Source organism: Mesoplodon bidens, assembly GCF_964165515.1.
Source record: "Mesoplodon bidens genome assembly, chromosome: 19".
NCBI classification, from domain to species: domain Eukaryota; kingdom Metazoa; phylum Chordata; class Mammalia; order Artiodactyla; family Ziphiidae; genus Mesoplodon; species Mesoplodon bidens.
This window is the reverse complement of record NC_138179.1, coordinates 5,232,028-5,374,014: the sequence shown is the minus strand read 5'-3', so window position 1 is coordinate 5,374,014 and position 141,987 is coordinate 5,232,028. Positions and strand designations below refer to the sequence as shown.

The window sequence follows — 141,987 nt, the reverse complement described above, 5'->3', positions numbered from 1 at the left end:
GGGTAAAACTTGCATACATGCTGGGTTCCAAGCCCAGTTCTGCCACTGATTTTTTTTTTTTCTGCATTACCCTGGGCATGTCACTCCACCTGAGGGCCCCATTTTCCCTCCATGTAAAGTAAAGGAGAAAGTTAGACTCTAAAATCTCTAAGTTCCCCTCCAGGTCTAAATTGTGCTTATTAGGAATTCATTTATGCTTTCCAGGTGTTTACGCTTTCTAGGCATTTGAAAAGGGGTGGAAAGAAGAAGAACCCCTATGCTTCTCCACTGGTGGGGTTTCAGGGTAGCTTGGCTTCTGCTGAAGGTGGCACTTTTATAGTGGGCCTCCCATTGCCTACCAGACTACCTCCTGGACCTAAAGAATGGCAGGCGGATCATGAGCATTTGTCAGCGGGGCAGGCTGGTCTGTCTGTCCTCTTCTCTATAAACCAGAGCTATGTAATGGTGGGAAGGAAAATGGACACTAGCCCCGTGTGTCCAGAGGCCTTACTGAGAGTTGGGGAGGTGTGACTTCAGATGCTTGAGGCCAACGAGAACAGAAGACAGTTGAATTAGCTCCTTAGTACTCAAGACCCCATCGCCACTCTTTAAGTGGTGTTTGGTGGCCAAGAGACACAGTTAATGTTCTGGGAATGCCCAGAACATTGGTCTTTTTTAAAAAAAATTTTCATTTACTTATTTAATTTTATTTATTTTTGGCTGCATTGGGTCTTTGTTGCTGCACACAGGCTTTTCTCTAGTTGTGGCGAGCAGGGGCTACTCTTGTGGTGCACAGGCTTCTCATTGTTGCAGAGCACGGGCTCTAGGCGCACGGGCTTCCATAGTTGTGGCACGTGGGCTCAGTAGTTGTGGCGCACGGGCTTAGTTGCTCCGCGGCATGTGGGGTCTTCCCGGACCAGGGCTCGAACCCATGTCCCCTGCATTGGCAGGCGGATTCTTAACCACTGTGCCACCAGCGAAGCCCTCGTGGTCTTTTCTATTTGGAATCTTTAGTGAACAAACAGTTCTTGGTTTCAACGCCCCCTGGTGTCTGTTGACAGGAACCAGGTCAGTTTGCCTTCCTGAAAAGACAAAACAACATTTGTCTCCAGAAATAACTGTGCAGTTATAACTGAAAGGGCAGTAAATGGCTTGATGGTATTCTGAGAGTCAGAATATAGTTCTCCCCTCTGAGCAAGGGAGATAAACTTTGAGAGCAAAAACCTCTTCTACAGTGCTCACTCCAAACCCAATTAGTAAGCACTTCGTTTATGCAGATTATTTCTTATTCTGGACCAGACCAAGGAAAATTCTAGAGAATGAAAGTAATAATCTGGGATGGCAAAAATACACTAAAAAATGCATGTACTTTATTCTTTCAGGTGAAGAAAAGTTCCAAATGAGAAAAAACCTTGGAAAGAATGCTGAAATTTTGACCAGGTCTCAATTCCAACCTATACGAAGGTATATACTATTTTTTTTTTTTTTTTTTTTTTTTGCGGTACGCGGGCCTCTCACTGTTGTGGCCTCTTCCGTTGCGGAGCCCAGGCTCCGGACGTGCAGGCTCAGCAGCCATGGCTCACGGGCCTAGCCACTCCACGGCATGTGGGATCTTCTCGGACTGGGACACGAACCCGTGTCCCCTGCATCGGCAGGCGGACTCTCAACCACTGAGCCACCAGGGAAGCTCCCTATGCTATTATTTTATTCACAGTTTCAGACTCCTAGAAATAATGTTAATTGATGGTAATGCCCCATATTTACATGTTGCTCTTCTTCAAATATAATAGCCACCATGTTATAACAGTAAGCTTTGGGCAGCTTAGCTTTGTTAGGACTTGTTCAGCAGAATTGTGAGGGGTCGTGAAAAGGAGTTGTTATCTGTATTCATATCCTGACTCTGCTTTTCTAACTTGGTCAAATTTCTCAACCCCTCTCTTCTAGCTCCCCATTTGTAAAATAGAGATAAGAATCATCACTGGACATATTGTTAATTGAAAAAAATGCACAACAGTGTATGTAATTTAATACCATCTGTGTAAAAATGAGAGGGAAGGGAGATACCTATAATCCTTGTAGTGTGTCGACATTTCTGGAAGTCTATACTGTGGTTAACTCTGGAGAGAGAGTCCAGAGGTTTTGCTTTTTTTTTTTTTTTTTTTTTTTTTTTTTTTTGCTGTACGCGGGCCTCTCACTGCTGTGGCCTCTCCCGTTGCGGAGCACAGGCTCCGGACACACAGGCTCCGCGGCCATGGCTCGCGGGCCCAGCCGCTCCGCGGCATGTGGGATCTTCCGGGATAGGGGCACGAACCCGTGTCCCCTGCATCGGCAGGCGGACTCTCAACCACTGCGCCACCAGGGAAGCCCTGCTTTTTATCTTATAACCTTCTTTGCTGTTGGAATGTTCCACCATGGGTGCATACTACTTTTGAAGGAAAAAGCTACTTTGTTTTTTTTTACTTTTACAAATGAAAAAGAGAAATTCCATCTGGTTAAGGAAAGTTTCTGTAGACAACATTGAGTTTTATTTTTTCACCTCTCTTAAATAATATATTTTCAATTCTATTGAATAAGTGGAAGATTCTAAATTCAAAAAAGAAAAGAATTCTTACTGGGAATGTTGACATAGAGATTAAAAGTAATAATATGACCTCTGGGCATTTACCCAGAGAAATGAAGAATTACGTTTACACGAAAGCACATACATGGGACTTAACTGGTGGTCCAGTGGTAAAGAATCCGCCTTCCAACGCAAGGAACATGGGTTCCATCCCTGGTCAGGGAACTAAGATCCCACATGCGGCGGGACAACTAAGCCCACGCGCCACAACTACCGAGCTTGTGCGCCTCAACGAGAGAGCCCGCGTGCTGCGAACTACAGAGCCCATACACTCTGGAGCCTGTACACCACAACTAGAGAGAGAAAAACCACATGCCACAACTAGAGAGAAGCCCGTACACTGCAATGAAGAGCCTGCACTGCAATGAAAGATCCTGCATGCTGCAACTAAGACCCGATGCAGCCAAAAAATTTATTTATTTAAAAATAAATAAATATTTAAAAAACCCAACACATACATGAATGTTTCTAGCAACTTTATTCATAATAGCCAAAATCTGGAAACCCAGATGTTGTCTAACAAGTGAATGGTTTAATAGACTGTGGTACATCCATACCATGGAATGCTCCTCAGCAATAAAAAAGAATGAACTATTGGTACATGCAACAACTGGGATAAGTCTCCAGCGAATTATGCTGAGTGGAAAAAGCAACCCCTGCAAAGTTATTTACTATATGATTCTACATTTATAACATTCTTGAAATGATAAAATTGTACAAATAAAGAATAAATGAGTGGTTTCTAGGGGTTAAGAAAGAGATGGGAGTGGGGGGGAAATGGACATGGCTATAAAAGGGCAACGTGAGGGGTCCTTGTGGTGGAAATGTTCTGTATCTTGACCATATCAAGGTCGATATCTTGGTCATGATATTGCTCATTAGATTTGCAAGATGTCACCATTGAGGGAAGCTGGGTAAAGTGTATTTCTTAAAACTGCATGTGGACTTCCCTGGTAGTGCAGTGGTTAAGAATCTGCCTGCCAATGCAGGGGACACGGGTTTGAGCCCTGGTCTGGGAAGATCCCACATGCCACGGAGCAACTAAGCCCGTGTGCCACAACTACTGAGCCTGCGCTCTAGAGCCTGTGCTCCGCAACAAGAGAAGCCACTGCAATGAGAAGCCCATGCCCCGCAAGGAGGAGTAGCCCCTGCTCACTGCAACTAGAGAAAGCCAGCGCGCAGCAACGAAGACCCAATGCAGCCATAAATTAAAAAAAAAAAAGAACTGCATATGAATATACATACAGTTATTTCAAAATAAAAAGATTAATTAAAAAACTAATAATAGAGACGAAGTGCCTGGTACAATAGCATTCAATTTACTTTCTCTTTCTGGGCCTCAATTTCCTTATCTATAATAATGATAGCTAGTATTTCCTAAGTAGTGACAATATGCCAGGTAATCTGTTTTGTTAAATTTATTCATATAACAACCCTCTCATTTTGCCAATACAGAAAGCAGAGGGCTTTTTCCTTAGGTTGTACAGTTAGTAAGTAGCTATATCATTAGGATAGGCTGGATTATGTTATGTAACACACAACCCCCAGATATTAGTGGCTTAAAACAACAGAAACTTATTTTGTGCTCATGCTCCATGTCCATCACCAGGAGTGTTCTGTGCTATACTACCTTTTCTCAGAAATCCACACTGAGGGTGACTCCGTGTTTGTGCTTCCTTTCTTACTGGGGCAGGAAAAAAGGGAACATGGTGATTTGTGCACTAGAGGCTCTTAAAGTTTCTGCCCCAAACTGAATCACATCACTTTCATTTGCATTTCACGGGTTAAAACAAGTCATATGGCCATTTATGTAAAGTAGGGCCAAAAAGTACTGTCCTACATTGTGCTCAGCAGCAGAGACAAATATTTAGTGAACAGAATTAATAGCCACAACTCAGTCCAAAATCCATGCTCTTTCCTGTATACCATTGGTCTCACAGGATTGTGCAAAGATTAAAAATGTGGAAACATTTGGAAGGATTTAGCATGGGATCTGGCTTATAGTTTGTGTTTGAATATTGAAAATGAATCTTAAATAGTGGTTAAAGTAGAAGCAGGTCAAGTTTGTCTTCAGAATTCTTTTCTGGCCATTTTTTGGCACAAGCCTCTCTTGGCCTCCCCTGATACTCCATGCCAAGAAGCTGTTTCACAGTTGGTAAGGCCCCGTGGCTGTGCCCTTTGCTCCAGCATCCATCCATAGCAAAGTTCCCATGCTCCGTTGATTTCCTCAGGAGCTTGCTCAGCCAGTAGCATCGTTGGCTGATTTCAGATGGGCTGACCCTTAGAGAGTATTTATTCAGCCTCTGAAGAGGAAACAGAGGCCCAGACATCCCTGAGGACATGTGGCTAGTCAGTAACAGAGGCAGGATCAGAACCCTCACTTTCCACTTTGAGCTTAGTGCCCTTCCAGCTGCCTCTGACACTGGGCCAGTAACCGGTGCCTTGTACCACATTATTGCACTCTGCTGACAGGGGATTTATATGATTTTCTCACTTCCTCTCTTACAGTACTGAAGACGAACAAGAGGAGACATTAAAGGAGTCACCAAAGGAAATGAAAGAGAAAGACACGTATGGCCACCAAAAATTGCCTAAGGATTCTGTGCAAAGTCTTGGTTTTAGGGGAATAGTATTTCCTTGTTTGTAAGAGTCTGTGTTCTTCCCATTTTTATGTATACACTTAATGCGAGCCTGTTTCTTCTTTCACCAAAAAACTGTTGTGATGAGTGATCTAAATTAATAGCATCTTAATCAAGGAAATACGGTGATAAGAAGAATAGAAGTTTATACTTGAGGTAGATTAAATCTGTTTGCCACGTAAATAGACTTTCACCTATGGAATTTATTTTTAGCTGTTGAGGTATGTTTAAAGTTAGTATCTCTTTTCAAGATATTCTCTAATATTCTCTTTAAGATATCTTACATATCTTATAGATATCTTATGGATATTCTAAGATACTCTCTGATTTTGGCCACTTGCCAAATAAAGATTTTTGTGAAGAGCATCTTTAAAAAGTACCTCTTAGGAATATAGTGTTTGGTTTTTGTAAACATCTCCCAATTACTCTGTGCTTTTAATTCTTTAGGTCATTGACAGACATTCAAGACCTGTCTAGTATCTCCTATGAACAAGACGGTTCTTTTAAGGAAGTCTCATGCAAAACACCCAAAATAAACCACGCACCTACTAGTGTCAGCACTCCGCTCAGCCCAGGTAATAACTAGCAGGGGGATGTTCTGGGAAAGGGACTAACAGCCCCTGCCCCGCTGGCTATGGGAAGCCAGGCTGCAGGAGCAGATCCACAGTGTTTTCTCACAGTACAGAGGGGTTTCTTTAGGGCAGAGCTGAAGGGGATAATCCCATGGGCGGCCAGGTAGCTGTGGTGGTGGTGATTAACCAGCTATAAGGAGATTTTTAAACTCTAGCAATGGAGACATGCAAATGCAGAGTCTACTTTGTACTTGAAGCACTGTTGAATTTAGTGCAAATACATTGGATTCTCTGGAGTTTGTAACTTAAAACAGGACCTTGTGCTTAAACATACATAGTTCTGGGTCCTGCAACTGCATACAGCCAGCATCAAATATCCTCTCTCTAGTGTCCTTTTTTCCAGTATATTTGTGGTTCAGATAATCTCCCTTTAGTCTCTCCCAAGTTTAGAGACTATCATCAGTGATCAGTGATTATTTCAGTTATTGACAATTTGGAAAATCCCTGTTCCAGGTATAGAGTTTTGTGGGGGCTTCTTTTTGTTGTTTTTAAATAATGTAAAGGATTCAGACACTAACTGCCCTCTTTTCTACAACAGGGTCAATTTCTTCAGCTGCTAGTCAGTATAAGAACTGTCTTGAAAGTATCACATTTCAGGTTAAAACAGGGTCTACCTCATTCTGGAACAGTCAAGAATCTATTCAAACTTCGTCTGATAAATTTACAACTGTCCGAGAGAACGCAGAGAGCCTAGATTCCCTTCTTACTTCCTCTGAAACTCTTCCTTCAAGACTGACTAATCTCGTAAGTATACCGACTCTGCGTTGCACACTCTTGGAGTGAGTCCAAAGGCGTCAGTGATGCAAAAGGCCAAGATTTCTCCATATCTGTTTTACAAAGAAAGCAAGAAATAAGCTGGATCCTCTCCAGGCTTCCCTGGGGCTCCTCTCTGAGTCTGTATTGTAGAATGGATCCTGGGTTTTTGTGCCCTTTTTTTTCCCTCAGAGGTAATGTTTGTCGATTTCTCGAAAGATCCGTCCGCTGCGATATAGCTTATGATGCATTGTTCATCTGCATTGTTCTTTCGGTACCTAACCATACCTTACGTACTAAGAGGAGGCTCGAGTTCTGCTTCCTTCTTGACGCCTCCTCTGGTTAGTTCTCTGAGAGTTTCGATTGACCTCTACCTTCTCTGAACTCCTAAACCAATAATCTGCAGTAAAAACACTTAGTGGTACCTTCTCCTCGCTTCCTTCCCCTCCCCGTGCTGTTTGTTGGTTGGTTTCCTTTCTCTCTCTCCCTCATACTTCATATGTGTAGTCTCTTCAAGAAAACTGAAAGTTCCTTACTTGGTTCTGCTCATTAAACACCTGTTGACTGACCTTTCTGTAGGCAGATTGATTTACTTGTTTGGCCCTCAATGAAAAATCGACTGTCATCTTCTCTGGGCGTTTGACTCACAAAAGGTCTCACTCTGAAGTAGGGAAATAAAGAACTTTATGCTCTTGTTCAACAAACTGTTAATGGGGCAGGTTCTAAGTGCCAGGCACTATGCCAGGCCCTTTTCTAGGCATCCAGAAGTGAATAGGAAAGTCCACGCCCTGAAGGAGCTCACTGCCTATTGAGAAAGACTGGCAGAATGTAACACAGAGGTAAAAACTGAGTGCTGTGGAGGCAAAGAGGGGCGGGGAGGCTTCCAAGAGGAGATAACATTTGAATGTTTGACTCAGTCAACAAAACAAGTAGCTTCTTCCATCAGTGATACACAAGATTAATCTTGGAAATGATTGAGCTTAACGGGCCTTTTTAGCTTAATACACATGTCAGTTACCATGTTTATGTCTTACTTGTAGAAAAGATTGCCTACATTTACTGGGGCTGGTTCCTCCAGCATTGCTAAGACACCTGACACATCATCCCCTGCCACTCAGAGGAGGAGCCTGCCAAAAGGTACCCTGTGTTTAATATTAAAATACAAGTTCATAATAGTAAACCAATTTAAGGGAGACTTCATCTCTTCTTTGATGGCTATAGTAGATTCAAACAAAAGTGCTAATTTCCCCTGACTATAAAAGTAAAACATACTCATTATAGAAAACTTAGAGAATACAGACGAGCTTAAAAGAGAAAACTGTGACCATTCTACCATTATTATTTTTTTTTAAGTTTTTTTTGATGTGGACCATTTTTAAAGTCTTTATTGAATTTGTTACAATATGGCTTCTGTTTTATGTTTTGGTTTTTTGGCCACGAGGCATGTGGGATCTTAGCTCCCCAACCAGGGATTGAACCTGCACCCCCTGCATTAGAAGGCGAAGTCTTAACCACTGGACTGCCAGGGAAGTCCCTCTACCATGATTTTTTAACCTCTTGTAGTATTTTGGTGCATATCTTTTTTATATTTTTAGAAATATACCCCTATATATATATATATATATATATATATATTTGGGGACTGTATATATATATATATATATATATATTCTTTTTTTTAGCATAGTTGAGATCATATAGTGTATCAACTCTGGCCTGCTTCTTTTTCTTTGATGATATATTTTAGGATTTCCACTTGTCAGTAAAAATTATTCATAAATATATGTGATGGCTGCATAGTAGTCCATTCTACTTACATTGCTTAACCATGCCCTTATGTTGAAGACTTATGTTGTTTTCCAACTTTTGCTCTTTGTACAGAAATCTTTATCTGAACCTCTGATCTTTTCCTTAGGATAGAGTCTTAGAAGACAATTTCCAGATCAAAGGGTATGAGAGCGTTAACAGCTCTTGAGATGTAATTGCCTTTGCTCCATTAATCTTATTGTCTTGTGTCTTTGGTACAACTCTTAGAATTTCCCTCAGGGGGATAGAGATATTGTGAACTATGCTGAGGGGTTTTGGTTAATGTTATAATTGAGCCCTTAAGTGAAGGCCCAAAGTATGGTCTCCCATATCCCCTGGCCTGATAATCTATAGAGAAAGGCCTCCCACTTTTTTTCATTTTGACAGGTCTAGAGCTTCTATATCCCTAGAAAGGCCTCCCACTTTTTTTCATTTTGACAGGTCTAGAGCTTCTATATCCCTCCAGCACTCTTGGTCCAAAATGGACCCCCAGCCTCTTAGTAAGAATTTATACCTCACCTACCTCAAATATCCTTGGGGAGGGGCACAGATCAAGTGGTACTGAGGTGAGGTGTGATGTAGGAAAGGGTTTAGAGTAAAAGGGAGAGTAAAGCCTTTCACATATGAAGTCTCAATAAGGACCGTTAATATAAGAGGTTTTCTCCCCGTCTTAGCTCGTTTCATCATTGAGAAATCCTAAGTCAAATCCACGTCGAAGCCTCGAAAACCTAGTTCAGGTCTAGGAAGGCAGTAAGTCACTTTCTCCTTTATCTTTTTTAAGAACTAGTAGAAACCATCTGGCAACATCACATTGATGAGCTACCACCACCATCTCAGGAGCTGCTTGACGAAATTGGTAAGGCATGCTCAATACAGAATATACTCCATGGCCCTGCTTCTTACGGTCACTGACCACATATGGTTCTTTGTCTCAGGTGAGAGCACTAGTACCGAAGGCCCTATAAAGGTTTGACTGAATGTACAGAATTCTGGAAGAGCCAGTTTTCCAATGAAATGGGCCTCAGACTACTACTGAAGCCTGGCCAGGATAATTGGTCTGGGTCTGTTGTCATTTTGTTACTTAAAGGGTCTACGGTAATGATTCTAAGAGGAAATAACAACACTCAAGTGGTTTATTATGATGAACTTGTTTTATTAAAAGAATTCTTATCTCCTTTTTGAACCAAACTAGCCATACTGAAGTCTGGCAACTCGGGCCAAAACACCCCATGCTTTCTGTTTTGCCATTAGCAGGAGATATTAAAGGTATTGGCATTGTGGATGAATCCCTTTCCTGAGGGCAGGGAAGTCAGTGTCACAAGACCTAATGAGACCAGAATTTTCCATTTCAGGCAGAGATTGAGGGATACCTGCTCAATTTTAGTTGCAGCTGATCAGCTGGCCTGCCCAGCTGAGCTGATGCTGAAAGTAAATGGAGCATGGTGATAGACACATTTGGGGCAGGGGGTTTGCTTATCCAGGGAGGACTGACTGCCCTCTTCTTGACAGCCTGGCTGACCAGCCCCTCACTTTCAGAGGGCACATCTCATCAGACCTCTGATGGTACAGTTCTTGGTATGGGAACAGTAGGGAGTTTCCTGAGGGGCATCTCTTGATTTTCAGGGTCTCTGAGGTTTTGTGTCTCAACAGGAAGAGGGAGTTGAATGACTCAATGGACAGATATGGTCTAGGCTACCCAACCCCAGCCCCTGGCTGTTGGCCTTACACACTTGGGTGGAGCCGGTCAGAGCTGCCAAAGCCTCCCTTGGTTTCTTTCTTTTCTGTAGCCCTTCTTGCCTCACCACACCCCTCGCCCAGTGCCACAGGGTTGTGCAGGTCACAGGGTTGTTGGCTCTTAGAGCTCCCACCCCCGCACCAGCTTGCCTCCCCTGGAACCCCCTAGGGAGTCCCTGCAAATTCCTCCTCTCCAGTTGCTCTCCTTCACATACTCATGGAACTACTGCCTGTGAGAGTAGAGGTCAGCCCCTCGTGTCCTGCTCAGGTAGATTCTCAGTGCCGTCTGTTTTTTGGTCCCGGCTTAGAACAGCACTTGTAGGTTCCTTTGCAGTTAGACTTTAGCGATACTTTTCTTCTGGATCCTGCTCTCCTCTCTCTGCAGTCACAGTGTGGACCACCCCCCCCCCCCCATCTCAGCGGCTGTCACCAGGCTTCTGCAGCCGGCCTCTTGGCACTGCTGTACCCCAGTGTGCTCTGCAGAAACTCTTCCTCATTTCGCTTATGGGAATTATCTGGGCCAGGTTTCTAGGCGATGTCTTGTACTTTGAGATGGGTCAGTAATTTTCCAGAAAGATAAAGGGCAGAGGGCACCTGAGTAGTTTCTCCTAATAACGGGTGTGCCTACCTGATTATTGTTTATCATCACTCTCGTCGTTTCCTCTCAGGAGAGCTTTGGAGAGTGACCTGGAGCTGACACCTACTCTTTTGAAGGGCACACATCCACAAGTCCAGGCTTCCGTCCAGGGCCTAAAGGGGAGGGTCCTTTAGAATCTTGTAAGATCAACAAGGGACTACCTCTAACAAAGATAAAAATGGATTTTAAAATTTCAGATTATATTAAATGACCTTATGGGACCCCCTGATGCCCAGGGGCTGCCAGGGAGGACTTGCTTCCTGACCTGCTAGAAGGGAAGGACCTGTGCCTGCACACAACAGGGCCGTGCCGGTGAGCCCAGGGGTCCCGTCTGTGCTGCCTCCCAGCTGTCTCTCTGATGGGCTCTGGGGAGCACTTTGAGGAAACTGAGCACCTAACACACGTGAAGCAATGTACTGAGTTTAGCAGACGCTTGTCTTAGTCTAATGATCAATTCATTAGGAACTGGAAATTTTATTCTCTTTGCCTTTTGTCTCTCTACAGACCAGATAAAAAATGTGTAATTTAGGCCAATAGAGATAGGGAAAGATTTGGACTACTCTGAATTTACCCACTTTTTGAGAGAGTCTATAAAATAGAGATTAAGAGCATAAGCCTTAGAGCTCGACTGCCTGAATTCAAATTCCAGTCACACCTCTTAGTATCTGTGTGATTCTAGGCAAGTTCCTTAGCCTCTTCCTTTTTTAAAAAAAAATATTTATCTTGGCTGCCCCGGGTCTTCATTGTGGCACGCGGGATCCTTGTTGCGGCATGCATGCAGGATCTAGTTTTACTGACCAGGGGTTGAACCCAGGCCCCCTGCATTGGGAGCGTGGAGTCTTACCCACTGGACCCCCAGGGAAGTCCCTCCTTAACCTTTCTTTACCTTAATTTCCTCATCTGTTAAACAGGAATAACAATGATGTGATCAATCTCATAGGGTATTGTGAAGATTCATCTGGAATTAATGTATGCAAATTAGAAATAGTACCTGCCACTTAGAGCTCTGCAAGTGTTACCTATCGTCATCGTTATTTTTACATTTATTTTTAGTGTTATATGGGATTGGATGCCTAAGGCAGTGGTTCTCAAACTTCATCAGGCATCAGAAGCGCCTGGAGGGCTTGCTACACCAGCCCCACCCCCAGAGTTTCTGATGCAGTGAGTCTGAGATGTGGCCTGAGAATTTGCATACCTAACAAGTTCTCAGGTTGTACTGAGGCTGCTGGTCTGAGGAGTACTGTTGGAGGACCACTGCCCTAGAGGATGATGTGACTTGCGAAAGAAGGACTAAGTTGCTTTCTGCCCTGTGTTGTGATAGAGCACCTGAAGCAGCAGCAGACCTCCTGCACAGCGTCGGGTGAGAGCACAGCAGGCCACCTGGGCGTCGCTGCCAGTGGTAAGCCACATCCCCCGTGCCTTCTCATCAGATTCTGCTGTAACTGTCCTTGGAAGCACAGTGGTACATTTGGGTGAGTGTGGACCTCGAGGCCAGGCACACTCCACCTCAATTCTGACGCCACTACTTACTTTGGTATGACAAACTGTTGAACGTCTCTCAGCTTCAGTTATCCTCATCTGTAAAATGAGAACGATAACTCCTACCTAATGATCTTCAGGCATAGCGCCTGGGGCGTTGTAAGATACTTAACAAATGTTAGGTCTCCTTCCCTTCATAGGACTGCTGGCAGGATGAAATGAGATAGCATATGTAAAATGCCTGGCATACATTAAAGGGCACTACCCTTCCCCACCCAGATTCCTTCCCTGGCTCCAATCTGGAAACATCTAACAAGTGGGAAGAGGGTGGCCCCCCAGAATAAATCTGTACAATTTGTTTTCAGGGACTCTTGCCTCCTCTTTTATGTGCCATTGCTTTCCTCTTTCTCTCTCGAGCCTTGGCACCGGCAAGACTTCCTGCCGTTTCACCTGGCAAAGAGCTCCCCAGACCTCAGAAGCAGCTGCTGTGGATACAGGCGCCCTGCAGATTGCCACCTGGCCCCCTGCTCTTCTGGGAAGAGGGGAACTTGTGCATTGCAGACTTCAGGGTCCACTGATTAGCCTTAATTTTTTGCACTCCATTTTTTTTTTTTTGGCTGCGTTGGGTCTGCGTTGCTGCACACGGACTTTCTCTAGTAGCAGCGAGCAGGGGGGGGGGCTACTTTTCATTGTGATGTGTGGGCTTCTCACTGCGGTGGCTTCTCTTGTTGCAGAGCACAGGCTCTAGGCGCACGGGCTTTAGTAGTTGCGGTGCGTGGGCTCAGTAGTTGTGGCTTGCGGGCTTTAGACCACAGGCTCAGTAGTTGTGGCGCACAGGCCTAGCTGCTCCACGGCATGTGGGATCTTCCCAGACCAGGGATCGAACCCATGTCCCCTGCATTGACAGGCAGATTCTTAACCACTGCGCCACCAGGGAAGTCCTGCACTCCATTTTAAGGCAGGTTTTCTCAAAATTTTTTTTGTTCTAAAGTTAAGTCTTTCAATTGTTTTTAGATCAAAGGCATTTAGAAGAACAAGAAACTAACAGTAATAAAGAAGACAGCAGTATGCTTTGGACCAGAGAAACTCAGGATCTAGAAGAGGATACAGAGAGGTAACAGAAAAAGCTGGATTTTTTTTTTAAAGTGTTTGAAAAAACTATAGTGTTTATATTAGTTTTTCTTCTGATATTGACAAATAAGGAAGTAATGGTCTTTTGTCATACTATCCTCATAGCCCCTATTCCTAAAAGGTATTTTTTTTTAAAGTCCTTAATTGTGATAAAATACATATAACACAAAATTTTTAAGTGTACAGTTCAGTAGTGCTACGTATATTCACATTGTTGTGCAACTGATCTCCAGAACGTTTTCATCTTGCAAAACTGAAACTCTATACCCATTAAACAACAACTCCCCATTTCCCCCTCCCCTCAGTCCCCAGCAGCCACAGTTCTACTCTCTGTTTCTCTGAGTTTCATTATTCCTTTTTTTTTTTGAACATCTTTATTGGAGTATAATTGCTTTACAATGGTATGTTAGTTTCTGCTGTATAACAAAGTGTAGCAGCTATACGTATACATATATCCCCCATATCCCTTCCCTCTTGCATCTCCCTCCGGTGTTTGTTGTTTTGTCACTGGCTTATTTCACTCAGCATAATGTCTTCAGGGTTCATCCATGTAGCATGCATCAGAATTTCCTTTCTTCTTAAGGCTGAAATCCATCGTGTGTGTGTGTGTATCACATTTTGTTTATCCATTCATCTGTTAGTGGACACTAGGTTGCTCCCACCTTTTGACTACTGTAATGCTGCTCTGAGTGTGAGTGCGCAGATAGCTCTTCAACACACCCTGCTTTCATTCTTTTGGATATATACCCAGAGTGGTATTGCTGGATCATATGGTAAATCTATTTTTATTTTTTTGAGGAAATGCCATCCTGTTTTCCACAGCAGCTGCACCATTTTACATTCCCACAAAGAGTGCACAAGGGTTCCACTTTCTACAGATCCTTGCCAATACTTGTTATTTTCTGTTTTGGGTTTTTTTTTGTCTGTGCCAAGTGGCATGCGGTATCTTAGTTCCCCGACCAGGGATCGAACCCGCGCCCCCTGCAGTGGAAGCGCGGAGTTTTAACCACTGGACCACCAGGGTGGTGGTGTTTCTGTTTTTTTGATAGTAGCATCCTAATAGGTGCGAGTTGATATCTCATTTTGGTTTTGATTTGCATTTCCCTAATGATTAGCGATGTTGGGCATCTTTTCACATGCAGAAGGCCATTTGTATATCTTCTTTGGAGAAATATCCTAGTCCTTTGCCCATTTTTAAATAGGATTATTTGTTTTTTTCTTGTAAAGTTGTTGTCTGTTGTTTTTGTCTTTACTTCTTTTTTTTTTTAATTTTTTTTAATTAGTTTCTGCTTTATAACAAAGTGAATCAGTCATACATATACATCTGTTCTTTTTTTTTTTTTTTTTTTTTTGCGGTACGAGGGCCTCTCCCTGCTGCGGCCTCTCCCGCTGCGGAGCACAGGCTCTGGACGCGCAGGCTCAGCGGCCATGGCTCACGGGCCCAGCCGCTCTGCGGCATGTGGGATCTTCCCAGACTGGGGCACGAACCTGTGTCCCCTGCATCGGCAGGCGGACGACTCTCAACCACTGTGCCACCAGGGAAGCCCTTTATTTCATTTTGTGAGGCAAACATCGGTTTCAGTTTCTTTCAAAACATTTTAGTTAAAGAGAATGTTTAGATCTTTCTAGCCAAATAAGAGAAGATGGAGGCAATCATCCGGACAATTCAGTCTGAAAACACAAGTTTGCCTCAAGAAAGCCAACTCCATTCTTGACTTGGAGCTCTCCTTTGACCTGTGTTGTAAGGTGAACCACTTCAGATCACCTCCTTTGCCTCCTCACATTTCTTGCTCATTCAGGGCCAGGACTAGAAGGAGGTGAGTGTAACACACTCCTTGGGCACAAAGTTGAAGGAGGGACCAAAAACTCAGAAGTCAAGAAAAGTACTATTTTGATGCCATATTTTAAAAAATCCATACTAATGCAAAAAATATCCATGATGAACAAAATATTTACGTTTTAAAGAAAGAGAGGCTATGAATCTACACTTACACCACTTGCCTCATCCTCATCCTGGACCAGCAAATCCTTGGGGAAGCCCTGCAGAATGTTTTCAGCTGCAAACGTTAGAAAACCCCACCATCGTGTTTAAATGAGTTTGTCTCACATGACATGAAGCCCAGAGGTTGGCAGGGCATGGCTGGTGTAGCAGCTCAATGATGCTACCAGGGACTTAGGCTCTTTTGATCTTTCTGCTCTACCAGACATAGCATGTTGGCTTTTGTTTTCAGGCTTGTCAACTCCTGGACAAGGTGGCTGCTATCCATACTCCAGGCAGAAATAAGTGGGTGGGGCAAAGGAATAGTCTAGCCAACTTTATGTCTTTTTATCTGGAAAGCAAAAGCTTTCCTAGAAGCCCTTCTCAGCAGATGCCTACTTAGATCTCCTTGGCCAGATGTGACACGTGGCCACCCTTGGTTGCCAGGGAGACTGGAAATTAGTTTTTAGCTTTCAGCTGCTATAGAAGAGGAAGGTAAGGGAGGAGAGTGTTATGAATAACTTTTGGGTGGTGAATCCAGTTTCTGTCACACTCTTCAAGGGCTAAACTATTCTCCACAAGGAAGGAAAAGAGAGAGACCTGGACAGGAAGTGAGGAGACTAGAGCCCTGGGACCTGAGAGGAAGTGGGGAGAGGTTTTTTTTTGCGGGGTGGGGGGGTGAGACAAGACAAAGGCAAAGGAGGAGGAAGGTAAACTTTTTAAAGTTGTATAAACCTTTTGTCTATAATGTATGATGTAACTCCATTCATTCCATCTCCCCAAAACACCTTCGGTAAATATCTAGCCATTATTTAAGGCAAAAGAAAAGTAGCTCAAGAAGGCCAAGTTACATTTGGTTATACAAATATAAAGTGCTTTGCACATTATCAAAAGTTAGCTACTATTATCTCTTCCGTTTTCAAAAGGGCTGGCTATGCTAGACACAGGTAGATGCCCACAGATGCTCAGTCATCTCAGTCCTTGGCACCAAGCCAGAGTGGAAGATATTTTTTCAGATGGTTGGGACTTTTCCGGCCTTCTGAAAACACATTCTCTGCATCCAGTAGCCTCAGAGGCAGTTCTTAATCTGAAACACTTGTGGGAATGAGTGTGCATTTCTAGCCTCAGGTGGAAATTGATGTAATGACCTAGAATTGGGACAGTGTCTAATATCACACTTTGGGCTTTTTTGTCAAGAGGCTAAAGGAGGGCTCTGGTGCACATGTAAACCGGATCTAAGTGGCCACTACAACTCCAGGTACAGTCTCACTGAGCTCTCGTTTTCTCATGTGTATAGTGAAAGCAGGAGTTCGAAGGTCCTTTCCTGCTCTAGAGTGCTATGCCTCCTTGTCAAGGGAGAAGGGGAATGATGGCTGTCTCAATTCTCTTCACTTGCCCTTGGACAGAGCTCACTCTACGCTTGATGAGGACCTGGAAAGATGGCTGCAGCCACCTGAGGACAGCACGGAGCCACAGGGTCTCCCCAAGTGCTCGGCAAGGTTATTGTTCTCCATCAGGGGATCATTTTTTTTTCTTTTTCAGGAAGGGGGACTAGATTTTAGTTCAGTTTTTTTGAAAAAGGTAGATTTTAGTTTCTTAGAAAGTACATGGACTCCTTGGAGGAAGAACGTTTGGTGATGGCGTTACATTGCTCTAGAGAAGCCAGCCCCGACTTCTGTCTCCCCCTCTTCCTCCAGCCACCCACAGTGCTCAAGATACTGACTAGCAGACTGATACTAGTATAGAGAGAGGCCCCTAAGATTGCTGCGTCTAGGCCCTGTCACCTTTAACATTTTCCTCGGTCATTCGAGTTAATTTAGAAAAGGCATGCTTATCAAGTTTTTAGATAACACAAATCTAAGGATAAATGCTAATGTGATGGGTAGATAGACGGTGGCTTCAAAATGGTCTTGACAGGTGGCAATGCTAGATTTCTCTGAAAGATAAAAGTGAGCATTTAGATCCAAAAGTATAGAATGTGAGAGATCTGACCTAATGGAGCATTTTTTTGATCAGAAGCTCCTACTCAACTGAAATTTCATTGAAGATGGGAAGTATGTCTTATTTTTATACGCCCAGCATTTAGCATGCATTTTGAGATGTGGTAAGAATTCAAGAAATCCCCCTTGAAGAAGACATGGACAGCGACTCCATGAGACCTCAGTTTGATGCAGTTGCTGAAAAGGTCAATGCAGCACTAATGCTGAACAGACAGAAATGTACAGTCCAGGTCAAGGTGATGTCTCAGGCTAGCTAGAGGACTTCTAGAACTCTTGTGGGGCTCCTTTGGGGTGTCACATTTTAAAAGGGACAGTCAACAAATAGAAGAGGGTGGCCACAGAACAGCTAGAAGTCTGGAAACCTTGTCATGTGAGAACAGCTGAAGGAGCTGGGAAGGCTCAGTCTGAGAAGAGCAAATGGAGCAGAGAATTGGATAGCTGCCCCCAAATACCTGAAATATTGTAAAGTGAAGAGAGTCAGCTTACTCTCTTCTGCCCCAAAGGACAGAGCCACTGACTAGAAACTGCAGAATAAGAGATTTTTATTCAGTAAAGCACAAGCTTTCTAATGGCCACAGCAATCTGATAGAGAAACAGCTGCCTCTACACTAACTTTAACAGCAGCTTCTCCCACCCAAGCACAGGCTGCATGACTCTCTGGTCCAGGGCATTTGGACGGAGGTAATAGATAACCTCCTCCAACTTTAGAGCCTGTGATTCTATTAATGATGAGAGGTTAGGAGGAAAAAAAACCCTTTTCACCCTAGCTGGCTTTATTTTCTCTCTCACTTTGCATATTTTATTTTGAATATCCACCAGATGAAAACAGAAGAAAAATCCCTAAACCATGTCAGTTTGATTCATCCATCATCTGTTGAGCACTGTCAGTGAGCTGAGCACTGTGCTAGGGGCTGGAGATGCAGAGGGATGGGATGTCTCTGCCCTTCGGGAGCTTATAGTTGAGTGGGGAGTTGGTTTCTGCTTACTGGTTTGAGAAATGTGGTCTTCAATTGTTAGATACTGCAGTTAGATATTGAGAGTTTTAGGAAATGAAGATAAGGTAATAAAAATACATGTGGTTGTAAAAAGGACACCAATTACAACATAGGTGAAATGCTTTTTTCCTTTGGGACAGTACAGCCTAGTGGTTGAGAGCAGAGTCTGAGTCAGGCTTCCTGGGTTCATCCCAGCTCTAGGACTTACTGGGCATGTAATTTAACTTCTTTGTGCCTCAGTTTTCTCATCACTTAACTACCTTATATAGTTGTGATGAGAATTAAATGAGTTAATATACATTACAGCACTTGAACTCTTCCATAGGGAACGCACAATTAGCTCTAGTTATTATTTTATTTCCTTGGGAGCGCAGTCCTGTTCCCCTGGCCATTGTGCACATGGTTTAATGGCCAAAATCATTGTCATTGAAGGGAGACAAATACCAAAGATCAAGAAGTTGGTGAAAAGAAGAGAAAAGGGGAAGAAAGCATCACGCCAGAGAGAAGGAAATCAGAGAGCTTTTTAGGGACTTCTGAAGAAGGTATGAATGGATGTTCATTTACAATGTAGCCTGGAGTCCTTGGGCTTCCATGAGCATCAAAGTTATTTAGAAATGTTTCCCAGATGCCATACATAATCCTCCTACACTTTTCCCTTGTAGTTCAGCCCAGGTTTTCTGTTAAATGCCAATTATGTCTTTATCACAAAACAATAACAACAGCCAATTCTATTTCTAAAGCAAGCCTTCAGCCAGGCTCATATTGTCTGGAAAGATGTTTTCCTTCTAATGTGTCTTCAAAAGATAAGAAATCATAAATTGTGGAATTTAAGTGGAGTCTACAAGTAATATGAAAAGTACAAAGCTTAATTTCAGAACTGTTTTGACAGAGCTTTAAGGCGCCATTCACAAATGATGCCCTCCTCTATTTAAGTTCCTCCTACTCAGGAAGTCAGCGTCATTATCTCTTTCAGATCATCTGGTCTCCCTTTTATCCCTTCCCCAGTCCATTCTCATTCTTCTCCTTTTTCTGCCCTGCTTTGTGCCCCAGGATGCTGACCCTGGTGAACTGGATCTGCTGGGCTTCCTGGCCAGCCGGCTTCCTGTTGGCCAAGGGGAGACCCCAGCAGATCAGATAATTGGGATATTACTTGCCTTACCGCCTACCTCAGCACCTCATCTCTGTGTGGAAGTGATGGCCCTCAACAAGCACAGCTTCTATAGTGCAGCCCATCCTTCCCAGTTCTAGCTCTCACTGGGTTCCAGTAACTGTTCTGCCGCACCTCTCCCCCGGCATCCCAGTCTCTTCAGACTTAGGGGTGATAATGGCTTCCCACTGCTGCTAGTCGCTGGATGCTTTGCCATACCTTGTTTGTTCCCTTAATTCTGACAACACCTCTGTAAGTAGTCACTTCATTAAAGGACCTGGGGATGCATTCTGTTTCCTCTAGGACGCTGACTGGCACAAGGCTCAGAGTGTGTGAGCGTTCAGCTAGTATTCAATTCACCGAGAACATAATGCAGGGACTTTGTGAAATTAGCATCATTTGTGTCCATTGCTATGACAGGGAACTGCAGGATGTTAGGAGTGGAAGCCTAGTATCTGTGTTTTTAGAAAGATTCTATCTCTGTAGAAGAAAACAATTGATGGAGAGAAAATAGTCCACCCTAAACTAGAGAGAGTACTAATGTGACTTCTGAATGCTCTCACCCAAAGTAATCAAGTTGTTTTTTCTTCCTCCTATCAAGAGGAACTGAAACCCTGTTTTTGGAAGCAACTGGGTTGGTCCGGACCATCCAGGTAATGAGATGTCAGATGTCTGTAAGTCAAAGTCCACTGTTTATAGACAACATGAATAGACTTTAAACATGTACCAGTATCTAAATAAACATTAATGACAAAGACTTGAATTCAGAGGTTTAAAAAATGCTAATGTTTATAGTTAATTAAAATACAAGGGGAAATTAATGCCAACTTTGATTACATAATTGGTAGACAGCACAAGAATGGGTTGGGTTTTTTTTTTTTTTTTTTGGCTGCCTTGGGTCTTTGTTGCTGCACGTGGGCTTTCTCTAGTTGCAGCGAGCGGGGCCTACTCTTCATTGCGGTGAGCGGGCTTCTCATCGCGGTGGCTTCTCTTGTTGCGGAGCACGGGCTCTAGGCACGCGGGCTTCAGTAGTTGCAGCACGCGGGCTCAGTAGTTACAGCACACAGGGCCTAGAGTGCGTGGGCTTCAGTAGTTGTGGCACGTGTGCTCAGTAGTTGTGGCACGCAGGCTTAGTAGTTGTGGCGCATGGACTTAATTGCTCCGCGGCATGTGGGATCTTCCCAGACCAGGGATCGAACCCGTGTTCCCTGCATTGGCAGGCGGATTCTTAACAACTGCGCCACCAGGGAGGTCCCACAAGAACGGTTTTAGATGGAGGGAGTACAGAAGATGCTGCTCTCGAAATGCTTTGCATTTCCACGATACACTAGCTTATCATAGTCTCGCTTGATTATAAAGATCAAAGTTTCTTTCCTTTGAATTCAGTTGAATAAAAAGAGGCTGTTGTTTGTGTCTTTAAGAAACATCACACCAACTCGAAACTCCTTTTTGTTCAGGATAATCGTGCTGGATCAGAGTGACTTGTCAGACTGACCGGAAGTGGACCATAGAGGGACTCCTGGCCTGCGTTTGAGTGTCCTGCTCGTGAGCTCCCTTCTTCCCTCGTCTGCTTCAGTCACCATTAGGGCAGTGGTTCCATTGCTCACACTTTGTTTAGCCGCCACAATAGACAGAACGACTTGTTTGTTTGCAGCACATTTAACCATTTGTTTTCAGTCAGATTTCTGAAAAGTAAACGGTAGTTTTGATTGTAAAGCTTTCTCATTGTGCCCAGAATGGCGTTTGGTTTTTTAATATAAATTTTCAAACACTTCAACTCCTGTTACATAATAAAATGTTTCCTTTTAATACCAGTTAGGTTTCAGCTGTAAGATATATTCCTGTGTTTTAGTTGTTGGGAGAGGACCTGCCACTCAAAGAAGTTTTGACAAGTAAATAACTACTGCTACCCCCCATCGTACAAACTGGCACCAGTCATCCATGTTTTATTACAGAAATATTGCCCTCCTCTTCACCAGGATTGCCATATTCCCGTTCCAGCTACAACTGACTTACATGATAAAAGTGTAGGTAGGAATAAAAGCCCAAAATAGTCTGAACTCTTTAAGGTGAACCAACACCATCTCTGTATATTTCAGTTTGTACGTCACATCCTTAGTGTCCTAGAAGAATGAAACTATGGTGAGAAAGATCACAGTATTTTCTCTAACTTAGCCTCTTGTGCGGTGCTAGCCAGCTCACGTTTTATCTGTAAGTAGTAGGTCTTTTGTTTGTGAAAACCGGATAGTTCCTATTGTGGACGGTCATACTCATACAGTTCTTAGCTCCCCAAAATTTTACCCTGCACAAATAAAACAGGAAGGTACAAGTTTATTTGACCATTTTAAAGCAAGGAAACAGTTGCTTGCCACTGTAACCAGAGGAACCCATGACAAATTACTTTACAAATAATACGAAACTTTGAGGGATACAGAGACTTAGTAACATGCAGTACTTCCTCTCAAAAAACTTTATATGGTGAGACAAAACCAACATACATAAAAATGTAAGAACTAATAGCAGACATATCATGATAAATGGTAAGATATGAAGTTACAGTATTATCTATTAGTATTCATAAAGGCTACAAGTCCTACAAGGCTACAGACTCACACTGATGTGGTTTGTAATCCTTTGTCTACAGAGTAGACTCTTCTGTCTGGCCGGTGACTATGTAATATTGGCCTATGTTAACAATAATAATGTTGATAGATATTGTTTATTGGTTACGGAGTACCTCTTATGTACCAGGTACTTTATATACTTGGTGCTTTTCCTGCACATGGCACTCTCACTGTATTTCTTTAGTATGCTGCTTTTCCTACTCTTCAGCAGCTGTTATTTCCAACTTTTATTCTTCACTTCCCATCAACATTTAACAGATGACTTACCTCCAACTTTACAGAGAAATTAGCCATCAGATGGGAACAAATCAGCTTCCCACCACCAAAACTACTAACAAGACCACATCTGTCTCTGTGACTAGAACAGTTGTAGGTAAATCAGTCTACCCTAAACTAGAGGTGGACCATTTCTACATGCATTCTTTCTATTGATACTTTCCTCCACGTTACACAGAAGGAGGTGTCTCTCTCCCCATCCAAGGCCAGTCTCATCTTCTGTCTGCTCAGAGTTATCCTTCTCAGGTTATTATCTCCCTTCTTAGTATCTCCAACCCCTTCTTTATTAGCTTCTTTTCATCACTTGATGCACTTGGATTTTTCCCATTGTTAAAAAGTATTTCCTGGATTTTCCTGGCAGTCGGGCAGTTAAGACTCTGTGCTTCCATTGCTGGGGGCACTGGTTCGATCCCTGGTCAGGGAACAAGGAACCCTCATGCCGTGTGCTGTGGCCAAACAAAAAAAAGTATTCCCTGGATCCCACTTCCCTTTCCAGCCACTGCCCCATCTCTTTCCTCCCACTGCAGTTAGAGATCTTAAAAGAGTTGTCTACACCTGCTGTCTTCAGTGCCTCACCTCCGACTCACTCTTCAACCCACTATAATCTGAATTCTGCTCCTTCCGTTCTCAGGCAATCCTAACGTTACCAATGACTTCCATATTCCTAAATCCCAGGGACACTCTTCTGGCCTCATTGTCCAGTTTGCTCAGACTATTCCCTTGGCTCCCTTATGTTACAATCTGGTTTTCCTTCTATTTCTCTGGTTATTCCATCTCAGCCTCCTTTGGGGTTCTGGCTTTACCTTTTCTTTTTCTTTTTTAAATTTATTTTATTGAAGTATAGCTGAGTTACAATGTTGTGTTACTTTCGGCTGAACAGCAAAATGATTCAGTTATACATATACATACATCCTTTTCCTTATTCTTTTTCATTATGTTTTATCACAGGATATTGAATATAATTCCCTGTGCTATACAGTAGGACCTTATTGTTTATCTATTTTATATATAGTAGTTTGTATCTGCTAATCCCAAACTCCCAATCCATCCCTTCTGCACCCCCCTCCCTCTTGGTAACCACAAGTCTGTTATCAATACCTGTGAGTCTGTTTCTGTTTTGTAGATAAGTTCATTTGTGTCATATTTTAGATTCCACATATAAGTGATATCATATGGTATTTGTCTTTGTCTGACTTACTTCACTTAGTATGATAATGTCTAGGTTCATCCATGTTGCTGCAAATGGCATTCTTTCTTTCATTTTTATGGCTGAGTAGTATTCCATTGTATATATGTACCACATCTTCTTAATCCATTCATCTGTTGAGACATTTAGGTTGTTTCCATGTTTTGGCTATTCTCAATAGTGCTGCTGTGAACATAGGGGTGCATGTATCTTTTAAATTACAGTTTTGTCTGGATATATGCCCAGGAGTGGGATTTCTGGATCATATGACAACTCTATTTTTAGTTTTTTAAGGAACTTCCATACTGTTCTCCATACTGGCTGCACCAATTTACATTCCCACCAACAGTGTACGAGGGTTCCCTTTTCTCCACACCCTCTCCAGTGTTTGCTATTTGTAGACTTTTTAATGATGGCCATTCTGACCAATGTGAGGTGGTACCTCATTGTAGTTTTGATTTGCATTTCTCTAATAATTAGCAATGTTGAGCATCTTTTCACATGCCTGTTGGCACTCTGTATGTCTTCTTTGGAGAAATGTCTGTTTAGGTCTTCTGCCCATTTTGCAATTAGGTTGTTTGTTTTTTTGTTATTGAGTTGTATGAGCTGTTTGTATATTTTGGAAATTAAGCCCTTGTTGGTCACATCATTTACAAATATTTTCTTCCAGTCTTAAGTTGGCTTTTCATTTTGTTTATGGTTTCCTTTGCTGTACAAAAGCTTGTAAGTTTGATTAGGTCCCATTTGCTTATTTTTGCTTTTATTTCTATTGCCTTGGGAGACTGACCTAAGAAAACATTGGTACGATTTTATTTTTGTCAGAGAATGTTTTGCCTATGTTCTCTTTTAGGAGTTTTATGGTGTTATGTCTTATATTTAAGTCTGTAAGCCCATTTTGAGTTTATTTTTGTGTATGGTGTGAGGGAGTGTTCTAACTTCATTGATTTACATGTGGCTGTCCAACTTTCCCACCACCACTTGCTGAAGAGACTATCTTTTCTCCCATTGTATATTCTTGCCTCCTTTGTCAAAGATTAAATTGACCACAGGTGTGCAGGTTTGTTCTGGGGCTCTCTATTCTGTTCCATTGATCCATATGTCTGTTTTTGTGCCAATACCAGTCTGCTTTGATTACTGTAGCTTTGTAGTACTGTCTGATGTCTGGGAGAGTTATGCCTCCTGCTTTGTTCTTTTTCCTCAGGATTGCTTTGGCAATTATGGGTCTTTTATGGTTCCATATGAATTTTAGGATTATTTGTTCTAGTTCTGTGAAACATGTCATGGGTAATTTGATAGGGATCACATTAAGGCTATAGATTGTTTTGGGTGGTATGGCCATTTTAACAATATTAATTCTTCCAATCCAGGAGCATGGGATACCTTTCAATTTCTTTGAATCATCTTTAGTTTCCTTTATTAATGTTTTATGGTTCTCAGCATATATATGCCTTTCACCTCCTTGGTCAGGTTTATTCCTATGTTTTTTTTCCTTCTGATGTGATTTTAAAAGGGATTTTTTTTTACATTCCTTTCACCTCTACCTTTCCTTACTTCAAGCTTTCCTCCTAAGAGACTTTGCTCACACCCATTGCTTCACTTAGCTTCTATATGCTGACAACTTCCAGATTTGTGTTGCAAGTTTACGACCAGACCTCTTCTCTGAGCCCATATAGCTACCCATGTATTCAGTGTCTCCACTTGGGTTTCTTTCAGGTGTCTTACTGGTAATACCCAGAACTGAACCAATGGTCTTAATCACAAACCTTCTTCATCTTCAGAATTCCCCTTCCAACTAACGGTATTACTGTTCACTCAGCCACTCAAACCAGAAACCCAGGAGTCATTCTTGACCCCTCCCATTCCTTCACTCCTTACATCAAAATATCAATCATTAACACATTTTTGACCCGAGGCATATTATGGCCACAAGTGTTAGTTTCTGCAAAAATCCCCTGGTCAGTAATGTGTTAAGACTTATTTGTTTCAGTCCTGGAAAGGATGTGGAGAAAAGGGAACCCTCCTACACTGTTGGTGGGAATGTAAGTTGGTAAAGCCACTATGGAAAACAGTATGGACGTTCCTCAGAAAACTACAAATAGAATTACCATATGATCCAGCAATCTCACTCCTGGAAATATACCTGGACAGAGCTCTAATTCAAAAAGATACGTGCACCCCAGTGTTCACAGCAGCACTATTCACAATAGCCAAAACATGGAAACAACCTAAATGTCTATCAACAGATGAATGGATAAAGAAGATGTGGTACATATACACAATGGAATATTACTCATCCATAAAACAGAAAAAAATGCCATTTGCCACCACATGGATGCAGCTAGAGATTATACTAAGTGAAATAAGTCAGAAAGAGAAAGACAGGGACTTCCCTGGTGGTGTAGTGGTTAAGAATCCGCCTGCCAATGCCGGGGACACAGGTTCGATCCCTGGTCTGGGAAGATCCCACATACCGTGGAGCAACTAAGCCTGTGAGCCACAACTACTGAGCCCACGCACCACAACTACTGAAGACTGCGTGCTCTAGGGCCCACGTGCCACAACTACTGAGCCCACATGTTGCAACTATTGAAGCCCACGCGCCTAGAGCCCGTGCTCCACAACGAGAAGCCACCACAATGAGAAGCCCGCTCACCGCAACGAAGAGTAGCCCCCACTCGCCACAACTAGAGAAAGCCCGTGGGTAGCAATGAAGACCCAGTGCAGCCAAAAAAAAAAAAAAGAGACAAATACCGTATGATATCACTTATATGTGGAATCTAAAATATGACACAAACGAACCTATCTACAAAACAGAAACAGACGCATAGACATAGAGAACATACTTGTGGTTGCCAAGAGAGAGGGATGGACTGGGAGTTTGGGTTTGGTAGATGTGAACTAATATATGTGTGTGTGGGGGGTGTATGTATGTATATATATATATATATATGCAAACTATATATATGTGTATATATATATATATATATGTCTGTGTGCGTATAACTGAGTCACTTTGCTGTACAGCAGAGATTGCCACAACATTGTAAATCAACTGTACTTAAATAAAAAAAAATTGGAAAAGAAAAAAGACTTCTTTGTTTCAACCTCCAAAACACATGTCCCTTATACCCACTTCTTTGTGTCTCTGCTGCTGCTACCCTCATCTGACCACTAGTAACTCTCACTTGGGCCACTGCAACAGCCTCCTCAAGTGGCCTACTGCATCCAGTCCCACATTCAACAAATGTTTTTTGAATGACTTCTCTGTGCCAGGCACCACTCTAGGTGCTGGAGAGACAGTAAACAAAGCAAAATCCTCCTTTCCTTGAGTCTACAACCATTAAATGAATAAATAGATAATTTTAGTAGTAGTAAGCGCTATGAAGAAGATAAATAAAGTGATAACGATTGCATAGGGAGACACTTAACATTATAAAAGATATTCAAGGGAAGGCTGCTCTGAAGAAGTGACCTTTGAGCTTCTACTGGAATGAAAAGAAGTTGCCAGTTTTTGTGACTCTGGTGGATGAGCATTCCAGCAAGGAGAAAAGCAACTGCAAAGACCCCACAGGAAGCGCCACACTGGAGCAGCAAAAGGTCAGTGTGGTTGAGCAAAGTAAGTTGTGGGGAGGGTGATAGAAGGCTGGAGGTTGAGCAGGGGGATTACAGACCCTGCTAAAAAGTGATTTCCAGGGTTATAACATTATTAGATTCAAATGTCCAGTTCAACAAAAAAGTCACAAAGCATACAAAAAAAAAAAGACCCATTCAAAGGAAAGAAAGAACAGAAACTGTCACTGAAAAATACCTGATGGCAGATATACTAGACAAAGACTTTAAAACAACTTTTGAAGATGCTCAGAGAACTAAAGGAAGATGTAGAGAAAGTCATGAAAATCATGTGTAAACAAAAGTGAAATATCAGTAAAGAGATAGAAAACTTAAACCAAAAAAATTCTGGAGCTGAAAAGTACAATATCTGAAATGAAAAATTCACTAAAGGGAGTCAAAGGCAGATTTGAGCAGGCAGAAGAAAGAATCTGGAAACTTGAAGCTAGGGCAATGAAATTATCAAGTCTGAGGAACAGAAAGAAAAAAGATTCAAGGAAAGTGAACAGAGCCTAAGGGACCTATAGGACACCATCAACCAGACCAACATATGCATAGTGGGAGTCCTAGAAGGAGAAGAGAGAGAAAAAGGGGGAGAGAATATTTGAAGAAATAATGGCTGAAAACTCCCCAAATTTGATTAAATACATGAATGTAAACATCCAAGAATCTCAACAAACTCCAAATAAGATGAGCTCAAAGAGCCCCACACTGAGACTCATTTAATCAAACTTTAAAGAGACAAATGCAAAGAGAAAAATTTTTTTAATTTTATTTATTTTTGTATACAGCAGGTTCTTATTAGTCATCCATTTTATACACATCAGTGTATACATGTCAATCCCAATCTCCCAATTCATCACACCACTCCCACCCCACCCCCTGCTGCTTCCCCCCCCTTTGGTGTCCATACGTTTGTTCTCAGAAAATCGTGAAAGCAGTAAGAGAGAGACAAATAGTCATGTAAAGGAATCCTCAATAAGATTATCAGAAGATAAATTCTCAGAAAATTTTAAGGTCAGAAGACAATGGGTTGGTATATTCAAATTGCTAGAAGAGTAAAACTGTCAACCAGGAATTCTATATATGCCAAACTGTCCTTCAAAAGTAAGGGAGAAATTAATATATTCCCAGATAAACAAAAGCTGAGAATTTGTAAGCACCAGACCTGCCCTGTAAGAAATGATTAAGGGAGTCCTGCAAGGTGAAATGAAAGGATACTAGACAGTAACTCAAAGACACATGGAGATATAAGATGTCAATAAAGGTAAATGCATGGGTAATTATAAAGCTAGTATTATTGTAACAATGGTTTGTAAATGCACTTTTTGTTTTCTACATAATTTAAGAGACTAATATGTTTAAGGGAAAAAAGAGCAGCTATTAGTGTAAATGCTAGTATTACTGTAACTATGGTTTGTTAACTCCACATCTTGTTTTCTACATAATTTGAGGAACTAATGCATTTAAAAGAATTATTAGTTTATTTTTTTTGGTTTTTAAACTAAACATTAGTTTAAAATTTTTTTATTTTTTTAAATTATTAGTTTATAATTTTGTGTCATCAACAACTGAAAGGAGTGGGGATGGAGAGGTAAAGAAGCAGAGTTTTAGGGCCTCCCTGGTGGCGCAGTGGTTGAGAGTCCGCCTGCCGATGCAGGGGATACGGGTTCGTGCCCCGGTCTGGGAGGATCCCATATGCCGCGGAGCGGCTGGGCCCGTGAGCCATGGCCTCTGGGCCTGCGCGTCCGGAGCCTGTGCTCCGCAACGGGAGAGGCCACAACAGTGAGAGGCCCGCATACCGCAAAAAGAAAAAAAAAAAAAAAAAAGAAGCAGAGTTTTAGTATGTTATTGAAGTTAAACTGGTATAAATTCAACTTAGAGTGTTACAACTTTAGGATGCTAAATGTAATCCCACAAAAAAAAATAGCTATAGTAAATACACAAAAGGAAAAGAGAAAGGAATTTAAACATTTCACTACAGAAAATCAACTAAACACAAAAGACAGTAATGCAGGAAATTTGGAACAAAAAGCTATAAGGTGTACAGAAAACAAATAGCATAACGACAGAAATAAGACCCTCCTTATCAGGAATTATTTCAAATGTAAATGAATCAAGCTCTCCAATCAAAAGACAGAGATGGACAGAATGGATAAAAACACATGATCCTAGAGGAAAACATAGGCAGAACACTCTATGACATAAATCACAGCAAGATCCTTTTTGACCCACCTAGAGAAATGGAAATAAAAACAAAAATAAACAAATGGGACCTAATGAAACTTCAAAGCTTTTGCACAGCAAAGGAAACCATAAACAAGACCAAAAGATAACCCTCAGAATGGGAGAAAATATTTGCAAATGAAGCAACTGACAAAGGATTAATCTCCAAAATTTATAAGTAGCTCATGCAGCTCAATAGCAAAAAAACGAAGAACCCAATCCAAAAATGGGCAGAAGACCTACATGGACATTTCTGCAAAGAAGATATACAGATTGCCAACAAACACATGAAAGGATGCTCAGCATCACTAATCATTAGAGAAATGCAAATCAAAACTATAATGAGGTATCACCTCACACCGGTCAGAATGGCCATCATCAAAAAATGTACAAATAATAAATGCTGGAGAGGGTGTGGAGAAAAGGGAACCTTCCTGCACTGTTGGTGGGAATGTAAATTGATATAGCCACTATCGAGAACAGTATGGAGGGTCCTCAAAAAACTAAAAATAGAACTACCATACGACCCAGCAATCCCACTACTGGGCATGTACCCTGAGAAAGCCATAATTCAAGAAGAGTCATGTACCACAATGTTCATTGCAGCACTATTTACAATAGCCAGGACATGGAAGCAACCTAAGTGTCCATCAACAGATGAATGGATAAAGAAGATGTGGCACATATATACAATGGAATATTACTCAGCCGTAAAAAGAAATGAAATTGAGTTATTTGTAGTGAGGTGTGGATGGACTTAGAGTCTGTCATACAGAGCGAAGTAAGTCAGAAAGAGAAAAACAAATACCGTATGCTAACACATATATATGGAATCTAAAAAAAATGGTCGTGAAGAACCTAGGGGCAGGACAGGAATAAAGACACAGACCTACTAGAGAATGGACTTGAGGACATGGGGAGGGGGAAAGGTAAGCTGGAACAAAGTGAGAGAGTGGCATGGACATATATACACTACCAAATGTAAAACTGATAGCTAGTCAGAAGCAGCCGCGTTTCACAGGGAGATCAGCTCGGTGCTTTGTGACCACCTAGAGGGGTGGGATAAGGGAGGGTGGGAGGGAGATGCAAGAGGGAGGAGATATGGGGATGTATGTATATGTATGGCTGATTCACTTTGTTATAAAGCAGAAACTAACACACCATTGTAAAGCAATTATACTCCAATAAAGATGTTAAAAAACAAAACAAAAACAAAAACACAAGATCCAACTCTGTGTTGTCTACAGGAGACTCACTTGAGATCCAAAGACACAGGTTGAAAGCGAAAGGGTGGTAAACGGTATTCCATGCAAATAGTAACCAAAAGAGAGCAGGGGTGGCTATACTATCAGACAGTTGACTATATCAAAGTTTACAGGGGACAAAGAAGGACATTACATATTAATAAAAGGTTCAATGAAGAAAGAAGACATAATAATGATAAATATTTATGTGCCTAATGATAGACTGTCAAAATATATAAAGCAAAAACTGGCAGAACTGCAGGGAGAAATAGACAATTCTATAATAATAATTGGAGACTTCAAAAACCCACTCACAGTAATGGATAGAACAACCAGACGGAAGATCAGTAAGGAAACAGAGGACTTAAACGACACAACGAGCCAAGTAGATGTATAGACATATACAAAACACTCTACCCAACAACAATAACAGAATACGCACCCTTCTTAAGTACCCGTGGGACATTTTCCAGGAGAGATCGTATGTTAGGCCACAAATTAAATCTCAGTAACATTTAAAAGACAGATATATGAAGTCTCTTCTTTGAGCACATCGGGATGAAGTTAGAAATCAATAACAAAAGGGAAACTGGAAAATTCAAAAAATCGTGGACATTAACACACTTTTAAACAACCAATGGATCAAAGAAGAAATCACAAGAAATTAGAAAATGCTGTGAGATGAATTAAAACAAAAACACAACATACCAACACTTACGGGGCACAGCAAAAACTGTACTAAGTGGGAAAATTATAGCTATAAATGTTTATATTAAAAAATAAAGATCTCAAGTTAACTATGTAACTTTATAACTTAAGGAACTAGGAAAAGAAAAACAAACTAAACCCAAAGCTAGCAGAAGAAAGGAAATAAAGATTAGAACAAAGATAAATGAAATAGAGAATAGAAAACAATACAGAACACCAGTGAAACCAAAAGTTGGTTCTTCAAAAAATCAAAATTGACAAAACTTTAGCTAGATGGACTAAGAAAAAAAGGTCTCAAATTGCTAAAATCAGAAATTAAAGTGAGAATATTACTACTGATTCTACAGAAATAAAAAGGATTATAAGAGAATACTATGAACAATTATATGCAACAAAGAAAATTTTGTACAACCTAGATGAATGGACAAATTCTTAGAAACAGAAAACCTACCAAGACTAGATCACAAAGAAATAGAGAATCTGAGTAGACCTACAGCTAGTAAGGAGATTGAATCAGTATTGAAAAATCTCTCAACAAAAGTCCTGGGGACTTCCCTGGTGGTCCAGTGGTAAAGAATTCACCTTCCAACGCAGAGGATGCCTGTTCAATCCCTGGTAGGGGAACTAAGATCCAACATGCCACGGAGCAACTAAGCCCATGCGCTACAACTACTGAGCTTGTGCACCTCAATGAGAGAACCTGCATGCCACAAACTACAGAGCCCGTGAGCCCCGGAGCCTGCGTGCAATGACTAGAGAGAGAACCTGCACACCACAACTAGAGAGAAGCCCATGAGTCACAACAAAAGATCCTGCATGCCTCAATGAAGATCCCACGTGCTGCAACTAAGACCCAACACAGCCAAAAAAATTAAGAAAATAAATTTCAAAAAAAAGTAAATGTTAAAAAAAAAATAATAAGTCCTGAGCCTGATGGCTTCACTGGTGAATTCTACCAAAAAAATTTTTTTGTATTTTATTTTATTATTTTTTTTGTGACCATGTCCTGCAGCATGCGGGATCTTAGTTCCCCAACGAGGGATCGAACCCATGCCCCCTGCACTGGGAGTGTGAAATCTTAACCACTGGACTGCCTACCAAAAATTTAAAGAAGAGGGACTTCCCTGGTGGTCCAGTGGCTAAGACTTCACACTCCCATTGCAGAGGGCCTGGGTTCGGTCCCTGGTTGGGGAACTAGATCCTGCATGCTGCTACTAAAGGAGCCCACATGCTGCAACAAAGATCCTGCATGCTGCACCTATGACCCGGCACAGCCAAATAAATAAATATATATTAAAATTAAAGAAGAACTAATACCAAATCCTTCTCAAACTTTTCTAAAAAACTAAAGAGTAGGGAGCATTTCCTAACTCATTCTGAGGCCAGTTTTACCCTGATACCAAAGCCAGACAAAGACACTACAGGAAAAGAAAAATACAAACCAATACCCTTTATGAACATTGGTGGAAAAATCCTCAACAAAATACTAGCAGACAGGATTCAGTAGCATATTGAAAAGATTATACACCATGACCAACTGGGATTTATTCCTGGAATGCAAGGATGTTTCAATATATAAAAATCAATCAATGTAATATGCCGTATCAATATAATGAAAGAAAAAACCACATGACCATCTCAATTGATGCAGAAAAAGCATTTGACAAAATTCAACAGCCTTCATGATAAAAACATTCAACAAACTAGGAATAGAAGGAAATTACCTCAATATAATAACTATATATGAAAGCCCATAGCAAACATCATACTCCATGGTATGGAAAGACTGAAAGCTTTTCCTCAAAGATTAGGAAGAAAAGAAGGATTCTTGCTTTCACCACTTCTATTCAACATAATGCTTGAAGTTCTAGCCAGAGCATTTGGGCAAGAAAAAGAAAAGGCGTACAAATTGGAAAGGAAGACATAAAATTATCTCTGCAGATGATATGAGCTTGTATGTGGAAAACCCTAAAGAGTCCACACACACACAAAAAAACATTAGAACTAATCAATGAATTCAGCTAAGTACCAGGCTACAAAGGCAACATACCAAAATATGTTGCATTTCCATATATGAACAATGAACCATCTGAAAGGGAAATTATAAAAACAATTCCATTTATAATAGCATCAAAGAGAATTAAATACTTAGGAATTAACCAAGAAGGTGAAACACTTGCACTGTGAAAACTATGTACTACAGAACATTGCTGCTCTTCCCTGAGTCTGGGGTGCAGGTGGGAATCAGCAGAAGTGAGAGAAGGACCTGGGACTCGGGAGCCAGGGAAGGCTAAATGGGCCCTTGGGTCCCCACCACCAGGGACCTGGCAGGCCTGAGGGCCAATATTTTATATATTTAAGGCCTGTGTCAGTAACTCATAGTTTCTCAATCTATTGAGATTCCTGATACAAAAAAAACGTGGGTTTTCCGGGAATTCCCTGGTGGTCCAGTGATTAGGACTTGGTGCGTTCACTGCCGGTGCCTGGGTTCAATCCCTGGTCGGGGAACTAAGATCCCGCAAGCCACACAGTGCGTCCAAAAAAAAAGTGGATTTTTAAAAATTTTAACTTTATGTCTCTAATCAAGGCTGAATATAAAGATCCAGAAACAGCGATTCTGAACATCCCATAACTGCCATGACCCTTCAGAGTCAACAGTGAAATGCTGGATATGGTAGGGTCTGTGTCAGAGACTGAGAGAGAGAACCAGTGTGTGAAAGGGAAAGAAAGATGACAGTGTCCCTCTTTTATCCAAAATGGTCATCCAAGTTGGAAAATCACTCTTCAAATCAAGAAAGAACTGGAGTCCAGCTGATCATGATAGCTGAGAGGAGGGAATCAGGAGAAAGGACACTAACATTTACTGTGGGACATGCACCTACCAGGCAATGGTTTCCAGATGAAGAAACCAAGTTTCAAGCAAGTCAAGTAACCTGTCCAAGGTACACAAATAGCCATTTGTGATTGAAACCAATGACTGACTCCAAATCCCTTCTACAATCCTACACTCACTCCTGGGCCAAGAATGTGTGAGAATTTATGATTTGGACAACCTGGATTTTCACCCCAGGACCAACCAAATCACCCATGAAACCTGTAAAAAGCTGGAGTTCTATTTTTTTGACTTATATACAGTGCAGTTCCAAACCAAATTGGGACAATTTTGTGCCTTGCACCTTATTAAAATTGGGGCTAACACAGTGTGATTGATTTGAGTAGCCTTGCCTTAGTAGCATATTCGGGCTGATTCCTTCTCTCTGGGAATTCCTAGAACCTGAGCAGAGTAAGGGAGGATCTAGAGGTTTTGTTATACACACCAGGAAATCCTTGTGTTGCTGAGAACTTGGTCAAAGCTTTGGCGGTGTCAGCTCCAAAGACAAATCCACAGTTTCCTTGCTGTTACTACATAAGAGTATCTGAAGAATTGTGGCTGTATGCCAGAATATTTAATAGGAGGCTCCTTCCTTTATGACATCACCAGGCAGGTAGCTAAGGGGACTAGCTGAGACACTTGGATAACAACAGCCACTTTTGTGGGGGTGCAAGAACAGCAGGTTTTAAAACTGAGGGTAAATATGCAGGCTTCATTAGGACCCTGGATACAAGCCAGTCGGTAAAATATGGGCTCTACCCACAGAGGCACAATCTATCATACGGTCAAGACAAATAAAGCTGGGTCCAAGGTAGCAGTTTCAGCACAGAAAGGGGCCGAGGTTACTAACACAACCCCTCAGTGAGGACACGAATACGATCTTGCCTCAAGCCAGCGGAGTGGCATGGCCCATCGAAGATCAGAAGCTGGGCCTTCCACCATTCCCCACTTAGCATCAGAGTACCCTCAATCTATCTCCCCCAACTCAGGGCCAGGCCTCTCCGGAGCAACCAGCTTTCGAACCAAGACCCGATCAAAATCTGAAGCATACCGCCATGCCGTCCAGATGCAGCAGAATGTTAGTACATCCAGAGAGGAAGCAACTAGAAGAGGGCGTGAGAGCAAACCAGGGCATGATATCCATAATCGCTGCTCATTAATTCCAGGTGCCCAGTCCTCTCGCCGGTTGAGTCTTGTCGACCAGAAGGACAACTTGACAATCTTGGAAGAAGACCCACCCTCCAAGGTCCAGTACCCACAAGGGGTCAGAGTTCCCCATAGGCCTTTGGTTTATCCAAAGGGTAAAGCAGTCCAAACTGGGCCCACTCGAAAGAGTTTGACTGCGGCTGCCATCAGGTCTCCAAGGAGACCCTCTAGCCCAGAACTCAGAGGCAGCCGCATCTGTACAGACTCTCGACCAACCCAGAGACGGATCCCTGGCCAGGAATCTGGAATGGGCTGTCAAAACTCAATTTACATGGAACCGAAGGCCTTGCATGGAAGTAGGAACTTGGAATCACCCCGCAGACTCTCCTCCCTTAAAGATTTGGATGGTGGACACAAAGTTCCTATGCGCCCAGAGCCTGAGTCTATCCGCAGGCATTCTGTCTACACTGAAACCAAGTCCTTCCCAAAGGTCTTAATATCATCAGAAGTGGAGCCCAACGTGAAGTCCTCAATCCGACGAGACAGTGAGGGTGGCCGCAAGGTCACCATCTCCCCCGGGGGACAGTCAGCTTCCCATGTGACATCTCGAGCCGTGTCTGAGAGCCCCTGCAAATCTTCCACGTTTGTCACTCCAGAGCCCATCTATAAGCAGCATACCACAAGACCCTCAAAAAGTACTTATGTGTCCTCAGGACCCACACTTAGGCATCCAGAGCCCTCTGGAAAGCCCTCTGTCCATGCAGAACTGGGACTGACCCCTCGGCCCTTAGCCCCTAGGTCCTTACCGAGATATGGGCCCGACTCCTCATGGTGGGCCTTACTCAACCCTGAAGTTGAAATGCCCCAAAGCCGGCCAATAACACTTGATTCCGAGCCTGAGCTCCCTTCCCCCGTAGACCCGTCAATGCCCTTTTTTGAAAAGGAATCAAGCCCCTTCTGTGAGGATCTCATGTTCCAGAGAGGGAAGGCAAGTCCATCATCATCACCATCACCATCACCAGAGGAGTCTCCAAGCCCGGAACCGCCGAGGGAAGTGCCACAGGTCCCCAAGCACACCTCCAAACAACCCATTCAAAGGTTTAGTGCTTTCTTCTTGGGTACGTGAAGAAGCAGACTATCCAGGTGCAGCCCCAATTTAGTGAGGTGGGATGCTGGGGTGGGCAAGACGTTCCCCCTCTGCATTCTGGGCCTCAGAGCTGCCCTCCTGCCAGAGCCAAAGGTAGACCCATCCTTGAGCCCATTGCTCCATTCCTTCCCCACCAGCTTCTCTGAACTCCAAGCTAATGACATCGATGATGACGCTTGGGACAGCGTCAGGCATTGACTCTTCCAGGCAATGCTGCTTAGCCTTTCGATGGAAGGTAGTAGAGAGTGGTTTGCAGGGTGGGAAGCTACTTCCCGAGAGTGGAGACAAAGAACTGAGCTGGTAAAGGGAATAGGGTCCTCAGGTAAATATTCTGGCAACAAAGTGGGCCATAAATGAGCTGGGACTTAGACTTCCAAGAGGGGAGAGGCATTAACAGTGGCACAAAGAGAGGGTGGGGAAAAAGGGAGAGGGAGAGTGGGAATGTGACATTTAGTCTCAGGCTGGAGGAGCTTCTTGGAGACATCAAGGGCTGAGGGCACCTTTGTGTGGAGAAACATGGAGCTAGAAAGGGAGATGTTAACCCAGTGAGGGGAGGGGGCGTGTATCCCACAGGGAGAAAAAAAGAGCAACAATCTCTGTTACTTTCAGATGTCTCCGAGGAAATCTACAATTGTATCATCTGGTGGCTAAAAGGTCTGTGCTTTTCCCTCCTGTGGGTCCACTCTGGGGGGCTGGGAGGCAGGAGGACAGTTGGGAGGGTGGCCTCTGTATCCACAGAGCTAGATCTGTTAGGATGGCACATGCTGGGATTTTGACTTGAAGGGGCAAAGGAACTTCTCATCTTGCCTAGAATTCTACTGTTAGAGTCATTCCTTTGGGACTTGGAAACTTGTTTCATTTTCAAGAGTCTCCTTTTAATGGGAAGGAGGCACTTTTGGAATGGAGAGCGATTTAAGCCCACAGCCTTTCAGATTAGCTGGTCTTTACCTGCCATGTGATAAAAAGCAAAACATCAAAAGCCCCGTTAACACAAGCTGCCTGCTTCATGGTCTCACTCAGGGCTAACTCCAAACTTATTCAGGTTGAGGGGGTCTCCCCATGTGTCTCTCTGCTTCCTCAGAACCCTCTTCAAGCCCCCATCCCAGGATCTGGGAGGTACTTATTGGCTGCTGCCCTGGCAGGCTCTCCAGGGATGTCCAGGTGAGGACATCAGTGGGTCCTGCAGCCAGCCAACTTGAGAATCCCCAGGGTCTGACCACCTCCCCCCACTCACTTTGTGCTCTTGACCTCTCTGATAGGAAGGAAGGAAGGTGGGAACCAGTCCTAATACAGAGCATCTTAGTGGCAAGGAATTCCTGCTTCAAGCGTTATGGACCAAAACATGCTCCAGCCCTGTGAGCACAAGAGAGGCCAGGGCTCTAGAGGAGGACGTTCCTAGAGAGGCGAGAGCCCTGGGAATGCAATCCAGTCCCCACCAGCAGTCCTGCCCCTCAGAGGGAGCAAAGATCCATAAAGGAGAGGTTTTTAGACTAAGGACTCTGGAGTTATATTATTGGGTTTGAGCCCTGTGTCCACTATTTTCTGCCTGTGACCTTGGGTAAGTTATTTTCCCTCTCCAGTCATTAGTTTCCCCACATCTGTTATTAGGAACAATGGCTTCCTCTTAAGGTTCCTGCAAGGATTCGCCAAGCTATCACACGTAAAGCACTTAGCATGGTGCCTGGCAACAGTGAGCACACAGTAAATGCTAGCCGTTGTTATTTGGGCCACTTTGGACTAGGAAGGGATTTGGGCCAGGTTGTGCCCAAGTCCACTGGACATCTTTAGTAAAATTCTCTTTTTTCCCTCCTGTTGGCACTCTCTGAGTTCCATTTGCTGCCCCCCTGGGAATGCCTGGCTTCTACTCTCTGCCTTAGAACAGATGAGGAGGTAAGAACGCCCCTGGGAAGTTACTTCCCATCTTTCCGTGCTCCCCCTTATCCAAGTGCCTCTCTTACCCTTAATTTTTTATTTTTTATTTTTTTATTATTATTATTATTTTTTTTGCGGTACGCGGGCTTCTCACTGTTGTGGCCTCTCCCGCTGCGGAGCACAGGCTCCGGACGTGCAGGCTCAGCGGCCATGGCTCACAGGCCCAGCCGCTCCGCGGCATGTGGGATCCTCCCGGACCGGGGCACGAACCCGTGTCCCCTGCATCGGCAGGTGGACTCTCAACCACTGCGCCACCAGGGAAGCCCCTTCTCTTACCCTTTAATGGAAGCAGATGTGAAAGGAGACAGACAGAGGTGCTCCCTATGGTTGGGCAGGTTGGGCAAGGGCACCTGCCAGAGAAGCAGGGGCTGAAATCTAGCCCGTGTTCCACTTGCCAAGCTGTGCACCTGTGGGGCTGCATCTCCCCAGAGGGGCGTTTACATGAAGGCACCAGAGCTGGTTGCAACGCTGGAGAGGGGTAGAGACCTTCTGGCCCACGATGAACCCTGCCAAGCGCTCTGTGGGAAGGCTGTCCGGGAAGCCATAGGCCGGATCCACCCCCGCTTGGCTCTCCCCTCTCCAGCCCAGGGCACTCCAGAAAGGGGACATTTTTCTGGGTTACACACTATTTGAGTCCTCAACTTGGAAAGGCACAAGGTGAGCTCTGCTCTCGGCAGCCCTGTGTCCTGAATTTGGCAAAGAGTGTCCTGATTTTGCAGTGCCTTGTTCCTGTAAGTACTTTCACTCTTCTTGGTCCGTGTTTGATAAGATAGTCCAAGCTCTTTTTTTTTTTTTTTTTTTTTTTTTTTTGCTGTACGCGGGCCTCTCACTGTTGTGGCCTCTCCCGTTGCGGAGCACAGGCTCCGGACGCGCAGGCTCAGCGGCCATGGCTCACGGGCCCAGCCGCTCCGCGGCATGTGGGATCTTCCCGGACCGGGGCACGAACCCGTGTCCCCTGCATCGGCAGGCGGACTCTCAACCACTGCGCCACCAGGAAGCCCAGTCCAAGCTCTTTTGCCTTCGCTCTTTCTCTTGCCATCTCTCTCCCTCACCCAAAGTCCAGCATGGCCTCTAATGGACGAGCCCATTCATGGACTAGCCCAGGATGGACAGTTGACTACAGGTGCAAGACACATGAGATGTGTGTGTGGCAGGGGAGAACAGCCTGGACTCAGATAAGAGAACAGCTGCAGGGGATGTGCCAGAAATGCGGCTGCCACCCCCTCTGCCATGGCTGCTTATCTAGCCCCGTGCCCTGGGCTCAGCTGTGGGTGGGAGCAGCTACTTTTAGAGATGATCTCCGTGCAAGACAGTAAATCCTTCTCTCCCTCCTGCCTTTCTCTCTTCCTTCCTTTCTCCTTTTCTCCCTTCCTTCCATAAACAGTTTCTATTCAGATGCTTAGCACTCTGCTAGGCACTATTGAGGAAACCATGGAAGCCTCACAGCACACACATTCTTTGGCCTTGAGAAACTTACCATCTGGATGGGGAGATAAGACATATGGGCAGGAAACATTTAAACAACAATATGAAATAGTCTGTGCTCAAATGTTCAAATGAATGCGACAGACTGAATAAGTGCTCTTGGAGGGTCTTAGGAGAGAGGGAGTCAGCAGGGAATTTGTGGGGAGGTGGTCAGGTTACCCACTCCTTCCCAAAGCCGGGGGGATATCTTAACAGCCAGCCTCTTGCTCACCCCTTGATGCAAACCTATACCTTTGGGAAGGGATTCGCATTTCCCCTCATTCGGGATATGATGCTTTTGACAGAGCAAGTTCCTCCCTGTTTTTCTCCAGCTTGCCCTCTTTCTTTAGGCGTCTTGTTTTAGTTTAGGAAGTCAAAAGCCTTGGCAGCAGGACGGCTCCTTCTCAAAATAGCTCTTATCCTGTCTCGATAATTGCAGCTCTCCAGCCTGTTCAGCAGCCGAGCTGCTGCCCAGAAGCTGGGAAGAGAAGACTCCCAGGCAGCGGGGCCTGCTGGTCTTCTCTGGATCTCTGGAAGTGGGTGGCATGGACGTGGGCCCGGGACTCTCCTCACAGGGTGTGCAAGAGCTAGGCCTTCCTCAGACTGATCCCTAGGCTGCATGGCCCACAGGCAGTCCCAGGATGAAGACTCTGTGGTGCTGGTGTCCAAGGCCTCTGGTTCCTCTCATCTAGGAATGGTTGACTGTGGAGTCTGGTCCAGATTCTATTCCCGGCAGGAATTCTCTGGGGGCCCAGCCACGGCACCTGGCTCGTGGATGGCAGCCTGTTTGTTGCTGAGCTTCACAAGCCCTTCTGGGTCCACAGCTGGGGGCGGAGCGTGATTCAGCCTCCTCCCAGGCGGCCCCTCAAGACCTTTTTGTCTAAGGAGCAGGGTAGACAGATGCTTCTCATCCTTGGTTTGGGACATTAGGGACTGGAGTCTTCCCGGAGGAGGCTATGCTGGACTGAGGGAAACATTCCTGGTGGGTTTTGTTTTGGTATCAGAACTAGCAGAAGCTCCATAGGAAGGTCCTGAGGGCGCCCTCTGCGGTCAGCGGGGGCTGTCTTCTCACACAACCCTGGGGAATTCCCTGGAATAAAGCAGCTTTTATTGGGAGGGGCTGCCCTGGTCCCAAGATCCTGTGTCCTCAAGGCACCTAACCTACTCACCCTTAGATGTGCTGTCAGGGGACAAGGCGGTTTACTCCCTGCTCTATCAATTATGCAAGGAATCAACTCTGGAAAACAGGCCAGGAACAAGAGGAGGCTGTTTCAGTGATACCTAAGGCCGACTTCAGTATCTTAAGGGTGACATGTCGTTTGTCCCTGGAGGCTGGGACGGCCAGCCTCCTCTTGGCTCCTGAGTCGCAGGGAAGTTTTGCTCAGGTAGATTAACTTGGCGAGGAAGAACCCAGAGCCTAGGAGCAGCCCAGGGAGGCTCCGCATTCCTGGGGATGTTAAGAGAAGCCTAGGGTATGGGCTGTCTGGAGGGAACCCCAGAGTCATTTTCCTACCCCCTCATTTTCTCTTGCTTCGTACAGAGGCTCATAGTTGAAAGGGAAGGGGGTTGTTGAAAGGATGGAGCAGAACTGCTGAAGATGGGGCAGGGCTCCTTGGGAGGCTTTTCATGGCAGCCTGACCCTCGCTACCCCGCTGCTTGTCCTGTCAGATGGTACCTTGTTCGCTGCAGCTATCATGGGCCGTCAAGCCCAGAGCAGGATGGGAGGCTGGAGGCCTCTGGCCCAGACTTGCTATTCTGGGCACAGTCTAGGTTGACCAACTCATCAGGGTTTGCCCCGGGTGCTCCTGACTTTAACATTGAAAGTCTTGCATCCTGGGAACTCCCTGAGTCCTGAGCAAACCGGGACAGTTGGTCACCCTAGGACAGATGGTGTGGTGTGCCTCAGCAAGAGCCTCTGGAAGCACAGGGCAGAGGGGTAACGTCCCACCTCCACCGGGAGGCCTGGGCAGATTACCCCCTCTGTCTGTACAATGAGGGCAGGACAATGCTCTGCCTTCTTCCCGAGCGTGACGGCAGAAGCCCTTCATTTTTTTGGTCTGCCCAGAATGAGCACACACAGGGAAGAATCAGCCACATCCATTTAGGACTTTCTAGTGTACTTCCAGAAGCTACTTGGTTCCCTGCCTGGAACCCATCTCCAACATTACACATTTCTATCAGAGTAGTTTGGTGCTGTTTAAAATGGTGGGTTTTTCAGGTAAGAAGAGAGACAGGGGGCCTGAGTAGACTCGGGAGCTTGGCTTCAGAGGGCAGGTGCGTACTCAGATGAGGAAGCAAATCTGTAATGCAGAAGCCATCTGACAGCTGCTCAGCCAGAGGAAGGCTGTCCTGAGTGACAGAAATGATCATGTCCCTTCACCCCCCTCTGCTCAGCTGCCTTTGGCCCAGCTGCCATGAGGGGAGAAGCAAGAGACAGCTGCACCTTGGGGGCTGAATGCAGGCCTGGAGGAGGGAGACAGAATGCAAGGCAGCTCCTGAGGGAAGCTCAGACTCTGACACTGTAGATGGGAGGACTGGATCAACCAAAGTCATTTCCTTGGCACACCTGCCACAGGCAAAGTCATCTAGCTCCAGGGGTCTCAACAGTGGCTGTTTTGGGGAATTGGGTTCAATAAGTCTGAAACCAAGACCTGTTTTCTAGAGATAGAGTGGTGTCTAGCTGGAGAAGCTGACGCCACAGTTGGTGGCAGCATGGTCATTCCAGTGTCACTTTAGACTAAGGCTTCTCTGCCATCCCTCTACACCCATTACACATGCACATGCTAATTCTTTGGAGGGGAGGCATTTGAAATAGTCACAGTTGACAGTTGCTAGTTTGATGTTGATAATTTCGGTGTTAGCTGAGATAACGGCCGCCATTGATTTTAGTGATTATACCAGCGCTAAGTGTATTGCCTTAGTGAATCTTCACAGCAAACCTATGAGGTAGACTTTTTCTCCCTATTTCACAGATGAAGACACCGAGGCCCAGAACTTGCTCATCAATGCCTGGAGCGCTCTAGGGAGCATCTTGCCCCAGGGGTTCATATGTGGTATATAAACCCTTTTTCTGTAGTCACGTATTCCTGGAAGATAACTTCCTGATATTTCAGTAGCACCGTTAGGTATCAAGAATTGTGAGAGGAAAGGTTGTAGTGGGGGTAACATCTGGGTCTCTGCATTTGAACTGAGAAGCTGGGAGGTCAGCGTGAGCTGGTAAACAGCCAGGATGAAGGACAGGTTATGGGTCAGCGCAGCCCATAGCCTCGAGGCTTGTCTGTACTCCAAAACCAGAGTGGAAACTAAGCAATGATTCCTCCTGGTCAATCCATATTGATCAGACATCTCTTGGGGGCAGAGGCCTGATCACCCAGGCAGACATCACATGACATATTCACTGAGTTGAAGTTGAGTAGAGGTTAATATAGAAAACATACTCCCTGTCCTTGAGGGGCTTGTGGTTAATTTGGAGAGAAAAGTATACAGATGGATCACTTGAAAGGAAGTGAATATCAAAGGACAAAAAGTCCAGGGCAACGAGTCAGCAAAGCTTCCAGCATGGAGGCGCTTGGAGGGTAAACACCAGGGGGAGACAGATTTTGCCTCAGTATAATGAAGACCTTGGTAACTCACCACCCAAAGATTGCAGGGCGGCTGTTAGAGTCAGTGAGTTTTTGGCCATGGAAGATATTCGAGCAGAGGCTGGAAGGTCAAGGGAGGGGGACTTGAAGGGAGTCAGACATGCAGGGGGCAGTGGTATTAGGAGGTGTGTAAGTCCCTTCCATCCCTGAGCCTCCTGGGCAGGCCCTGCCACAGAGAGGATGTTGGAAGGGCCCTCTGGCTGGCTTCTATCACCCTGCTGGCTCTGGAACTGTCCCTTGCTGTGGCCGTTCAACAGGTGCCCAGAAACAGTGTTCCCTGACCTTGCCGCCTGCATCTCGTGCCTGCCCCAGGATCGTGGGTCACTGGGGAGCAATAAGGGAAGGAGTGAGCCTTAGCGTATTTTGGTTTCTTGCCTCTGCACAGACCTTGCTGGACAGACTGGCTAAGGTTTCCTTGAAAGACACAAGCCAGTGATAGGTAGACGTTTGGCTCCACCAGGGCTCTCTCACTGTATCATCACTGAGTCAACACCTCTGGGGCAGGGGTACTATTAGCTCTTGCACCACTTAAGGGAAACTGCTACCGAGAGGCAAATGTGGCCTTTGCTAGTCAGGCAGATCTGAAATCCTGATTTCCGGTGGTAATTACTCTGTATTCTTGACTTTGAACCTGGGCCCTGGCTTGGCCCAAGTGCAGCATCCTTGTTTGCCATCACTGTGCCATATACCTTTCACCCATGGGTGGGCAGGAAAGATCCAGTGGAGGGGGGGCCAGGAGGTTTTCCGTAAAGACCATGTTAGCCTGAGCTAAGTAGAGGGGGCCCAGGACAGCAGACTGGGGCCGTGGTTGCTGATATGAGTTTTCCAGAAGAATCACCCTCTGTGCAAGGTATGTAAGGTATGTATCGACTCTCCAGACGCTTGGCTTGAATACCCCACCCCAGCAGTTCCCCGGAAATTGTACCCTAGTCAAGGACATCAATGCCTGGTGGGATGTTGAATTTCTTCCTTCCTTCCTTCCTTCCTTTCTTTTCTGCCTGCATGGCTTGTGGGATCTCAGTTCCCCAACCAGGGACTGAACCCAGGCCCCAGCAGTGAAAGCCTGGAATCCTAACCACTAGGCCACCAGGGAACTCCTGGGATGTTGAATTTCAAGAGAGAACCAGAGCTCCAAGAACTGAGGGGCACTGAGGCAAGGTTGGCCAGACAACCTGCTGGCTGGAGGTGGCACAGAGCACACAGTGATCAGTGACTCACACAAGGGCTGCTCTATCTCAGCCCTGCTTCTGACCAAGTGTCAGACTCTACCTGTCCCAATATAGAACATGAGAGCTGGAGTTGAGGGTAGAACAATCCTCTCTTTCAACGGGGGAAAGAGAAGCACAGGGAGGGGAAGGGACTTTCAGGCAGTGAGATCATTGCCAGAGCTGGCATGGGGACTTACTCCCAGGCCAAATTCTCATGATGGAGACCCCTGAATTGCTACAGGGCTAGCATGTGGGGTTGTATAGGTAGAGTGACCCAGAGTCTACCTTAGGCTTTTATTTTGCCCAGCCCATGCTTCGTGTTGGGTCTGTGACCATCAAGACCACAAGATTCTTGGCTTAGAGATGAGTTCCATGGTCCCTTCCTCTTTTGGGGCCTCACTTCCTTCAAAGCAAGCTGGCACCAACATGCCTTAGGAAACACAGGGCTCTCTGGGGTCTGGGCAGCAGGTGCCAGAGCAGAGCTGGGATTCCAGCTGCAGCTGAGGATGAGCTGCTATAGCTGAGATGTGTTTGTGTCTACACTTGAGCAGCAGCCAGAACTGGGGGAAGGAGGGACATTATGATTGTGGAAAATAAGGCTTTGTGATAGGGCCTGTCTTCCTTGACATAGGCTTTCTCCCTTGGGCCCAGCACTCACAGTCCAGGCCTTGCAGACTGAAGCATCCAAGAGGTATTCTTTTTTTTTTGTAAATTTATTTATTTGTTATTTATTTTGGCTGCGCTGGGTCTTAGTTGTGGCACGCAGGATCTTTGTTGCGGCATGTGGATTTCTTAGTTGCAGCATGTGGGCTTCTTAGTTGCGGCATGCGAACTCTTAGTTGCACCATGCACGTGGGATCTAGTTCCCCAACCGGGGATCGAACCCGGGCTCCCTGCACTTCTTTAAGCAATGACACCCCTTCTATCCTCTAGCCCACCATTGCCAAATATTCAATAGCAGCCCCATGTTTTCTGAACCTGATCTCACCTGTGGTACCCAGGCCCCCTTCCTCTCTCTGCTGAGTTTTGACGGATCCCAACCAAGACCACTGGGTCACAGATCAGACTGAAATAGTGTAGGCAGGCCTCTGGCACTTCTACCAATAGAGGGAGGGGGCCATGCCTGTGGCCTCAGTTTTGTCTAAAGTGTATTAAAGCCAGTCAGTCTGCCCTGGAAGAGGACTCTTGGAAGTCAGGGAGGGGCATGCTGCTGGAAACTTCCACAGAAGCCTGACCAGCTCAGACCTGTATTAGCTCAGGAAATCCCCACCAACTCCCCACCCCCTAAGCATCTCTGTTCTCCTAGCTGCTGCTGACCCTTCTGAGCCTCTAATGCCTCTAAAGCTGCTGGGGATTCTGTTCCCACAGCATCTCACCTGCTTGCCCAGCATGGCCTCTCCTGAGGCCCTCACCACTTCCACAGCCACAGGCAAGGCTTCACTTCCCCGGAAAGGCCACTCAGCCTCTCCCTTCCATTCTTCCAACAGATGATCCCGGGATAACTGATGCAGCAAATCCTCTTTAGTCTTTAACCTAGGGTCCTGCCCGAAGGGAACCTCCCGTCTCTTCTTCACAGCTTGGCTGGAGGTGGAGATTGTCTGACATTCCACCTAAGGAGGTGTACAGAGGGTATGGACAATCAGTAACACGGACATCAGCTGGGTTCAGTTCCCACAAACCTTGTGGACTCTCCGGGGTAACTGATCGCTTCTCTCCAAGCTGTGAGGCAAACTCCCCTCTCCTTCCAAAGGTTTCTTCTCCTGGGGATACCAGGTGGGCCCTTCCTTTTGCTTTGGGGACTGGCTCAAGCCCCCACGATGCTGCGCTGCTGGGCAGGCCACTCCTTAGGGGCTGAGTGAGGAAGAGCCAAGTGACCAGCGAAGCCCTGTCCCGAGCGCCTCTCCGCACCCTGTCTCCGGGGGTTGAGAGACGCAAAGCCCCACGGCGGGCCGGCCGCCCCTTGCCCAGCCTGCGCCGGTTCCCCGCGCCGCCGAGGTGCAGGCCCCGCCCCGCGGCCGTCCCGCCCCGCCCCCGCCGCCGGGCCCCGCCCCCGGCCGGTCCGGTCTCGGGGCGGCGGGCGGGGGCAGGCCGTTTGGCGAGGTCGGCACGCAGCTCCGGCCGCGGGTCGCTCGGGCGCTGTCCAGGCGGAGCCGGCCCGGCCCGGGCTGCAGCCATGGTAAGGCTGGCGGGCGCGGGGCGGGGCCGGGCGCGCAGGGCCCGCCGCTCCCGGGCGGCTTCGCCGAGACCCGCGGCGCCGCAGTCCAGGCTGTGCGGGGCGGGAGGCGCTGTCGCCTGCCGCGGGCACAGGCAGGCTGGCGGACGGCGCTGCGTCGCTGCGTCGCTGCTCCCAAGTTTCTTCTTCTGATGCGAGCAGACACGGAGTGGGCCCCGGCCACCGGGGTGCTACCCCGTTCTTGGACGGAGGGGTGGGTCCGTGCTGGGTGGGGAGGGGCGCCGGCCGAGACGCGCTGGGGGGCTGGGGCGAGTGAGTCAGGCAGGGGCGGAGGTGAGGGTCCCCCCCCTTGCCTGGGTCAGCTGTTACCTGGGTGACTCTTCCTCGCCCACCTACCCTGGGCTCAGGGACCAGCATCAACTTCCTGGGAAAACACACACAGGAGGCCCGCAAACACTGCCTGCCTCGCCAAGAGGGATGGTGAGACGCTTGGGCCCTCCCTTCCCACAGCACCATCTGCCCAGGGACCTCGGAGACAGGGAGGCCCAGCCACCATCCTGCCCCGTGGGATCAGCTATATCCCTCTGCCTCTGAGACAGGAACCATGGGGAATCTTCCTCCTGCTGCATCCTCCCCCCTCCCCCCAAACCAGGTCCCTCTGCAGTGATGGAGGGTGGAGGGGACTCATTCCTGCCCCCTGCCTGTGGTGGGAGGAGAAACAGTAACCCCAGCCAACCACCCTGAAGACCCCCCAGGTAGGAAGCTTTGATGTTCGGCTGTGAGGGTGTGAGCTCTTTTCCTGCCATCCCTGCCAGAGCCTGCCACAAACACAGCATGCTGAGTGTCAGGGCCTCCAGGCCCTATGCCAGCTTCTCCTCCCAGTCTGGAAGCCCCCTAGCCTTTGACCTCTGCATTGGGAAGCACAGGCTGTTTACAGCAGGAGGAGATCCGTGACCAGCCTGTGGGGCAGGATGTTGGCTGTGGGCAGCCTCCAGAAAGGAACTTCCTGGGCCCTGTGGAATCAGAAGCTTCCAGGTCTAGAAAGGCCAACCTTTTGGGCTCTTCTCTCTCAAGCTGTGTCCAGGCCGAGGCCCAAGTCTTGGCCAGGAAGTCTTGGTGACACTGTGACCTTCCCCAAAGGGGGGTTTCCTGGGAGAGGCCAGAGTGGTGCCTGCCTTTATCCCTGCCCCCACCCTTCTCTTCACATGCGGACGGACAGACTGATTGTGCCCGGGATGGAAGCCTGGGGAGCGCTGATTGTTCTCAGCGCCAAGTGTCCCTAGTGCAGCAGCCGAGAGGGGCTTTTTCTGCCACACACCAAGTTCAGTTCAGCTGAGGTCTTGGTGCTTCAACTTGGCTGAGGCCACCCTGTTCCTCTGTATTTAAAGGCACCCCGTCACCACCAGCGTCCTCAGCCTCAGGCCCCTGCCTCAAGCCAGCTCAGTCCTTAAGCTGACTGGGTTCATGTCAAGCCAGACTTCTCTGTGAGGGTCACTTTGTGAAAGGAGATCAGGCACCCAGCTGCTTCAGAGATCAGTGGGGAGAGCTCCCCAGCCCAGGAGCCCCAGGGGTTTTTAATTGGCATGCAAAAAGAAGGACTTGGCTAACATTAATAACCATCCTGGGACTTGAGGTGTACCTTCTCTCCCCAGGTTCAAAGCAGCTTGAGGTATCTGTCATCTGGGAGTGCTTTCTTTCCCCAGCCTTCCTGGGAGGCAAGGAAGGGCCATTCACAATTGGACATTGAGGCCCTGAAATTAAGACCCTATTCAAAATCACAAAGGGTATTTCTAGCCAAAGCAGAGACACTGGCCTCCTGACTCCTAGTCCAGTGCTCCCATCTGCACACTCCCAGTTAGGTCCCTCAGTTTGTCTCCCTCCTAATCGGCAACTTTGAAGCCTCTGGGATCCCAGCCTCTCCTTGACCTGAACTCATGCCCCTCAGAGACCAAGTGTGAGCAGCTCCCTTGCTGACTCTCTGAAAGTGATGGGGTGACGAAAGTGATACAGGTCCCCATGAGTCAGAGGTCAGGTATCCTAGGATGGAAGGAGTCCCTGCAGCAAAGGCCTCTCTGTGGCTGGGACTCTCTGCAGGGAAATCTAGGGGCGGATTTCTGAAGGCAGTGCGGTTCTCCACTGAGAGAACACAGAGGGACACTGGGAAGAAAAGTGGGGCCATTCCTAAGAGAACATACACCCAGGGGATTATAGGACACCCCACACTGCTTCAGCACTGCTTGAAGTTAAGGTGAAAGAGATTGGAATCCTTTGGGACTGGAGTCTCCTGGGTAGCTGCCCCATGTACTGATGGACCAGGTCACCTTGGGGACAGGTCTCAACCCTTTGACAGGCCTCAGTGTCCTTGGGGGTTACAGGAGAGGGCAAGTGGATCAAGAGCCTGTGTTGCAGACAGACTTGGGAGGCTGGTGCTGTGCCCATCAGGGTAGGCAGCGGGCAGGCATCGTGGAGCAGCCAATCAGAGGAGGAGGGGACTGCAGAAAAAACGAGTGATCCTGCTGCAGCTGAGCTGTCCTTGGAGGGTGGGAGCCAAGGGAAGGGAGGAGGAGGGCTTGGGGAAGGACATTCCACAGGCTTTTTTGGCCCCTGACAGACACAGGGGGGTCAGAGAGAAAGGGAAAGGAGCAAGTCAGGACGTTGGATTACAACAAGAGCATCAAGACCAGGCTGTTTCTGTGTGTGAGGAACTTTTCTTGGGAGATAAAATTAGACCTAGAGCTTGCTGACAGGGAGTCTGAAGCGTGGGACATGGACCGTTCACTGGGATGGCAAGGCAGTTCTGTCCCTGGGGACAGAGCTGAAGCTGGGGTAAGGTGCTGCTCTGGGAGATGGGTGGACCCTCCCTGTCTTCCCCCTGCATTGTCTGGGATTGGGGCTCAAAGTCAGAAAATGATTTGGTCGCTGGCGGAGCCGGGGGCAGGGAAGGACAGACAGGAGGTGAGGCCCCTCGTGTCCTGGCTCCTTGTCTAGAGCCCCTGTGGGCCCCTCCGTGCTGATGAGCTGCTCCCGGGCGTGGAGAGTGGTGCTGGGTTCCTGGTGACTCTACTTGAAGATCGCAGGGGCTGGGGGTCTCCATCAGTGCCTTCCTTTCTCCCTCCCTTGCTGCCCCGCTGCTCAGTGCCCTTGGGGAAGCCAGGCGGAGCGCAGTCCTCTCTCTCCCACCCTCAGCCTGACCCCCAGACCGACTGCTGGGTCACCGTGGGGTTGTGCAGAGGGGCAGGATTTCCCCGAATTCCCCAGGCTCTTCAGCTGCCACCCCCAGCCCCATCCCTTCTCTGTTGCCGTATAATTAATCGTCCAAGCTGGGACACTTTGCAGAGTGAAAGGGGGCAACTATGCCAGAACAACAAACATACACTGGGATGTATGGTCACCCCACCGGCCCCCACAAATACTGTGGGTCAGAAAAAGCCTGTTGGGTCAGGCTTGCCTCAGGACTGTCTCTTCTGGCCACTTGGCCCCTACCTGGTGGTTCCAGTTTCTGTCTGAAAGGCCCCTTTTCCGGTCTCGGCGAGCCCTGGAGACCACGGCTGTAAGCAGGTATGGGGGCTTGAGAGGCAACAGCCTGGAAGTCGCTCTTAGGGCACTTTCCCCTGTAGCCTCCCCCTCTAGTCCCTTCCCTCTGCATAAACCTGGCAGCGTGACGGCGGCATCCCTCCGTTCTTCCCTTTGTAAAACGGAGGCCTGCAGGAAGACCGCGGGCATGTTATCTCCCCTCACCCTGGCTGGGGCTCCACAGTGGTCTGGGGTAGCCCCCACTGGCTTGGCTGATTCCCAGAGGGTGAGTCAGCCTGTGAAGCCGGCCCTTGTCCGTTGTCCGGGGGAGGCACGTGGGTTTTGTGAGGCCGAGCTGAGCCCAGCACCGCCAGGCACTCCACAAAGGGGGCTGGCCCCAAAGGAGAGAGAGGAAGCTTAGGGTCTGGAGCTGAGGGTCAGAGTAGGAAGGGAGTGGCCTGCCTTCCCAGCTGGAGATGGAGCGGGTCTCCACAGAGGAGCCAGCCCCCCGCTGCCTACCACCCGTGCGGGTCACAGTTGAGACCAGACCCCCTCCCGCACTGCAGGCTAAAGCCTATCTCTGGGCACAGGGGGCACGTCCCCGTATACATCCCTCACAGTTGGGGGCCGTCCTCCCTCACCTGGTCCCTCCCAGCTCCCTTTCACCCACACTCAGCATCCGCTGCCGGGTTTCCCCTCCGCTCCTGGGGAGCCCCTCCACAGGCTCAGGCTCTGTGTGGCTCAGTGTCTGGAGTAAGGGGGGTCAGGTCAGCTGTACTGAGTCCTGGGCAGTGAGTCCTGGGGAGTGAGCACCTCCAGTAGAGTCTGCACCTCAGTCCCAGAGCTCAGCGACTGCAGTGACAGGAGGCGAAGAGACCCCTGCTGGCTCTTGATTTGCCTGGGGCTGGCGGCTCCTTTCTCCCCTACCCTCACTCCTTCCTGCCCCTACCCCATTCTGGCTGTCTGCACTCTCCTTGAGTCCTGAGCCACAGTCTCCTCTCAGCTCTAACGCCTCTGTCTGCTGCCCGTCATTCCGCCTGACTTCCTGGCCTTTGGGGCAGTCCCTGGTCCTGGCTTGGGAGGGCAGCCTCAACAAGCACCCTGTTGAGAGCGAGCATTGAGACTGGAGCTACTCAGTTCCCCAGAGCAGTTTGCAAGGGCTCTGGGGGCCGCCCAGGGCTGCTGCTGGACCCCAGGGCCTTTCCTGACGTCTTGGACCCTTGGACCGGGGAGGCATGTGAGCAGTTGCGGGAGGGGTGGTGAGCTCTTCCTCTGGCTTGGCCGCCTGGGCAGGTTCTTTCCCTGGTAACCGTAAGCGCTTTCCTCTCTCCCTCTCGCCTTCTCCTGTCTTCCTCCTTCATTCGTCCCCTCCTGCCACCTGCCCGCCTGCCCCACCCCCGCCCCGAACCCTCAGATCAAGCGCTTTCTGGAGGACGCGGAGGACGCAGAGCTGAACACATTCGTGAAGGATTTCCCAGGCAGCGAGACCTACCACCACCCAGAGGCCAAGACCTGGGTGTCCAGGCCCCAAATCCTGGAGCCGAGGCCCCAGGCCTCGGACCTCTGCCAGGATGACCTGGAGTTCAGAGCCCCGTCGTGGCCCCAGCCCTCTGACAGCCAGCAGTACATGTCTGCCTCGGCCCCTCTCAGCCCCTCAGCCCGGCCCCGCAGCCCGTGGGGCAAGCTCGATCCCTATGACTCCTCCGAGGTAGGGCCTCCAGCCCTGCCTTTGCCTGTCAGTGGGCTGGTGCAGGAGGACCCCGGGAGGGAGGAGAGGGAGCCCGAGTGTGTGTACGTGCACGTGTGTGTGTGTGTGTGTGTGTGCGCGTGTGTGTGCGCATGTGCGTGCTGAGCCGGAGCCCCTCTCTGTCCTGTGTTGGCCCCAACTCTGTGGTGTCACCCCCCAGGTATGTTGGAAGCTGACAATGTCAGCGGGGACAGCTGGGAGCCCCAGACGGGGCCTCGGAGGAGGCCGGCGCTGGGTCCTGGGGTTCCTCTGCCTCTACCCTGATGCGCTGTGCCTTCTCGTCCGCTAGGATGACAAGGAGTACGTGGGCTTTGCGACCCTTCCCAATCAAGTCCACCGAAAGTCCGTGAAGAAAGGCTTTGACTTTACCCTCATGGTCGCAGGTAGGGCAGGGGCGGGGCGGGGCTGGGCAGGAGGCGTCTCAGGCGGGGATGGTCTGTACGTGGGGAGGGGGTACGGGTAGGGCAGGAGAAAGCCAGGGGCTGTGCCTTTTTGCAAAATAGCTGCGAGACGCGGGTGGCGAAAAGTATGTATGTGTGGCAGGGGAGGGGGTGGTGACGAGGTACAGAGAACATATCACCCTCAGCTTTCCGGCGGTTGCCTTTCTCTGTGTGACCTTGGGCAATCTCTCATCCTCTCTGGGCCGCATCCAAATGAGCAGGCCGGGCGAGCTCTTCCCTGTGCCTCCTCCCAGCTCTGCTGTGGTCTAGGTCGTCTCTTCCCAGTTAGATGAGAGAGCGGCTGCCCCCGCAACCCCGCCACCTTGGCCCGGCGGCGTCGCCTCTGGGTTGCAGCTCTGATGTGGTGCCTCTGTCGTCTCTCCCCCGTCAGGAGAGTCTGGTCTGGGCAAATCCACTCTCGTCAACAGCCTCTTCCTCACTGACCTGTACCGGGACCGGAAGCTCCTCAGCGCTGAAGGTGAGGACGGGAGCGGGGCGTGGAGACAGGCAGGCAGAGCTGACCCGGGAAACCGGGCTGACTGCGGGCTCCGAGGCGCGGGCCCTCCCCAGCGCGCGGGAAGCCGTGGCTTCCTAGAGAGACTGCCGGCGTCTCTCGAGGCCTATTTGGCCTGGAAGCCCACCAGCCAGCTCCCTAAAGATTTGGGTGCCGAAGCAGGGCATGGACCAGAATCCTGCTCTGGGAGTGAGTCTCTGCCCCCCAGAGGATTCCAGGAATCCGAGAAAAGAGCCGGGAGCAGAGAAGAGGCTGGGGCCAGAGCCAACAGCCACCGGCATTTCCTGTGTTGGGAAATGTGCTCCTTGCTGGTTCCCAGAGCACAGGCCCCCAGGCAGCCCCTGGGGGCGGGAGGGGGGGGCGGTGTGGGTGAGGCAGTCTGGGCAGCACTGGCTGGGGTGGGTGGTGCGTCCTGACTGGGCAGGTCCTTGCCCTTGCCCTGGCCTCAGTTTCCCCCTTCTCCAGAGCGGATCACGCAAACAGTGGAGATCACTAAACACGCAGTGGACATAGAAGAGAAGGGTGTGAAGCTGCGGCTCACCATTGTGGACACACCGGGTTTTGGGGATGCGGTCAACAACACAGAGTGGTATGTCTGACCAAGCACAGCCCCTGCCCCGACCCCCACCAGCTCCGTACACACACACAGGGGCGCACGTAGGCTCAGTCACACCCACAATTGTCAAGAAGGAGGGGTTTGTGCCCTCGAGCGTGCCACTGCCCTTTACCAGCCAGCTGTCTCCTCTGTAAAGTGAGAGGGAAGGCCTTGGACCAGATGATCTCTAATGTTCCCTTGACTTGACCCACAGTTCTAGAATGGGGTTGAGGACACAGGTAGGAACGAAGAGCCTCAAGAAAGCAAACACATGTGAAAACGTGTAGCACGGGGCCTGACATACAGTAGGTGGTCCGTAGTTGTCACCCTCCCTCCTTCCATTCCTTTCACCAGCAACATTTTAGGTGCTACAAGAAAGTTATTAAAGGCGTGAGAGTGCATGGAGGGAGGGGTGAGGGGAGAAATAAGAGGCAAAGGGAGAGCATGGGTGGAGCTGTGTTTAAACTCCCGGGACCCTCTAGGCCACCTGCCAAAATAAAAGGTGGCTTGCCAGCCCCACCGCAATCATCCCTGACATTTTTTTCAGGAACTAGAAGGATGCTTAGATAATGGTCAGTCAGACAGACCTGAGTAGATGAGGAAGAGAATGGGTGATAAGGACAGGAGAAAAGGGGATGCCTTTGGTGAGGGCGTTAGGCAGGGTGGTGCTGAGACGCCTAGACCAAGAGTTCAGATCTTGATGCAGCTTTTAGGAACTGCGTGATCTTGAGCAAATGACCACATTCCCATTTCTTCAAGTGAAATATGCTGGCCTTACCACCTCACCCAGTTGATCTGAAAATCAACCCAGAAAGATGCACGTGAACATGCATTAAAAACGTACAGGTTTTACAGGGCTGTGTACATTATCCTCATGAATATTAAGATGATAATTTCAGGATCAGTGAAACATGAAAGTGTGGGGTCCCCTGTTCAAAATGATTAAGAATTTCAGCATGGCCACAGCAGAGACTAAACCAAATGTGGGCCTGGAATGACTGACTGCACGGGTCACACGCCCAGGAAGCTGACCCTGGATAATTGCCTCACAGACCGATCAGACCCTTACGGACCTTTCTGTGCTCTGAACCACTACCCCCTCCATTTGTGCTTGATCATGACAACATGTGACTTTCGGCTCAGCACATTGGTTCATCTTCAACTTCATGATCTAAGCCTTGTGGGGAGGGCCACTTCTTATATTCCTGCCACACGCTGTGCTGGTACATGGTGCCTGGTCTCTGTAAATAGTCCTGCTGGATTGAGGGGGTCTCCAGTCATCACCACCCTTCCGGATCGGGGATTATGTCTCAGCAAACTGGGCTTCACCCTGAAACCCGAGCCCTGACCAGCACCTGCTTCCTACTTCAGCAAGTATCACTCCCTCCTTCAATCAGTCTACTTACCTCCTCTTGCCTTCCATAGTAATAATAATTTCTCTTGCCTGGCACCTCACAGTTTACAGTGTACCACCACACGTACTCATTTAGTGAACCAGCAGGAATTTACTGAGCACAGATGAGGTGTCCAGCCTGTGCTGGACGTTTTAAGGGATGCAGAACAAGTGTGAATAATCCTTGTCACTGGGAGGCTTACAGTCTAGTGACAGTGGGAGTGGGGGAGTGGGGGGCACAGCAGGTCTCTAACGTGTGTCAATCAGGTAAAAACTTAGGTTAATAAATGAGTTGGGCATTGTGGTGGCAAACACACTGAACTAGGAGTCAGAAGGCCAGGGGCTTGAGTGGGTAGAGAATTTGCTAGCTAAAGTGATGTGGATTAAGTCTCTTAGCAGCTCTGCATTTAGCTTCTTCATGTATAAAATGAGAATAATGCTCCTCATAATGTCCACCCATCAGGGCACCTGGGTCAGTGAGGATGAAACTCAATAACAGAAGAGCAAGAGACTTGAAAATGGAAGTTGTTGAATCTCTCTCTCTCTATAAAACCTCTGTGTGTGGTGATGGAAGGGGAGAGCAGTGTGCATTGCTGTAGTCACAGGAGCCTTCATGGAAGAGATGGTTCTGGGCTATGGCTCTGAAGGATGGAGTGGGCTTGGAGAGGCGGAGGAGAGGATGGAACCGCACGAGCAAAGGCTCTGAGGCTGAACCGTGAACCTGACTTAGGGCTGCCCAGCCCTCCAGTTGGTTTTCACCTGCCGGCACCTTGCCAGTCTAACTGCTTTGTTTGGTCACCTGGGCTCTTTTCCTTTCATCAAGCTAGTATTTATTGACCTCTGTCTGTGTGCTGAGTCTGATTTTCTATCAAGATGTTTGAGATGCAGCCCTGTCCCACCCAGGTACCTCCCTGAAGATGTAATGAAGCAAGTCGGGGAATAGCAGAGTCTTGAAAAGACTGCTCGGGGCGTGGGCTCCTCGCAGGCCCCGAGCTCACTGGGCAGCCCTCACTTCCAGTTTCTCTGCTTGTCTGTCCCTGCTCCAGCTGGAAGCCTGTGGCAGAATACATCGACCAGCAGTTTGAGCAGTATTTCCGAGATGAGAGCGGCCTGAACCGCAAGAACATCCAAGACAACAGGGTGCACTGCTGCCTGTACTTCATCTCGCCCTTTGGCCACGGGTATGGTCTGAGCCTGAGGCTCCTGACACCACCGGGTGTTGCCAAGGGAACAGGCCAAGAGCACCAGGGGCAGGGCTGCCACTAGCAGGTGGTCACAGTTTCCTGTTCCCCAGGCTCCGGCCATTGGATGTTGAATTTATGAAGGCCCTGCATCAGCGGGTCAACATCGTGCCTATCTTGGCAAAGGCGGACACACTGACACCTCCAGAAGTGGAGCGCAAGAAACGCAAAGTGAGGGAAGCTGGTGGGGGAGGGGAGCAGGTGGGCTTCTGGAAAGGATGGGGTCCCCAGAACTATGGGCCCCTCGTGTGTTTGCCAGATCCGGGAGGAGATTGAGCACTTTGGAATCAAGATCTACCAGTTCCCAGACTGTGACTCTGACGAGGATGAGGACTTCAAATTACAGGACCAAGCCCTAAAGGTGGGGCCACCCCAGGGCATCCCTTTCCCGTCTTGTTTCTTCTGGGCAGAAAAGAGAAGTAGAATTCTATATAAGGGTGGGCTACTGGGGTGGAAGAGGACCCTGGTTTCCTAGAAGGAACCAGAGAAGATGAAGATACAGGTGGAAAGGAACAGGTGCGAATGGCGGTGTTGACAGACACCCCTAACTTCTTCCAGGAAAGCATCCCATTTGCTGTAATTGGCAGCAACACTGTGGTAGAGGCCAGAGGGCGGCGAGTTCGGGGCCGGCTGTACCCCTGGGGCATTGTGGAAGGTAAACACTGAGCTTGTGACCAGGGTGTCTCCTTGCCCTCAAGGGTTCTCCTGTACCCATGCCCCTGGCTGACCCCTAGCCTTGCTGTGCAGTGGAAAACCCAGGGCACTGCGACTTTGTGAAGCTGCGGACCATGCTGGTGCGTACTCACATGCAGGACCTGAAGGACGTGACCCGGGAGACACATTATGAGAACTACCGGGCACAGTGCATCCAGAGCATGACCCGCCTGGTGGTGAAAGAACGGAATCGCAAGTATGGCCAAAGGCCAGGACGGAGCTGGCAGGGGTGGGGTCCGAAGCACAGTCTTGGGTGAGACAAAGCCATTCCTTTGTTCTATAGGCCCTGGGCTCAATCCCAGCAGGTGCTGGGGTCTCCCTAGCCTTACGAACTCCCCTTTCCCCTCCCCCTCAGCAAACTGACTCGAGAGAGTGGTACCGACTTCCCCATTCCTGCTGTCCCACCAGGGACAGATCCAGAAACCGAGAGGCTGATCCGAGAGAAAGATGAGGAGGTGAGAGCTGGGTGGGGCAGTAGGGGTCGCCAGCCCGAGAGGACCCCTGCTTAATCATAACTCTCGGTACCTCTTGGTTTGGGAATAGGAATATCCCTGGCCCTGGTACGTATCTGGATCCTGGATTGGTGGCTTAGTGGTTCTACCCAGAGACTCCGTCACACCTCAGGGCTACCAAGGCGCTGGCTGAAGGGATTAGAGGTTGGGGGCACTTCTCTAAATCTATAGGACTCTCTGAAAGGCCCCACTTTGATTCATGTGCCTGTTCCAGCTGCGACGGATGCAGGAGATGCTGCACAAAATCCAAAGACAGATGAAGGAGACCCATTAGCTGGCTTCCAGCCCTGAATATTTAAACACCACCTCCTCGTCCCGCCTGTGCCGGCCCCTCCCAGCACCAGCTCTGCTCAGGCCCCTGCAGCTCCTGCCACCTCACCTTACACCCCTGCTGCTTCCCCAGAGACTCGGAGGAAATAAAGGTTAACAAATCTGTAGGTGGTTTCTGGTGTCACTGTCTGTATCTTTATAAATTTGTTTATTTTATTTATTTATCTTTGGCTGCGTTGGGTCTTCGTTGCTGTGCACGGGCTTTCTCTGGTTGCGGCGAGTGGGGGCTACCCTTTGTTGCGGTGCATGGGCTTCTCATTGCAGTGGCTTCTCGTTGCGGAGCACAGGCTCTAGGCACGCGGGCTTCAGTAGTTGTGGCTCGTGGCTCTAGAGCGCAGGCTCAGTAGTTGTGGCGCACGGGGCTTAGTTGCTCCACAGCATGTGGGATCTTCCCGGACCAGGGCTCGAACCCATGTCCCCTGCATCGGCAGGCGGATTCTTAACCACTGCGCCACCAGCGAAGCCCACTGTCTGTATCTTTACCATCTCATGGAAACCAAGAAGATCCTAGGACCCAGTTTTGAAAGGTTGCTGGAGGAGGGTGCTGGCTTCTGACTTTTCGCAGGGAAGGGAGAGTGGGGAAAACTTTCCCTTCTCATGACAGGGCTCAGTCCGTGCCCAGAATCCAGCCTGGCCTGTCCATCCTCCTGACTATATCTCTCCTGCCTCTGTTATCTGGAGCCCCTCTCATCTTTACCACGTACAGTACTGACAACCCCATAGAAGTTTAGGATTTGATATCTCCCCCGAGAAAACATCGTATTAATTGCATGCAGCCTTCATATTTCCCCTGATTTGGGGAAAGGGATATGTAGTACGAATTAAGCTCTGTACTCGAGGAAGCCTGTGATAGAGCACTGAACAAATGCTGAAACCCCTGGAATCACCAAACACTGTAGTAATTGCTGGGAATGGATGGAGTACAGTCATCGTCCTGGAAGAGTTCAGGATTCATTTAACAAATATTTATTAAGCATCTGCTCGTTTGCAGACAGTGTTTTATTTTTTTTAATTTTTATATTATTTATTTTTTTATTTTTTAATTTTATTTTTGGCTGCGTTGGGTCTTCGTTGCTGTGCGCGGGCTTTCTCTAGTCGAAGCGAGAGGGGGCTGCTCTTCATTGCGGTGCGTGGGCTTCTCATTGCAGTGGCTTCTCTTGTTGCGGAGCCCAGGCTCTAGGCCGGCGGGCTTCAGTAGTTGTGGCACATGGGCTCAGTGGTTGTGGCTTGCAAGCTCTAGAGCGCAGGCCCAGTAGTTGTGGCGCACAGGCTGAGTTGCTCCGTGGCATGTGGGATCTTCCCAGACCAGGGCTCGAACCGTGTCCCCTGCATTAGCAGGCGGATTCTTAACCACTGCACCACCGGGGACGTCCCAACAAACACTGTTTTAAACCTTGGAGTTAAAGCACTGAACACAGGTAAGGTTCCAGTTTTCCTGGAATTTACTAAATGTAGTAGAAGTCCCAGTGTCCTATAAGAAAGAGACACGTGAGGACATAATGGCCCTGGGGCTTGCTATTAAAGCATTCAGGCCCACTCCTGAACTGAAGCTATCGGTTGAGAATCTGAATCAACTGTTCTCCATTTCTGTCGGGTTGGTGGTTATCTCCGGGCTACGGCGACCTCCAGCGGCCACCCACCGCCCTGCTGCCTGCTCTGGCTCCCCGTGGGAGAAAGGAAGGGAGGAGCGAAGAGCTAGATCCTCGGGAGAGTCCTATTCCCCACACCCTTTACAGACCAGAAGGTCGCAGCTAGCTCGTGGCAGTTTCAGTCCTATTTCTCAGGTGAGAGGTCTTCTCAAAACTGAAGGCACCGTTCATTCTGGTCACGGAGAGCAGGGTCGGTTCGCGGATGAAAAGTGAAGGTTGGAGGAACACGTCAAGGTGCGGAAGAAGGGAAACCCTCCCCCACCCCGCGCCAGTCGAAGACCCAGACGGAGCCTCAGGCCCAGCCCTCCCTCCTCTCTTAGCGTTCGGGGTCTTTCTCTCCCTTCCGGCTTTGGGACGGACAACCGCGGCGAAACCAAAAGGGAAAATGGATAAACTAAGGTGGCACGGGAGATCTACTTGAGAAGTAACCCGGGGGCGGGGTGGTCACCGGAAGTGGCTGTACGGCCTCTGTCCCTACGAGGCCCCGCCTTCAATTGCGCTACCAGTAGGCGACAGACCGCCCCCACTTCCGGCCCCTGGAGCCTTAGCCAGCGGCCCCCCTTTTGCTGTTCTCCCATTGGCTACCGCTGGGACGCGCTGTGATTTCCCATTGGTCGCGTCTCCTCTCCCGCGCCGCGCCTCCTCCCTCCAGGTACAGTCTCGTCTTCCGGCACCCGATAGGCTAAAGGCTGGGAGGGCGTCTGCCCCATTTGACCAATGAGCGGCGTGAAGAGTGAGGGCGGCGGCTGCGTGGTGGGGGGCAGGGCGGGACTTGGTGTGGCTATTGGCCAGGGTGGGCACAGGCCAGAGATAGGATTGGCTGGGGAGAGGGGCACCGTGGTGGGGTCGAAGCTGCGCGGCCTCCGCAGCTGCGGGAGACGGAAGTAGTGAGAGCGCGGCCTCGGAGGGTCGGGCGGACGCCACCTGGGTGAGTCACCGTGCCCCGTGCACTGCCAGTTTGGGAGCCACAACGACCGCGTCTTGCCCGGCCCCGCCCCGGCCCCACCGGCTTTCGTGAGCCCCGCCTTCTGTCATTCGGGGCTCCGCCTCCGAGTCTTTAGGCTCCGCCCCTAAAACCTGGGTACCTGGGCTCCCCTGTCAGCCTGACCCGCCCCCGCCGTGGCCAGATCACCTAGGTCCGGGAACCCTGGGCCTCCCAGGCCTGTCCTCGTCTCTCCCTCTCTCCGCTTCCCTGAGGCTGCTTGCCAGTGGGCGGTGAGGCAGCACGTCTGGCTCCCCCGTGGGGAGGGTGGGCTGTGATTACGGAGGCGGGTAGGGCCACAGATGGAGACTTTTATCCCCGCAGCCTTCTGCGGGGCACTGCTGGACTGCCCCTGAGCTCGGATAGCGGGCATAAAGAGACATGTCAGTGAAACCTGGGCCTGGTTCCCTACGTGGGCCAAGGAGGCCCATCCTGACATTTCTGTTGCTTGGGCCCATTTGACAGGTACTGACTCTGAGGCCTGCACTGGCCTGATTCTGTCCCCGTTGTGTGGCCTCCTCCCACTGACCTGCACCCCACTTGGTGTCAAGTACACTCAGCAAGGCATGTCCAGCCCTGCTACCTTCTGCTCCTAGGTTGTGGTCCCCTCCCTCTTGTCCTCTGCTCTGGACTCTGCCCCCAGCAAACAGGTCAGGTGGGTGCTACTCCCGGACTCAGAGGCTGGCAGACCGCTCTTGTGGATTCACATTCCCACCAGGGCCAGAAGTGAGCCCTGGTGGGGCAGCCTCTGTCTTTTCAGAGTTGGCAGTTCTTTTGCTCTCCCACAAAGAACAGGGTTTGGAGTCTTTTACTTCTCTTTCTGGGACTGGGAATCGGGACTCTTGAGTCCTGCTCCAGAACTTGATGGCTGCCTTCATGCCCTGCAGAGTCGCTTGTTGCCTTCTCCTCATGTAGCTCCCATTGCCTCTGTCTAGCATGGTGACTTGTGGAGAGGCTGGCTTCTCTGCGAGGAAGGCAAATAAGAGTTGTGGGGAAGTTCAGGAGTAGATGTGTGGCATTTGTTGATTCTATGGTGATGTTAATGTTGCTCTTTGTGCTTATGTTTCTCGGTCTCTGCAGTGAGAAGCAGGTAGCCAGGACCCTCACCACGGTAGAATGGTGAGTACTCTTGCCTCAGACCACTGTGTTTTCTGTAATCCTTGTGTCTTTCTCCATGAAGCTGCCCGCCCCTCCTGGACCTTGAGCTCCAGGCTACTCTGTTCAGCAACTAAACAGGTTCATCTGCCCTGGGGATAAATCAGGGCTTCTTTAGGTTGCAAAACATCAGCCGATATACAGCACTGGGACGGGAAGCCTCTAGACGTCTTTTTCTGCATGTGCTATGACATGCCTTCCCCACACTGCCACTGGCTCCCTTAGCTCTTCATAATGGCCCTTCTCGTGCTTCTCCTGGTCCCTGGGTGAAGCTCTCTGTTCTGGTCTGAAAAGCAAGAGCTCCTTTATATCAAGATCCTTGTACTTCCTACTGGGTCCCTTGAATATTGTGGGTGCTGTATCAGGAGTGACTCCACTAAAACTGTGGGGCTTCTCTAGCTCCAAGGTCCTGCTGTCTGTTAAGCTACTGTAGGCAACAGCTGACTGAATATATAGCAGGAGAGCACCCTCAAGGTGCCCAGAATATCACTGGGGGTGGTGTGTGTGTGTGTGTGTGTGTGTGTGTGTGTATTATGATGATCCCATACATTTTCCGCTAACTGTAACTGCCCTTTTTCACCCCAAGTTCAGGGAACCCCTTAACCCCTGAGAGCTGGGAGGAAGCAGTGAGATGAGAAGGGAGTGGGGAGCTACAAGCCTGGGTCCAGACCAGGTCCTTGCTCTGGCTGTATCTCTTTAGTTCTTTCACGTGTCCCCTGTGCTTAGGGACAGGTCCAGGCATTCAGTTGGTGAGAGGACTCACTCTTTTCCTCCACAGACACATGGGTGTGTGGGGTGTGCGGTATTCTTCTGGTCTCTTCTCAGAAAGCTGGTCCTAACCCCCACCAACTGATAGCCCCTTTCCTTTTTCTCTTCTGTGATACACTGAAAAGAGTCAGCCTGGTCTAATTTTGAATTCTAGCACCACCACTTAAGTACTTTAGGTGAATTGCCTACTTTCTCTGTAAGCCTGAAGTCTCATTTCTTTGGGAGTTGAATGGTTTTAGTGAGATAATGTTTGAAACATGTCTGGCTCATAGTAGGCGCTTAATAAAATGTCAGGTTTTTCTCCTATTCCTCCCTTCCCCCAAGACCAAAACCGAAACAAAAGCCCTGGTTTCTGAAAGTTACCAGGGACAGGGAGTGTGGGGTTCCAAACAGTTCCTTCTGTGACTCTTGGTGACATTTTGCGGTACGCGGGCCTCTCACTGTCGTGGCGTCTCCCGTTGCGGAGCACAGGCTCCGGACGCGCAGGCTAAGCGGCCATGGCTCACGGGCCCAGCCGCTCCGCGGCATGTGGGATCTTCCCGGACCGGGGACGAACCGTGTCCCCTGCATCGGCAGGCGGACGCTCCAGCACTGCGCCACCAGGGGAAGCCCTCTTGGCGACATTTGGAGCCTCTTATCGCCGCCCCTTATTCTCTGGCCCTCTACCCAACTCCCCCCCTCCTCCGTGAGTTTTGTTTTTGCGTGGCTTCTGTGGTCCGTAGTTCCAGCTCTTCTCTTTCCCAGCCTAAGAAATCCTTTCTCCTCCAAGAAGGACTTTCTTACCCAGAAGACACAGGATGTGAAACAAGGGGGGAGAGGAGGAGATGAAGAAGTAAGCCTGGGCAGGGACCATGGAATAAAAAACCCAGGAAATTCCCCCCTCAGGGGTGTGTAATGACCCAACTGGCACTAGACCAGTGTCCATTCTAAGGGGCAAAGAGGGAGTGGGATTAGTGAGGTCAGGGGATTGGAGGACACTGATGGACCGGGGAATGGTGAGTGGTGGTTTTGGAGGGAAAGGAGGAAGCCTAGAAACCAGAAAGGGCCTCGCGTGGAGGGAGGTGAGCTTCATCCTGGGAATCCGAGCAGGCACTGGGGGGACTCCAAGAGGAGAGGAGGGCGTGGGGACAGACGTCTGAAACAGTGGTGCGGGGTGGCTCACGTGGGAAGATGGGAAATGAAAAGATGTAGGCGGTCCTGCTGCCCCCTCCCACGCCGTGGGGGGGGTGCGGGGCAGTCCCGCAGCCCAGACTCCTGAGAGCCCCGAGGAGCCCTCCGACGACGCGCTCCCACGCCGCGGAGGGGTGGTGGGGAGGGAGGAGTAGGGGGCTGTGGGCGGGGCCCGGGGACCCGCCCCGCCCCCGCCTTCGCGGCGCGGCGAGGTCGGGGAGCTCCCCTCGCCTGGGCGGAGCTGGGCTCGCTCCATTGTGGAGAGGAGGGGAGAGGCGCGCGCCGAGCACCGTCGCCCGCGCTCGCCTCCTGGCCGCAGCGGCTGCACCTGGCCGGCCCCGCAGCCGGGATGCGGCGGACGCCCGAGACTGGCGGGCAGCGCAGCGGCTCCGGGGACATGTGCGCTGGCCCAGACCGCCCGCGACCATGAGCCTGGCCGCCCGCGTCTCCTGCTCCATGCTCAGCTGCTTCGTAAGTGCCGGCCCCGCCTGCGGCGGGCCGGGGACCCCGACGCTGGCTGCACCCGCCGCCCTGCCCAGGGCCGGCCCTTGAGATCCCGAATTTCAGCCCATCCCCCTTACCAAGGGCCCTGGCAGGGGAAGGGACATAATGCCTTTTCTTTCTTGGACTTGCTTTAATCTTCGGGTGCCGGGGGTTGTCGAAGGCCGGGGACTGGAATGCTGCGACCCATCGTTTTAGCTCTGAAGCCGTTGCCCTTGACTGCAGATCTTCAGGCCCCGCCCTGCAGGGGTACATCCCTTTACCTCCGCCTCTCCATCTTGGGCCCACCCGCTGCATCCTTGCTTGGGGATGTGGGATGTGGCTAGTAGGCCGTCTGGGATGTTAGGGGGCTGGTCGGGGAGCACAGGATGTCTGAGCTGTCTCCCCGGCTCCAGTCCCCTCCCCCTTCCACCACTGCATCCCTCACCTGACACGCCAGTCTCTTCTCCTTGACTGTCCCCCAGCCAGCCTCTCTTCTCCATCTTCCCTGTCTCTCTGCCTCTGCAGGCCTCCGTACCTCTGCATCATTCCCAGCCCCCCCCCCTCCTCCCCCTCTGGTTTAATGCTCCTTCCCAGCTTCCCCAATCTGTCCTCGCAGATCTCCCTACCCATCCCCTTCCCGCCCCCCGCCCCCCGCCAGTATCTGCCAGGCCTCCTCTCTCTCCCTCCCCTGGCTGTCCTGGGTCCCCTGGTTCCTCCCAGGCACGTGGATCCCCTCTTCTCCCCTCCCTCCCTGGTGGCCGGGAAAGGAGTTACTTCCGCTTGCTGTGGGTATTCCTCAGGAGTTCCCCTCAGATCAGCAGGCAGGGCAGGTTTCTTGGCAGGTGGCAGGAGCTTGTTAGCAGTGTGGGCCTAACTGGAAGAGAAGCTCAGCTCCAAAACACATCCTCTTTTTGAAAGCATCCGTGAAGGCCCTCTAGAGGCATGGGACTGAATCCCATGACCCACTCCTCTTTGTCTCCTTCACCCACCAGATTAAAGCCTCAGTGGAGTGGCCTCAGGGGCCTGCGTCCCCTCCTGTCTCTGTGACCAACTGCACACCTGGTTCCTGTTTCTCAGGGCAGCACTTCCCATTCCCACTTCTGTCTTACCCGTACATTCGCCTTTCTTTTCTTTCATTTTCTCTCCTTCATTTGGGAAACGTGGCTCTACAGGAGGTTCCCTCTTTGAGGAGCGCAGTCTCCCAGGGACTCTGTGGACCTTACTCTTCTCTTAGGCTTCAGAGGATTGAGTTCCCCCTCCACGTCACCCCTCCCACCAAGCCAGGTCTCTCTTCCGTTCTCCGGTGACCGGAACCTGTATCAGTGTGTGTGGGGTGTACGTGGGTTTACTGAGGGGAGGGGAGCAGGAGGAGGCCTGACGGGCCAGGCGGAGCCTGGTGACTTAGGGCTGAGGCCTTCCCCACAGGGTGAGGAGGGGCCCCCCAGCCTGGAGTACATCCAAGCCAAGGATCTGTTCCCCCCCAAGGAACTAGTGAAAGAGGAGGAGAATCTGCAGGTAAGGAAGAGCTGGGGGCCCAGGGTGGGTAGAGCTCCCCACCTGGTGAAAAAACACCCTCCCTCCCCTCCCCCAACCCAAATGTCTCCAAGGGGATCTAGTGTGGGAGCTCTGGCTTCCTGCTGCTTGGTCTCTGGAGGGCGGGGAGCCTGTCTGTATGTGCATTGTGGAGCCTTTGACCCCAGGGAAGGAAAGGCAGCTTTCCCGAATAGCTGTTGTCTGGTGCTGTTACCACGGAGAGAACTTTTGTCCTGCCTTGGCCCAGCTTTTCCAGAGGACATCCTACAGATCAGGGGTTGGAGAGGGGATGCAGGGGTGACTGAGTCCTGGACTGAGGGTCCTTCTGCCCCTCGGCAGGTGCCCTTCCCAGTGCTGCAGGGGGAGGGAGTGGAGTTCCTGGGCCGCGCGGCCGATGCCCTCATTGCCATCTCCAACTACCGGCTGCATATCAAGTTCAAGGATTCTGTCATCAACGTGAGTTTCTGTCTTGTTCTCCCACACCCAAGCCAGCATCCCTGTGGAATTCAAGGTGGGATTGCTCCAGTGCTCTACGTGATCATGTTTCCAAAGAGTTGGGGTTCCCTTCTTTTTCTTATTATCTTTCTTCTAACGGCACGTCTGTCTTTCTGTCTCTCTCACTTAATTTTCCCTTCCCCTCTTCTGTCTTTCCCTCACTCTGTTGCTGGCCCTTCTAGGGGCACAGTGGCTTTGTTGGAAGAGTGCCACTTACCAACTGTGTGACCTTGGTCAATCACCCAGCTGAGGTGCAATTTCCTCCTTAGTAATATGGTGTGAAAACACCTGCCTTGTGGTTTCTTGTGATTATTAATTGGGGTCACATATGTAGAGGACCCAGCACCGTTACCAGGCACCTAGGAGGCCCTCAGTAAATGTTGGTTTCCTTCCTTCTATTGATACATCAGCATCTGGGCAGGGGCGGGGATGAGGAGTCATGTGGAGTGGGGGGATATGAGCACCAGTCTGCATTTCCTCTCCAGGTCCCCCTCCGGATGATTGACAGCGTGGAGAGCCGTGATATGTTCCAGCTGCACATCGCCTGCAAGGACTCCAAAGTGGTGAGGTGAGAACGACGGAGCCTCGCTCAGGTCCTCTGGCTCTAGTCTTGTCCAGACCTCTCTGCTGCAGGGTTTCTCTGGAGCAAGAAAGGAAAAATAATGCCTCCCTTTCCCCATTTGGAAGACACAGTGAAAACCGTGCCTGGGTTGGGGAGTCAATTTTCTGATCCACAGTGTCTTGACCTAAAGAAATGGCGATACTGCTCACGGAGTTTTTATAAGGATCAAATGAGAAGATGCCTCTGAGAGCACACAGGGCGATGTCTGGTGCAGAACAGTCACATTGTTGTTGGTTCATTCACTTCTTCATTTATCGTGTATTTATCGAGACTCTCCTCTATGCCAGACTTTTCTAAGCACTGGGGATACAGCAGGGAACAAACAGACAAAACTTTCTGCCCTCGTGGAGCTTATATTCCAATGGGGAGATAAGAGTGGTAAATAGTAAGTAAAATACGTTAAATCACGGTAATGTAAAGTTAAAAAATAAAGCAGGGAAAGGGGATACAGAGTGCTATGGGGGTGAAGGTTGTAGGTTTAAAAAAAGTGATCAGAGAAGCCTGCACTGAAAAGGTGACATTTGAGTCAAGACTTGAAGAAAGTGACCAGTGGGTATTTGGGGGAAGAGTGTGGCAGACAGGGAACAGTGCATGCAAAGGCCCTGAGGTGGGTATGAGCCTGGCACAATGGAAGAATGACAAGGAGGCTAGTGTGGCCGGAGTGGAGGGCAAGTGGGTCAGGATAATGGGATACAAGATCTGAGAGGTTAAGAGGGGCGTCAGCCTGTCATAATGACTGGCTTTTACTTTGAGGGAAGTGAGAAAACCGCTGGAGGGTTTTGAGCAAAGGAGTGACGTGTTCTGTTATAGAATCACTCTGACTGCTGTATTGAGAAAAGATGGAAGAAGGATGGGGGCAAAAGCTAGGGCAGAAACTGGGAGACTAATTAAGAAGCTATTGCAGTTACCCAGGTGAGAAATCATGGTGGCTGGTCTAGGTTGGTAGCCATCAAAACGGTGAGAAGTGGTCAGATTTTTGAAGGTAGAGATGATAGGATTTGCTGACAGACTGGGTATGAGAGAAAGACGAATCACTCCAAGGATTATTAAAAGGATGCCCAGACTAATTAGAACCTACTGTATAGCACAGGGAACTCTACTCAATACTCTGTAATGACCTATATGGGAATAGAATCTAAAAAAGAAGTGGATATATGTATATGTATAACTGATTCACTTTTCTGTACACCTGAAACTAACACAACGTTGTAAATCAACTATACGCCAATAAAAATTAATCAAAAAAAAAAAAAAGATGCCCAGTTTAGAGCCTGCCATGTACTCGGGTCTATAGGCATTAAGAACAGGAATCCGCATTGCCCTTCCCTTCAAGGAGATTAAAGTCTAGTTGCTAAAGGAAGACTTAACCTGTGGCAATATGCTCTGGGAAAACTTACCGTTTAACACTCCCAGCATACTAAGAATAACAGAGGAAGGGGTCTGTGGAATGGGTTAGGCTCGGAAGGCCTCAAGGAAGAGGTGGGACTGCAACTTTCTTCAGAGTATCAGTAGGACGTGGCTAGGCTGAGAGGAGACATTATTAAGCAGAAGTGAAAAAACAAGGAGACAGGAATGACATGGGTAGGACTTCCTCCCTGAAACAGAAGGTTCGTGCTGGAGAGTCACGGGAGAAGACACAAGGGGTAGCAGACGTTCAGGGCCAGATTTGATATGAGAAATGGTCGGGCCCCATTAGAGGGGATCCTTACGTCTCAAGGACAGGAGTTCTTGGGAAGAGAATTGTCACAAAGACAATGTCCCTTGGCTGTTGCCCAGTCTCCCTGGTCCTCCCCAGGGTCCCCATGCCTTACCTCCTGCTTTGCAGTCTCCCCTCCCCACAGCCTTTTTGTGGCTGGGTCTTTGACCCTTACGGCCCCAGAGCTCACTCACCTCTTGCCTCACTTCGTGGCTTCTTGCCTGGCAGGTGCCACTTCTCCACTTTCAAGCAGTGCCAAGAGTGGCTCTCGCGGCTAAGTCGGGCCACAGCGAGACCTGCGAAGCCCGAGGACCTGTTTGCCTTTGCCTACCATGCCTGGTGCCTGGGGCTGACTGAGGAGGACCAGCACGCCCACCTGTGTCAGCCAGGTGAGGCCAGGCTGCTCTCTTTAGGAGACTTCCTTTTGTCTCTTGCTTCTCACCCCTCCTCCGCCCTGGACCTCGTGCTCTTGGATGCTGACAGGCGCGGGGGCTGTGTTGCAGGAGAGCACATACGATGTCGGCAGGAGGCCGAGCTTGCGAGGATGGGCTTTGACCTGCAGAACGTCTGGAGAGTCTCTCATATCAACAGCAACTACAAGTGAGAGGGTCTTGGGTGGGGAACCAAAACACCTGTCCAGACCCAGACTTCCTCCCCGTGTGGATAAAGCACGGGGGGCACAGCTCCTGGCTCTGTGAGGGGAGGAGGGCTCCTGGTCCCTCTGCCCACAGGGCCATCCCTAGGGATCTTGTGATCACAGGTCTTTAATCAAGCTCCATGACCCCATCTGGTCTCTTCTCAGATTGTGCCCCAGTTACCCCCAGAAGCTGCTGGTTCCCGTGTGGATCACAGATAAAGAGCTGCAGAATGTGGCTTCCTTCCGCTCCTGGAAGCGGGTCCCTGTGGTTGTGTATAGGTGAGGTGGTGGGGGCCGGGGAAGTAGGGGGATGCTTTTCGTGCAGTGAGGAGAGTCAGAAGTGGAGGTCTGCGGCAGTGTGGTTGACTGGGAATTGACACTCTTCAGGGAAGTGGCTATGAAATAATTTTAAAAGAAAAACTGCTTCAGTTTTCTTTCTCCTGAGGACGAGGCTTTTGGGGAGTTTACACACTTTTCTTTCTTCCTCCCTTCCTTCCTTCCTTCCTTCCTCCCTCCCTCCCTCCCTCTCTTTCTCTCTCTCTCTCTCTCTCTCTTTCTCTTTTCTTTCTTTCTTTTTAGGACCTGCATGTGTGTGTGTGTGTGTGAGAAACATTGCTTTAGAACAGGGGTTGGCAAACCATGGCCTGTGAACCAAATCCGGCCTGTATCCTGTTCTATGTATAGCCTGTGAGCTGTGAATGGTTTTTACATTTTTAAAAAAAATTATTTATTTTTGGCTGCATTGGGTCTTCGTTGCTGCGCGCGGGCTTTCTCTAGTTGCGGCGAGCGGGGGCTACTCTTCGTTGCGGTGCACGGGGCTTCTCATTGTCGTGGCTTCTCTTGTTGCAGAGCACGGGCTCTAGGTGCGCAGGCTTCAGTAGTTGTGGCTCACGGGCTCTAGAGCGCAGGCTCAGTAGTTGTGGCGCACGGGCTTAGTTGCTCTGTGGCATGTGGGATCTTCCCGGACCAGGGCTCAAACCTGTGTCCCCTGCATTGACAGGCGGATTCTTAATCACTGCGCCACCAGGGAAGTCCCCGTTTTTACATTCTTAAAAGGTTATTTAAAAAAAGAAAACACAGGGGCTTCCCTGGTGGCGCAGTGGTTGAGAGTCGGCCTGCCGATGCAGGGGACGCGGGTTCGTGCCCCGGTCCGGGAAGATCCCACGTGCCGCGGAGCGGCTGGGCCCGTGAGCCATGGCCGTTGAGCCTGCGCGTCCGGAGCCTGTGCTCCGCGACGGGAGAGGCCACAACAGTGAGAGGCCCACATACCGCAAAAAAAAACACAAAAACACAGAGAGAAGAATATGCGACAGAGACTGGCTGTGACTCCCAAAGCCGAAAATTTATTGCCTGGTTCTTTACAAAAAAACGTTTGTGAGGCAGGTAGTAGCCATGAGGTTTGGAGTTATTCATGCTCTGGGCCCAGACTTGTTCTCCTGCTGGGTGTCTGTACCTGGAGCAGGTGCTGTGCAGATTTGATGAGTCAAGGTCACCTTGGGAATACACAGCCCATTTGAGAAATATGTGTGACAGTGCTTTGTAAACTCTAAAGCCGTCTCGAGATGTTAAGGGCTTTTGGTTGCTATTTTCATAGCCTGGATGATCTGGTGGGCCCTGTTGGCTCTGGAGATCTTGGTCTGGCCCCCTGGGGTCTCAGCAGTAGGCCTCTGGGGGCTGTGAATGCCAAGGGCCTGATGGTTTCTTCTGTTTTGTCAGACACCTACGCAATGGGGCCGCCATCGCCCGCTGCAGCCAGCCCGAGATCAGCTGGTGGGGCTGGCGCAATGCCGATGATGAGTACTTAGTCACGTCCATTGCTAAAGCCTGTGCCCTGGACCCAGGGACAAGGACCACTGGGGGCTCTGTCAGCACCGGGAATAGTGATGCCGGCGAGGCATGTGACGCTGACTTCGGTAAGGTGTGGGTGGTGTCGGCCCCCTGGGGACTAGGCTCCCACCTTGGCCTCCTGGGCTCCAAGGGAGTCCCCAGTGAGAGGGTGGGAAGAAAACGACAACACACAAGGTGTCTGGGTCCCTGTCTTTTTTGGTGGGGACGAAAAGGTGGTGGGGTGTGAGGGGTCTCATCAAAGGGGGTGCCCCAGGGTGGGGTTCTCCTGGGCAGATGGCCGACCCAGGGTCTTCTCCCTGCTGTGTGTGTGTTTAGATTCCTCCCTGACTGCATGCTCTGGAGTGGAGAGCACAGCTGCCCCCCAGAAGCTGCTGATCCTGGATGCCCGATCCTACACGGCGGCGGTGGCCAACCGGGCCAAGGGCGGAGGTTGTGAATGTGAAGGTATTGCTGTAACCTCAGTGTCTGCAGCCAGCCTGTGCTCTGGTGGCTTTGGGGACAGCTCGTGTAGTGGAAAGAGCCAAACAAACCTGGCCTGGGATCAGGACTCTGCCACTCCATGGCTGTGGCTGTGCTTAAATTGCTTAATCTGTCTGAGTTTTACTTTCTCATCTGTAAAGGGATGAGATGAAACATGGGGATGAAACATGCCTTGCAAAGTTATTGGACGATAGAGGTTACATGTATAAAGTTACTGGCACAGAGCAGCTACTGTTTGTTGAGGATTTACTATGTATTGTCAGTACTAGTCGTACTCGAGCATCATTGTCATTGATGTTATTTTTATCAATATTAGTATATGGCGCTTGAGCATCCAGAGGTAAAAGGGCATTTAGATGTCCAGAGTATATTGAGTGCCCATCCTGGAGTGTTCTGACCTGCCAGGGAAGCTTTGCCCACTGGACTGCTCTTGTCCTGGATGCCTGTTTCCGGGACATGCTCTTATGCTCCACTCTCCTCTTATGTGTGCAGAGTATTACCCCAACTGTGAGGTCGTATTCATGGGGATGGCCAACATCCATGCCATCCGGAACAGCTTCCAGTACCTCCGCGCTGTGTGTAGCCAGATGCCCGATCCCAGCAAGTAGGTGTTCCCTGTTCTGATTCCATCCACCCTCCAGTTTCATCCCTTACCCAGTACTTCTCGTGCTTGGAAGGTCTGGTGGGGCGGGGGGAGATGGGGAGTGTGAGACACAGGAAACCCGAGGACCTAGGTGCAGTGGGCTAGTTCCAAGGATACTTCTTCCACTTCTCAGCCAACGCTTTGGAACGGCCACAGGACACTGGGTTCCTTTTGTTTGGATGAGTTGTCCTCAAGGGCACAGAGAACTGGGGAGAGAAAGTGGCTACTAGATGAGCGTGTGATGCTTCCAAGTTCCTCTGTGGATCCGAAGAGTGTCTTGTCCACCACAGGTCCCATTTTCCCTACCTTCTTGCTAGATACCTCTTGGCAGAAAGGCCACGGGCTGGGCCTCTTAGCTTCAGCTCTCACTGGGGACTTTGTTAAGGTGTGGCCGGCCGTGGGTGGCAGAGAGACTGTTGTAGCCTCGGCGCCCTTAGTGACAGATGTGACCTCTGCTCTCTTGTAGCTGGTTGTCGGCTCTGGAGAGCACCAAATGGCTGCAGCACCTGTCGGTGATGCTGAAGGCAGCTGTGCTCGTGGCTAATACAGTAGACCGGGAGGGACGGCCTGTGCTGGTGCACTGCTCAGATGGCTGGGACCGGACGCCGCAGATCGTAGCCCTGGCTAAAATACTACTGGACCCGTATTACAGGACGTTGGAGGTATTCGGAGGGGTTGGGTGGGAAAGGGGCGTTTGGGGAAGGTACTGGGCCCTCTGGATCCGTTTGGGGGATCTTTCCGTGGAGGACACTGGTGGCTTTAAGTCCTCTTCTAGGTTTGGGCGTGTTCTTCTCTGAAGCTGCCAGCCCCCTGCTTCGGGCATCCCTGGAAGGAGCACAGTAGCCTTCCCAGAGAGGCCCTACACTTGAACCTCCTCTTTGTTGCAGGGTTTCCAAGTGTTAGTAGAATCTGACTGGCTGGATTTTGGGCACAAGTTTGGAGACCGCTGCGGCCACCAGGAGAACGCAGAGGACCAGAACGAGCAGTGCCCTGTGTTCCTCCAGTGGCTCGATTCTGTTCACCAGTTGCTCAAGCAGTTTCCCTGCCTGTTTGAGTTTAATGAAGCGTTCCTGGTAAGTCCGTGAGCCTGAGGCCAGGGTGGGGGCCGGCGGCCCAGGCCCGGTGCAAGCTGTCTTGGCCGTCTAGGTAAAGCTGGTGCAGCACACGTACTCCTGTCTCTACGGCACGTTCCTGGCCAACAACCCCTGTGAGCGAGAGAAGCGCAACATCTACAAGCGGACCTGCTCCGTGTGGGCCCTTCTGCGAGCCGGCAACAAGAACTTCCACAACTTCCTCTACACGTCAGGCTCAGAAATGGTAAGTCCGCACCCTTATCCCGTAGGTGCGTCTTGGGGACCTACAGGGAGAAAAGGCCGAGTCCGCGGGAAGGATGCGGGCCCAGAGGCTTAGGAAGGAAAGGGGGGCCTGAAACATCTCACAGAACCCACGCACGGGGCTGCTTCCCTAGGTCCTGCACCCCGTGTGTCACGTCCGGGCGCTGCACCTCTGGACAGCTGTCTACTTGCCAGCGTCATCTCCATGCACGCTCGGGGAGGAGAGCGTGGACCTCTACCTTTCCCCGGTGGCTCAGAGCCAGGAGTTCTCCGGCCGCTCTCTGGACAGGTAAGAAGAGCCCCTTTGCTCTCTCCTCTCTCCCCTAGGGAGGCGGCAGCTGCTTTGGGTCTTGCCTAAATGCTGTTCTTTTCCTTTTATGAGATATTTTAAAGCAACCTCTTGAGCCAGTTCAAGGCCAGACTTGGCCCAAGACTCGTAGTTAGCTTGGAGGGCACTCTGTATGTTCCCAAGGTCCTTGCTTTTTGTGTGTGTGTGTGTGGTACGCGGGCCTCTCACTGTTGTGGCCTCTCCCGTTGCGGAGCACAGGCTCCGGACGCGCAGGCCCAGCGGCCATGGCTCACGGGCCCAGCCGCTCCGCGGCATGTGGGATCCTCCCGGACCAGGGCACGAACCCGCGTCCCCTGCATCGGCAGGCGGACTCTCAACCACTGCGCCACCAGGGAGGCCCCCGAGGTCCTTTCGTAAGAGAAGAGTTGCCTGTTTTCCAAGCTGCTCTCACCCTTTGTGACAGACCCCAGGGAGAGGAGAGCAGAACAGAAGGGACTATTTCAGGAAGACGCGTGGGAATGGTCTCGACTGATGTTCATGGGTGGAAGGCATGGGGAGCTTGCTGTCTTAGTAATAACCTTGGCTGTGTCCAGCATTAGCTTCCAGAGAAATGGGTTCCCAGAAGGGGAACGGCCTTCCCATTACTCCCTCAGAATTTAAAGGGAGACATAAAAATTAAAGTGATATTCTGGCTGAATATTTGGGGGGAAGTAGAATGGAGATTGGTTAAGTTATAAGAGTAATATCTGTTCTTTGTTTTTAAAGAAAGCCAAGCAATATAACAGTAGAAAATGGCAGTCCTGCCTCCCCGATCCCTGTCCCCACAGGTGTCTACAGCTGGCACTTTGGTGTGTGCACTTCCAGATGTTTATCTCTACCTGGATACAGCCACACTCTCCCAGTCTCATGTAGAAACATTTTTTAAATACAAAAACAATCATATTTTGCGTACCGTTCTGCAAATTGTTTTCCCCACTGTGTGTCAGGATGTCACCCACGACGGCACACATAAAGCTGCTTTATTGTTTTTACCAGCTGCATAATAGTCCAAAATTAGAGTGCATCAAAATTTATATAACCAGTTTTCAACTGGTCATTTAGGTTTATCCCATTTTTTTAATCATTATACGGGGTGTTTTAGGTAACATTCTTATATGTATATATTAAAAAATTTTTTGGTAAAATACATACAATATTTACCATCAAAACTAGTTTTTTAAAAAAAATTTATTTTTGGCTGCGTTGGGTTTTCTTTGCTGCACTCGGGCTTTCTCTAGTTGCGGCGAGCGGGGGCTACTCTTCGTTGCGGTGTGCGGGCTTCTCATTGCGGTGGCTTCTCTTGTTGCGGAGCACGGGGCTCTAGGTGTGCAGGCTTCAGTAGTTGTGGCACGTGGGCTCAGTAGTTGTGGCGCATGGGCTTAGTTGCTCTGCAGCATGTGGGATCTTCCTGGACCAGGGATCGAACCCGTGTCCCCTGCATTGGCAGGTGAATTCTTAACCACTGCGCCACCAGGGGAGTCCTCTAAACCATTTTTAAGTATCCAGTTCAGTAGTGTTACCGTATGTGTATACCTTTGCTTTTTTGCTACTGTTTCTGCGAGATAAATTCTTAGAAATGAAAATGCTGGGTTCAAAGCATATGTGCATTTCTAATTTTGATCTTTGTTTACTGGTGGAAGGTTTTTAAAATTAAAATATAACTTACATAATTGGTTGAATATTATAAAGGAAAACAAAAACCCCCAACCCCCAAGTTATTGATTGTAGGGTCTTTGGACCTGCGTCCATTGTCAGGGGCCTATGGATAGGCTTCAGGAATTCTGTGATTTTTCTCTTTCCACAAACTATGCAGAATTTGGGTATAGGTTCATAAGTTTGCTTTTCTATGGAGAGGGGCCATAACTTTTTATCAGATTCTCAATAAGTTCTGTGACCCATTTAACAACCATTGCCTTAAATCAATATCTAACTTTTCAAACCAATAAATGTCTCTTTTATACCTACAAGTTGCCTAGTACTGTACTAGGTTTTATGGGCTGTACCAAAGACATAGAAGATATTGATCCTATAAGATACCTTTAAAAAGCTGTAAGATCAGGCATAGGACAATTAGAGAACAATTCTAAGTTAGCATCTAAGCGAATAAGAATGTGTCTTGTTCAAAGCTACTAGAGAAATGAGAAGTAAGAAAGGGGCCATAGGGTGACTGTTTACTCAGAGACATTTTCGTGGAAGACCAGGCAGGAACCACGGCTTTTTAGTGTCCCTAGTGCCTGGCTCAGGGCCTGGCACATAATAGGTGATTTAGTAAATGCTTAAATGAACAAACCAATGAATGGGATAATGGGAGTTATGAGCTTGGTAACAGGGTTAGTGGAGAGGGGTCCAAAAGAGTTAGAAGCATGAGAGAGTTTCTAATTGTTTTAAAACGAAGAAGAACCACCTCTCTGGAGCTGGCAGGGTTTGGGAAGAGGTATTGTGAGGAATAGAAAGAAATAAACAGGATAGTTCATTGAGGGCTTTTATACTGAGTTTATTTTGTTTTTTTGTTTTTTATAAATTTTATTTATTTATTTATTTTGGCTTCATTGGGTCTTCGTTGCTGCGTGTGGGCTTTCTCTAGTTGTGGTGAGCGCGGGCTACTCTTTGTTGTGGTGCACGGGCCTCTCACTGTGGTGGTTTCTCTTGTTGAGGAGCACGGGCTCTAGGCACGCGGGCTTCAGTCGTTGTGGCGCACGGGCTCAGTAGTTGTGGCTCGCGGGCTCTGGAGCGCAGGCTCAGTAGCTGTGGCATATGGGCTTGGTTGCTCCGCGGCGTGTGGGATCTTCCCGGACCAGGGCTCGAAGCTGTGTCCCCTGCGTTGGCAGGCGGGTTCTCAACCACTGCGCCACCAGAGAAGCCCCTGAGGAGTTTATTTTGATTCAGTTGTCAATAGTAAGTCATCATGACCTGGTAACGATGGAATTTTTCCAGAATTAATCAGTGAGCAGCGTAGTTGGAGGCACAGAGACCAGCCAGCATTGTTGTGGTTCAGATATGAAAGGAAGAGTCCTTGGAGAAGAGAAAGGGTTAAATTCAGACGTTGTTGAGCGGTCATGAGCGGTCTGTGGCGTTGCCTGAACATTGAAGGGTGGAAGTGAAGAGTAACGAGGCCAAAGACGGGTCCCAAGTCTGTGAGCTTCGAAACCAGGAGGATATTAGTACCACCTATAGCCACTGAAAAGTTGAGAAGATGCGTCAGTTCGGGGAGAAGGAGGAGATGCCGGCAGGTTGGGACTGAAATATTACACGGGAGGTGTGCTGCAGGCAGCTGGAGATGGAGTTGTATTTAGAGGTGTAGTTGTATAAGGGTTTTAAAGGAGATGGTTTCTCTAACAGCTGACCTGACTCACCTTCGGTTCTGCCTTTCCCTAGATCAGAAACATCCTGCTCTCTTTCCTCTTCTTCCATTAAAGTGCAACAACCCATTCTTCTCTCCCCAGCTCAGATCCTACCCTGTCTGTGTAGCCTTCCCTGACCACGTTAGCTGGATAAGCTCTCTCAGACTCCTCAGGCATTGTTGTCTCTACCAGCATTATTAATTAGACCTGCGGTGTACATAGGAGTCAGCTGTGGGGGACTGCAGGCTGTTGCTATGGGTGAATCTGGATAAAGAGTACACTGGATTTCTTCACACTCTTCTCTCTACTTCTTTTGTATGTTTGAAAGTTTCCATAATAAAAAGTAAAACAAAAAAAAAGAAAAAAATCAACAAGTTGCCAAGCTGTGAGATTCAAGCTCTGGCTGTGGGACTCCAGGGACTGTAATTGTAACTGTTGTCATTGCCTTCCTGGAATCTGTCACCACACAGACACACATTGATCACGAAAGTAAAATCAAACACAAGAATACTTTTAAAGAAGTATTAATAAGTTTCAAAAACCAAACACTTAAAAAAAATCAGCTAGCTCTATTGTAACTCCACCTTTGAGGGATTTTTCAGTGTGGGCTGGGCTGACTAAGGCATCTGAAAATAGAAGTCCAGCGAAGTCTCTGCTGTTTCCTGGCAAATTTCCCTCAAGTTTTGTTGCTCCAAGGACTTTAGAACTTTAAAAATTAGGGCGGTCATTCTTGAAAATGTCTGTTACCCCCTTGGTGTGCCAGAACGCCTCTAGAACTTTGTGTGCTGTACACTAGGGGAAGTTTCCGTGCCGACTTGGGACTCATAGGAGCACGCTGCCACTAAGTGGTTGTAAAAAGCTGTGCTGCTTACTCCTGTGATGGAGGGATAATTTATAATAAGGAAAAAAGCTGTAAAAACGACGAGTCGTGAATGTAACCTTTGTGTATTTATTTACTTATTTTGGCCGCGCCCTGCGGCATGTGGGTGGGATCTTAGTTCCCCAACCAGAGATCGGACTTGGGCCCCTGCAATGGAAGCGCGGAGTCCTAACCACTGGGCCACTGGGGAAGTCCTGTGAGTGTAGTCTTAATTAGTTTGCGATTGGTTGTCTATATTTTGAATCCTCGTAGCATCTCTGCAAGGTAATTTATTGTCATTTTATGGAGGAGAGAAACCAAGTGTCTGAGAGGTTAAATAGCTTACTTGTAGTCACATAGCTAATCAGTGTCAGAGCCAGCATGGTCAAGCTCCAGAACCCACCTTCTTTCTGTCTTGCCATGTGTGATAGAGGCGGTTGGGCATTAGGTGGGAGGCCAAGGTGTAGTCCTGGCCTGAAGGGTAGATTTGGAAGGCATCAGCTTAGAAGGCAGTTGAAGCCACGGGAGTGGTTGAGATTGCCAGGGAGACTGTGTGGGGTGAGACTGATGAAAGCTGAGGACAGAGCCTGGGTTCTGGAGTTCACGTCCTCCACTTTTTGCAGAGCAGACTTTTTGCAGTGAACATTGGTCATCTGTAATCTTAAATGTTGTTATTTCTTGTGAACTCTGGCTTTGATTGCTTTGATGACCCAATTCCTGTACATGGGAGGTAGCTCAGTTCCTGACCTGGAGGTGGTGTGTTGTCATTCCAGATTACCTAAAACGAGATCTATGGATGATCTTCTTTCTGCCTGTGACACAAGCAGCCCCCTGACGCGCACATCCAGTGACCCCAACCTGAATAACCACTGTCAAGAGGCCAGAGTAGGCCTGGAGCCCTGGCATGGCAATCCTGAGGGATCAGAGACAACCTTCGTGGAATCTGGGGTAGGAGGTCTTCAGCAGACTGTAGGAGAAATGGCTCTTCCTCCGTCTCTGCCCAGCAGCCAGAAAGACTACTTGAGCAATAAACCTTTCAAGAGTCACAGAAGCTCTTCTCCAAGTTACAGACTGCTTAATGCTGCAGCGCCCCAGGAAACGAAGAGCAGCACCTCTGATCCTGAGTTCAAAGTCCTAGAAGAGACTAAGGCACCAGCTCCAGACCCTCCTGCCCAGGATGAGCTGGGTAGGACTTTAGATGGCCCAGAGGAGCCACCTGAACATTGTCCTGAAAGAGCAGCTGTCCGAGCACTCTCTAAAGTTGTTTCCAACAAGCGTGATGGAATGTGTGATTCTCCTGAGTCTCCCCAGGACTCCCTCACAGGTGCCCCCGAGCAGGCCCAGCTAGACTCTGTGCTAGGTGTGCCCTCCAGAGGTGCTCCAGCTCACGGTCTGGGCACCCTTTGCAACCCACTGAGTGCTACCTGCCAAATTCCTCCAGACCCAAGCACTGACTTTCTCAACCAAGACCCGCCAGGGTCTGTGGCAAGTGTCTCCCACCAGGAACAGCCCGGTTCTGTGCCAGTTCTGATTCAGGGGGAAGAAGACATGGGCAAAAGAGGGAATCATAGGAATGGGCAGTTATTGGAAAACCCTCGCTTTGGAAAGGTGCCATTGGAATTGGCCCGAAAGCCAATTTCTCAGAGCCAGATCAGTGAGTTCTCTTTCTTAGGGTCCAACTGGGACAGCTTCCAAGGGATGGTGACTTCATTCCCGAGTGGGGAGACCACCCCTCGGCGGCTGCTTTCCTATGGCTGTTGTAGCAAGAGGTCGAGCAGTAAGCAGATGCGGGCAACAGGGCCCTGCTTTGGGGGACAGTGGGCTCAGAGAGAAGGGGTGAGGTCACCGGTCTGTTCTACTCATTCCAATGGACACTGTACTGGTCCAGGAGGAAAAAACCACCAGATGTGGCTGTCTGGTCACCCGAAGCAGGTCTCCAGCACGAAGCCCGTTCCCCTGAGCTGCCCCTCTCCAGCGCCTCCTCTCTACCTGGATGACGATGGACTCCCCTTTCCCACGGATGTGATCCAGCACAGGTTACGGCAGATTGAAGCAGGGTACAAGCAAGAGGTGGAACAGCTACGTCGACAGGTGCGTGAGCTTCAGATGAGGCTGGATATCCGCCACTGCTGCGCCCCTCCAGCAGAGCCCCCCATGGACTACGAGGATGATTTTGTAAGTACTCACCTCCTGCCACCCAGCCACTCATTCTGTCGGTCCGTCCAGCCTTTCACCCGTTCCGTATCCATTCCTTGGGTACTTGCTGTGTGCCAGAGTTAGGGGGTTGGGCTGTAGGATGAAAGCCATAGTCCCCGCTCGCAAGGAGCTCACAGTCTATTGGGAGAGACAAGTAGACAGTTAGAATGCTGTTCTTCAGTGTTGAGGGAAGCATCAGGTGTTGGGGGCCTGGGTGGAGTCAAAGGTCGGGGAGGGCTCTCCTGAGAAGCTAATGCTTGAGCCGAGTGCTGAAGAATGTGTCGCTTTTAGCCATGTAGAGAGTAAAAAGAAATACCATTTGCAGAAGCATGGAGGCAACAGGTACTCCAGCGGTATGGCTTGAATAAAGGGGTGTGTGTGTGTTCGCACACGTGTGTGTGCATGCGTGCACACTTGTGCTGGGACAGTGAGGGAGGGAGTTGGTAGTGTGGCGGGAGGTGACCTTGGGAAGTGGAAAGGGATTAGGAGGTTCAGCTTGAGTGCCTGTGTTGTGTGGATTCTACCCTCAAGGCAATAAAAGTTGTGGCTAGTGAGTCACATGATCAGATTTGCACTTAAGAGTACTACCCTAGGGGGACTTCCCTGGTGGTCCAGTGGTTTAGACTCCATGTGCTGCCAACGCAGGGGACATGGGTTCGATCCCTCCTTTGGGAACTAAGATCCTGAATGCCGAATGGCATGGCCAAAAAAAAAAACTGAGTACTAAAAAGAGTGCTACTACCCTAGCAACAGTGTGTCAAGCGGACGAAACCCAGGTGGGGAGGCTGGTTAGGATGTTTTGGAATAAGCCAGGTGAGAGATGATGAGGACCATCTAGGCTTCCCTGGGTCGGGAGGCCTTGGGTTCTGGCACAGAAGTCCTCGGGGAGCTTCTAGAAGCCAGCTCTAGGACATTCCCCCTTGCTTGCTGCCCACTCCTCTGCTGGTGGGATGGTCAGGGCTAACAACCTCTTACTATTCCGGGTGATGGTTTAGAACAGGAGTCAGCAAATTTGTTTGGTAAAGAGCCAGACAGTAAATACTTCAGGCTTTGTGAGACATACATATAGTCCCTTTTGCAGCTACTAGGCTCTTCTATCGTAGCACAGAAGCAGCCGTAATGACCATGTGTAAATGAATTGAGTGTGGCTGTCTTCCAACTTGACTTACAAAAACAGGCAGTGGGCCAAATTGGCCTGTGGGCCGTAGTTTGCGAACTCCTGATTTAGAATGTAACAGGAGAAATATTCTTTCCATACTGTAATGGAGCATATTGGTTAAGAGCATGGGTCTGAAGCCAGAACGCTAGGTCCAAATCCCACGTTTACTACCTATCAGCTCTTAACACTCTCTATGGCTTCGTTTCCTTATTTGTAAAATGAGGATAATAATAGCATACATCATAAGATTGTTGTGAGGAATTAAATAAGTTCACGCATGTGATGCACTTAGAAACAGTGCCTGATGCATAGTAAACAATAAATGTTAGCGATGATGAAGATGATGGTGGTGATGCCTTTGCTTTTCCTTTAGACATGTTTGAAGGAGTCAGATGGCAGTGATACAGAAGATTTTGGTTCTGATCACAGTGAAGACTGCCTTTCAGAAGCAAGCTGGGAACCTGTTGATAAGAAAGAGACTGAGGTATGTCCAGGCAAATATGCAGCAGGTACTTTTGCAAGCCAGTGAGTTCTCATACTTCTCAGAGATGAGTGACATGTTCTTCCCCAGATGAGTCTCTCTGTAGGGAAGTCGTCGCTGCCTCGGCCTTGTCATTTTCTTCTGGGATGCTTTCCTTGTTGCAGTGTTGCTTTTCCACTCTGTTGACAAGGACCTGGGATTTTTCCTTTTGCCTTCTGTTAGGTGACTCGCTGGGTTCCAGACCATATGGCATCACATTGCTATAATTGTGACTGTGAATTCTGGTTGGCCAAACGCAGACACCATTGCAGGTAAGATGTTGCCTATGATTCAGTATGGCTCGTAAAGGCTACTGAGGGACATAGTTATGAACTAAACTGAATTAACCTGAAAATGGAGATACCTTAATAGGAACTATTTTTGTTTTCTCCCAACTTTTTCTTTACTCACGTAAGGCCTTTTAGAGTATCATTCGTTCCCAGCATATCGGCATTTCTGATGAACTCTCCCCTCTTTGTCCTTTGCCAGAAACTGTGGGAATGTCTTTTGTGCTGGTTGCTGCCACCTGAAGTTGCCCATTCCTGATCAACAACTCTATGATCCAGTTCTCGTCTGTAACTCATGTTACGAACATATCCAAGTATCTCGGGCCAGGGAACTCATGAGCCAACATCTGAAGAAACCCATTGCTACAGCTTCCAGTTGAATGCCAGAGGAGAAGACCTGTCCAGTTTTCGCAGGTTTGAAGGGAGGATCTGCTTCAGGTGTAGTTTTGAAGGTTCCTTGGTGTGGCTCATGAAATCACAGAGCTCAAAGATACAGTCTTGAGAAGTCCTCCTGGGTACCATGAGACTGGGGCAGAGGGATTCCAGTTTGGCAGGAGGTCCTCTACCGGTGAGACCCTTACCTTGGGGTGATGGTCCTGATCCAGACCCAGAGTCTGGAAGCTTAACGTTGAGTTGGTGGCTCCAGTTTCTTTCTCCTGGGGTCACAAGATGACGATTTCATAGATACTGCCTGGTGATGTGTGCCCCAAACAGCAATAGAAAGGCATATGTATAACCAAACTCCAAATGATAACCAGATCCATCTCTCCTCCACCTTGAAAAAGGCAGATTATAGTATATAAGATAGGAATTCCTTTCCTATTTGAAATGAACTATACCCTGTACCTCTGTGCTCTGTGTCTGTGCATGAAGGCTCAGTCTTTAGAGGCACTCCCTCTAGTTGCATTAGCTCTGTCTTTCTGTGGAGTTTGGTTTAAAGACTGGTTCAGCAAGTGGAGGTTTTGCTGTATTTTTCACTTGGCTCATCAGCCGGCATCAGTGAACATTCAGTTTAGGGGGACGGTTTTAGGGAGTGAGACCTTTTTGGGAGCAGAGGAAAACTCTGCTGATGTTCAGTCCTGGCAGAAATCAGTTATTTTGAGCTGTGAAGGCGGGAGTCTTTGTTACTCAGTGGCAGCTCTCGAGGTATGCACTGTGAAGAATGAGAAGGGAAAAGCAGAAATTATCCTTGTGAAATATTTGCTGATTGTGCCCTACCCTTTGCGCCTGACTTTTCCTAGTTGTCCTGGTGCTAACACAGGAGCTACACCTTGATCCTCTCCTGGCATGAAAATAAAAGGCTGTTTTTTTTTGGTTGTTGTTCCATCGCCCGCTTCCCACATGTCCGCTTTCCCTTGGCCGCTGCCTCCTCTGGGTCACACTGCTTCTTATCCTGAACACTTGACACCTTGAGGGTAGAATCTAGTGTTTGGTTTTTACCTCCTAGAATACGCTGTTTGGTATGTGAGGGTTTCAGTACAAATGCTGCTGTCTATTTCTGTGCACTTAACAATGGAACCCAAACAGAAGAGAATAAAGCCTCGATACCAAAATTGGGAGAGAAAATGTGTCCATTTGGACCAAAGGGTTTTTATTTTGTTTTTGTTTTTTCATCTTAATATGTACCAGTGGCACTTAACCAAAAGATACAGTGATATAGCCATGTACTGTGGTTGGGACAGATACAGTCTCCTTGACCTATAATGAAACCACTAGGATTTCCTTATATATTTTCCTTAATTCGTTGGTGTATAAAAGGTAAATTACCCTTAGGCTTAGCCTGTTTTAAAATTATGGTAGCCATCTAACTGCTACTTGTTCATGCTTCTTCCTAGAAAAAAAATTTTCATTCGAAAATAACTAGGATCTGCATTTAGAACAAGAACTGTTACTTGTCCTGACCTTTTCTTCAGCCCTACTGAGAAGCATCTGTGCTTTTATTACTTGCCATGGATGTAACCTAAAAAGTTTTGGCGTATCTGGGTCAGTCTAGCGGAACTTTTTTTCGTTTAAATGGAGTTGTATAATGGAGATTTTGTGTCCAGGAAATTCCTGAGATCTTTGAAAAAATAACAAACTATTCCTTGTCTTGATACATAAAATTCTTCTAAGCATTTTCTCAGTCATTAAAATTTACTGCCAGTTGTGAGTGGCTTTTTTTTTTTTTTTTTTTTTTTTTTTTTTTTTTTTTCTTTTTTTTTCTTTTTTTGCGGTATGCGGGCCTCTCACTGTTGTGGCCTCTCCCGTTGCGGAGCACAGGCTCCGGATGCGCAGGCCCAGCGGCCATGGCTCACGGGCCCAGCCGCTCCGCGGCATATGGGATCCTCCCAGACCGGGGCACGAACCCGTATCCCCTGCATCGGCAGGCGGACTCTCAACCACTGCGCCACCAGGGAGGCCCTGTGAGTGGCTTTTTAATTGACTTGACTTTCACTGCACTTCGATTGGCAACGTTTGAGGAGACTGTATCTGTCTACTTTGTGTGGCTGTTTCGAGGGGCTGTCCCATCAGAGAACAGACTGCATGGCCTTGGAGAGAGACTCTGGGCTCTCAGCTCAGATGTATTCATCAAATACTCCTTTCAGAGCTCTTGTGGGTGTAAGTGACATGATGTGGCCAAAAGTCCAAACTGTGCAGTTGCGTTGTGACAAACATGCAATGTGCTGTAAAAACTCGATACAGTTTAAATAAAATCTCTATATTAGTGCTGCTTTGTTGGGTCTTTTTCTTCATTTTCAGTTTCTAAGAAAACTAATACTCATTTTTTCTTTGACCATGAGAAAGGACTGAAACATTACACTCCTTCCTCCCAACCATTTCCATTTTTAAAATGGCCCTCTCTTTTTTTTTTTTTTGCGGTACGCGGGCCTCCCACCGCTGCGGCCTCTCCCGCCGCGGAGCACAGGCTCCGGACGCGCAGGCTCAGCGGCCATGGCTCACAGGCCCAACCACTCCGCGGCATGTGGGATCTTCCCAGACCGGGGCACGAACCCGCGTCCCCCGCATCGGCAGGCGGACTCACAACCACCGCGCCACCAGGGAAGCCCGGCCCTCTCTTTTTATCAGCACAAGCTTAGCTCTTGATCAGATAGGGGAGTTATGCTTATGGATCCTCCAGGGTTCTATCCCATCTCATGTGAGGTTTATTTCTCTTTAATATCTAAAATTTCACCAGCTGGTTGATCAGGCACACGGGATTGTACCTGTTTCCCTGCTTCCTGCTTCCCTCCTCACAGGCTCCCTCCGTTTCCTTTCCACTTTGGGTAAACGGTCTTGGGAAAAATATTGGCTGAAAAGAGTATATTTCAAAACACGTAAAATGCTACTCTCTAAAAGGTGAATGTGTGTACTCAGGATACTATACCACCATCACCATTTTTATTTGGAGAGACAAGCAATTCAACCGTTAGGACTAAGGTTATAGAGCTGTGCCCTTTGCTGTCGAGAAACGTCCGATTTTGTACGGCCCCACTGCTCACTTGCTAAATTCTAAAGTCCCACAGCTCCGCCGGCCGCAGGGAAATATGGGGATATTTCCGGGCCGATCGGGGGATAACCGGGCCGATCTCTGCAGGACGTAACACTACCTGGCGGGCGGCGGTTCCCAGCCCGTCCAGCGGGTTTAGGACGCCGAGAGAGCGCGACTTCGCCGCCGCTGCACGTGGCCAGGCCGCTGGGGCTCAGGGGGCGGATCGCTCGCGGCGCATCCGGCCGCGCAGCCGGAACTCGAGGTCCCATTGGCCGCGCCGGCGGGCGCCGCGGCGACTCCTGCGCCAACGGTCCCCGGGTTGGCGTTGGCCTGGTGCTGGCGGGAGGGGGCAGGGCGAAGTGAAGGCCGGGGTTGGGGGGGATCGAGAACGGGGTGTGAGAGCCAGGCTCGGCGGGGCGCGGCCCAGGGCCTGGGCGGGGCGATGGAGGATGCGCTGCTCTCCACCTTCATCAACCCCAACAACTTCCCCGCCAAACTGTGGCGGCTGGTGAACAGCCCCCGGTACCGCTCCATCCGCTGGGACGGCCGCGGCGAGGGGCTGCTCATCGACCAGCCGCTCTTCGAGGCCGAGCTGTTCAGCCCGCCCGTGGCCGGCGGCTGCTTCGGCGTGGTCGGGGGCGCCGGGGCCGAGCCCGAGCTCTTCAAAACCACCAACTTCACCAGCTTCATCCGCCAGCTCAACCTCTACGGCTTCCGCAAGGTGGTACTGGGCGGGCCGGGCGCGGCGGGGCCTCGGGGCGGCGGGCCGGCGGGCGACGGGCCCCTCCACCACTTCCACAGCCCACACTTCCGCCGCGACCAGCCGCAGCTGCTCGTGCACCTCAAGAGGCTCACCAGCGCCAACAAGGCCAAACTGGCGGCCGGCCTGGAGGTGCCCTGCCGGCCGCCCAACCGCTTCCAGAGGTTCCTCATCACGTCGGCCTCGGCCTCGGCCTCGGCCTCAACCGCCTCCTCCCCCCTGCAACACCAGGAGCTGCCGTCGCCACCCGCGGGGGCCCGGCCCGAGCCGCACGGTGAGTCTCGCCCCGCGCCGGGCGCACTGCTGTCGCGGGGCGGGGGGGGCAACCGCCACTTCCGAGGGCAGTGCGGCGTCCTCTCCTCTGCTGTGCTGGGAACGCGCCCGGGAGCCGCTTCCCGCGGGGCCTGCCCGGATCCGGCCGCGCCACCGCCCTCACCCGGGCCGGCGCCCCTCCCCGCCGGCACCGCCTCTGCCCTGAGCCGTCCGCGAACACTGAGGCCCTTCTGTGTCCACTAGCGACCGCAGGGACCTCTGCGTCAGGCTTGCTTTCTAGCCCCCCCGGACCCCTTTGGGCTCCAAACCTGGATAGCCACCTACCTTCTCGCGACGCCGTCTCTCCAAGGCGAACACCTCCAATAAGCAGGCCTTTGTTGGAGCCCTGGTTCTGGAAGAAACACAGAAGGGGCTCCTCGGTTCTGATGGGAAGCAGAGCAGAGTTCCTATACCGGGTGAGGATATGGCAAAGGTCAAGGTAGGAGGGAACAGTCACAGCCAGGAGAACTTAGAACATTTATGCCAACCAAGGGAACGTGAACGAGGTGCCTCGAGTGGAAGTTTGTCCGTGAAGATACATGCCACCTTCCACCCAGTGACACATCTAAGAAATCATGGAAGACGTGTTCTGACAATAATCGTATTGTAGGTTCTGGAGTAGGGTGTAGAACGATAGGCGTTGTTTATATATCTTAAAAGCAAAAATATAATAATATATTTTGTTGTTGACCAGATACTGTTCCTGTGTAGAACGAATTGGCTAAACGGTTCTTTCACTGTAGCTGATGAGACCTGATGCTTATTTAGGTGTTGTGCTTAGACAAATGTAAGGCAAAAATGGTTTTCTTTACAGCTGTCGAGTTCTAGTTAAAGAGGATTTTAGAAAGCTCACATTTGCAGCCTTTGAATTTTTCACTGTTGCCTTCAGTCTTTCAGTTTTGACGAAATTTTCTGTGTATAAGTTTGTATTTACTCAAAGTTCAAAAACTCTCTGTGATAGAAATTTATTTTATAAAGGAAGGCGAGGGCGGCAGTACTCCCTTTCGTTGTCTAAAGAGCCCGTGATACGAAGCAGCATACCAAGAAAGCAACAGGATATGATAACGAGAATTCAGTCTTCACCTTCAACTAAAAGAGTAGCAGAGACATTTGCATCATGTTAACACGGATTTAACGTAAAAGTTGTTGTCGTCCGAGCGCGGGTTGGAAAAGAACTTGCCAGACACAAGGCGGAACGCTAAGGAAGGTAGAGTTTATTAAAGAGGAGGGTCGCTGCCAAGAACAGTGGGCCGACTTCCTGGTAGCCAGGGAAAGTCGACGGTGAGCATGGGTTGCTTGTCTGTTTCTATAGCCAGGGGACCTGCAAGTCATCTGCTGACTGGGCAGAGTACGTATGCTTTCAGTGTGCTGAGCGGGAGAAAAATGGGGCTCATGATGTCCTTCCTCAAAGGGGATGGGAAAGGGACAGGGCATGCTGCTTGGGAGGGCTCTGGGACATTGCAGTGGTCACATTGTGACAGAGTGATAGGAGTCCTGTAACTCTTTGTTGTGGCAGTATTGGCCCTTTGAGTTTATCTTGTTCTTTGTCCTTGGAGCACACCACAGACGTGTCTGGGTTACTTCTCAGTTATGGAAAAACTTTAGATATACGAATAAAAGTAACACTATGTTCAGTTTAACCTAGGCCCAGGGTTATGAATGAAGCAATGTTCGTTTGGAATTTAGAAGATAAGGGATTAGGTTGTGTATCTGTGGAGTTTAGAAGATAAGAGATTAGGTTAGAGTTCTACTAACCAGTTGGAAAAATAGCAGTGGCGTAGGAATGTTCTAAAGGAATTCTAAAGGAATATTAAGCCGCTTACTTCCATATAACGGTCATTGAGTTTGGTGGGGAATCGAATGGGGAAAGGCAGTGGAGACAATACCTTGGCATTCATTTGGTAGAATCTCTGACATAGATATTTGTTTTTCAGATTGCGTGTCTGGTGGCATAAGGAGAAAAGACTGAAAATGTGTCCGTGGGAAAAATAGGATAACCACTTCAAAGAAAGAAAGAAAGAAACATACATACATACAAGCCAACTCTTGCTCACTTTTTTCTCTTCTCCGATTTTCTTTTTCTCTCCCCTATCTTAAACCCAGTTGTATTCTAAGGATAGAGTTCATTTTAGTTGAAGAAATACAGGGACTACATAGGATCTGATTTTCTTCACTTACAGTTCAGTTGGTCAGCATTTTAAAGATTATTTGTTGACAAACATAAATTTAATTCATACTTTTTCAGTATAGATAATACATCAATCCATATATACCTAAATTATTGTAGTTTTCATGCATTTCCTGTTTTATACCATTCTACCTGTTAGTGTGTGCAGAAGCTGTGTCAAGTGTGGATTGTCCACACCACAGGCTTGGTTCACTAGGGAACTGTGTTACTGGTTTGGGTGGAATGTAATTCTAAGTTCAAGAATACCGGCCCAACTTTGTTTTGCTTTAATACCATGTTCTAAGTCCTTGGCTCTTCTATTTTTCCTCACCTAATTTTTATTCTGCTTGATTCTTGCCTTGGTTATATGCCTGACTACACTGCTCCTTCCCAGTTTCCTTTCTGTTTTCTGTGTTCTACTGCAGCTTCTGGTTTAAATACTTCTCTTTTACAGTAGAATCCTCTGTTTTGGGACCTAGTTGTCTTACCTAGACCCACTGAGCCAGCTGTCCTGTTCACCTTTTGAGAACGTACTTGATAAGAAATGTGAGGATCACATGTTTTTCCCTTTTTTGTTCGCCCACTATTGTTATTTTGTTTTTAGTGGCAGTTTATTTTACACTACTTGTTAAAGTTTTCTAAACTAAGTAGCAAGTCTGAGCACTAGATAATCTGTTTTTGCCTGGGGATAACAAGCTCTCAAGAGGCAAGTTTTGGGAAGGAGGCAAATTCTTTCCTGGGGATTGATTAGCTCAGATTCACTTTTATATATGGAACAGAAAATGTAAGAACAGAAATTCAGCCTGCCTAACAGTTCCAGGAGTCTGGATTTAATCTTTACCAAATATATCTTAGATGTTCTGAAGACATGTAGGTGATGTTCTATAAAGTTGGTCAGAGTAGAACCCTATGAAGTAACCCTTAACAGAAGAATAAATAAGAGCTGAGCATGTTTTAGTTCTTTATTTTAAAAAAACAAACAAATTGAAAGGAATGTCCTTCTAATCCTAACCGTGTCCTTACGTTAGCAGCATCTAAAGAATATAAATATTCGGCCATCACTCAGAATTTATCGTAGTAGAAGTAGAATTATATTTTAATTCAGATCTAAACCAGAATTATATTTTAATTCAGATCTAAACCAGAATTTGAGAAATCAGGGTAGAACATTCTTTAATTATCTGCTTAAGTTATTGACAGTCTGAAAATTCATCAACAACTTAACCCTAAAGAGAGTGAAGAATGGCACACTGTAGCAACATGAAGGTTTAGCATCCAAGAAAAAATCAAGTGGTGGTTAGTTTGGGACCTCAGAAACACCTGTTTGTGAAGAGCGAAAGAATGTTTCTTTAGGTCTTAAAACAAAGAATTCTCAGTGGTAGTTCAAAGTGTGTATACAAGTGGAATTGCTAGTCAAGTAGCATAAAAACTATTTTTGTATTTTAAAGGAAAAAAGGAAAAGTATTTTTTAAGAGGTGTATCATTTAAATACGTTTAATCTTCTGAGCTAAGGTTTTTTTTTTTTTTTCCCATTAGATTTAGAGCTCCTGATTTCCATGTTCCAGAATTGTTTACATATATGTATGCCTATATTTGTTTATTTTTGGCATTAATGCTTTATTCTTTTAAAATTTTATTTTAAGAGTTTATTTGAGCCAAAATCAGTTTGAATCAGGCAGCGGCAAACCAGAAGTGGTTAAGAGTGCTCCCTAATGCTTTATTCTTTAGAGGAAATTAAACACTATAGAAATACTAGAACAAAGGAAGTGTAACATGTAGAATGGTTTTACAGTTTAAATATTTGGAAAAGTAGGTACCTGAGTGCCATCTTTAGCAGATGAGTAGCACATAAATTAGATTTCCCTCTGTTTTATGGATTAGTTTAATAAAACAAATTGAAAAAACTTTGTGAACTACATAATTTAGTGCGTAAAGCCCTTCCTAAGAATAAATTAGGCTAGCTATATGTTCAAGGACCACAGTCTTTACAGTAAGTTCAGCTTGCAACATTTATATTTTCCTTTTCCTCATCACATAGTATTGGCCTTTTTCTCTCTTCCTCATCTCCACTTTTTAATTCCTTTCTACTTTGCTAGATAAGAAAAAGCAAATATTGGAATCTCTTGGCCTGATGTTTAACAAACTCTCCAGGTGATTCAAATGTAAATCAGTGTTTGAGAGCCATTCATATCTAGGAAGGGACGCGACTAGAGATACTGTGAAGAAAAAGAGACCATGGGGCTTCCCTGGTGGCGCAGTGGTTGAGAGTCCGCCTGCCGATGCAGGGGACACGGGTTCGTGCCCCGGTCCGGGAAGATCCCACATGCCGCGGAGCGGCTGGGCCCGTGAGCCGTGGCCGCTGGGCCTGTGCGTCCGGAGCCTGTGCTCCGCAACGGGAGAGGCCACAACAGTGAGAGGCCCGCATACCGCAAAAAAAAAAAAAAAAAGACCATGGAAAATTATTGATTGAGTTAAGGAATGAACAAGTCAGAGTTTTCGAGCTTGACTTTTCTGCAAAGATTGTTATTAAAATTTGAAAAAATTGAAAGGGAGCAAAGAACATTAAATTACTTTTTGGTTTGTGTTATAATTTTTATTTCTTCCATACTTCCATCTTTTATGTATATGGTTGAGGGCTTATTTTTGTGCCTGTTATTAACGTTCCTAAATGATTTGAAAGACTGGAATTTCTAAAGCTTCTAGGAAGTAGTTTACAGATTGGAAAAATCTGGGTCAGTCTGCTGAGGTGAAAGGTAAGATGACATTTTACATTTGATTTAATGTCAGAGTTTGGCTACTTTGTCTCTTATGACAGTCATATTGAGAACCAGACAAAAGTTATTTGATTATATTTTCAGCATTATATGTGTAATCTCATATTCTGGATTCTGAACAACTTGTTTTTACCAGTAAATTTCTGTTGTGTTAAAAATGGCTGAGAACTCAACATACCTACAAGTGAAGAGTAGCTCATATTTTGTGACTTTTGGTTTACTACATCTGGTGATGTAATGTAAGATTAGTAAATGTGCTCTTCCTCTTTTATGCAGGACCAGTGGCTGTAGGACAATTCCACCGGTCGTTCCGGCGAGATAGTTTGTCTCCTTACTCCTACGTATCAACTTCATCTCACAGCCACAGTACTTTCCCTCTGAAAGGTTTAGATCGGACCCCGATTCCTCCTAGAACATGGCAGAACTCTCTTGGAATGCAAGCAGGAGAAGTGGAAATGTCTCCCACTTTTTCAGATAAAGGGGTTCCATTTCCTGTACTACAGAGGTTTCCATCTGAGGTTACATATACCCTGCAGCCCAGTGCCACATCCGTACATGTTCAACAAGGTCCTCAAACAATGGTCAGCTCCTCCCCAAAATACAGTAACTACACACCCTCAGCGCAGTACTCCCAAGCCTACTATCCAACAGGTATGAGAAATTCAAGTTCAGTGGCTTCTCTTAAGGTACTTTTAATGAGAATTTATATTTTTTTCATGTGTTTCTGTATGCTTAAACAAAAATAGGAATATGCACTTAAGAAATGTCAAAGATTTCTCATGAGTACACATTATTTAGCAATATGTAAAATTTCATTGATTCTTAAAGGTTGTGAAAATTCTGTTCGTGCGTAAAGGTGTATGTTTTTAGTGAAACAGCTGTATCCTCAAAATATGTCCTAGTAATAAGATTAAGACTTAGTACATCAGACCTGGGTATAACTCCTGCTCTTGGTGTAGTAGTTTTTTGTTTTTTGTGGGTTTCTTTTTTTTTTTTTAGAAAACCTGCTTATATACATATTACATTGTTTATTTTTTAGTTATGTAGATGAGACTACCTCATAACGAAATCATGTTAGTATCTCAGTAACGACGTTTAATAAAAGAGCAACTCACCATCTCTTAAGACTAAATTATATTCTTGTAGTAAAAATGTGATGGTGTGGTTTGGCAGTGCAGTCCCTGCAGTGTTAATGCCAGCCAGTGAAGAACTGGGAGTAGCAGAGAGAAGAGCCTGACAATGACAACTGACCCAGAGCCCAGCCAAGGGCATGGAAGTCCTGCTAGTAGATCTCAAGCCACTCATTGGGAATCCTTAAGATAGTGACCCTCTATTTAGCTTCTTGGGGCTAGGGAGTGTCTTTTTTTTGGGGGGGGTACATTTTTGCAAAATGATAGCATTACCATTTAATTCAGAACAATTTCATTGTTTTGCAGAAGCACCATAGAGGTGATGTGTGTTTTCATGTAGTGTTTACCCAGAGTGATGAAATGGGGCAATAGAAACAAGTCAAGGGTCAAGGCTTTCAGAAAAGACGGGGAAGAGAAGAAAGGGGGGCAATCCTTTGCCCTATGAATTAAGGCTCTAGGCATATTAATTAAGTACATCTGGAAGCAATTTCTAGAGTTATTTTGTTAGACCATTTTGCCCAGGCAGGACGAAATCAAAAGCTAAAATAAGTGGAAGGCATGTGAATTAGATAAGGGGGTAAATAATTTGTTGCCTTTTAAAAGTTGTAAATTTGGGAACTGTTCCATTTGTAATAGTACTCACTATTTTCTAGCTGGTAGCATCCAACATATTGTTTTATTATTGGCTCATTGCGTTCTACCTAAATATGGCCAGTAAAAGGGATTGCTTTATTTTCTCAAAGCACTTAAGTTTAATAATATTAAAATAATAAAACCAGAGTTTAAATTAGATTGGGTTGTATAGATTTTTGGAGCTGCTAATGTTTTGGAGGATGGAGTTGAGAAGGAAAAGGGGAAGGAATTATATGGAATAAGATGATCTAGCACTTCTAATCATTTACCTATTAGAGATTTAAAAAAATTTTTTACCTTATTATATAAAAAAAAGTTGAGGCCTAGTTCTTTTTTCCAGATTTTCAGCTACTTCTTTGAAGAACAAAAATATCTGGGTGATCTTTAAAAACAGAAGATGACTAATTTCATGTTTTAAGTTGTATATCTTATGTATAGCAACGAATAGTAGCAGATTTTTATTGAGGAGTTTAATCCAATATTTTAATAAACAAATTAGGCATTTCTATCTAAATTAGAATTTTGGCTGCCTTCCATATATGCATAGAATATATATAATATATATATATATATATATAATATATATATATATATTATATATATATACACACACAGAGAGCCAGTCTGGGCCTTTCTTACACTTGCTTTATGTTCTGTAGCCCGGCAACTGGACTTCCCCTCCTTTTACCAATAAATGTTTCTCTTTCTTTTCCGAACCTCCCTCCAAACCCCCCTCCTCACACTACTAAAGACTCAAAAAGCTTCTGGGGAGTTGAAATTTAGAAGGACTGCAACAGAGAGATATAGAAATGTTCTTGGCCTTCTAATTTGGAATTTTGGAGAAATTTTTCTATGGACATATTAGACATAGTGGTTAGGTTTTCTATTACTGTTGGTCCTTCTGTTAAGGTATAGATGGTTATAGTCCGGCTTAGGAGCCAGACTAGCCTATGTTTCTACGGGAAAATGTATTCCAAGTTCCAAACAATCCTCTTGGAAACTCCTAGTTCTAAATTTTATGAGAACTAGTTATATAGTGTTTACTAGAAAACACTACAGATAGTTAATATTATTCCTCATTATGGAAATACTCTTTGTTAAATTATTGTGATTTAAGGATATATGTTATTTTAAAGTATTTTATGTTAGCTTGGATTTAAATTTATAAATAAATTTATTAATTTGATAATTACACTGAAAATCGTCTCCAAGAGTCCAAGGTAAGGACTAGGGAAGAGACACATTAAAAGAACAAGTAAGTGCTGCTGATGTTTTGATAATGTAGAGTGCATATGAAATAGAATCTGAGGTTATCTGAATTTTTTGTTTTGTCTTCTTTGAAATGGATAATTGAAATGACTATGAAGGTTCTGAGGTTACGAGAAAAAGAAATCTCATGATTTCATGATGACTTCAAATATATAGAGTAGTTCCATGATACAATGTAGGCAAAATTGCTTTGAACATTCTGAAGTACTATATAAGTAAAAAAAAATAAAAAGTTGTATTGTTAAATACAAAAGACCTGCTATGGAAAAGAAAGTGCTAAAGAAATACTGTACAAGTACTTAATTCCTCCAAATTTTAGGTGAAGGAAGCAAAAAGTAGTGAGCAATTTAACCAATATTTAGTGAGTACCTGTTTATGAAGGGTTTTACAGATGACTTTCCCAGAGTTAAGTAAAATACTATTTTCAGAGGCAGGATGATAATCACTCCCAAATCCAGCTCTCCAAATCCTAATAAAGTAACTAATTTTGGAATAATGGTCATACTTGTATCCTTTCAAGGTGAACTATATGACTTGAGGTTTGGATCAAATTTTATAGTAAAAAACAATACTCAACTTCATTTAAAACTTAGTTATATTGAAAATAAACTTGGATCTGGTCTTCAAATGCTATAACCAGTAAATTTTGAATTTTGTAATATTTCATAAATTATTAATTTCTCTAGTAAAGCAAAACATTGAGACTAAAAAACTGCTATCAGACTGACTCATAAATTGACTCACCTGAATTATTTCTTACATTTGTCATTCCTCGCTTGAAGCATCTGTTTTCTTTTCTAATGAATTATTTATTTAATTTTTTGGGCTGCGTAGGGTCTTAGTTGTGGCATGCGAGGTCTTCGTTGTGGCACGCGGGGTCTTCACTGTGGCGCGCGGGCTTCTCTCTAGTTGTGGCATACAGGTTTTCTCTCTCTAGTTGTGGCATGCAGGCTTAATTGCCCCGCAGTATGGAAGGTGGATTCTTTACCACTGGACCACCAAGGAAGTCCCGAAGCATCTGTCTTCTTTGCCTAGATCATTTATATTTTTTCCAGTCTTATCACTTCTTCAAAGACAAAATGTTGTAGATCCAGTGCTATTTGACTCTTTTTAGTCTTACCCTATCTTGAATTCAGTTTTTTTCCTCTAATGCTATTTTCACAGCGTGCTGCTATAATTTAGTGTCCCTTTTTTATAAAAAACTTCATTTTAGACCTTTTTATTTTACTCATTCTCTATATATTTGAACATACATAAGAATATTAATATATTCATATTTATATATAGAGTCCTGTATTGAGGAATTGTTTTCCTTTGACTCATGTTGTAATGCTGAATTGACTCAAAATCAACTGATTTTTTTTCCGCGTTAAGTTTTAAGCTCACAGCAGTGATTAGCAATTTGTAGCTGCCTTTTATCTCATATTTTAATTAACAAATACTTGTATAACAATAACTGTGACCAGGTACTATTCTGAGCACTTTCCAAATATTAATTAATTTAATTCTCACAACAACCTTATAAGATAGGGAATGTAGTTATCCTCATTTTATAGATTAGAAACTGAAGCACAGCCAGGCATAGGCAGGGCTGGGGAACAAATCCGGGCAAACTGACTCAAGGGTTCATTATCTTGGCCACTGTGCTCTGCTGCCTACCTGCCTGTCATACAAAGAGGGACTTTTGTTTTTCTTTTGCGAGAGACTCTTCCCTGATAAATCTCTTCCCCAGAGTTAGTTACTTGCAGATAGGGTAGATGACAGAGTTTGGTGGGGGGACCTCTCCTTCTGTGCTGCCGGTGGCAGTGGGACTGGCCCTGGGCTATTGACTCACCCTGCTCAAGCAGAGAGAACATACTCCAGCTGCTGGAGTCGGGGGTCCAGTTTGGGGCCTCTGAGGAGTGGGGCTGTGTCTAATTCCTTTCTGTATCCCCCTGCACCTAGCATAGGGCTTGGCCATAATGGGCCCTTAGCAAATAATTTATTGAATAAATGAAATAATTCTAGTCTCAGCTTTGCAGTTAATCATCTCATGGACATTGTGACATTCTGTGGATTAGTTCATGTCACTCAGCCTCAATTTCCCTTTCTGTAAAGTGGCAATAATATTTTGGGTCGGGGATTAAATGAATAATGCATGTGAATAGACTATAAAACTTAAAACACTATTTACATATAAAGGATAATATTTTAAAAACTGTATTTCAAATGAGCCTAGATATTAATACTTTAAAGGCTAACTAAAGTGATTTGTAAGAACATAACCTTCCCCTGAAGGCACATACGTTTATTGCAAAACATATTTTGTATCATTATTTAAAAGTTTTTCTGAATTGACTCTTGGGCAAAGAAGGTTGCTTATTATTGTTTTAAAGTACATTAAATTTTAAAGATTTGGTCTTTAGGCTTCTAATCCTACATAATGTACATAAACAAGTATGGAATCTCAAGTTATAGGAGCTTTCTGATGCTCAGGTAGCCTGTATTGTCAATTTCTCTGAAAAGGGCTGATTTTGTTCTTATGGAAAGAGGGACTTGGCATAGATACACCAGGAGGTTTTCTTTAGCTGCCAGAAGAAACTAAGCAAAAGCACAATTACATTTTCCTTTCTCTTTATTGAGATAAAATATATGTAACATAGAATTTACCAATTTATCCATTTTTAAGTGTACAGCTCTGTGGCATTAAATACGTTCACATGATTGTACTAGCATCACCACCATCCATTTCCAGAACTTTTTCATCTTCCCCCAGCTGAAATCTGTATCCATTGAACACTAGCTTCACATTGCCCTCTAGCCATCTTTTGGCAACCACCATTCTACTTTCTGTCTTGAAGAATTTGATAACTCTAGGGACTTGGTATAAGAGCAAACATATATTTGTCCTTTTGTGATTGGCTTATTTCACTTATTTCAAGAGTCATTGATACTGTGGCATGAGTCAACGTTTCCTTCCTTTTTATTTTTTATAAATTTATTTATTTTTGGCTACATTGGTTCTTTTTTTTTTTTACATCTTTGTTGGAGTATAATTGCTTTACAATGGTGTGTTAGTTTCTGCTGAATAACAAAGTGAATCAGCTATACATATACATATGTCCCCATATCTCTTCCCTCTTGCATCTCCCTCCCTGCTGCATTGGTTCTTCGTTGCTGTGTGTGGGCTTTCTCTGGTTGCGGTGAGCGGGGGCTACTCTTTGTTGCGGAGCACAGGCTCCAGGCACGTGGACTTCAGTAGTTGTGGCATGCGGGCTTGGTAGTTGTGGCTTGCGGGCTCTAGAGCGCAGGCTCAGTAGTTGTGGCTCACAGGCTTAGTTGCTGTGTGGTATGTGGGATCTTCCCGGACCAGGGCTCAAATCCCTGTCCCCTGCATTGGCAGGTGGATTCTTAACCACTGTGACAACAGGGAAGTCCCTCCTTCCTTTTTAATGCTGAACAATTTTCTATAAATTTCCATATGTATGGACCACATTTTGTTTATCCGTTCACCTGTTGACAGACACTGGGTTGCTTCCACCTTTGGCTACTGTGAATAATGCTGTATGAACTTGGTTGTACAATAATCTGTTCTGCTTCCACTTCTTTTGGGTGTAGGCTGGAACACCATTTCTTTTAAGATTAAATTAAATTAAATTAATACATTAATTTGGCTGTGTTGGGTCGTGGTTGCGGTACGCGGGCGTTCTCTAGTGGTGAGTGGGGGCTACTCTTCGTTGCAGTGCGCGGGCTTCTCTTGTTGTGGAGCACGGGGCTCTAGACGTGTGGGCTTCAGTAGCTTTGTCACACGGGCTGAGCAGTTGTGGCTCGCGGGCTCTAGAGCACAGGCTCAGTAGTTGTGGCGCACAGGCTCAGTCGCCCTGCGGTATGTGGGATCTCCCTGGACCAGGGCTCGAACCCGTGTCCCCTGCGTCGACAGGCAGATTCTTAACCACTGCGCCACCAGGGAAGTCCCTAGAAAACCATATCTTTACCTCACTGTAGATGAGGAGATGTTGGGGTTCTAGTTGCTGTAGTAACTTATCTTGAAATTAAATTTACTATTTATTAGGATGTTTTTCCTTTTGACTATTTATATTGGGTATCTCCTTACTGTTGACACTGTACTATTCAAGAATAGTTCACGTCCAAAACATTTTAATTATAGATTTGAATTACCTCCATAGGATAAAGTATATGAACCTCTTTTCCTAACCTGTAGTGGACATGAAAATTTTTACCCTTAGATAAATTTTTAGTAATCCTGGCTTTATTTTATTACTAGAATTGTTTTTTTTTTTTTTTTTTTTTTGCGGTACGCGGGCCTCTCACTGTTGTGGCCTCTCCCGTTGCGGAGCACAGGCTCCGGACGCGCAGGCTCAGCGGCCATGGCTCACGTGGCCCAGCCGTTCCGCGGCATGTGGGATCCTCCCGGACCAGGGCACGAACCCGTGTCCCCTGCATCGACAGGCAGACTCTCAACCACTGCGCCACCAGGGAAGCCCTAGAATTGTTTTTTAAATGTCATCAACTCTGATATTTATATATGGAATAAAATTGTTCATTATTTCCAGTTTTTTATTCTATATGCAATTTAATGCCTTAAGTGAACACTGCCTTCAGGAAAATACTGGAAGATCTTTATGCAGATGAACGTGTCTTAGGACATAAACTCAGTTTTATAAATGTTAGTGCTTTCACAGTGCTTTCATAATACACGCTAAATGAATTTGTCATGTATTAAGCACACAGTTGCAGTTTTATAGCTAGGTTTTCATATTCAGTAAACTTATTAATACTTTGTTTTGTTCTGTTTTGTTGATTATACGAAGTAGCAGTGCACTGGTAAGGAAATAGCCATTGAGGAATCTTGTTGGATTATCTGTTCAAGTCCTCCCTTTTTTCATGCAGGTACCTTTCTACTTTCCATTTGTAACTGGGCACTTTAAAGGATATTCACTATTTTGCTGTTTCCTTAGATACCAAATCAGCTATCAACTATCTATTAATATATTCTCTGTTATATATTCTATTTCTCTAAGAAATTTATTTTAAAGTACACTTTAACAACTATTCAAAATGTGTAAACCATGGAGTCAGATCATAGCAATATCAGAAAAATAAAGCTAATACCTTTCACTGATTTATTTGTAACAAAACACTTTTATGGTGCCCTGATGGGTGAAAACCTGCAGCCCCTGACTGAGTCCTTTACTGCCACTAGGGGGCTAAGTTTTCCTTAGCTGTTAAAACTAAAGATCCCAGTTTTTTTCAGTTTTGGCGAACCCTGCAGACCCCTCCTTGCTGTTTTGCTTTTTGGATTTAACTTATGTCCCAGGATATTTGTGCCTTTAAATATTCTGGGAAACCAAATTCAAATCCAAAACATTTTAATTGTGTATTTGAATAATCTCCAGGGATATTGGAAATGACAGCTTGAATTTTATGTGACCATTCTAGTAATATCTGGCTTTTTTAACCACTGGACTTGTTAAACTTATGTAATTCAGAAAACATCAACCCTTATGTTTGTACTTGAACTAGAATTCTCTCCATTATTTTAATTCTGTACTTCTGTGTGCAAAATGTAATGCCTTAAAATGCACGTGATAAAATAAAATATTTAGGGCTTCCCTGGTGGCACAGTGGTTGAGAGTCCGCCTGCCGATGCAGGGGACACGGGTTCGTGCCCCGGTCCGGGCAGATCCCACATGCCGCGGAGCGGCTGGGCCCGTGAGCCATGGCCGCCGAGCCTGCGCGTCCGGAGCCTGTGCTCCGCGATGGGAGAGGCCGCAGCAGTGAGAGGCCCGCGTACCGCAAAAAAAATAATAATAATAAAAATAAATAAAATATTTATTTCTTGTATACCTTTATGAACTTCTGACAATTAAAACTTCAGTAGTCAGTAATGACGAAATAGGGAAGCATTTTAATGAATTTTTTAAATCTTTGGCTACTTTACTTCAAAGGTTACTGAATAAGATTATTTAGTAACTTTATTAGCACACTCAAAATATGAAAAACATGGACCAAAGAAGAGAAAGTTGCCACCTTATAAAAAAGATACCTTGAAAATATTCAGCAAGTGGAGTTCTAGTAAAATTAAAATACTACATTTAGGAAGAGGAAGAGATCAGGGAAGTATTGTGATATAGTAAAGAGTGTGTGCTTCGGAGCGTGCCTCGGTCACTCTCGGCGTTGTGACTTTCGGCACATTGTTAAACATCCCTGAGCTTTAGTTTCCTTATGTTTGTAAAGTAACGTTAATGCCTCATTCAGTTGTTGTTTGGATTAAATGAGACCATATATGTGAAGGGCCTAGGACTGTGCCTGGAATAGGGTAGGTGGTCAACCAACGTCAGCCTCTGTTCAATCCAAAGACGTGATGTTATAACTGATTCTCAGTCATTCTGGAGGGTCTCCCTCTGGAAAAGAGGAGACTCAACCTATTATTAAGGCTACATGTGTAAGTATGACTCTACCAGTAGAAAGAGTTCAGTCTTTTCATGGTATCCTAACTATAAAGAGAAAGTTTGGAAAATGTATTTCCTTAGCTAACATAATAGCATTGTTAGCTATTTGTTGATGGATGGCTTGCTGTATGCCAATACTGTTCTCAGTGCTTTGTGCATATTAACTCATTCACTCCTCACAACAAACATGTTAGGTAGGTACTACTATTATCCCTATTCTAACAGAATGCAGAAACTAAGGCCCAAAGGGATTAACGTTGCTCAAGTTTATACAGTTATTAAAATTTTGGAGCTGGGCTACAAAGCCAGGCAGTCTGGCTCTAGAATCTGAATTCCTAACCACTTGTCTAAATTGTTAAAACATTTTTTTTTTCATAGATTCCACTGGATGCATTGTATAACAGTAGGAGTGTTTGGAGAGTACTTATTTTATCCTTAAAAACCTTGCTCCAAATGTTTGTTACTATTAAAATGATTGAAATAATTATTTTAGAATTCTGAATATGTTCTGATATTTTCAATAAAAGGAAATTACTACTTTCAGTAAGCATAAATGTTTGGTTAGAAGGGCAACAAAATGTTTAGGTGCTAAAGAAATCATTTATAAAAGTAGACATGACCCTTTTAAATGACTTTTAAAATTGCCTTATTACCATTTGTTTTCAACAAATAAGGGCACCTCGTCGGCCTAAATATATTTTATTGCACCCACAAAGGAAAACTTTTGGAATTTTTTGTTGCAAGTTGAAAGAGAGGAGTGCCTTGAATGCTGTAGAGGTTTATCTGGGTTGACGGCTTTTCTGTGTTTGGATTTGTTCCAGCTGTGCTGCAGTGCTGCTCTCCTACCCACATGGATGCGCTCAGTAGTTGTGTGTCTCCCACTGCCCCTTCCTATGCACACTGCAACTACTTCCAGGTAAGATGCTGGCAACAATGGACATACCCTGCGTCAGGTACAGTACGATTGGCCTTGCAGAATTCCAAAGTGTAATTTTATCTTAATGAGTAGCCACAGGTAAGCTGTGGATTGTGGCCTTAGTTTTTCTCAATTCTTAAAAAAAAAAAAGAGTGTATGTAAATGATGTCTGAGGATTCTTCTAGGCCTACACTATCTTCTTGGCCTACTCTTAGGCACTAGCCACATGTAGCTATTTAAATGTAAATGAATTAAAGTTAAATAAAATTTAAAAATCATTCCTCAGTAGGGAGGGTGGGAGGGAGGGAGACGCAAGAGGGAAGAGATATGGAGATATATGTATATGTACAGCTGATTCACTTTGTTATGAAACAGAAACTAACACACCACTGTAACCAATTATACTCCAATAAAGATGTTAAAAAAAAATCATTCCTCAGTCACACTAGCCACACTTCAGGTGCTTAATAGTTTCATTTGGCTAGTGGTTACCAGATTTTATAGTACAGATAGAGAACATTTTCATCATTGCTGACAGTTAGTTGGAACAATGTTGTTCAGCTGTCAGCAATGGTAAAATTGAATACCATGGTAAAATGAATACCATGGTATACCAATTGAATGGTATACCATGGAATACCAATTGAATACCATGGTAAAAAGTATATACATCACCAAATGACAGATCCTTCCAAGATGGTACAATTACTTTTTTTTTAAAGGAGAAAGGAAAATGATGTCAAAAATGAGAAAGCCCCTATGCTGTAAACACTGCACTTCAATTTTTTCTCGTATTTGTTAGGAAGCAATTGCTTTGATTTAAATGTTGTAGACTACTACTTCTAGGATAAGATTAAATCCCATGTTTGTATTTTTATGCTATAGTTGCTTAAAGATTGGAATTGTTTTCCTTTGATATCATGTAGTCATGATAGCTTCTGTTCTTTAGAGAATATCTTACTATTGACATTCCAGTACTCAAAAGAACATTCCTTTTTTTCTTTTTTGTCTTTTCTTTCTTTCTTTCTTTTCTTTTTTTGAGGAGTATAGAATCAGATCAAGGGGACTTAGCTGGACATTTTTAATGGCAGTTGTCATCAAGCATGTTAGTCTAGCTGATTCATCTTCACTGGAAGGACATATCTATCTCACAAATTAGATGCTCTTGTCTGTAGATCCAGGCATTCTCTCCCCTGGATCATACTGGAGATACTCTGTTGGTGTTATATCTTGATTATATTTATGTTTTAAATAAATCATTTAAAACATCTTTGAAGACCTTTGCTTACTACAAAGACAATACATGTTCACTGTAGGAAAATAGAGATAAGTAGACGTAAAATTTTTAAATCGAAAAAAGTGAAGTATTTCAGATAACATTCTGGAAATAAATGCAGTTAGTTTTGTTGGCCTGCAGATATGAGTGTGCATGAATGGTCAGTATATTGCAGTGGTTAAGAGCAAGAACTCTGGAGTCAGGCACACCTAGGTTTGAAGCCTGACTCTGTCAGTTACTTCTTTGTGACTTTGTATAAATTATGAAGTTTCTCTGAACTTCAGTTCCATCTTTTGGAAATAGAGATGATCACATTTCATAGACCTCTTGTGAGGATTAAATGAAATAATGTATGTAAAGCACTTTGTATGTGCTTGGCACATAGTAAGAACTCAGTAAGTGGGGCTATCAGCTATAGTAAAGTAGCTTGACGCTTAAACCATTTAGATTTACATTATTTGGCATTAGTGGCCTTCAAATCATTGACGCAATCATTGTCGATGTGTTTGGCAATATTGACTCACTACATGTTTTATTTAATAGTAACTCTTCCATATCTTATGTTTATAACCTGAGATATTCAGCAAACATTTATTGAATGCCTGCTCTGTGCAAAGTACTATGTATAAGAGAATACATCTTGAAGATATCAGTCTAAAAGTGACAACTATTTTAATCTATTGTTTTATTATTAAAATAAATAATCTCAGGACCAAAGGACATTTGATATTCCATACATTTTTTCCCAGATCATTTGGAACAGAATATCAGTACCTCCCCCCTGAATCTATAGAAGCATTGGTGGACTTGTGAGCATCCTGTGTTTGACATTTCCTTACTACATTTCTAAAACAGTATATTGCAGATACAAGTGATGTTTTTGTCTGTCAACCTTTATGGAAGAATTTGGTTTATAGACATTTTATCAACAAATAGGTTTTTGGGTACTATGGCTTTTTTGATTTTGTGTACTTTAACCCTGAGAATTATTGGTCCATTCCAGTATTAAACTTGATACAGTGGTTGACATATAATAGTTCCTGTGTAAGTGTTAACAATAGAGTCGAAGCTACCACTGCTGAAAAGTTGATTGGCATTCAAGTTTTCTGAGTGAGCTTTAAGTTTAATTTGTTTATATTTAGCATTCATCAGCCTACATGTTGTTGCTTTCCTCCTTAATCTCATCTTTGGTTTTCTATCCAAACAGTCCTATTTTCTCTTTTCCCAGAATTCTCCAGTGCAACCTTCCTATCCAGTTGAATTTCTGCCTTCTAATTGGCCTTGCAGTGCTACTGATGAAAATAAAAAGACAGAAGTAAACCTAGAGGCTGTTTTTCAGATAGTAGATGAGTTGCATTCCTCCCCTAAATTGGAGACGGTAAAGGTGGAGCCTGTTGAGAATCAGTGCTCAACATCTCCATCTAACAGAGGCCAACATATCCTAGCTAATTCACACAACAGCAATCCATCTTCCACAAGTCAAGCCAGCCAGCTGGAGCCACTTACTGCTGTAGGCTCAGATATTACGTCTTTTGTGGTTGGAACAGAACAAGCAATTACCGGCTCTCTACCACAGTCACCTGAGTACATCTATACCATCCACACAGCTCAGCCTGTTGAAGATACTACAATGCAGGAGTCTGCAGCCAACCAGCAAGCTCATGTCAAACTGAAGGAGCAGCTAAGTCATAATCCGTCTCCGTCTTCAGTAGCATTTGTGCAGGAAGGGCTACCGTTCAGCACACACCAGGTAAGAGGCAAAGAAAAAATCCTGATAGAGCGCAAAGGTACCTAGGAGTGGTACTTCCACTCCTTGCTGAAGGAGTTCTTCTTGCTGAAGACTTCTTGCTGAAGACTGTTCTAGTGGAGACTTTGTCCAGGTTTTATTTGGGTTTAATACCCGTTCATTATGCTCTCCAGAAGGATCGTGTCCCAGTGGTTATGCACAAAAGATTCAGAAAGAAGTAACCTTAACCCTCAGGCATCCTCTCACTACGTTGTGGTCTGAAGTCAGCCTCTAGAGAGGCAGTCTAAATGAGCATTGTGGTATGACTTATTTTCATGTTAAAAGCATCCCTTGGGCTTCCCTGGTGGTGCAGTGGTTGAGAGTCCGCCTGCTGATGCAGGGGACACGGGTTCGTGCCCCGGTCCGGGAAGATCCCACATGCCGCGGAGCGGCTAGGCCCCTAAGCCATGGCTGCTGAGCCTGTGCGTCCGGAGCCTGTGCTCCGCAACGGGAGAGGCCACAACAGTGAGAGGCCCGCGTACTGCAAAAAAAAAAAAAAAAAAAAGCATCCCTTGAGTTTTGCTTCCTACCTTAGTTTGGATGGACTAGGTGTGCCTGGCTGATTAAATTCCACTCCTCAGAAGGGATGGTTTATCTCATAGATAATATCAGGACTTTGCTGGCCATTTGTAGCATGGAGGTAAGGAGGTGATTGGAGGTGTGTTTTCCTTCTTTCTTACAGCATCATTGAATTCTCAATGTTTAAAAAAGATTTATTTATTTACTTAATTTATTTTTGGCTGTGTCGGGTCTTAGTTGCAGCAGGCGGGATCTTCCGTTGTGGCGTGCAGGTTTTCTCTCTCTCGTGGTGGTGTGCAGGCTCCAAGGCGTGTGGGCTTTGTGGTTTGTGGCACGCCGGCTCTCTCGTTGAGGCGCGTAGGCTCAGTAGTTGTGGCGTGAGGGTTTCGTTGCCCCGTGGCATGTGGGATCTTAGTTCCCTGACCAGGGATTGCACTCGCTTCCCCTGCATTGGAAGGCGGCTTCCTTCCCACTGGACCCCCAGGGACGTCCCTACGGACTTCCGCCGTGACTTGACAGTGTGTGCTGTGTTTGGGTCCCCGCTCACACCCTCATCCCTGACGCAGACGTCTGGCTCTAGTGTGGGAGGCAGATTCTGAAGGTAGAGACTAAGTCCTTGATTTCTGCTAGCTTCTGACGGGGACAGGAATAAACTTTGATTCTAAAAAATAAAAGTACATCCAAATTAAAATCATGTCCGTGATTAAGTATGTTTTTCCTACCTAATTGTTTCTTGATCTTAGCCTGATACGTATTTATTTCATTTCGGATTTTTTTTCTTTAATGGAACTGAAAATGTCTTCATTGGTAGAGATTCCCAAGATAACTTTTTGGCAGTTTGCGTGTATGTGTGTGTTGTGGGGTGGGGGGGGCGGGTTTTGGCCGCACCGCACGTTTTGTGGGATTTCAGTTTCCTGACCAGGGATTCAACCCAGGCCCTCGGCAGTGAGAGAGCAGAGTCCTAACCAATGGACCACCAGGGAATTTATGGCAGTTTTTAAAATGCATTCTTTTCTAGCTCTAACTTTATTTTATTTTATTTTTGCGGTACGCGGGCCTCTCACCGCCGTGGCCTCTCCCATTGCAGAGCACAGGCTCTGGATGCGCAGGCTCAGCGGCCATGGCTCACGGGCCCAGCCGCTCCGCGGCACGTGGGATCCTCCCGGACCAGGGCACGAACCCATGTCCCCTGCATCGGCAGGCGGACTCTCAACCACTGCGCCACCAGGAAAGCCCCTAGCTCTAACTTTAGATCCAAATATCTTATGGGTTTTGGGGGTTTATTTATTTATTTAATTTATTTTTGGCTGTGTTGGGTCTTCATTGCTGCGCATGGGCTTTCTCTAGTTACGGCAAGTGAGGGATACTCTTCGTTGCGATGCGTGGGCTTCTCATTGCAGTGGCTTCTCTTGTTGTGGAGCACCGGCTCTAGGTGTGCAGGCTTCAGTAGTTGTGGTGCACAGGCTTAGTTGCTCCGCGGCATGTGGAATCTTCCTGGACCAGGGCTCGTACCCGGTCCCCTGCATTGGCAGGCAGATTCTTAACCACTGCACCATCAGGGAAGCCCATCTTATGGTTTTTATCAACTCATTGTCCTTCTTGAGCCCAACTGTTGAGACCCGGTATACTATGTATTAATATTATAAATTCAGTAGACCAAAGATAGTCCCATTATGTTTCAAATATGCCTGTGAAAAGAACATGAAATTTGCCTTTATTCCTTCATAGTCACATCCAAAAGATTAGATTTCGTACCTTAAAATTGCATTCACACAGTTATTTTTTTTTTAAAAAAATGGATATCACAGCTTTTGAAAGCTATATATGTATATATATATATATATATATATATATATTTTTTTTTTTTTTTCTGTACGCGGGCCTCTCACTGTTGTGGCCTCTCCCGTTGCGGAGCACAGGCTCCGGATGCGCAGGCTCAGCAGCCATGGCTCACGGGCCTAGCCGCTCTGCGGCATGTGGGATCTTCCCGGACCGGGGCACGAACCCGTGTCCCCTGCATCGGCAGGCGGACTCTCAACCACTGAGCCACCAGGGAAGCCCTGAAAGCTATATTTTGAACTCCTAGCTCTACTTCATTATATTGTTTTATTTTAAAATAAGTTCATAAACAAATAGAGTATTTGAGAAGTTGGTCAGCTTGACAAAGGGATTTGATATTCCAAAGAAAACATAGGAACTCCAAGAGAGAAATTCATATGTCATAAGCAGAGCAGATCTAGATTTTATAGGGAGTGAAGCTTATACAAATTTGAGGTCCTCATTAAGCCAAAGAATACAAAATTAATAGAATAAAGTGTTTACAACCCCTTTGACATCAGCCAGTATACATCTTACTACCGAAATATACATCTTACTACCGAATATTCAGATTAGCTTAACAAAATCTGGTCTTTTTTTTTTTTTTTTTTTTTGCAGTATGCGGCCCTCTCACTGCTGTGGCCTCTCCCGTTGCGGAGCACAGGCTCCGGACGCGCAGGCTCAGCAGCCATGGCTCACGGGCCCAGCCGCTCTGCAGCATGTGGGGTCCTCCCGGACCGGGGCACGAACCCATGTCCCCTGCATTGGCAGGCGGACTCTCAACCACTGCACCACCAGGGAAGCCCGGGTGGTATCATTCTTAAGGATGAAAAGCCTTACAGTCTTATTTGTTGGATCATGTTTCTATAGTAGAACTCCTCTGATAAAATATCTTAACTTTTAGTAGATATTTGGGGAAAATTTGGAATAATGAGTGGGTTTAATATTTTAGGTGGATGCCAGTATAAAATGCCAGATCAAAACACCTGAGAATATCTTGCCTTCAGAACAGATGGAATTCCTTATTTCAGAAATGGGGCCTGCTAGCAAGCCTAGTAAAGACACAGGTTTATCCACTCCAGCCAGATACAGAGAGCAAAGAAGCAACTCACAGCAAGGAGAGTCCCCTGGTAAGGATTATTGTGCTCTAGAATGCTAGCAGTAGAATCATAGTGTAGAATTAATATATGAGTGATAATTTTTCTGGTCTTCATTTATTATTCAAAATTGTAATATACTAATCACATTGCTGTTTCATACAACTGCAATTTTAACTCTTTATTTTTTTCTTAATCATCCTTTTAAAGTATGTAAAAGTTATATTCCAGTATTGCATGTAAGAATATGAGCTTTTGAAAAGAGAACATGGTAAGTAAAAGCAAAGGAATTTGGATTATTTAACTTGGAGAATGCAAGGATGAAGGGTGATTCAATAACTGCTTCAGATGCCAAAGACTTTGTAATTACGGAAGTACAAGTACTTGTTCTCTTATTAGCAGAGTATAGTACAAGAGGGAATGTGCTTAAATTGTGGCAGGAAAAAATTAGATGGACATTAAAGACATTATCCTGAGTATATTATAAAGATACTCTAAAGTATGACTCTGTATCAGTGGGATTTTTCTTGTGGTATGTAGGAACCCGAGTGATTGTAGTACAGTTGCTGCTACTCTTTCTAGGGAAATTGGAAAGAATCATTTTTTTAAGAAAATGGTGACATCCAATAAAACATGTTTCTTGTATGATCGAAAACCAAGTCATCAGAGTCTTCAGTGGACAGCTTGAATATTCTCAAATTATATGCATGTCAGAGGCATGCAATTCAGTGAATTAATAAATCAGATTAAGCAATCATTTTAACCTATAAAAATGGGAAAAATCTTGGGAACTTCTGTGAGAATTTCTCCAAAAAGTAAACTAATAGTAATGTGATCGAGATGTTGTTTAGACTCATTGGGTTCTTTCTGCAAAATGCCTTTTAGACTAAAAGCTATCTTGATCACTCATCTTATTTGTTAAACTTAGCTTGCACAGTTGCTTTAGGTTGAGTATATGATCCAATATACGGTCAAAGATTAAGATTTCTTACCACTGAAGATGTTCAAAGCAATGGCATAGACTTTGAAGGCAATTTAGAAAAGGACAGTGATGAATATTTACTACACACTCACTTTTATGACATACAGCAAACTTTATGAAACTGGTATTATCGTCTTAAAGATCGGGAAACTTAATCTTGGAGAGGATAAGTAACTTGTTCAAGATCACATTAATTTAGCTAATATTCTACTCACAGTCCTTCTGTTGACTGTGTCCTTTGATGCACAGAAGTTTTAAGTTTTATGTAGTCCCATTTGTCTACCTTTCCTTTTGTTGCCTGGGCTTTTGGTGTTGTATCCAAGAAAGCATTGCCAAGTCCAGTGTCATGAAGTTTTTCCACTATGTTTTCTTCCAGGAGTTTTATAGTTTTAGGTCTTATATTTAGGTCTTTAGTCCATTTTGAGTTAATATTTATAGACAGTGTAAGATAAGGGTCCAACTTTATTCTTTTGCATGTGGACATCCAGTTTTCCTAGCACCATTTGTTGAAGAGACCTTTCCCCATTGAGCGGCCTTGGCATCCTTGTTGAAAGTCATCTGACCATATATGTGAGGGTTTATTTCTGGTTTCTTTATTCCAGTCCACTGGTCTATTTTTCTGTCATTATGCCAGTACCATATGATCTCTGTTTAACCAATCAATTCTGCCATTGTAGCACAAAAGCAGTCATAGATAATACATAAATGAATGGTTGTGGCTGTGCTTCAGTAAAACTATTTACAAAAACAGTTGCTGGGCCCAATTTGACCCAAAGGTCATAATTTACCAACCTCTGAGTTAAACTAACAGTTTATTTCTGAAAAGCAACAGTGGAAGCCAGAAAGGAGTAGAATCATATTTTTAGTATATTAAAAGAAATCTGCAGTCCTGGAAATCTCTACCCGGCCAAAAGATCCTTCAGTAATGATGGCAAAAATGAAGACATTTTCAGATAAACACAAAATAGAGAGCATGTGCCACAGCAGATAAACAGTAAAGGAAATTCTACAGGGTGGTCTTCAGGCAGCAGGAAACAAGGAGACATACTGTAGCTTCTAGGGTAATCACCAAAATTGGTATAGAAATAATCCCAAAAAAGGCAGGAAAGGAGGAAGCAAGGAATTAAAAATAAGGAAGACAGAGAAAACAAATAATAAAATGGTTGACCCAAATTTAGCCAATACAACTATTATATGTAAATGGTCTTAAAATCTCAAAGACAGAGATTGCTAGAGTAGATAAAAGGGCAAACTCCTACTATAGGCTGGCTACAGGAGACATGTAGGTTGAAAGTAAGTGGATAGAAAAAGATACAACATGCAAACAGGAAGAATGAGAAGGCTGGTATGGTTATTTTTAATATCAGAAAAAATAGACTTTAAGACAAAGAGTGTTATAAAGAGGGCCACTTCATAATGATGAACAGTTCATCAGGGAGGTGTATCAACTGTAAATGTGTTTTTTGTAGTAATGGAGCTTCAAAATACATGAAGCAAAAATTGACAGAAATTAAAGGGGGAAACACAATTCCTCAATGTACTAGGATATTTTAACACTTCTGTCTAAGCAATTGATAGAATAACTAGATAAAATATCAGTAAAGACATAGAAGATCTGAACAACATAAACACCTTGATCTAATTGGCATTTACAGTACACTGAGCATCCAACAACTGCAGAATATACATTGTTCTCAAGTGCATATAGCACATTTACCAGGATAGGTCATTCATTGGGCCATAATACAAGTCTCAATACATTTAAAAGAACTGAAGTCATACAAAGTGTACTCTCTGAATATAACAGGATTAAATTAGAAATCAGTAACAGAGTAATTAGGAGAACCTCAAATATCTGGAAATAAAGTGACATACTTCTAAATAATTTGTGAATCGAAGACAAAATCACAAAGAAAATTAGAAAATACTTTGACAATGAAAATACAACATCACAGTTTGTGGGATGCAGCTAAAGCAGTGTTAGAATGAAATGTGTAGCTTTAAATGCTAATATTAGAAAAGAAGTAAGATCTAAAATCAATGACCTGAGGTTTTACCGTACGAAACTAGAAAAAGAAGAGGAAAGTAAACCCAAAGTAAATATTAAAAATAAAAATAGAAATCAATGATATAGAAAACAGACAACTGAGAAGACTAACAAATATAAAACTGGCTTTTTGAAAAGATCAACAAAATTGACAAACTCCTAGCTACACTGATCAGGAAAAAGAGAACACAAATCATAACTACCAAGAATGAAAAGAGATTAACACCTCAGAATCTATGAATAGTAAAAGGATAGTAAGAGAATACTGTGAACAGTCTTATGTTAATGAACACAACCACATAAATGGAATAGCCACAGTTCTTAAAAAATACACCTTGTCAAAATTCACACAAGAAGAACCAATGAATAGCCCTATATAGATTAAAGAAGTTGGTTATCAAACATTTTCCTCAAAAGAAGAAAGAAAACTACAGACTAATAATCCTCATGAATATAGATGCAAAAATAATTAACAAAATATAAGTAAATTGAATGCAACAATATGTAAAAAGGCTGATCGACAAAGTAGAGTTTGTCTCAAGAATGCAAGGCTTGATTGAATTTCAAATGCTAATATTATTCACCATATTAACAGAGTAAAGGAGAAAAAACTCTGTGATGATTTCAGTAGATTCAAGGAGAGCACTTGACAGACTTCAGCGCTCATTCGTAATAAAAACTCTCAGCAAAGTAGGAATAGTAGAACATTTCTCAAACTGATAAAGAGTATCTATAAAATATGTATAGTGAGGATCATGATTAATAGCGAAAGACTAAACTGTTTACTCCAGAGATTGGGAACAAGGCAAGGATGCCCACTTTACCACCTGTATTCAGTATTGTACTGGTGGACCTATAGCCATTGCAATAGGCAAGAAAAAGAAGTAAAAGGCGTAAAGATTGGAAAGCACACAACTGGAAAATGAAATTTAAAACAAATCAAACATTTATGGTAGGCCCCAAATCATAAGATACCTAGGAATAAGTTGAACACAAGATGTCTAAGGCCTCTACGCTGAAAACTACAAATTTTGCTGAAAGAAATTAAAGAAGACAAATAAATGGAAAGATGTGCCGTGTTCATGGATAAGAATACCCAATATTGTTAAAATGACAGTTCTCCCCAAGTTGATCTATAAATTCAATGCAATCCTAATCAAAATTCTAGTAGACTTTTTTTTCTTTAATGACAAGCTGATTCTAAAATTTAAAAGAAAATGCAAAGGACAGAGATGAACCAAAGCAATTTTTAAAAATAAAAAATTGGAGGAGACTTCACCAGATTTCAAGACTTACCATAAAGCTAAAATAGTCAAAATCGTTTGGTATTGGTGAGAGTCCAGAAATAGATCCACACATATGTGGTCTATTGATTTTCAACAAAGGTGCTAAGGCAGTGCAATGGAGAAAGGAAAGTGTTTTCAACAAAAATTAACGTTGACCCATACCTCGCCTCGGCCCAAAGGAGCAAGATGGCGGAGTAGAAGGATGTGCGCTCACTCCCTCTTGCAAGAGCAGCGGAATCACAACTAACTGCTGAACAGTCATCGACAGGAAGACGCTGGAACTCACCAAAAAAGATACCCCACATCCAGAGACAAAGGAGAAGCCACAGTGAGACGGTAGGAGGGGCACAATCACAATAAAATCAAATCCCATAACTGCTGGGTGGGTGACTCACAGACTGGAGAACACTTATACTACAGAAGTCCACCCACTGGAGTGAAGGTTCTGAGCCCCACGTCAGGCTTCCCAACCTGGGGGTCTGGCAACAGGAGGAGGAATTCCTAGAGAATCAGACTTTGAAGGCTAGCGGGATTTGATTGCAGGACTTCGACAGGACTAGGGGAAACAGAGACTCCATTCTTGGAGGGCACACACAAAGTAGTATGTGCATCAGGACCCAGGGGAAGGAGCCGTGACCCCCATAGGAGACTGAACCAGACCTACCCACTAGTGTTGGAGGGTCTCCTGCAGAGGCGGGGGTGGCTGTGGCTCAATGTGAGGACAAGGGCACTGGCAGCAGAAGTTCTGGGAAGTACTCCTTGGCATGAGCCCTACCAGAGTCCGCCATTAGCCCCACCAAAGAGCCAGGTAGCCTCCAGTGTTGGGTCGCCTCAGGCCAAACAACCAACAGGGAGGGAACCCAGCCCCACCCATCAGCAGACAAGTGGATTCAAGTTTTACTGAGCTCTGCCCACCACCAGTCCCTCCCATCAGGAAAATTGCACAAGCCTCTTAGATAGCCTCATCCACCAGAGGGCAGACAGCAGAAGCAAGAAGAACTACAATCCTGCAGCCTGTGGAACAAAAACCACATTCACAGAAAGATAGACAAGATGAAAAGACAGAGGGCTATATGCCAGATGAAGGAAAAGATAAAACCCCAGAAAAACAACTAAATGAAGTAGAGAGAGGCAACCCTCCAGAAAAAGAATTCAGAATAATGATAGTGAAGACGATCCAGGACCTCAGAAGAAGAATGGAGGCAAAGATTGAGAAGATGCAAGAAATGTTTAACAAAGACCTAGAAGAATTAAAGAACAAACAAACGGAGATGAACAATACAATAACTGAAATGAAAAACACAATAGAAGGAATCAATAGCAGAATAACTGAGGCAGAAGAACAGATAAGTGACCTGGGAGACAGAATGGTGGAATTCACTGCTGTGGAACAGAATAAAGAAAAAAGAATGAAAAGAAATGATGATCTTTTGACAAAATTCAACACCCATTTATGATAACAACTCTATAGAAAGTGGGCACAGAGGGAACCTACCGCAACATAAAAAAGGCCATATATGACAAACCCACAGCAAACATCATTCTCAATGGTGAAAATCTGAAAGCAGTTCCTCTAAGATCAGGAAGAAGATGAGGATGTCCACTCTTGCCCCTATGATTCAACATAGTTTTGGAAATCCTAGCCATGGCAATCAGAGAAGAAAAAAATAAAAGGAATACAAATTGGAAAAGAAGAGTAAAACTCTCACTGTTTGCAGATGACATGATACTATACATAGAGAACCCTAACGCTGCCACCAGAAAACTACTAGAGCTAATCAATGAATTTGGTAAAGTTTGCAGGATACAAAATTAATGCACAGAAATCTCTTGCATTCCTATACACTAATGATGAAAAATCTGAAAGAGAAATTAAGGAAACACTCCCATTTACCATTGCAACAAAATGAATAAAGTACCTAGGAGTAAACCTACCTAGGAAGATAAAAGACCTGTATGCAGAAAACTATAAGACACTGATGTAAGCAATTAAAGATGATACAAACAGATGGAGAGATATACCATGTTCTTGGATTGGAAGAATCAATGTTATGAAAATGACTATATTACCCAAAGCAATCTACAGATTCAGTGCAATCCCTATCAAACTACCAACGACATTTTTCACAGAACTAGAACAAAAAATTTCACAATTTGTATGGAGACACAAAAGACCCCAAATAACCAAAGCAACCTTGAGGGAAAAACACAGAGCTGAAGGAATCAGACTCCCTGACTTCAGACTATACTACAAAGCTACAGTAATCAAGACAGTATGGTACTGGCACAAAAACAGAAATATAGATCAATGGAACAGGATAGAAAGCCCAAAGATAAACCCACACACCTATGGTCAACTAATCTATGACAAAGGAGTCAAGGATATACAATGGAGAAAAGACAGTCTCTTCAATAACTGGTGCTGGGAAAACTGGATGGCTACATGTAAAAGAATGAAATTAGAACATTCCCTAACACCATACACAAAAATAAACTCAAAATGGATTAGAGACCTAAAGGTAAGACCGGACACTATAAAACTCTTAGAGGAAAACATGGGAAGAACACTCTCTGACATAAATCACAGCAAGATCTTTTTTTGATCCCCCTCCTAGAGTAATGGAAATAAAAACAAAAATAAACAAATGGGACCTAATGAAACTTAAAAACTTTTGCAAAACAAAGGAAACTACAAACAAGATGAAAAGACAGCCCTCAGAATGGGAGAAAATATTTACAAACGAATCAGTGGAAAAGGGTTAATCTCCAGAATATATACACAGCTCATGCAGCTCGATATTAAAAAAACAAACAACCCGATCAGAAAATGGGCAGAAGACCTAAATAGACATTTCTCCTAAGAAGACATACAGATGGCCAAGAAGCACATGAAAAGCTGCTCAACATCACTAATTATTAGAGAAATGCAAATCAAAACTACAGTGAGGTATCACCTCACAGCAGTTAGAATGGGCATCATCAGAAAATCTACAAACAAATGCTGGCAAGGGTGTGAAGAAAAGGGAACCCTCTTGCACTGTTGGTGGGAATGTAAATTGATACAGCCACTATGGAGAACAGTATGGAGTTTCCTTAAAAAACTAAAAATAGAATTACCACATGACCCAGCAATCCCACTACTGGGCATATACCCAGAGAAAACCATAATTCAAGAAGACACATGCACCCCAATGTTCATTGCAGCACTGTTTACAATAGCCAGGTCATGGAAGCAACCTAAATGCCCATCGACAGACGAATGGATAAAGAAGATGTGGTAAATATATACAGTGGAATATTACTCAACCATAAAAAGGAACGAAATTGGGTCATTTGCAGAGACGTGGATGGATCTAGAGACTGTCATACAGAGTGAAGTAAGTCCGAAAGAGAAAAACAAATATCGTATATTAACGCATATATGTGGAACCTAGAAAAATGGTACATATGAACCGGTTTGCAGGGCAGAAATAAGAGACACAGATGTAGAGAACAAACGTATGGACATCAAAGTGGGGTGGGGGGGTGGGGGATGAACTGGGCGATTGGGATTGACATGTATACACTGATATGTATAAAATGGATAACTAGGGCTTCCCTGGTGGCGCAGTGGTTGAGAGTCCGCCTGCCGATGCAGGGGACACGGGTTCGTGCCCCGGTCCGGGAAGATCCCACGTGCCACGGAGAGGCTGGGCCCGTGAGCCATGGCCACTGAGCCTGCGCCGTCCAGAGCCTGTGCTCCGCAACGGGAGAGGCCACAACAGTGAGAGGCCCGCGTACCGCAAAAAAAAAAAAAAAAAAAAAAAAAAAAAAAAGGATAACTAATAAGAACCTGCTGTATAAAAAAATAAATGAAATTCTAAAATTAAAAAATAATTGACCCATACCTCGCACCATACATAAAAATTAATTTAAAAAGGGATAAAAAAAGAAACAAAATTAACTGAAAATGAATCACAGACCTAAACATAAAACCTAAAACTATAAAAGTTTTTGAAAAAAAATAAGAGACAAGCTTTGCTACTTCGGGCAAAGATTTCTTAGAACACAAAAAGTATGATCAATAAAGAAAAAAGTGATAAATTGGATTTCATCAAAATTTAAAACTTCTGCTCTTTGATAGATATCATTCAGAAAATGAAAAGGCAAGCCAAAGCCTAGGAGAAAATATTGACAGCACATATATCAAAACAAAGACATACCTAGAATATAAAGACTCTTACAGTGCAGTTCAAAAATGGGGTACAATATGAACAGACATTTCACAAAAGATACACAGATGGCCAGAAGCACATGAATAGATGTTTAATCATCAGAGAAGTCAGGTTAAAACTGCAGCGAGATATCACTACACACCAATTAGAATGGCTAAAATTTTTAAAAAAGGAAAAAAACCATGACCGTACCAGGTGTTGATAGGGCACTGGCACTCTCATACACTGCTAGTGGGAGTTTAAAATAGTATAACCACTTTTGGAAACAGTTTGGCAGTTTCTTAAAAATTAAGTTAAATCTGTAAAATCAAGTTAAACTTTGTCCATCCTCTTCTCTCAACCTAATGGCACCTATATTGAGATCATCTGAAAAGGAGGGTTTGATTGGGAAGGTAGCACTCTTAATCTCCCCTTTGCCGTAGTCTATCAGAGATACCTGAGAAAAGCTTGAGGCCCTCTTCAGAGGTACCTCTCACTACTGTTTCAAGTTGGGATAGTAAAGTACTTGGATGCACACCCCAAATTACTGAACGCTAGTCAGTTGGTTTACAACCACACAGGAATATTCCCTTCCGTCTCTGCTTGAACACTGGCTACCTCTAGCCTGAGTTTATCTCTTATTTTAGGGCTTTGCTGAATGTGTCAAGAAAACAGCCAACACAGTGTGAATTTTGCCAGCCTTTCCCCGTATGGTTACATGCTCGCTTGGCATGTGGTCTGCTTTCCGGGGTATCACAGGCAATGATTTTACCAAATGTTTTGACATAGATTTCAAAGATCGCCAACATTGTAGCCTGATGTGTCTTAACCACCTGCTGTCTGACTGCTAAGCCAGTAGTACCACATATTTTAATTTGAATTACAGAAGCACCTCACTTATAGATTCCAAATTCCATATTAGTCCACATATAAGTTAGGCTACTGTAAAAAACGAAACAAAAAAAACAGTGTCTTAAACAATTTAGAAGTTTATTTTTTCCTCATGATAACAGTCCAGAGCTAATGTGGCAGCTTTGCTTTTCTCTGCTAGCCCTTCGGGTGGTACATGGTGAAAGATGGCCCCCCACTCTATCCTCATGTCAGCCAGCAGGGTGCTATAAATATCCCTTCCTTTTATGAGCATAATCACTGCTTATGCTCACATCAGTTTGCCTAGAACTTAGTCACACGAACAGGCTGCAGGGGAGCTTGGAAATGTGGTCTGTAGCTGTGTCCATTTGCCTGTGTAAACAATACCATGATTTAAAAGAAGAATAAATATTAGGAGACAACTAGCAGTCTCTGTTACATGGACTAAGAGAAAATATTTACAACACAAAATATAAAGCATTGTATTCATAATACATACAAGCTTCTACAAATCATTAAGAAATAAAGCAATCCAATAAAAAGAAATAAAATAATATTAATGTGTAGTGCAATTGAAGAAATACACATGACCAATAAGTGTACAGAAAGATGTTGAACCACTCAGATAAATCAGTAATCAGAGAAATGCAAGTTAGAAATCAACCAAAAAAAATTTTTTTTGCCAATCTGACAAAACTTAAATTATTGATAATATCCAGGTTGATAAAGGCGTAGGGGAAAAGGAACCTCCTATACGCTGTAATTGGAATGTAAATTTGTAGAGCCATTTGGAGGGCAATTTGGCATGATCTGTAAATAACTAAAATGCTTATATGCTTTGACTCAGGAATCCCATTCCCAGGAATCTCTCCTACAGAGTTCAGTGTAGTGTGTTATTTATAATAGCAAACATTTGGAAAAGAGCATAAATGCCTGACAGTGGAGTATTAGACAAACTATGATAAATTCATGTAATGAAACACTGTGCAACCATTTAACAAAATAAAGTAGCTTGATATGTTGTTACTTGGAAAGATAGAAAGTGTTCATAATATGTTAAGTGAATGAAGCAAGTTGCAGCATACTGTGTCTAGTACGACCCCCTTTCTAGAACAAAAAATATATATATACTGTAAAATTATAGAAAAAAGTCTGGAAGTAAATAAAACTGATACATATAACAGTGGTCACCTCTGGGAAAGTAGAATTGGAGGTGTAGAGAGGTATTTTTTTTACTTCTTAATTTGTGTATGAGTGTACACAATGGTGGGATTATGGGGAAATCTCCCTTTTTGTATTTGTCTAGATTTTTTAAATTGAAAAAATTTTTAAATAGTTTAAATACTGTAAAGAGTTTCTATAATATGAATATAAAAGCCTCAAAATAATAGGAATGAGCAATTTAATGTTTTGAAAAAAATTTTATATCCCAGATATTAACCTGACTTTTGAGATTTAGATATGATTGACTCAAGCTAACCTTATCCCACCCCAAAAATGCTTTTCTAAGATTTCTGAGAGTTTCTAGGGCTTACAGTGGCTTTTGTTTTTGAGTTTCTGCCTTTGCTTTATTCTAGATTCATCCATTTCTCACCTCCTGTAGGTGTTCTGTCTGCTCCTTGCCAGACCAGATGCAGAGCTCAGCCCCCTTACTTTGATTTCTCCCCTCCCCTGAGCATTTACATAAGGTAGTTGTATGTGTAGCACACTTTTCTGAAGATTTGGTGAGGTAGAAAGTGTTTGCATTTAAAATATTGCAAAGAATTAAAAATGGAATGGTAGCCATTGTTCTTTTTAAAGGGCCTTCAGTCAGTTTACCGCTTTCTCACCTTTCCTTGTCGGTAGTCAATGTGGCCTCCTGTCATGTTGTCCTCTTTCCTTGTACTAGCACCATACCTTCTCTTCTCTGATATCTGATTTTTTTTTTTCTTTCATGTTCTTTAATCAGGCCCTGAATTTTGTGTCTTAGGCAGGGAAGGTTAGGAATCTCTTCTGTTTCCTAATGAGGCCTTGAGACCTTATCTTGCCCAACCGAAACAACCTGTCAAGATATATTCCTCAACAGACAGTTACCTCCCCAAGAGGAACTGTGGTGCCTGCTGTTAAAATAATTTCCTCTCTTATGGTTTTAAGTGTAACTGATAAAGTAGTTAACACATTAATTATCTTTTTAAACTTTTCCTTTTTTTTTTTTTTTCTAATTAAACCTTATCCTTTGGTCAGTGGTGTTGGCAGGTGAGTCTTAATTGACCTTGGCTTCCTGCTGTGAAAGAGAGGAGTTGTGAAATGTTGGCATTATTATGACATCGAATCACATTTTCATTTTATTAGGGGCAGGGAGCAAATAACTTATGCTTAAACTAGAACCTGTTTGCTAAAAAGTTAGCTTTTTTAATGAAAGTGTAAGGAGAAATACAACTTATGAAGTTGCAAATTATTCTTCCTTGATAGAACTTAGCCTAACAAACAGTTGATCTATGAAAACATGGCTACGTATAAAGTCCTGTGGCATTAAAAGATTTTAACCAGGGACTTCCCTGGTGGCGCAGTGGTTGAGAATCTGTCTGCTAATGCAGGGGACACGGGTTCGAGCCCTGGTCTGGGAAGATCCCACATGCCGCGGAGCAACTAGGCCCGTGAGCCACAACTACTGAGCCTGCGCGTCTGGAGCCTGTGCTCCGCAACAAGAGAGGCCGCGATAGTGAGAGGCCCGCACACCGCGATGAAGAGCGTCCCCCGCTTGCCACAACTAGAGAAAGTCCTCGCGCAGAAACGAAGACCCAACACAGCAAAAATGAATTAATTAATTAATAAAAAACTCCTACCCCCAACATCTTCTTTAAAAAAAAAAGATTTTAACCAAAGTCAGTATAAAATTTATATACTATCTATTAGAGGCTGTACAGCACAGTCAATAGGAAGAAAGCTTCTGGTATTAGAAAAAACTAAATTAAAATCTGGATTCTGCTATTTACTTAACTTCACTGAGCCTCAGTTTCTTCATCTGTAAAATGAAGATAATAATAAAACATGTTTATATAAAACATGTAACTGGCTTAGTATGGTGCCTGGCACATAGTAAGTACACGGTAGCAACAGAATTTTAGCAAAATTATTATTTTCATAATACTTACAATTTTATGTTTATTACTGTCAAATGCTTTTCAAATGACTGGTCTCACTTCAAATTCATGTGGGCTCTTAGTGTTGCCCGCAGTTCTGTAATATTTCCCTAGTCAGTACACTCCCCATTTTCCAAAGCCACTTTATCATATCTTCTCTCTGCTCCAACTTCCAACACAACTCCTCTCTTTTCATTCTCAGCTATGACCTTGTTTCTTACTGAGAAAATAGAAGCAGCTAGAAGAGAACTTTCCTATCTTTCCACCAACAAATTTATCAGTCTACCACTTGTGTAACTCTACCCTCTGCCTTTCTTCCTATTATAATGGAAGAAAGCCAGTCCTCCCATATGTGTACACAGTCCCCTTTTGTGTACTCACAGACTTAGCCCTGAACAGTTATCCCCCCTTACTCTTCAATAATTACATCTTACCTTTTATGTTAGATAATTCCCACCAGCATACAAACATGCCATCATAGGTTCTATGTTAAAAGAAATTCCTCTCACCTTCCCTTCATTCATATTTTCATCCAGCTACGCCTCCTTTTTTCTCTTCCCCTTAGAGAAAAGCGCTTTGAAAGCCTATCCTTATCTCAACCAGGTTTTCCAATCAGGTTTTCATTCCGGCTACTCAGCTGAAACTGTTCATGTCAAGGTTTCCAATTACTGCTCTTGTCAAGGTTTCCAATTACTGCCATGTTGCCAAATCCTGTGGTCCATTCTCAGTCCCACTTGACTGTACCTCAGCAGCATTTGAACAGACTACCTCAACCTTCCTGAAATACTTTCTTCACTTGGCTTCTGAAACATCACCCTTTCCTGGTTTTCCTTCAGCCTCACTGGCCACTCCGTAGTTTCTTTTACTGAATCTTCTTTATCTTCCCTGACTTCTAAATATTGATGAGTCCCAGAGGGCAATTTTTGGACCCCTTTCCTTCTCTATTCATTTCCTAGGTTATATCAACAAGTCTCATTGCTTTTATTGTCTAAATGGTGATGACGCCTAAATTTATATCTAAGCCTCTCTCTTCTCTGAACTCCAGATGTGCATACCTTTTTCCCCTTGCCACTTCTTTGCTTGGATGTCCAGTAGTGTCCCAAATGCATTATAATGCCACCCTTTCCCCAGTTTTACTTATTTCAGGAAATAATACTTCTGGTAACCTCTAGTCAACCAGAAGTCTTGGAATCTTCCTTGACTCTCTTCTCTCACATCCCACATCCAACCCATCAGCAAATTCTGTCAGCTCTATATCTCAGTGTAGATCCAGAATCTGACTATTTCTTATCACCTTTACATGCTATCACCATGGTCCAAGCCACTACATCTCTTGCCTAGACCTTTCTGCTTCCACTGTGTGCCCCTACAGTTTTTTCTCCACACAGCAATCAGAGTGATGCTTGAAATTTATTTCCCTGTTTAAATTTTTCCAGTGGTTTTCCATCACATTTAGAATAAAATCTAAAAATCCTTACTATGATTTCGCTCCTGGTAACTGCTCTGACTTTACCTCCTACCACCTTCTATCTCTCTCATCTATTCCAGCCATAGCAGCCCCTTCACTATTGTCTGAACGCACCAAGCATGGTCCTGCCCTCACACTTGCTGTTCCCTCTGCCTGAAATGTTCTTCACCCAGGTATTCACGTGGCTTGCTCCTTCATTTCATTCAGTTCTCTACTCAAATGCCAGCTCATTATAGGAACCTTCCTGATCCTGCTGTCTGTAATAACACCCTATTCTCCATGTCCTGCCCTCCTTCAGTCCCTATTCTTTTTCCTTGGTTTTCTTCTATAATGTTCATCACTACTTCACGTTTTATATTTATTATTTTTCTCCCCCTCTAGAAGGCTAGTTCCATGAGGGCAAGGATTTTGTTTTTGTCCATTGCTGTATCTCCAGCACCTGGAGTATTACCTGTGGCACTCAACGTTTATACACTGTTATCTTACTAATATACTTTTAAAAAAAGATCCTTGGAAAAAAGCAACCTTAAAAAAAATTGTGGTAAAATACACATAACATCAAGTTTACCATCTTAACCATTTTAAGTGTATAGTTCAGTGGCATTAAGTACATTCACATTGTCCGGCTACCATCACCACCATCCATCTCCAGAACTCTTTTCATCTTGCAAAACTGAAACTCTATACCCACTAAACAATTCCTATTCGTCTCCTCCCCCCAGACCCTGGAAAACCTATTTTACTTTCTGTCTCAATGAACAATCTTTAATTAGCCAACAAAAGATAAGTTTTGAACATCTGGGGAGTCAAATTCAACCCATAGGTTGCTTTCAATGAGTGCTTATTAACAACTACTCTGGGGTTGGTACAGTGCTAGGTACACTAGGGATACAAAAGTAGTGTCCTGTGCAGTTCTATTCTGCTGGAACTAAGAATTTGCGTATGTCTTACTAAAGATAACCATCCTATATCTCATTACTATGCTCTGACATTGAAAACTGAGATATATTTGGTTATGAGTTTTATTTTTATGGCCATTTTCTGCTTTCCCCTTCTTTTTGTCCCATCGTTTCAAACTGATTGGAAAGTATACATTTTTAGGGGAAATTCACATCACAGAAAATTGACCACTTTAAAGTGAAAAGTTCCACGGGACTTAGGACAGTCACAGTGTTCATGCAGCCTCTGTCTAGTTCCAGAATATTTGCATCACTCCCAAAGAAAACCCCATATTCATTAAGCAGTTGCTCTTCGTTCGTCCTCCCCCAAGCCCTTGGCCACCACCAGTCGGTGCTCCGTCTCTATGGATTTACCTATGCTGGATATTTTGTATAAATGAAATCATACAATGTGTGACCTTTTTGTGTCTGGTTTATTTCACTTGGCATGATGTTTTCAAAGTTCATCCACAAGGTAACAAGTAGGTCAGAACTTCATTCCTTCTTATGGCTAAATAGTATTATGTTGTATGTATATATGACAATTTTTTATCCACTCATCTGCTGATGGGCATTTGGGCTGTTTCTGCATTTTGGCTATTGTGAATAGTGCTGCTGTAAACATTGTACATGTATTTGAGTATCTGATATCAGTTCTTTCGGGGATATACCTAGAAGTGGAATTGCTGGATCATTTGGTAATTCTATGTTTAACTATTGAGGAACTGCCAAGCTATTTTCCATAATGGCTGAACCGTTTTACATTCCCGCCAGCAATGTACAAGAGTCCCCATTTCTCCACATCCTCCCTAGCACTTGTTATTTTCCTCTTTTTATTATCACTATAGTCATATGCTAAGTAGGTGTGAAGTGGTATCTATCTTCTGGTGGGTTTAATTGCATTTCCCTCATGACTAATGATGTTAAGCATCTTTTCATGTGCTTGTTGGACATTTGTAGATCTTCTTTGGAGAAAGGATAATTTTTTGGACAACTGTATAATAATATTCGATTTGATGAAATATTCTCCTATTTTGGTTGAATTTCTCTTGGTTAAAGCTGTGGTGTGTGCTGTTAGAGCAGGAGTTGGTAAACTGTGGACTATGGGCCAAATCTAACTCACTGGTTGTTTTTATATGGCCTGCAAGCTAAGCATGGAGCTAAGCTAAGTAAATTTTTTTACATTTTCAATGGTTGAAGGGGGGGATCAAAAGAAGAATATTTCATGACACATGAAAATGATGCACGTTTCAGTGTCCATAAATAAAGTTGAATTGGGACACACAACCGTACCATACATTTACATATTATCTGTGGTTTCATACTGCATCAGCAGAGTTGAGTGGTTGCAATAGAGGCCACGTGGCCCATAAAGCCTAAAGTATTTGCCATCTGGCTCCTTACAGAAAAAGTTTGCCTACTTTGTGTCTTACTTCATTCTGCTGCTATGACAAAAATACCATAGACTAGGTGGCTTATAAATAACAGAATTTTTTCTCACAGTTCTGGAGGCTGGGAAATACAGGATCAAGGTGCCAACAGATTCAACGTCTGGTGAGAGCCAGTTTCCTGGCTCACAGACGGCCGTCTTCTTGCTGTGTCCTCACATGGCAGGAGGGAGAGAGGAGCTCTCTGGGGTCTCTATTATGAGGACACTGATTTCATCCTCAAGAGCTCCACCCTCAGGACCTAATCACCTCCCCAGAGTCCCACTGTCTAACACCACCACATTGGGGGTTAGGTTTTAATACATGAATTTTGAGGAGATATAAATATGCAGTCTGTTACACCCTGTATTAGAAAGTCCTCATTCTTAGCTTCTAAGTTTTCACAGTCCTGATCATTGATGGCCAGAGAAGCCATTAAGAGTCAGGAGGGGGGGTCCCTGGTTTGTTCCCGGGTTTCAGCACAAAAGAAAAAAAAAAAAAAGAGTCAGTAGATACTTGCGGGAGGACTCAAAATGAACTAGTATTCAGTTTAGTTCTTGTAGATGACTAAGTATTTTTTATTTTGATGTATACTAAATCCAAGTTTAAAGTATTAAAGGTAGGAACTAAATGTAAAATTTCTAAAGTATCCCTTAAATTTCAACTGTCGCTATCATTAGGAGTACCTCCCCTCAGTAAAGTTCCAACTCTCACATTATTTATGGTAAAAATAAGAGAATTTCTTGAAATCACCTCTAAAGACTCCTTTGGCCCCAAATTCTGAAGTACTATGATCCCACCATTAACTGTTGGAATGTCATTATGTTGCTCAGTATCCCATTGAACAGGGATTTCCTGTATCCCAGAACTTATCAGTGCCCTTCTGTAACTGAATTATTTTGAAAATTTGTCTTCCCTAGGGCATCTTCTTACACTTTAAGCTTTCTCTGAATTTTTTTCAAGTAGGAGACTTCAAGTTGGTTAGGTATCCAGATTGTACTGATTTCAATAGATGTGCGTTTTGTTAGAGGGAGGTTGTTAATCACAGTCACTGCCATGCTGTGTGTAGGCCTTTTGAACACGTGTTGACTTAAGAAAATACCTTTTGGATAAAAAAACATCAAGAGGTGCAGAAAATTAGACTCAATACTGCTCCTCCAATTTCTACAATGATATTACCCTAAACCAAGATAGGGTAATATCAGCCAGATATTAATCACCCTAATAACACCCAGATATCAGTCTTATTGTGCAAGCTACACTCTCTTATGTTCTAATGGGTTACTTTATAGTTAAGGGAAACTGAATGTTTAAGAGCAAAGTTCAGTCCATTCCTGAAGAAAGGACTTCTCATTTTGTAGCTATTGGATTATGGATGAGATTTCATTAAGGTAATAGCCTCCAAATCCTAGAGAGTGCTCGTAGTAGGAGTTAACATTCCCAGGGAATTTCCTGGCCATCCAGTGCTTAGGTCTCCGTGCTCTCATTGCCAAGGGCCTGGGTTCGATCCCTGGACAGGGAACTAAAATCTCACAAGCTGCGTGGTGCGGCCAAAAAAAAAAAAAAAAAAATCCCAAATGAGTAGATGCAATGCTCCTGTCCCTGGAGGCTTTTCAGCTCTCAAATCAACTCAGCCACTGTGATTCTCAAACACTTCTCTTCTCTGAGGAATATACAAGTTTCTCTTCTTTTTTTTTTCTCTCTCTCTATGTATTTTATTTTATTTTTTTATTGGGGTGTAGTTGTTTTACAATGTTGTGTTAGTTTCTACTGTACAGCAAAGTGGAGTTCCCTGTGCTATACAGCAGGTTCTTATTAGCTATCTATTTTATACATATTAGTGTATATATGTCAATCCCAATCTCCCAATTCTTCCCCACCCCCCGACTTTCCCCCCTTGGTGTCCATACGTTTGTTATCTACATCTGTGTCTCTGTTTCTGACTAGCAAACCGGTTCATCTGTACCATTTTTCTAGACTCCACATATATGCGTTAATATACAATATTTGTTTTTCTCTTTCTGACTTACTTCACTCTGTATGACATCTCTAGATCCATCCACGTCTCTACAAATGACCCAGTTTCGTTCCTTTTTATGGCTGAGTAATATTCCATTGTGTATATGTACCACCTCTGCTTTATCCATTTGTCGGTCAATGGACATTTAGGTTGCTTTCATGACCTGGCTATTGTAAATAGTGCTGCAGTGAACATTGGGGTACATGTGTCTTTTTGAATTATGGTTTTCTCTGGGTATATGCCCAGTAGTGGGATTGCTGGGTCATGTGGTAATTCTATTTTTAGTTTTTTAAGGAACCACCACACTGTTCTCCACAGTGGCTGTATCAGTTTACATTGCCACCAACCGTGCAAGAGGGTTCCCTTTTCTCCACACCCTCTCCAACATTTGTTGTTGGTGGATTTTCTGATGATGCCCATTCTAACTGCTGTGAGGTGATACCTCACTGTAGTTTTGATTTGCATTTCTCTAATAATTAGTGATGTTGAGCAGCTTTTCATGTGCTTCTTGGCCATCTGTATGTCTTCTTTGGAGAAATGTCTATTTAGGTCTTCTGCCCATTTTCTGATCAGGTTGTTTGTTTTTTTGATATTGAGCTGCATGAGCTGTTTATATATTCTGGCGATTAATCCTTTGTCCGTTGCTTCATTTGCAAATATTTTCTCCCATTCTGAGACTTGTCTTTCTGTTTTGTTTATAGTTTCCTTTGCTGTGCAAAAGTTTTTAAGTTTCATTAGGTCCCATTTGTTTATTTTTGTTTTTATTTCCATTACTCTAGGAGGTGGATCAAAAAAAGATCTTGCTGTGATTTATGTCAGAGAGTGTTCTTCCTATGTTTTCCTCTAAGAGTTTTATAGTGTCCGGTCTTACCTCTAGGTCTTTAATCCATTTTGAGTTTATTTTTGTGTATGGTGTTAGGGAATGTTCTAATTTCATTCTTTTTTTTTTTTTTTTTTTTTTTTTTTTTTTGCAGTACGCGGGCCTCTCACTGTTGTGGCCTCTCCTGTTGCGGAGCACAGGCTCCGGACGCGCAGGCTCCGCGGCCATGGCTCACGGGCCCAGCCGCTCCACGGCATGTGGGATCTTCCCAGACCGGGGCACGAACCCGTGTCCCCTGCATCGGCAGGCGGACTCTCAACCACTGCGCCACCAGGGAAGCCCTAATTTCATTCTTTTACATGTAGCCATCCAGTTTTCCCAGCACCAGTTATTGAAGAGACTGTCCTTTCTCCATTTTTTATCCTTGACTCCTTTGTCATAGATTAGTTGACCATAGGTGTGTGGGTTTATCTCTGGGCTTTCCATCCTGTTCCATTGATCTATATTTCTGTTTTAGTGCCAGTACCATATTGTCTTGATTACTGTAGCTTTGTAGTGTAGTCTGAAGTCAGGGAGTCTGATTGCTTCAGCTCCGTGTTTTTCCCTCAAGGTTGCTTTGGTTATTTGGGGTCTTTTGTGTCTCCATACAAATTGTGAAATTTTTTGTTCTAGTTCTGTGAAAAATGCCATTGGTAGTTTGATAGGGATTGCATTGAATCTGTAGATTGCTTTGGGTAGTAGAGTCATTTTCACAATATTGATTCTTCCAATCCAAGAACATGGTATATCTCTCCATCCGTTTGTGTCATCTTTGATTTCTTTTATCAGTGTCTTACTGTTTTCTGAGTACAGGTCTTTTGTCTCCTTAGGTAGGTTTATTCCTAGGTATTTTATTCTTTGTGTTGCAATGGTGAATGGTATTGTTTCCTTAGTTTCTTTTCCTGATCTTTCATTGTTAGTGTATAGGAATGCAAGAGATTTCTGTGCATTAATTTTGTATCTTGCAACTTTACCAAATTCATTGATAAGCTCTAGTAGTTTTCTGGTAGCATCTTTAGGATTTTCTGTGTATAGTATCATGTCATCTGCAAACAGTGACAGTTTTACTTCTTCTTTTCCAATTTGTATTCCTTTTATTTCTTTTTCTTCTCTGATTGCCGTGGCTAAGACTTCCAAAACTGTGTTGAATAATAGTGGCAAGAGTGGACATCCTTGTCTTGTTCCTGATCTTAGAGGAAATGCTTTCAGTTTTTCATCATTGAGAATGATGTTTGCTGTGGGTTTCTCGTTTATGGCCTCAATTATGTTGAGGGAGGTTCCCTCTATGCCTACTTTCTGGAGAGTTGTTATCGTAAATGGGTGTTGAATTTTGTCAAAAGCTCTTTCTGCATCTATTGAGATGATCATATGGTTTTTATCCTTCAATTTGCTAATACGGTGTATCACATTGATTGATTTGCATATATTGTAGAATCCTTACATCCCATTTGATCATGGTGTATGATCTTATTAATGTGTTGTTGGATTCTGTTTGCTAGTATTTTGTGGAGGATTTTGCATCTATATTCATCAGTGATATTGGTCTGTAATTTTCTTTTTTCGTAGTATCTTTGCCTGGTTTTGGTATCAGCGTGATGGTGGCCTCATAGAATGAGTTTGGGAGTGTTCCTTCCTCTGCAATGTTTTGGAAGAGTTTGAGGAGGATGGTTGTTAGCTCTTCTCTAAATGTTTGGAAGAATTCACCTGTGAAGCCGTCTGGTCCTGGACTATTGTTTGTTGGAAGATTTTTAATCAGAGTCTCAATTTCGGTGCTTGCAATTGGTCTGTTAACATTTTCTATTTCTTCCTGGGTCAGTCTTGGAAGGTTTACCTTTCTAAGAATTTGTCCATTTCTTCCAGGTTGTCCATTTTATTGGCATAGAGTTGCTTGTCTCTTAGGATACTTTGTATTTCTGCGGTGTCTGTTGTAACTTCTCCTTTTTCATTTCTAATTTTATTGATTGGAGTCCTCTCCCTCTTTTTCTTGATGCGTCTGGCTAATGGTTTATCAATTTTGTTTATCTTCTCAAAGAACTAGCTTTTAGTTTTATGGATCTTTGCTATTGTTTTCTTTGTTTCTATTTCATTTATTTCTGCTCTGATCTTTATGATTTCTTTCCTTCTACTAACTTCGGGTTTTATTTGTTCTTTCTGTAGTTCCTTTAGGTGTAAGGTTAGATTGTTTGAGAATTTTCTTGTTTCTTGAGGTAGGATTGTATTGCTATAAACTTCCCTCTTAGAACTGCTTTTGCTACATCCCATATGTTTTGGATCATCGTGTTTTCATTGTCATTTGTCTCTAGGTATTTTTTGATTTCCTCTTTGATTTCTTCAGTGATCTCTTGGTTATTTAGTAGTGTATTGTTTAGCTTCCATGTGTTTGTGTTTTTTACGTTTTTTTCCTGTAATTTATTTCTAATCTCATAGCATTGTGGTCAGAAAAGATGCTTGATACAATTTCAATTTTCTTAAATTTGCTGAGGCTTGATTTGTGACCCAAGATGTGATCTCTCCTGGAGAATGTTCCATGTGCACTTGAGAAGAAAGTGTACTCTGCTGTTTTTGGATGGAATGTCCTATAAATAGCAATTAAATCTATCTGGTCTATTGTGTCATTTAAAGCTAGTGTTTCCTTATTAATTTTCTGTCTGGATAATCTGTCCATTGTTGTAAGTGAGGTGTTAAAGTCCCTCGCTATTATTGTGTTACTGTCGATTTCCTCTTTTATAGCTGTTAGCATTTGCCTTATGTATTGAGGTGCTCCTATGTTGGGTGCATATATATTTATAATTGTTATATCTTCTTCTTGGATTGATCCCTTGATCGCTATGTAGTGTCCTTCCTTGTCTCTTAAAACATTATTTATTTTAAAGTCTGTTTTATCTGATATGAGTATTGCTACTCCAGCTTTCTTTTGATTTCCATTTGCATGGAATATCTTTTTCCATCCCCTCACTATCAGTCTGTATGCATCCCTAGGTCTGAAGTGGGTCTCTTGTAGACAGCATATATCTGGGTCTTGTTTTTGTATCCTTTCAGCAAACCTGTGTCTTTTGGTTGGAGCATTTAATCCATTCACGTTTAAGGTAATTCTTGATGTGTATGTTCCCATTACCATTTTCTTAATTGTTATGGGTTTGTTTTTGTAGGTTCTTTTCTTCTCTTGTGTTTCTCACTTAGAGAATTTCCTTTAGCATTTGTTGTAGAGCTGGTTTGGTGGTGCTGAATTCTCTTAGCTTTTGCTTGTTTGTAAAGCTTTTGATTTCTCTGTTGAATCTGAATGAGATCCTTGCTGGGTAGAGTATTCTTGGTTGTAGGTTCTTCCCTTTCATCACTTTAAATGTATCATGCCACTCCCTTCTGGCTTGCAGAGTTTCTGCTGAGAAATCAACTGTTCACCTTGTGGAGATTCCTTTGTATGTTATTTGTCATTTTCCCCTTGTTGCTTTTAATAATTTTTCTTTGTCTTTAATTTTTGTCTGTTTGATTACTGTGTGTCTCGGTGTGTTTCTCCTTGGGTTTATCCTGCCTGGGACTGTCTGCACTTCCTGGACTTGGGAGGCTATTTCCTTTCCCATGTTAGGGAAGTTTTCAACTATAATCTCTTCAAATACTTTCTCTCTCTCTTCTCCTTCTGGGACCCCTATAATGTGAATGTTGGTGCGTTTAATGTTGTCCCTGAGGCCTCTTAGGCTGTCTTCATTTCTTTTCATTCCTTTTTCTTTATTCTGTTCTGCAGCAGTGGTTTCCACCATTCTGTCTTCCAGGTCACTTATCCATTCTTCTGCATCAGTTATTCTGCTATTGATTCCTTCTAGTGTATTTTTCATTTCAATTATTGTATAGTTCATCTCTGTTTGTTTGTTATTTAATTCTTCTAGGTCTTTGTTAAACATTTCTTGCATCTTCTCGATCTTTGCTTCCATTCTTTTTCCGAGGTCCTGGATCATCGTCACTATCGTTATTCTGAATTCTTTTTCTGGAAGGTTGCCTATCTCCACTTCATTTAGTTGTTTTTCTGGGGTTTTCTCTCGTTCCTTCATCTGGTACATAGCCCTCTGCTTTTTCATTTTGTCTGTCTTTCTGTGGTTGTGGCTTTCATTCCGCAGGCCGCAGGATTGTAGTTCTTCTTGCTTCTGCTATCTGCCCTCTGGTGGATCATGGTTCTCTTCTGAATGAAGTCCTATAAACCTCTAGTAACATCAGGCTAGTCTCTGTCTTTTTGCATTTTTATTTGGTTTCTATACTTTAATTCCTTGATTGGCAGCTTTGTTAATGAAGGAAGCTCACTTTAATAAAATTATCGTGTTTAGATGCTTGTTATTAGAAGCTGTGTGCCAAATGCTTTTTTTAAAAACATATTTATTTATTTGGCTGCAGTGGTTCTTAGTTGTGGCACACAGGATCTTTGTTGCAGCCTGTGGGATCCAGCTCCCTGACCAGGGATTGAACCCGGGCCCCCTGCATTGGGAGCGCAGAGTCTTAACCACTGGACCACCAGGAAAGTACCAACAAATGCTGTTTTAAAGCCCAATCATTAAGGCTAAGAGGGTTTGTTGCTCATACATAACTCACTACGTAACTCATTCTGAGACTATTACAGAGCCATACAGACTGTTGTTTCTTTAAACATGCCTATTTGTGATGTGCTGTTGTCCATTATTTGAACCTATCAATACAATAAAGTCTCAATTAAATAAATGACATTTGTTCACTGAAAAAAAGAGGATTTGTTGTTGTTGTTCTTCAGTCTGCCTCCCCATAAGAGATCTGTAATTGCTTTATAGTCTTTACCTTTGTCATTATCAAGAATTCCTACTCTGCTTTCAAAGTAGGGTTGCAGTTGGGTCTATTCATATTCCAAATTCTTATTTTAGTATTTTCTGTCACCATACGGCCTCTCCTTCTTATTCTGATATGGAGTTGAAGTGTTGAGAGAAGGATCATAACTAGGTATTACTCATTCTGTATCCTTTGGTCAGCTTTTAAAAATCCTGATGCCTAGGTTGTACTCTATACCAATTAAATCAGACTGTATGGGGGTAGACGCCCACGATCTCAGTGTTTTTTAAAAGCTCCCCAGGTGATTCCAATGTGCAGCAAGATGTAGAAACCATTGGCTTTGCTTACTAGTCATATAGTGTAGAGGTTCTTTCAGTCACCTCTTCACTCCTCAGGATTCATTAGATGACCTTCTAATAATGCATTTTAGTTACTTGAAAAAAGGATGTTATATAAATTAAGATATGACTGTAATCATTGTCACTGTTCGTTAGACTGTAAAGAAGCCATTTTTGTGGTACAATGTACATAACATAAAATTTACCTTTTTTACCGTTTTTAAGTGTTCAATTCGGTGGCATTAAGCGCATTCACATTATGGACTGCCACCACCACCTTCCATCTCCAGAACGTTTCTCATCTTCCCAAACTGAAACTCCACATCCATTCCGTCCTTCCCTGCAGCCCCTGGCAACCATCATTCTACTTTCTGTCTCTATGCATTTGACAACCCTAGCTACCTCATATGAGTAGAATCATACAGTATTTATCCTTTTGTGACTAACTTATTTCAATTAGCGTGATACCTTCAAGGCGCACTCATGTTGTAGCATTTGTCAGAATTTCCTTCCTTTTTAATGCTAAATAATATTCCCTTGTATGTAGCTACCACATTTTGTTTTTCCATTCACCCATCGATGGACACTTGGATTGCTTTCACTTTTTGGCTATTGTAAATAATGCTGCCATGATCGTGGATGTACAAGAAGCCAGTTTTAAGTGATAAACTGATGTCTGTTCTCCCTCTACAAGATGCTTATCTGGATAGATGGCTTGTTCTTTTTTATTTTTTTTTTTTAATTTTTTTGGCCTCACAGCATGGCATGCAGGATCTTAGTTCCCCAACCAGGGACTGACCCCTTTCCCCTACAGTGGAAGCTTGGAGCCCTAACCACTGGACTGCCAGGGAATTCTGAAATTGCTTGTTCTTTATGGATAGGTTGTAGTGTTGTTCACCAGATGAGCTAGTGCCTTCTCCTAGTGATGGGTCTTCCTTTCACAGAATTTGGAAAAAAATTAGATACTGTTCCAAATGCCCTCTAGATTTACTCATAGATGGTGGTAGAATTATTCTATTGTATCAGCTGTCTTGCCCAGGCTGTTGATCAATCCTACAGAGGTTGTGTTCTACAAATATAGTAACAAAAGTCTCTGTATGTCTAGTAGGAAATAAAGGACTCATTCTGTATAATTTAGTTTAACTCCAAAATGCTACTAGGACAAAATTGTAAGCCTAAAAATCAACCTGAAAAAGGCTCCCTGGTCATGTTGCTCTAGAAATTGTAAACTAATTAGACTGAATCTGGAAGCCACATTAGGATTCCTTCATTTCTGACTATGTTATTCAGATAGGCCATTTAACTCTATTTCTTTTTTTTTTAACATCTTTATTGGAGTATAATTGCTTTACAATGGTGTGTTAGTTTCTGCTTTATAACAAAGTGAATCAGGTATGCATATACCTATATCCCCATATCTCCTCCCCTCCCACCCTCCCTATCCCACCCCTCTAGGTGGTCACAAAGCACCGAGCTGATCTCCTTGTGCTATGCGGCTGCTTCCCACTAGCTATCTATTTTACATTCGGTAGTGTATATATGTCAGTGCCACTCTCTCACTTTGTCCCAGCTTACCCTTCCCCATCCCCGTGTCCTCATGTCCATTCTCTACATCTGGGTCTTTATTCCTGTCCTGCCCCTAGGTTCTTCAGAACCATTTTTTTGTTTGTTTTGTTTTTAGATTCCATATATATGTGTTAGCATACGGTATTTGTTTTTCTCTTTCTGACTTACTTCACTCTGTATGACAGACTCTAGGTCCATCCACCTCACTACAAATAACTCAATTTCGTTTCTTTTTATGGCTGAGTAATATTCCATTGTATATATGTGCCACATCTTTTTTTTTTTAACATCTTTATTGGAGTATAATTGCTTTACAATGGTGTGTCAGTTTCTGCTTTATAACAAAGTGAATCAGTTATACATATATCCCCATATCTCTTCCCTCTTGCGTCTCCCTCCCTCCCACCTTCCCTATCCCACCCCCCTAGGTGGTCACAAAGCACCGAGCTGATCTGTCTGTGCTATGCAGCTGCTTCCCACTAGCTAGCTATTTTACGTTTGGTAGTGTATATATGTCCATGCCACTCTCTCACTTTGTCCCAGCTTACCCTTCCCCTCCCCGTATCCTCAAGTCCATTCTCTAGTAGGTCTGCGTCTTTATTCCCGTCTTGCCCCTAGGTTCTTCATGACCATTTTTTTTTTTTAGATTCCATATATATGTGTTAGCATATGGTATTTGTTTTTCTCTTTCTGACTTACTTCACTCTGTATGACAGACTCTAGGTCCATCCACCTCATTACAAATAACTCAGTTTCGTTTCTTTTTATGGCTGAGTAATATTCCATTGTATATATGTGCCACATCTTCTTTATCCATTCATCTGTCGATGGACACTTAGGTTGCTAAAAACAGTGGTTAGATGCCATGAAGTAGGTGGCAGTGCCTTAACCGTATGTGTGTTGTCAGGCCCGAAGGCCTTCTCCATCCTTGTCAAGGGGAGTGCTAACCTTCTCTCTCCTTTCATACAACACTTAACTCTATTTCTGTACATGGTCTTAGCTTTTTATGTTAAAGAACCTAGTGCCTGAACTGAGAGCTCACTTTTTTACTTCTTTCCAGTCTTAATGACCACTCTTTGTTTCTTGACCTCCTTGAAGGGTATACTTTATTTTTAACAGACAATTCAGGTAGACATTTTTATAAGAGAATCAGCTGTGTTAGTCAATAAGTGGAAAGTTTTTGGAGGCAATCAACTTTGGAAAGGTAGTGATTACTTATTTTAACATTGTATTTCTGAAGGCATTACTTTTTCATATTCCCAAAACCCACCTATCTATTTTTATAGCATCGAAGAAATGAACTTTCACTTGTGTGTGTTTATTTCACTTTGATCTTTTTGACACTTTTCCTTAATTTTTCACTTATAATAAAAGTCAGTTGAAAAGAGGCTTATCCACATTACTAAAAGGAGAGAAACTTTAAACTTTGTTAGTCTCTTTGGGTTAACAACTGGGCTGCATCTGTGTGCTTTAGAGGTATGGGAATGCCCCCCAAATTAAGAATCTGATGAGGTAATGTGATTTTAGAGCCCATTCTACAGGTGAAACATAGCAACTTGTTCTTCTTGTCTAAAGACTTGTCTATCGAACTCTCCAGTTCGAGAAGCTAAGAGTGAGTAAACAAATCTTTTTTCTTTCTAGATCTTCATCTGCTGGTGGATGTGGCCTGCAAGCAGGAGCACTGTCCACAGGAGGAAGAATTAAAAGAGTGAGAATGGATGACGAACGTGACATTGTGCACTGGCTGTAGCTGGAGGCAGACTAGCCTTGCACATGACACACTGTTGGTTGGGGCTCTTTCAGTTCTTTAAGGAAAAAAAGTGTTTTTGTTTTGTTAATTGAGAATTTTGTTAATTGAGAATTGGGAATTTGGTATTTACTACAGCTGTTCAGTTCAGGTTGTTTACCTTGACAAACTACCAAACATCTAGCAGCCTTTTTTTTTTTTTTTTTTTTTTTGCTGCCCAGATCCCTTTCAAATGAGAGTTCCTGTTCTTCTGTTACAGTCAAAAAGCATCTAAAAACAGCTGCATCTATGGTACTGGAGAATAATCTGTGTGGATGTGCTGATTTGTCATCTTGCCACACTCAAAAGTAGTCAGCACAACTCCAGTGGGGAGTTCAGTCTATCTGTTTCAAGTCGCAGTGTGATCCTTTTAGAGAAAATTGTGTGAGAAACAAAGGCATGTGAGGTAACCAAGATCACAGGTCTAAATGGGTCAGGAATTCCAGGGAGAAACTCTGGGAAAGAGTTAATTTTCTAAGTGATTAATCAGGAAATGCTCTTACTTCCTAACCCAGCATTCTGTTTCAAAAGCAAGGCGTCCGGACTTGGACCATCCATCACACTTAACAGCCCCTGATTCTTTTATATTTACGGAAGCGTTCTTCTCTTTTCATATCTTTCTTTAATTTTCATGATACATTATCATAAATGGTAAGGAGGTTTTGTTAATATATCACTTATTTAATATATCTTCTAAAGAAGAGTGTTTAGCTTGTTGAATATAATTGCATTTATAGACTGGTAGATTTTAAAGTTTTAAAGCTTTATATTTTTATTAATATTGAGGGTTAGAAGGATAAAGAATGCGTATATAATACTTTTATTTTGAGATGGGAATGTACAATGTGTGAACAAAACCATTAAGAGATTTAACACAGTGTTTTCTTATTTTAGATTTTTACATTCAGTAAGTATAAATTCTCATCTATAAAAGATACTGTGTGCAAATTTTGGGAGAAGCTGATTAGTAGTCACCTAACAGAAGCTATACCTCTGATAGTTTTAATAGTTTACGCATGGTTTAAGCTTCTGAGAGAAGTTTGGACAGTGGGATAGGCTATAACATTTTTATCTTATCTCCTCTTTAGGATCCTAAATTCAAATAGTAGGATCATGGGACATGTTTTTAGAAGAGGTATCTTGGATGTCCACTTTCTGTGGTTGATTCCTCACTTGATAATCCAATGACATCAGAAAATTTCTGATTTAGTCTGTTAAATCGACTAGAACTTTCTTATTGGATTCTGCCTCAGTTTTCCTAATAAGCACTGCAGAAACAAAAGGAATATGAAACTAGTGAAACAGGAAAGGCCCTTAGTGATATGACATAAGTACTATTCAAGCCATGGTGGATGTAGCAATTCATTTCTTAAATTGCATTGTGCCTTCCCAGTGATGTACTTCCCCAGAAGTATTACAGAGAGAGTAGTTTTTTGGAAAAGGATGAACTCTATATTGGTCTGCAGTGACTCAGTTTAGATATGAAAATAGGTTCTGAAAAGTGACCTGTTTGGTCCATCTGATTAGACTAGACGATGTCCATGTGATGAACATTTATTCATCTTTATTAGCAAGGTTTAAAAGAGGAACAGATTATCAAGACTCCTACCTCTTTTGGTCAGACTGTGTATTTTGGCAGAGTATGTGAAGAGGAGACCCAGTTTCTATATGAAGGAACTTTGTCTTTTCTCTGTCAGGTTGAAAAGCTGATATACTATGTAGGTGATATTCATTCCTTCCCTTAAATATGCCTTTCTTGGCTTTGTATATATTGAAAGAGATAATATCTTTTGAGGAACATGTGTCAAGCAGGAATTGGATTTGGTTTCAATTGTTTTAAGGCTTAATTAATGAAATACCTTTATCAGCTTTCCAAACTTTTTTTAATATATGAATACAACAGACCAAGGAGCTGGATCTACTGCTATACTCACATGCCTGCTACCTCTCAGCTAAAGCTATCATTACTGTCTTGGACAAAGTGGCAAAAGATAAAATAACATCTGTGTGTGAATTAGTCAGTAGGGTCTGACACATGCTACCAAGGTTCCTGACTAGTGCCTCAGCATTTCAGCACCTTAAGCATGATAAATTTCAGTCAGTCACAACAATAAAGTGTTTCAACTAGACTTGTTCTCTTGCTTGTTTTTACTGTTTGGTGATCAATAGAAACCTCAGTCATTATAACTATTAATCATAATAGTAAAGTTCAGAAGGAAATGTGCTCTGTTTTACAAAGAATCTGACTTTAAAAAAATTCCTGAGTTTTTTTCATTTACACTGGAATAGAGATTGAATCCTTAAAGTGCCATTAGGATAAGGACAGTTGTTGGACACGTTCGTAGAAACCTCGTTTTGTGGAAGAGGATCAAGGTCTTCAGTAACTTCAGTCAGTGCAGGTGTGAGAGCACATCCTGCAGTGGGATCTGCCTCTTGTGAAGTGAGGTAGTAGGCGTCAGTGAGATGGGCGATTCAGTACCATAGTGATGGCGTCTTCATGACGGCTCTGGGGTAGTTGTGGTCTGTCGGTCCCTGAGGGATAGCGCCAAAACTTTGAAGCCAGAGAATAATTTCTCTTGCTTACTAATTCTGGTGACTTTGCTTGTCAATACTGTTTAAATAAACACAATATATCAGTGAACTAAGCTATTTAGAGCTGTTTGGTTTGATCCTGAGTAGCTCAAGGTACCCAGACTGATGATACCTATTATCGTCATGCTCAGATCTCAGAGTTTCCTCAAGAGAGGGCAACCACATCTATATTCTTTTCCTTTCAACTAAGTTATCTGTATTAAGTCTCAGGTTTGTGTGTCTTAATTCCTTTGCAAGTTTCAAGCAGTAATAGGTGAGGCAAAGTCAATTAGTAGGTTACTTTTTGTTTAACATTAAAGACTTTTTATATATATCAGATATAAAATAATGTATATTTTACACATTTTATGCTATACTTTTACATGGCATACATAAAATAAAAACGTAAAACCAGGGACTTCCCTGGTGGTCCAGTGGTTAAGAATCCGTCTTGCTGGGACTTCCCTGGTGGTCCAGTGGTAAAGAATCCGCCTTGTAATGCAGGGGACATGGGTTCGATCCCTGGTCAGGAAACTAAGATCTCACATGCCGCGGGGCAACTAAGCCCGTGTGCCACACTACTGAGCTCATGCACCTCAACTAGAGCCCGCCTGTCGCAAACTACAGAGCCCACGCGCTCTGGAACCTGAGCGCCACAACTACAGAGCCCATGTACCCTGGAGCCTGTGTGCCACAACTAGAGAGAAGCCTGTGTGCCACAACTAGAGAGAAGCCTGTGCACCACAATGAAGATCCCACATGCCTCAACAAAGATCCCGCATGCCGCAACTAAGACCTGATGCAGCCAAAAATATATAAAATAAATTAATTAAAAACAAATCTTTAATTAAAAAAAAAAAGAATCCGTCTTGCAATGCAGGGGACGCCAGTTCAATCCCTGGTCGGGGAACTAAGATCCCACGTGCCACTGGGAAACTAAGCCTGCGTGTGGCAACTACTGAGCGCTCACACCACAACTAGAGAGCCCACGCGCTCTGGAGCCCAGGCGCCACAACTAGAGAGAAGCCTGTGCACTGCAACGAAGAGCCTGCACGCTGCAACGAAAGATCCCACATGCCACAACTAAGACCCGATGGCAGCCAATAAATAAATAAATAAATAAGTAAGTAAATATTTTTAAATAAATGTAAAACCAGAGCAGACTTTAAAAATATTCTCTCCAGAAGAATTAGAGCTACTCCTATTCTTTAGGAAAGGAGCTATGAGAGGTCTATACTTACATTACGTTCTTAAGGTTCAACCACTAAAGAAAAAGTGCTAAATTAAGAATTTACTTTAGAATTTCTCTCTCTGCTCTAGGTGTTATTAGGCCTAAAATGCCAAAACTATCCCCATAAACCCTCTTTAAAAATTTTTTAATTAATTTTTTTAAACTGAAGTATAGCTGAATTACAATGTTGTATTAGTTTTAGTGTACAACAAAGTGATTCAGCTATACATATACATATATATTTTTTTCAGATTCTTTTCCATTATAGTTCATTACAAGATACTGAATATAGTTCCCTGTGCTATGCAGTAGGTCCTTGTTGTTTATCTATTTTACATATAGTAGTATGTCTCCATTAATCCCATACTCCTAATTTATTCCTCCACCACCCACTTTCCCCTTTGGTAACCATAAGTTTGTTTTCGATGTCTGTGAGTCTTTCTGTTTCATGAATAAGTTCATTTGGGTCATATTTTAGATTCCACATATAAGTGATATCATATGATATTTTTCTATCTCTGTCTGACTTAGTATGATAATCTCTAGGTCTATCCATGTTGCTGCAAATGGCATTATTTCGTTTTTTAAAAATATTTATTTATTTGGCTGTGCCAGGTCTTAGTTGCAACATGCGGGATCTAGATCCCTGACCAGTGTGATTGAACCTGGGTCCCCTGCATTGGGAGCGTGGAGTCTTAACCACTAGACCACCAGGGAAGTCCCTCATTCCTTTTTATGGCTGAGTGATATTCAATTGTATATATGTACCACATGTTCTTTATCCATTCATCTGTTGATGGATGTTTAGGTTGCTTTCATGTCTTGGCTATTGTAAATAGTGCTGCTGTGAACACTGGGGTACATGTATGTTTTCGAATTGGACTGTAGACCCTCTTTAGGGATGAAATTCTCAAGGTGGCTAGGTCACTCCTACTTTTTGCCTTCAGAGGCATGTCCTTTAATCTTTACAACAAAGCTACAATGCAATTATTATTCTCCACGTTTTACAAGTGATCAGTTTGTACAATTCTTTTGTACAAACTAAAAATTGTTTTAAATTTTGTTATGTGTTTTTTAACCACAATTTAAAATGTGCTTTTTACCACAATAAGCATGTAACATAAATCTTAACCATTTTCAAGTGCAGTGTTAACCATATTCACATCATTGTTCATTTGTACAATTTGGGAAGACTGTTGGCAGCAGGTCAAAATGAAATGTCTGGGCACAGTCAAATATAACCTGGTCGACTAGAAAATTCAAATTTTAGAAACATATATTAGAAACTTCTGCATTACTTCTAAAGACAGGGTTACTAGAAGGGTTATTGTTCATGAGTGTGGTAATTAACCAAAAATTAGTTTTCTTTTTGCCTATATTCTTCTCATTAAGCATATATATTTTACCCCTTCTTTTGTATTTATGATATAGACTTCCTTCAGTCTCACATTGAAGGCCCAGGTCTGATCCATAGTATTATTTCACCTCCCAGGGATGTGAGAAGAAAATAACAGATTCCAGACCTCTGACATCACCTAATCTAAAAGCTTGCTACAGGCACAGTTTAGGAAAGAGCTACTGAATTTAAATTTGTAAGGGCTGAAGAAAAACTACGCATAAAATGGACAGAGTTCTTGCCAGGGTAGCAGACTTAAGACAGCAATAAATCAGTAAGAACTATAGCACAGGATCACTTTATTCTGGCTTTGTGGCATTTACAGACACTAAAACCTGGAAAGAGCAGAAATGCCTTTGAACTTATATTTGCAAAACCTTGTGTCCATTATTTTATCTTCTGGGTTTCCTTTTTTTTTTTTTTTTTTTTGTCTTTATTTCCTTATACCACCATCTATGTCTCTTGGGTGCAGAAGCTGCTTACATGTCTGTTTGTGTGGCCCTGATTTACATGTGGCAGCTTGCTTACCCAGAGAAAGGTATTGAAGATTGAATTGG

At 44.9% G+C, this 141,987-nt stretch overlaps 5 protein-coding genes across 15 annotated transcripts in view; all 5 read left to right on the top strand.

Annotated features, from left to right (window-relative positions):
* The window catches only part of TEX14 (testis expressed 14, intercellular bridge forming factor), a gene marked incomplete at its 5' end in the record, with an annotated part of 79,758 nt that extends 58,420 nt beyond the window's left edge, over positions 1-21,338 (top strand). For 2 of the 5 annotated variants that reach the window (XM_081218306.1, XM_081218302.1), the window contains 12 exons: positions 1,362-1,443; positions 5,108-5,170; positions 5,686-5,813; positions 6,409-6,614; positions 7,664-7,760; positions 9,211-9,285; positions 12,122-12,199; positions 13,294-13,393; positions 16,795-16,887; positions 18,816-18,925; positions 20,132-20,183; positions 20,952-21,338. In XM_081218306.1, the coding sequence (XP_081074432.1) occupies positions 1,362-1,443; positions 5,108-5,170; positions 5,686-5,813; positions 6,409-6,614; positions 7,664-7,760; positions 9,211-9,285; positions 12,122-12,199; positions 13,294-13,393; positions 16,795-16,887; positions 18,816-18,925; positions 20,132-20,183; positions 20,952-21,024 (1,157 nt within the window). In that variant the 3' untranslated portion in view covers positions 21,025-21,338. The remainder of the gene's footprint in view (positions 1-1,361; positions 1,444-5,107; positions 5,171-5,685; positions 5,814-6,408; positions 6,615-7,663; positions 7,761-9,210; positions 9,286-12,121; positions 12,200-13,293; positions 13,394-16,794; positions 16,888-18,815; positions 18,926-20,131; positions 20,184-20,951) is intronic. The other 3 variants (XM_081218303.1, XM_081218305.1, XM_081218304.1) reach the window with 3 other exon arrangements.
* A 14,507-nt stretch (positions 21,339-35,845) lies between these two features.
* LOC308607679 (uncharacterized protein) lies at positions 35,846-40,578 on the top strand (the record flags this gene model as incomplete). The annotated part of the gene is made up of 4 exons (XM_081219830.1): positions 35,846-36,539; positions 37,178-37,278; positions 37,650-37,729; positions 40,404-40,578. The coding sequence occupies 4 exons, from the start codon at positions 35,846-35,848 to the stop codon at positions 40,576-40,578; spliced, it is 1,050 nt and encodes a 349-aa protein (XP_081075956.1).
* A 6,283-nt stretch (positions 40,579-46,861) lies between these two features.
* LOC308607247 (septin-4) lies at positions 46,862-58,092 on the top strand. Of its 2 annotated transcripts, XM_081218968.1 has the most exons (12): positions 49,738-49,812; positions 51,914-52,207; positions 52,536-52,629; positions 53,078-53,164; positions 53,666-53,789; positions 56,235-56,369; positions 56,483-56,600; positions 56,689-56,790; positions 56,988-57,084; positions 57,177-57,339; positions 57,499-57,598; positions 57,870-58,092. In XM_081218968.1, exons 1-12 carry the CDS (start codon positions 49,753-49,755, stop codon positions 57,927-57,929), a joined length of 1,434 nt encoding a protein of 477 aa, XP_081075094.1. In that variant the 5' UTR covers positions 49,738-49,752; the 3' UTR covers positions 57,930-58,092. The 2 variants fall into 2 exon arrangements, with proteins under 2 accessions (XP_081075093.1, XP_081075094.1); XM_081218967.1 differs by lacking the exons at positions 49,738-49,812; positions 51,914-52,207 and adding an exon at positions 46,862-46,989.
* Positions 58,093-60,303: 2,211 nt separating this feature from the next.
* Positions 60,304-84,323, top strand: MTMR4 (myotubularin related protein 4). 6 transcript variants are annotated; one of them, XM_081218965.1, is made up of 19 exons: positions 60,304-60,367; positions 61,697-61,735; positions 65,618-65,707; positions 66,065-66,181; positions 66,706-66,788; positions 68,767-68,927; positions 69,042-69,138; positions 69,341-69,454; positions 70,892-71,088; positions 71,339-71,467; positions 71,996-72,107; positions 72,613-72,808; positions 73,034-73,219; positions 73,293-73,463; positions 73,615-73,769; positions 78,782-80,183; positions 81,737-81,847; positions 82,067-82,155; positions 82,373-84,323. In XM_081218965.1, the coding sequence occupies exons 2-19, from the start codon at positions 61,733-61,735 to the stop codon at positions 82,548-82,550; spliced, it is 3,591 nt and encodes a 1,196-aa protein (XP_081075091.1). In that variant the 5' UTR covers positions 60,304-60,367; positions 61,697-61,732; the 3' UTR covers positions 82,551-84,323. The 6 variants fall into 6 exon arrangements, with proteins under 6 accessions (XP_081075091.1, XP_081075092.1, XP_081075087.1 ...); XM_081218961.1 differs by lacking the exon at positions 60,304-60,367 and adding an exon at positions 60,462-60,562; XM_081218962.1 differs by lacking the exon at positions 60,304-60,367 and adding an exon at positions 60,636-60,849.
* A 1,758-nt stretch (positions 84,324-86,081) lies between these two features.
* HSF5 (heat shock transcription factor 5) lies at positions 86,082-136,158 on the top strand (the record flags this gene model as incomplete). Its single annotated transcript, XM_081219575.1, has 6 exons — positions 86,082-86,673; positions 91,929-92,303; positions 101,958-102,052; positions 104,557-105,078; positions 108,404-108,581; positions 136,088-136,158. The coding sequence occupies 6 exons, from the start codon at positions 86,082-86,084 to the stop codon at positions 136,156-136,158; spliced, it is 1,833 nt and encodes a 610-aa protein (XP_081075701.1).
* Between the last annotated feature and the right edge of the window lie 5,829 nt (positions 136,159-141,987).

What these genes read in the sequence shown, in the direction of transcription:
- MTMR4 (XM_081218965.1), top strand. An exon ending in AAGAGGAGGAGAATCTGCAG is followed by an intron (nt 65,708 to 66,064) that starts GTAAGGAAGAGC and finishes GCCCCTCGGCAG; the next exon opens with GTGCCCTTCCCAGTGCTGCA. An exon ending in CGGAGGTTGTGAATGTGAAG is followed by an intron (nt 71,468 to 71,995) that starts GTATTGCTGTAA and finishes TTATGTGTGCAG; the next exon opens with AGTATTACCCCAACTGTGAG.
- LOC308607247 (XM_081218968.1), top strand. Translation starts at nt 49,753, where the DNA reads ATGGACCGTTCACTGGGATGGCAAGGCAGTTCTGTCCCTGGGGACAGA. An exon ending in ATCCCTATGACTCCTCCGAG is followed by an intron (nt 52,208 to 52,535) that starts GTAGGGCCTCCA and finishes CTCGTCCGCTAG; the next exon opens with GATGACAAGGAGTACGTGGG. An exon ending in TCCGAGAGAAAGATGAGGAG is followed by an intron (nt 57,599 to 57,869) that starts GTGAGAGCTGGG and finishes TGCCTGTTCCAG; the next exon opens with CTGCGACGGATGCAGGAGAT.